The sequence below is a fragment of the Notechis scutatus genome, chromosome 3 (genome assembly GCF_049901735.1).
Source record: "Notechis scutatus isolate UNSWTSFEM ecotype Mainland chromosome 3, rNotScu1.2, whole genome shotgun sequence".
Classification (NCBI taxonomy): domain Eukaryota; kingdom Metazoa; phylum Chordata; class Lepidosauria; order Squamata; family Elapidae; genus Notechis; species Notechis scutatus.
The window spans coordinates 10198300-10342478 of record NC_142011.1 but is presented as its reverse complement, the minus strand read 5'-3'; the positions used below and the strand labels follow the sequence as shown (position 1 = coordinate 10342478).

General features: G+C 42.8%; 2 protein-coding genes and 1 pseudogene across 2 annotated transcripts; 1 reads left to right on the top strand and 2 right to left on the bottom strand.

Moving 5' to 3' along the window:
- Window positions 1-6706, bottom strand: part of LOC148131079 (uncharacterized) — a 264949-nt pseudogene extending 258243 nt beyond the window's left edge.
- Window positions 6707-45511: 38805 nt separating this feature from the next.
- SLCO4A1 (solute carrier organic anion transporter family member 4A1) lies at window positions 45512-100344 on the top strand. The gene is made up of 12 exons (XM_026665077.2): window positions 45512-45754; window positions 73850-74843; window positions 77583-77673; window positions 80748-80869; window positions 82030-82141; window positions 87628-87782; window positions 88308-88503; window positions 89885-90050; window positions 91039-91211; window positions 93239-93303; window positions 96606-96754; window positions 99490-100344. The coding sequence occupies exons 2-12, from the start codon at window positions 74024-74026 to the stop codon at window positions 99640-99642; spliced, it is 2202 nt and encodes a 733-aa protein (XP_026520862.2). The 5' UTR covers window positions 45512-45754; window positions 73850-74023; the 3' UTR covers window positions 99643-100344.
- A 26989-nt stretch (window positions 100345-127333) lies between these two features.
- On the bottom strand, window positions 127334-128299 carry LOC148131078 (endogenous retrovirus group K member 24 Gag polyprotein-like). Its single transcript, XM_087958977.1, has one exon. It carries the CDS (start codon window positions 128297-128299, stop codon window positions 127334-127336), a length of 966 nt encoding a protein of 321 aa, XP_087815103.1.
- Window positions 128300-144179: the final 15880 nt, after the last annotated feature.

Sequence of the window (144179 nt, the reverse complement as noted above, 5' to 3'; positions counted from 1 at the left end):
ACTCTGGATAGCAAATTCACACAATACACTGAACCATAAATTAATCCAACCTGCTGGATCTCTATCAGAAGCTAAGCCATTTTTTTTTAAAAAAAAAAATCTAAATCCAATTTGCAGTAACTGAGTTTAGCTTGTTGAGCAAATACACGCTGTTACCTTTCAATCAGTGGATTAATTGCGTTGTGCAAAAGCAGCCAGTGAGATTTATTGCGGAGTCTCATTCCTAGGACCACATCACATGGGGGCAATTGCATACCTATCTGGAGTTAAGTCCAATTTACACTTGGAACATGGGATGTGATTTATCACATTAAAAGTAGGCATGGGATCCGGCTTTAGATTCCTCATCTTTCAAATGCTTAATCCATGAAATTCAGGAGAAACTTCCTGACAGTGAGAACAATCAACCAATGGAACAGAAGTTGCCCTCGGAAGTTATGGGAGCGTCATCACTTGAGACTTTGAAGAAGAGATTGGACTCCCATCTGTCAGAAATAGTGTGGGGTCTCCTGCTTGGGTAGGGGATTGGATGAGATGACCTACAAGGTCCCTTCCAACTCTGATTATCTGTTATCTGTTAGTTGTGGGAATGGGCAACATCTCATCTTTCATGATAGATTTTTTAATCAATTTTTTGTCCTTACTCTTATTACAACAAAGATATATAATACTCCTTCCTCCTCCTATTTTCCCCACAGCAACTCTGTGAGGTGAGTTGGGCTGAGAGAAAGTGTTTGGCCCAAAGTCAACCAGGTGGCTTTCATGCCTGGGATGGAACTAGAAATCACAGTCTCCTGGTGATTGGCCTAAAGTCACCCAACCGGCTTTCATGGCTAAGGCGGGACTAGTACTCACAGTCTCCTGGATTTTAGGCCAGCCCTTTAACCAAACCTGGGGGAGCAACTGGCAAAATATGTTGACCCCTTGAGGATATGAATCCAAGATCTTTCTAGAATAGGGGTCTCCAACCTTGGCCAGTTTGTGGACTTCAACTCCCAGAATTCCTCAGCCAGCAAAGCTGAAGTCCACAAGTCTTAAAGTGGTCAAAGTAGGAGACCCCTGTTCTAGAACGCTTCCCTTCGAAAGACCTTTACAATGCCTCCTAATTAAAGTCTTTAATTTCCCATATTTCAACTGCTAAATTAGTGGCAGTTTCTCTTCCTGCAGCCATCCATTGTTAAGAAAATTGAGGGGCTCCTTGGCTGCCCTCCTAATCCAATGACAATCTTTACTGATTTTCTCTCCCATTCAGATCCCATCTATCCTGAATTATTTCAAATTATAAGGTGAAAGAAATTACAAAGCTCTAACTAAGCAGAGCAAATGCTGTGATGAATGAGAAGCTGGAACCGGCACGGATCGACTGCCTCCTTACTGGCATTACCACAGGGGTGGAAAATAATTAGAAATACATAAAAGGGAGCTGGCGCATAATCATGTTTATCTTCCAAGAGGTAAAATGGAGAAGACGGGGGAAAAAAACCTATTAAACTACTCATTGACCAGAAAAGATGGGAAGTGAATGAATGAATGAATGACCAAAAGCAACAGGGATTTGAAACCTTTATCTTTTGTATGATGAGTATCTAACAGTGGTGGGATTGAAATTTTTTTACTACCGGTTCTGTGGGCATTGCTTGGTAGGTGTGGCAGAGGAAGGATCCTGCAAAATCCCCTTCTCTCTAACCTGCTTTCCAGCTCTGTTCTCCTGTGCAGGGCAACCAAAGAAGACCCAGCCAATCAGCTGGGACTCGGGAGGCAGAGAATAGATGGGGGTGGGGCCAGTCAGAGGTGGTATTTGCCGGTTCTCCAAACTGCTCAACATTTCCGCTACCGGTTCTCCAGAACTGGTCAGAACCTGCTGAATACCACCTCTGGTATACCTAACAATTACAATTAAGCCAAACATTTCTGTTGTTAAGGAAGACCCTTGTTAAGTGAGTTTTTTGCCCCTTTCTTGCCGGTGTTGTTAAGTGAAGCACTGCAGTTGTTAAGTTAGTAACACGGTTGTTAAGTTAATCAGGCATCCCCATTGACTTTGCTTCTTAGAAGGTCGCAAAAGGGGATCATGTGACCCCAAGATACGGTAGATGTCCTAAATATGAGCCAATTGCCCAGCCTTTGAATTTTGATCAAGTGAGCAGGGGAATGGTTCAGTGATCGTAAGTGTGAAAAACAAGTCATTTTTCTCGGTGCTGTTGTAACTCTGAATGGCCACTATAAACGAATAATTGTAAAACAAGGACTACCTGTAAAGGAATTCAACAATGGCACACAAGAGAATGCTAGAGACTGTCCAGTTGGCGAATCTGGTATATTATGTTACCAAGAGTATAAACTTTGCTGAATAAATCTGTCAATCCTGGATTGTATAAACGAGGGCATAGAATCAAGATCACATGAAGTATTAGTGCCACTTTATAAAAACCCTAGTAAGACCACATTTGGAATATTGCAACCAATTTTGGTCACCATACTACAAAAAAGATATTAATAGGCTTATTGTACCCTATGACTATTATTAAGTGTTGTACCTTATGATTCTTGACTCTTGATGAATGTATCTTTTCTTTTATGTACACTGACAGCATTTACACCAAGACAAATTCCTTGTGTGTCCAATCACACATGGCTAATACAGAATTCTATTCTATTCTATTCTATTCTATTCTATTCTATTCTATTCTATTCTGTTCTGTTCTGTTCTGTTCTATTCTATTCAAACTTTGGAAAAGGCTCAGAGAAGAACAACTAAGATGATCAAAGGCCTGGAGACTAAAACATATAAAGAACAGCTACGGGATTTCAGTTTGGCTAATCTAAAGAAAAGAAGTATTAGGGGTGACATGATAGCAGTATTCTAGTATTTGAGGAGCTGCCACAAAGAAGAGAGAAGCAAGCTATTCTCCAAAGCAGGGATCCCCAACCTTTTCAACGCCGCGGCCCGGTTCCGACATCAGCTGGGCGCGCGGCCCGGTTGGCGTCAACTGGGCGCCGCCATCTTTATGACGAAAAGGCGCTTCCGGTGACGTCATCGAAGCGCTGTTTCGTCATAAAAAGATGAGCGCGCAGCGCTTCTGGTGAGCTTTTTCGGGTAGAAATGGCTTTCTACCCGGAAAAGCTCATCGAAGCTGCAGCGCCGCCATCTTTTATGACGAAACAGCGCTTCGGTGAGCTTTCTACCGGAAAAGCTCACCAGAAGCGCTTTTTACCAAAAAAGATGGCGGCGCCCAGCAACCAGCGGCCCGGTAAGGCTTGTTCCGCTGGCCCTGTACCGGTCCGCGGACCGGCGGTTGGGGACCCCTGCTCCAAAGCACCAGAGAAAAGAAACAATGATTGGAAACTAACCAAAGAGAGAAGCAATCTGGAATTAAGAAGAAACATCCTAACGGTGAGGACAATAAACCAGTGGAACAGCTTGCCTTCAGAAATTTTGGATGCTCTACCACTCAATGTTTTTAAGAAGACTCTAGACCGTCACTTATCTGAAATAGTATAGATTCCCCTGCTTGAGCCGGGGGCTAGACTAGAAGACCTCAAAGGTCCCTTCCAGCTCTATTCTATTCTATATTTCTAATCCACATTGATACAGAAGAAGTGAAACCAGCTCTGGGCTTTCCACTCAAATGCATGCCTAGTTCATTCACCCTTTTCCCCATGGGTCACCCACAGTCTGTTATGTCCTTCTGTTCATTTTGTTATGGGAATCAGCTGGCCACACTGGAGCACTTGCTCCAAGTGTCCTTGAGGGGGGACCAATGTCTCATGGGAACTGAAAATGCCTGGATGCCACTCCCCCCACCCCTTGCATTCCAATCCACCACCACCCTATTCCTTGTCAAGGTGCAAACAAAGCAGAATATAGGTGAAAGTTTGAGTCAGTCTTGACAAGTTTCCCAGAATCAAGATCCGAGATTGGCTGGTATTCTGCATTTTGCATTACTGTCTAGATCAGAGGTCTCCAAACTTGGCAACTTTAAGACTTGCGGATTTCAACTCCCAGAATTCTCTAGCCAGCATAGCTGGCTGGAGAATTCTGGGAGTTGAAATCCACAAGTCTTAAAGTTGCCAAGTTTGGGGACCCCTGATCTAGATCCTCAAAGTTGGCTTGTAGACTGACACTAGAGATTGTGACAGGAAGGAAGAGATGCGAACGCTGCATTAGGGGAGAGAAACTCTAGCATCCAGCTCAATTCTCACTGATGTGATGTGGCAGAAGGCTGCATATCCTGATTTCTTTATCGGTGCAGAAATACACCAAAATATGTGGATTGCCATATCGATTATTTACATCTTCCAACACTCTTGGTATTATTTAAGTCTCTTGGTATTATTTAAGATCACAGATGTCCTCTTAACAACTCTTCTCCATCTTAAACCCTTCCTTTCTGTCCCCACCAATAGTAAAATCTATTCCATTTTTTATAATATTCCGATTCATCCTTATTTTTCATCTCTAGTGTGGCAACTGATGATGTTGCCTTGTTGGACAATGAAATGTCTGCAAGAAAGCAATCCAAACTCAGAGAGCACCAAGGACCCTAAAGTTCTTGTCCTCCTATTCTTCCTCCCCCCCTCTTTACTCCAGAAACCTCACTCCCTTCTAGCCCTGGAGATATTGTCTAGTTCAGGGGTCCCCAACCACCGGTCCACGGACCGGGACCGGTGCGTGGAACAAATCCTACCGGGCTGCTGGTTTGCTGGGCGCCGCCATCTTGTTTTGATGAAAAAGTGCTTCCGGTGAGCTTTCTACCCAGAAAAGCTCACCGGAAGCACTTTTTCATCAAAACAAGATGGCGGCGCCCAGCTGATGCCGGTACCGGGCTGCGGCGCCTAGCTGATGCCGGTACCGGGCTGCGACATAAAAAAGGTTGGGGACCACTGGTCTAGTTGGATCATGGAACATCTGCAAGAAAACAACCAAACTCAGACAGTACCAAGGACCCCACAGTCCTCCTCCTCCTCTACACAAACCCCACTCCCTTCTAGCACTGAAGTTATTACCTAATGGGTTAATGAAACATCTGCAGAGAGCACCATGGACCCCACAATCACCCTTCTCCTCCTTCAATTCCTACTCCTTCTCTTTCTCCTACTGCTCCTTCTTCTTCTCTTACTCCTCTTTCTCTCCACTCCCCACTCCCTTCTAGCACTGAAGATGTTACCTAATTAGTTAATAAAACCAGTGGTGGAATTCAACATATGTAACTTAGTGGTTCTGTGGGTGCGCGCGCTTGGAGCATCCTAAAACGGGCAATTTTAAGCATGAAAACTTACCTTAGCATCAGCGCTGGTGAGTAAAACAGCTGAGGCATGGCAATCTGCCACGCCTATTAGCTGAGGTACAAACAAAGGAAATATAGGACAGGAAAGGGCGGTGGGTGGGTGGGGCCAACTACTAACTTGCACGACCGGATCACTAGAACCAGTGTGAACCAGCAGCATACACCACCACTGAATGAAACATCTGCAAGAAAGCAACCAAGCCCAGACAGTACCAAGGACCCCACAGTCTTCCTCCTGCTTCTGTTGCTGCTGCTCCTCCTCCTCCTTCTCTTCCTCTTCCTCCTTGTCTTCCTCCTCCTCCTTCTCTTCCTCTTCCTCCTTGTCTTCCTTCCTCCTCCTCCTCCTTTCCTCCTCGTCTCCACAAACCCCATTCCTTTCTAGCACTGAAGATGTTACCTCATCGGTTAATGAAACATCTGCAAGAAAGCAACCAAATTCAGAGAGCACCTCGAAGTCCAGAATCCAACCCAATATTCTCTTCTGTTGGGGAACAAAGGAGAACCAAGCAAGCTTGAGTGCAGTAATGTCTACAAAGGGGTCAAACAGTAGATGGCCCCAGATGTGCAACTGCCATCTGGATTTTAATATCTATTATTATTGTTGGTTAATCTTTAGTGAGATTCACAGCCTTTGGGGCTGGTTGGTAACTCAACAGCTTGAATCCTAACCAAGGACCTAGGAACTATTCAGGTAGCATCGGAGGATATAAGCTGTTTCAAGTAGGGTGGTTTCTTTTGTAGAATCAGGGTCTTCAAGTCTGATAAATTCAGAATTTCCAAATTGCTAGGCAGCCCTTTCAGTATTGCTCCAAGGGTTCCAATTACAATTGGGATAACATTCGCTCAACTTCAATTTGTAAGTCCCGATACTTTGTGATTTTTTCTTGCTGCATGTATACAATTCGTGCATCACCAGGTACTGCAATGTCAATAAACCAACCCTTTTTCTTTTCAACTATTGTTATGTCCGGTGTATTGTGGGCCAAATGCCTGTCTGTCTGAATTCTGAAGTCCCACAAGATCTTGACTTTTTCATTCTCCAGAACCTTCTCAACCTGATGTTCCCAGTAGTTGTTACTATGTTCAAATCCAAACTTTTGGCATAGTTTCCAGTGAATGATTTTAGCAACTTGGTTATGGCGTTCTAAGTAGTCAGTGTGTGAAATTTTGCTGTATCCACTGATTAAATAGTCAACTGTTTCATCTTTCTCATTACAGAGGCGGCATTTGCTGTTGGTGGTGACAGGCTGAGTCTTTGCCTTCATGTAATTTGTGGCTAAGGCTTGTTCTTGAGCAGCCAAAATAAAGCCCTCAGTTTCCTTTTTCAGTATTCCTGATTTTAGCCAGTTCCAAGTAAGGTTTTGGTTAGCTTTGCCTTCAATACTTTTCAGGTATTGGCCATGCATAGCTTTGCTTTTCCAATTTTCAATTCACTTCTCAATTACTTATTATTATTATTATTATTATTATTATTATTATTATTATTATTATTATTATTATTATTATTATTATTATTTTCTACCTGACTCTGTGGTTTCCTCCACTAACCCCAAAAACGTTAACCTCAGACTGTCTACTGTTGATCTCACCCCGTTCCTAAGAGGTCTGTAAGGGGCGTGCATGCCTACCATCCCTGTCCTAATGTCCCCTTTTATTCTTATCCATTTCATGTATTAATAATCATGTTTATACTTATATATATTATCAAATGCATGCTTGACAAAATAAATAAAAAATAAAAAATAAATTTTAAAAAATTGATCCTTCTGAAAATGTCTCTACCCTGGGTGAAATTTAGTGTTCGGGCTCTAAGGTCCACCAGCCATACTTGGTAAGCAAAACAGCTCAAGTTTTAACTACATTGCAATATGGATTTTTTTTACCCCTCCCAATGACACCTTGTGAATGCAGCTAAGTGTTTTTGGAATCTTTCAATGAGAAGCTGTCAGACAGGTCCCATCTCCGTATTAGTTCGTGACCCTCCTTTCACATCCCCATGGAATAGATTATTTTTGTCACAAAAGCCAATGTGTTTAACCTGCCATCAAAGCCCACCGAAGGTTTGTTGTTTTCCAACTTCCAACAGTTCAAGAGTGGTTGCTTCTTGAATTAACAATGAAATGCTTGTTTCAGCCTTCCAGATGGCTGATATTAATGAGCAAAAAAATGCTCTGTCTTATCAAGTGACTCGGCTCTGGGTGGAGAAAAAACCAGGAACATGGAAAACGTGATGATCCATGCAAATATTTGAAATAATCAGCAGCTGGCTGAATAGGGACCAGTTCTTTCTTGTTCCTTAGGGATTTCATTCATTCATTCATTCATTCATTCATTCATTCATTCCAGTGGTGTGGTTCAAGATTGTCTACCACCGGTTCGGTGGGCGTGGCTTTGTGGGCGTGCTTTGCACGCATGCACACACTTTGTTATGTGTGTGCATGCCAAATGTGCACTTTGCGCAGGCGCAGAGGCGTTCCAACTCACCTCCTGCAAGCCTGGTCTCTCCCGGTCGCTTCAGCAGCTGCCACGCAGCACTCTGCTGTGCCGTGCAAAGCAGCTGCAATTCAAAAGCAGGGGATAAAGGTGAGTTTGGGAGCCCAGGTGGGCAGGTGGGCCCAACAGCAGAGTGGTGGAGAGAACCAGTTTGGTCTCTGCTGCTCATCGCCACTACCAGCTCGACAGAACCAGGCTGAACCAGTAGAAAACCACCACTGATTCATTCATTCATTCATTCATTCATTCATTCATTCATTCATTCAGATAACAGATAATCAGAATTGGAAGTGATCTTATATGTCATCTAATCCACACACACCCCACCCAAGTAGGAGACCTTACACCATTTCTGACAAATGGCAGTCCAATCTCTTCTTGAAAGTCTCAAGTGATGACGCTCCCACAACTTCCAAAGGCAACTTCTGTTCCATTGGTTGATTGTTCTCACTGTCAGAAAGTTTCTCCTTATTTCCAGGTTGAATCTCTCCTTGATCAGTTTCCATCCATTTTTCCTTGTCTGACCTTCGGGTGCTTTAGAAAATAGCTTGACCCCTTCCTCCTCTCTGTGGCAGCCCCTCAAATATTAGAACACTGCTATCATGTCTCCCCTGGTCCTTCTCTTTACTAGACTAGCCAAGCCCAGTTCCTGTAACTATTGTTCATATGTTTTACTCTCTGGTCCCCTATTCATCCTGGTTGCTCTTCTCTGTACTTTTTCTAGCGTCTCAACATCTTTTTTATTTATTTATTTATTTATTCATTCATTCATTCCTTTGATTTCTATAACCACCCATCTCAACAAACAGTTCAAAAACACTCTACAATTAAACTCTCCCAAACACCTTAAAATAGTAAAAATGGTAAAAACCATTAAAACAATAAAAACATTTAATCGTCTAATTTGAGTAAATGCAAATCAAGACATCTGGCCTGTCTTCATTCATCAGTGCTTAATATAAATGGGAGTTGGGGAGGGCAAATCTTCGTGCCCTTTTTATTGATTTGGGGGAAGACATACTACACCACACATAAACACATATACACACAAACGCAGATACACAAATGCAGAGAGAAAGATTTGTTCTGAGAGTGATTGCCAGGGATCCTTCTCAGAAGTAAGGTGGGAAGTATTGTCCATATCTAAGTGGGTTTCACCTCCCATATGTGATCCTTGATCCCTGAGATTATTTTTCACATATGGGAAATGGAACAACCGTAATATGGAAAGGATAGCATATGGATAAACTCCCTAGAATTGTAAATGTGGTGTTTTTTTTTTACTTTTTATTCTGTATTTATTTGTTTTCATCTATTTTATTGAAAGCTGACCAGAATCATATATGTGGTGGCTACATAAATCAGATTAAGGAAATAAAGGAGGGAGGGAGGGGGACGGAGGGAAAAAAAAAAAAGGAAGGAAGAAGGAAGGAAGAAGGAAAAGAAAGAAGAAAGAAAGAAAGAAAGAAAGAAAGAAAGAAAGAAAGAAAGAAAGAAAGAAAGAAAGAAAGAAAGAAAGAAAGAAAGAAAGAGGGAGGGAGGGAGGGGAGGAAAGAACTAGGAGAAAGAAGAAAGAAAGAAAAAGAAAAAAGACAAAGAAAGAAAGAAAGACAAACCAGGAAAAAGAAAGAAAGAACCAGGAGGAAGGAAGGAAGGAAGGAGAAAGAAAGAAAGAAAGAAAGAAAGAAAGAAAGAAAGAAAGAAAGAAAGAAAGAAAGAAAGAAAGAAAGAAAGAAAGAAAGAAAGAAAGAAAGAAAAATAAAGCGCAAGGCCCTTTCTGAAATGGGACAATAGAACTATCCTTTCTTGAAATATGTGGCCTGTTTAAGCATGTTGGGGGAACAGGTGGAAAATGGAGTGTAGAACATATAATTTCAACTCTTAATTCAAATTTCAGGGTAGTCCAGACTGGTTGCTTTTCAGAAACAGTTTTTCTGCTCTCCACATTGCTCCAATACCATCAAATTCTCCTAACAGACAAACCTAACTCATTTGCCATGAAGCTGGAGCCCCTCGTTCTCCAGAGAAGGATTACGAATGACGCCTTAACACCTCCAGTGTTTACATCTTGCAGTGAAATCTAAATAAACCATGGGAATTTGCGCATGGGTAAAAATCTTCTCGGGATGCATTTACATATTCATGTCTTATTAATGAGAAAGAGAAACACCAGACTAAAGTTAGATTTCCTCCTAAGTAATTAGCCATGACCGACCTTACTGAGCCAGAATGCAATAACTCTGCCCCAGGTATCTATAAATACATAAATACCGATTTTCTGTTTGGAATGGGTGGTAGTTAAAACTGTCTCCCCAAAACTGTCTCTCCTCTTGCAAGCCTTTGACCTCATCCCTTGGCCTTTGGAACAAAACTGGAAGACCTTACACCAGGCTGGAACCAGACTGGGTGGGAATGATGGGCTATAGTATCCGACACAACTGGACAATGTTGGGCAGGCTGCATCAAGCCCACATTTACAAATCATGATGTCAGGTTTCCAAGTAATTACACCCATAGCAAACAGACCTCCTAGGCAAGTAAGTTACTCAATGAACAGGTTTATTGGCTGTATCATTTTGGAACAGACTGGTGAAAACCGACTCTGAAGCTTCTCACAATTTTCACCTAATTAAAAGTAAAAGTTTATTCCCCCTTTCCCAACCAATCAGTCACATGATCCAATCAAGGTGCTGTCCGGTTGCTTGGAAACTTCACTCCTCTTTTCACCCACTGGTGGGAATGTCCTTGGTTCTCAGGGGAAACTATTTTGTTTTGGCTACAAAACCCTAGCTATCTCTATCCTCTTCCTATCCCTCAGCACCATTGTGGCAACACGGAAGCCTCCAAGATGGCCTCAGTCAGGCCAGCTTCAGAGTTGACACATGCACTATACTTCACATAAGATAGAACACGGAACAAGGAAGCCTGTGGCTGGAAGGGACCTCAAAGGTCTTCTAGTCAAGCCCCCTCATCAAGGCAGGAGATCTTATACCTGTCAGTTTTAGAAACCATATTAAAATCAGAAACCTCCATGCTGCCACATTCCCGTGTCTGGGAAAGTAGGAGGGGGTGATTGTTAAGAGTGTTGGCAGTTAGACATAATAGCACCTTCTTTTCAGTCAAGGTCATGTTATTCCTGGGATCTGGTTTTGCTGGAATGCTGACAATACCATCCAAGTGTAATGGGTGTCCAGTCTATTTGTGAAAATCTTCAGCAATGGCACACCCACAACTTCTAAGAGGCAAGCTACTCAGTGGATTAATTGTTCTCATCATCAGAATTTTTTTCCCCCTTACTACACCTCTAGGTTGGATCTTACATGCCCAGATATAAACTCCACTAAAAAAAAAACACACATTAGCCAAGTTAACTGCTTATCTATGCTGAGAAAAAGTGCAGTTCAGCAATGCGACAGAGTTGGGTCTCCTGTTTGAACAGGCGGTTGACTAGAAGACCTCGGTCAGGATTCCAGCAGTTACTCCAATTAAATCATGAGCCTTGAGCCACACTCCCAAAACTAAAAAAGATTTACTTGAAGGTAACATTCTATGTCCGTCATTTACCTGGGTGTAGCCAACTCTGAGATAGATAATTCATTGTCACCCTTGATCCTGCTCCCACCCCCAACCCTCTGGGTGTGTCATCCAATGAAACACGTCCATAGAAAGAGTCATCAATCATGCTCTCCAATTAGATTTTTGCTTGGCAGAAGCTTCAGTCATCTAATCAGTCTTCAAAGAAAATATGAATGGAATGTACTTTCTATTCCACCCTGCTGTCCGCTCTTTGAAACTCCCCCCACCTTTCTGTTGTCAACTATAAAAACGTTTATACAAAATGTTTTATGAGTTGACAACCTCCCAAGTTCCCTTCCAACTCTGTTTTTCTGTCCATCCAGAAATGCAACTGAGATGGTCAGTGGGTCAAAGTCAATGGGAAAATCCAGGTTCACTTAGCAACCGCATTCCTGACTTAACCAATGCAATGATTCACTTAACAACTGTGGCAAGAAAAGTTGTAAAATGGGATCAAACTCACTTAACAAATGTTTCACTTAACAACATAAATTTTGGGGTCACTTGTAGTCATAACTCAAGGGCTACCTGTATTTATGTTACTGCGATAAGAGGAAGGCTATTAAAGAGAGATCCAACTTAGAAATAGAGTAAGGAAGAATTTTATTGACAGTGGGAACAATCCATCAATGGAATAGCTTGCCTCCTGGAGTTATGGGTGCTCCATTGTTGAAGATTTTCAAAAATAGACTACATACCCTTTTGACTGGGATGGTGTAAGTTCTCCTGCCTTGAGCAGAGGGTTTGTCTAGAAGACCTCTGAGATCCCTTCCTGCCCCCCTTGTTCTATGTTCTATCTTACTTGAACTATAGCACATGATTTGTTGGGCTTGATGCAGCCTACCCCAACATTATCCAGCTGTGTTGGATGCCATAGCCCATCATTCCCACCCAGTCTGGTTCAAGTCTGGTGTAAAACCTTCCAGTTGGCCAAGGGTCAAGGGATAAGGGCAAAGAGCTGAGAGAGGGTGAATTGGGTTAGCTATTTTAACTATAATCCATTCTATACTAACCATTCTAAGAGCCTTGGTGGCGTAGTGGTTAGAGTGCTGTACTACTGCAGGCTACTTCTGCTGCCTGCCAGCTGCCTGCAATTTGACAGATCAAATCCCGCCAGGCTCAAGGTTGACTCAGCCTTCCATCCTTCTGAGGTGGGTAAAATGAGGACCCAGATTGTTGGGGGCAATAGGCTGACTCTGTAAACCGCTTAGAAAGGGCTGCAAAGCACTATAAAGAGGTATATAAGTCTAAGTGTGATTGCTATTGCTACTGTTATATACCATTTCAGACAAATGTCTGAAAATAAATTATTTAAATAATAATAAATAAATTTTAAAAATAATGAAGTGGCTCTCCCATCCTCACTAACAGCTTCCCAATCTGATTACTCTAAACTGGGCTTCTAACAAGTTTGGAAGATTTGTTTCCCTTAATAGAAATGTTAAATTACCAGTAAAATCAAAGGGGGGGGGTGTTTACATGAAGTAGCCCCCCACCCTTGATTTTGCATTTGACTAATGGCTCATGAAATAAAGATTGGGGAAGCGGGTTAAAAAGACAGAGAAGTGAAAATGTAAAGTTGTTTTTGTCTAAATTACTTGCACTCTTCCAGTGGCTTCTGGAAGGAAGCTACCAGCTGTTATTGTTGTATTTAATCTACAACCTTGTGGGCGTAGTAACATATTGGAGAAGCTCCAACATGCTCAGTGAAGTAACCCCATCCTGTGAGATTTCTTGCACAGGGCAGTGAATTATAAGCAATCCATATGAACAGGAATTCCGAATAAGAGAGTTGGAAGGCACCTCGGAGGTCTAATAGTCCAACCCTATGCTCAAGCAGGAGATCCTACACTATTCTGGACAAATGGCTATCCAATCTTTTCTTAAATGATGGAGCACCCCCAACCTCTGGAGGCAAGCAGTTCCACTGGCTTATAGTTCTCATTGTCAACAATTTTCTCCTTATTTGTAGTTTGGTTCTCTTCTTGATTAGTTACCATCCACTGTTTCTTCAATCAGAATAGAGCTGAAAGGGACCTTGGAGGTCTTCTAGTCCATTCCCCTGCTCAAGCAGGAGCCCCTATACCCAGGAGTGAGATTCAAATTTCTTAACAACTGGTTCCGTGGGCGTGCCCTAATTTGTGGGTGTGGCTTGGTGGTCATGCGACTGGGTGGGCATGGCTTGCTGACTGGGCGTGGCTTGGTGGTTATGTGACTGGCTGGGTAGGGCTTGTATGTAAATATTGTAAGTGTTTGTGTAAAATATTATTTTTTTTATTTTAAAAAAGCAACTTTTACCCCAAATGAGGCAAAGCAGGCAGGCAGATTGAGTTGCTTGCAGAATCACAGAGTCACTCGCAGATCTACCTTTCTGCAATCTGCTGCCTGAGTCTGCACTGAAAAATAGAAGCTTCAGTCCTCAGGAAGGTTCAGCTCTACTCTCAGCCCTGTGGTGCGATTTTCCGGTTCTCCGAACTGTGCAGAATTGTAACAACCGGTTCTATAGAACTGGTCCAAACCAGTAGAATCCCACACCTGCCTATACCATTTCAGACAAGTGGCCATTCCAGTCTTTTCTTTAGGGATGAAACACCCACAATTTGTGAAAACAAGTTGTTCCACTGGTTAATTGTCTTCGCTGTTAGGAACTTTCTCCTGAGTTCTAGGTTGCTTCTCTCCTTGATGAGTTTCCGTCAGCTGCTTCTTGTCCTGCCTTCAGGTGTTTTGGAGAATAAGTTGACCCGCCTCCTCTTCATGGCAACTTCTCAAATACTAGAACACTGCCATCATGTCACCTCTAGTCCTTCTTTTCTCTAGATTAGCCTTCAGGTGCTTTGGAAAATAGCTTGACCCCCATTCCTCTCTGTGGCAGCCCCTCAAATACTGGAACACCACTGTCATGTCTCCCCTAGTCCTTCTTTTCATTAAACTAGACATACATACCAAACTCCTGCAATTCCTTCAATATGATAAGCCACAACCATCAGTGTGGCTGGTATGGACTTATCTGACCTGGTTAAGTATGCTGTGTGAATATCAAAGTTGCCTCTAGATGTGAAGGGTGGCACACTAATCTAATTAATAAATGAAAATAAATAAAATATTGCCACTAAGATATCATATCTATGAATGGATGGGGTGGAACAATTTCTGAGAGGCAGCCATGAATACACTTGCTTTATTTTTCTGCAGCTGAAAATTGATGGGATACCTTGGTTTTAGTCCTTCTCATTCCAAATTAGAGTCATCAGTCATTAGAACATGATATTAAACCCAATTAAACCATAATTAAACCAAAAGTACAAAGTACCATCTGTCTAATTTATTTATTTCAGACCAGCATTTCTCCAATTTTTCCATGACAGTTTAAGAATATCACAAAAGCTGTGTTCACACCACCCACTTGTTAAGCTGAATTATTGTTCATATTGTCAGTGTTCCAGCAACCTCCATTCCAATCAGTAACTCCGAGACAAACATATCTTAAAAGTACCTTTATTAGGTTAGTAACTGGCACATGTGTGGAATCCTGAATCTGAAATTTTCCGGGCTTCCTACAATTTCTCAAACTACAAATCCATCCCCCCGCTTGGCCGTCATCACATCACATGGCCCAATCACGATCCATCCAAAAGTAAGATCCTAATTTCATCCTGCGCCATACTCAATGACTTTGAACAAACAAAAGTACTTTATTTTGTCTACGTAGGGCTACTCAATGTAATCCACCACCCCCTCCCACTTTCTCAGGCTGGTGGCAGTGTAGAAGCATCGAATCTCAGTATGGCTTCCAAAGCTGACACATATTGGGGTTTGCTTTTTTTTCCTCCTGGCTGGCATGTTGTGTTAACCCATTTGTTTGATCACTTTATGGTTCATTGTATTGTCTGAAGCCAGATAATGGGTTAATTGAGTGCTGTACTTGAATCCAATGTGCTTATTCAGTGGATCTGTATGACTGTGGGCATTGAGATGGATTTAAATAGAAAACAAAACAAAAGCACCTGAACAAAACCAGAACATAGAATAATGGAGTTGGAAGGGACCTTGGAGGATTTCTAGTCCAACCCTTTGCTCAAGCAGTAGGTGTATTTTTTCTTTTATGGATACTGAGAGTATTTACACCAAGACAAATTCCTTGTGTGTCCAATCACATTTGGCCAATAAAAAATTCTATTCTATCCTATCCTATCCTATCCTATCCTATCCTACTCTACTCTACTCTACTCTACTCTACTCTACTCTACTCTATTGCATTGCATATTATTATTCTATTCTATTCTATTCTATTCTATTCTATTCTATTCTATTCTATTCTATTCTATTCTATTCTATTCTATTCTATTCTATTCTATCATTCCAGACAAATGGCTGTCCAATCTCTTCTGTAAAACCTACAGTGTTGGAGCATCCAAAACTTCTGAAAACAAGATGTTCCACGGACTAATTGTTCTCACTGTGAAGAAATTTCTCCTTAATTCTAGGTTGGATCCCTCTTTGATTAGTTACATTTACATTTTTTACATTTGATTTGATTTGTCAATTGCTTACAAATACAGGTATAAGAATTAATATAGTTTTGAATACATGAGATAGATACTTAAAAGAAAAATAAAAAAACAATAGGACAGGGACGGTAGGCACGATTGGTGTGCTTATGCACGCCCCCTACAGGCCTCTTAGGAAGGGGGTGAGGTCAATAGTAGACAGTCTAAGGTTAAAGTTTTTGGGGTTTGGGGAAGAAACTACAGAGTCAGGTAGAGTGTTCCAAACATTGACCACTCTGTTGCTGAAGTCGTATTTTCTGCAGTCAAGTTTGGTGCGGTTAACCTTGAGTTTGTATCTATTGTGTGCTCTTGTATTGTTATGGTTGAAGCTGAAGTATTCATTTGCAGGTAGGACATTGCAATGTATGATTTTATATACTATATTTAGATCGGACCGGAGGTGGCGTAGTTCTAGGTTTTCTAGGTCTAAGTTTCAAGTCTGGTGGCATAAGGTATTCTTCAATGAGTAGAGGAGCGGAGAACTCTTCTTGTGAGATATTTCTGGACTTTTTCAATTGTGTTAATATCAGATACATGATATGGGTTCCAGACTGATGAGCTGTATTCAAGTATAGGTCTAGCAAATGTTTTGTATGCTCTAGTTAGTAGTGTGATATTACCAGAGATGAAGCTACGTAGGATTAGATTAACAACTCCTAATGCCTTTTTGGCTATGTAGTTACAGTGGGCTCTAGCACTTAGATCATTTGAGATGAGTATTCCAAGGTCCTTGACAAAGTTTGGATCCTCAACAAGTTATTGACTATTCAGCTTGTATTTTATTTTCTGATTTTTTTGTGCCAATATGTAAGACAGAGCATTTATTTGTTGAGATTTGAAGTTGCCATTTGATTGACCATTCTGATACATAGTCAAGATCTTTTTGAAGAGTAGCATATTGTCTGTGGTGTTGAATAGCTTGACATCATCAGCGAAGAGAACACAGTTGCTCTTGATATGATCACAGAGGTCATTTATGTAGAGTATGAAAAGAGTTGGTCCTAGAACACTGCCCTGGGGGACACCACTGTTGACAGGTACAGAATTTGATAGGACGCTCCCTATTTTGACCATTTGTTGTCTGTTTGACAGGAATGCTTCTATCCAGTTATGCAGTTGTCCAGAGATACCATAAGATTTTAGGTTTAGTTTGTCGTGTACCACTGAATCAAAGGCTTTTACAGAAGTCTATGTAGATTGTGTCTATTGCTTTGCCCTGATCGAGTTGTGTAGTCCATATGTTTTTGCAGTGTAAGAGTTGCAGATTACAGGATAGTATTTTCCTGAAACCAAATTGTTTATTGGAGAGTAGGTTGTTTGTCTCTAAGTGGAGGATGATGGATTGGTTAATAATTGATTCCATGACTTTACAGGTGATGCAGCAGCATAATTTTCAACTAGGCTGGGGTCTCCCTTTTTGAAGATGGGGATGACTGTGGCTTGTGACCATAGTTTTGGCAAGGAGCTGGTCCTGAAAGATTTTTCAAAGATTATGCTTAGAGGTTCGGCTATGGCAGTGGGTAGCTTTTTTAAGAAGTAGATACATATTCCATCCGGTCCAATAAATAGGGATGGTTTTAGATTGCGCAGTGCTTTTTCAACAATGTCTTGTGTAAAATTGATATATATTAGATCATTGTAGTTGTCTGTGTTTTGGCTAGGAAGTACTGGGCTTGATCCATTGCTGTTTACAAAGTTTCCATCCATTGCTTCTTGTCCTGCCTTCAAGTGCTTTGGAGAATAGATTGATTCCTTCTTCTCTTTGACAGCCCCCTCAAATACTGGAAGATTGCTATCATGTCTCCCCTAATCCTTCTCTTTGTTAGACGAGACATATTTACTGTAGTCCCCACAACTATTCGTCATATGGTTTAGCTTTCAGTCCCTTAATTGTGTTTGTTGCTCTTCTCTGCCTTCTATCTAAAGCCTGAAGATCTTTTTTATACCCAAACTGGATGTTTTCTTACCAGCTGTGCAGTATAAAGTGGTACTAGCATTTCATGTGTTATTGATACTGATCCTTTTGCCTTTTTGGTAGCTGCAGCACACTGCTGGCTCATATTTCAGTTGTGGTCCACTAGGACACATAGATTCCTCTGCTGCTGGTCCAGGTACCACTTATTCTATACATATGCATTTGTTTAGAAACAAATCGTATTTCCAACCATTACAAAAGAGGCTCATCCAGCACCTTGACTCAAGGCATCTCTTTCTCATTGAGTTTTGGGGGATAGCCAGATGCATTTTGATGGTAGCAGGTCCTGCAAATATCGTGGCTCCATGCTATGTGTTGTACGTACACAGCTAAAGAAGAACAATTTAAAAATGGAGCAGAGCTGAACAGCAGTGTGACACCAAATTCTTGGAGAATTGCCCTAGTCTTACAGGAAGGAAGGATTGAAGGAATTGGATTTTAATGGCAAAAGGGAAGCATGAGAATGGGAAGATGACCTGCAGTTCATCTGCAAGCCAAGATAGAAGGATAGGATAGGATAGGATAGGATAGGATAAGAATAGAGTAGAGTAGAGTAGAGTAGAGTAGAGTAGAGTAGAATAGAATAGAATAGAATAGAATAGAATAGAATAGAATAGAATAGAATTCTTTATTGGTCAAGTGTGGTTGGACACACAAGGAATTTGTCTTTGGTGCATAACATCTCAGTATACATACAAACAATGTGATAAATTATGATCATAATCATAAAATACAATAATCATGAATCTTAAGATACAAGATAGTCATAGGATACTAAATAAGCAATCAACATAAATCATAAAAAGATATTAATAAAAGCAATCAACATAAATCATAAGATACAAACAACAAAGTTATAGTCATAAGCTACAGAAATAGGCAATAGGAAAGATGTGAAGGATAACAGTAATACAGCCCTACTAAGTGGTTCAACATCTCAAGGCATAAGACAATGTTGTGCAGAGTGAGAGCATGGGGAAAAATGTCCTTGTGTCTAGTTGTTTTGGTGTGCATTGCCCTATAGTGTCGTCTTGAGGGAAGAAGTTTAAACAGTTTGTGTCCAAGTTATGAGAGGCCTGTAAATATTTTCACAGACCTCTTTCTGGCTCATGCAATATACAGGTTCTCTATGGAAGGCAGGCTGGTTGCAATTATTTTTTCTGCAGCCCTAACCAGGGGTGGAATACGACAGGGTTAACTACCGGTTCGGGATTTACGACAGTTGGTGATTTATGATGTGCTTCCCTGCATGCTGCATGCCTGTAAATCGTCATCAGCACGCTGCCTGCAGAGAAGCAGCCTTTGAAACAGCCCTCTTTTCCTGCTTTTTTAACTGCAGCTGTGCCTCGTTCGGCAGCTGAAGTTGAAAAAATCAGGAAATAAAGATCAGGGAAGAGCCCAGGTGTGTGTGTGGGTGGGCAAAAACATCAGCGGACATAGAACTGGTTTTATGTCTGCTGCTCTTCAGAGCTACCGGTTCTACAGAGATGGACAGAGCCGGTAGAAACCCACTCCTGGCCCTAACTATCCGTTGAAGTCTGTGCCAAACCAGACAGTTACAGAGGTGCAAATGACAGACTCAATAATTTCTTTGTAGAACTATGTCAGCAGCTCCTTGGGCAGTCTGAGCTTTCTTTTTGATCCTTTTCTGCATCAGAAGAGGTTGAGGAAGGAAAGAGCTTCTATGCACAGGCTCATCAGGAGCTGAATTCAGTTCAGTGACACTAAAAGAGAAGAGGACTTAAAAAGCTTAGAGAGAGCGAATAGGGGGTTAAGATCCTGAACTCCTTCCAAATTGCTCATTTAATTTGACCTCATGTTTTACACCCTAGTTGTTTATTAATTGACACAATCAATATCTTTTGTTCTACCATTTATTTTTACTTATTTATTTATTTGCATAGAATAAGGTTGTCCTCCACATGTTCTTGGAGTACAGTATTATCCTCTTTATTGCTGCAGTACATTTTGATAATGGTTAAGGATGCCCTCTTCTGGAGCACTAGAGTATTTCAATCTTCTGTTTCCTCTAATAATTTGGCAATTATGAAAATCCGTCCCGCTGCAGGGAAAGAAGGATCTTTCAGAATCCAGCTGTTAATAACAGATTCTTGCAAAATTGGTCTTTCTTAATAGGATTGATTATTACATTAATGGAGTAAGTGACTTTATGTGTTAGAAGAATCATAACCTGCCAGAATGTTTCACCTGAAGAGAAGTGCAATCTCTCTGGGATTATTGCCCAAATTTTATTATAGTTAAATTTGAGATGAAGTACTCTTGAATAGGGTTGCTGATTGAATCTGTCTGCCCCAACAGAAGTTTGCTATCTTGTTCCACCAAGGGTTTGGTTAAATGATGACTTGGGTGAGTAGGGACAGTGGGATAAATCAGATACCGGTAGTCCTTGACTTGTGACCACAATTGAGCCCAAAATTTCTGTTGCTAAGTGAGACAGCTGTTAAATGAGTTTTGCCCCAATTTATGACATTTTTGCCACAGTTGTTAAGTGAATCACTGCAGTTGGTGTGCCAAAAACCTGGTTGTTAAGTGAATCTGGCTTCCCCATTGAATTTGCTTGTCTGAAGGTTGTAAAAGAGGATCACATGACCTTGGGACACAGCAACAGTCATAAACATGAACCAGTTGCCAAGCATCTGAATTTTGATCACATGATCATGAAAATGCTGCAAAGGTCATAGCAGTGAAAAACAATCATAAGTCACTTTTTTTAGCACCGCTGTAACTTTCAACAGTCATTAAACAAACTGTTGTAAATTGAGAATTACCTGTAATACAGACCTCAACAATAGCTAGTTCAGGACCCTGGACAGTTCTACAATCGCCAGACCAGATAATCTTATCTTTGGAATCAACACCATGGCTAGCAACCTTGCAGCTAAAGTTTTAGATTTGCCAAGCTTCTGTTGACTCTTGAATTGTAGCATTTGAAGTAAGTATCGTAACTCCTTTTTAAAGTGTTGTTGTTACTGTTATTGTTACAGCTGTTGGATTACAGCTGGGCAGCAGGGTAAAAAAATTGAGTAATAATCATCTCATTGTTGAATGTAGGATGCTGCTCAAGCAACCTACTTTGACTACCGGGTTGAATTAAAGCACTGTGAAGATTTGCACAATGCTCTAAAATGAACAAAATGGTCATGAATGCATCTGCTGAAACTGGTTTGGATAAGCATATGGTGTGAAACTCAGCCTAGGGTTTCCTGCTCATACAAAACTCCGAGATCCACTCACCACTCAAAGAGTTTTGTTGAGATATTTAAATTTAATAGCTGGAGCAATTGAGTTATACAATGAGTCAGAACACACAGTTATAGCTGGGGAGAGCTGATTCTTGCATGAGGCAATCTGAACTGTGATTGATTGCTGTGGATGAGAAGGGGGAATTTCCTTGTTTCCCGCCTTTTTCTCCTGTTCTCCTGTGCTCTGTAATTTACCTCATGATGATGTTGCTGTGATGATTTACCTCATGATGCTTCTGTTTACCTATCTTGTTTGATGCAAATATAGTTGTAAATATATTTATTTATATAAAATCACAAGTTTGTGTCAATGTCTATGACTTCATTGAGACACCTGCTGCATAATTCCCTGTCCATGGGATTTCTTGAATCCAATGGAAATCCACAATGATAAAAATGTATTTGAAAGATTTGAAAGAAAGCAGGCACCAGTCTTCCCCAAAGTCTTTTTTTTTTGTTTCAAGAATTCTCAGACCTGATGGATGACATTTACCGCTGAAAATTTGGGAACTACATTTTCCACTACTTAAAGTTGAGCCTTATCTACAGATCAATATTTGCAGTGCAAGCTGTTTTTCAAAGGCACAGAGCAAAGGCCAGTAAAAATATTTATAATCCTATAACATCACAAGATTCCATTTAATGCAGTGCTTGCTTCCATGAGATGTCTTCTAAATGTAGTTCCCAATGTTGGAATTGACCTCTGCAACCATGCTTCTAACAGATATTTCTTCTGCACCAGATTTATCTAACCTTGTTTTCATTCGGTAGCACTTCTGGATTTTGTATGCGAAAAAGAAATTTTAGTTTTAGGTTTTGACAGCATGATTTTGACATTATAGAAATGGTTTGAAACATTGAGAAATGTAAAGCAAAAGGGTGAGCTATACCATTTTTTGTATTCTACTGTCCCAAAGGTGCTTTTTTCAGGAGGCAACTGGACTTTCTTGTTTTTTCTTTTGAAGATATTTCACTTCTCACCCAAGAAGCTTCTTTAATTCTGTCAGGACAGTGTAGAATGGAAGGATTCTGTCCTGTCAGAGTTGAAGAAGCTTCTTGGATGAGAAGTGAAATGTCTTCAAAAGAAAAGAAACAGAAAGTCCAGTTGCTTCCTGAAAAAAGCACCATTGGGACAACCATGACCTGGATGACTGAGAATCTCTATAGACTCCTGTATTCTACTGCATTGAAAAATTCCTAGAAGCGACCCCTTTTGTCTTACATCTTTTTGCACTTTTCTTTTCCTCTCTTTCATTTCCTTGATTTTTGTTTGTATTTATATTTTATCTTACAATAAACTCTAATCACATTTCTAATAAAAATATTTTGAATAGAATAGAATAGAATAGAATAGAATAGAATAGAATAGAATAGAATAGAATAGAATAGAATACTTTATTGGCCAAGTGTGATTGGACACACAAGGATTTTGTCTTGGTGTAAATACTCTCAGTATACATAAAGAAAAGGTACATTCGTTAAGAATCAAGAATCATAACGTACAACATTTAATGATAGTCATAGGGTACAATCAACAATCAAATCATACTAGGAAACAGTCAAGTGGGAGGGGATGGGTGATAAGGAGTGGTGAGAAGATTAACATTAATAGTAGTGTACACTTTGTAAATAGTTGAACAGTGTTGAGGGAATTATTTGTTTAGCAGAGTGATGGCTTTCGGGGAAAAAACTGTTCTTGTGTCTAGTTGTTCTGGTGTGCAGTGCTCTATAGCGTCATTTTGAGGGAAGGAGTTGAAACAGTTTATGTCCGGGATGTGAGGGATATTAATAAAAATACTTTGCACCAGATAATTAGTGAGCACAGTTCTTTCCCTTAAATTTTTGAGGGATCATTCCTACCTGCCAGCTGAATGTTATAAAACAGGTGTGCCCAACCTTGATAACTTTAAGACCTGTGGACTTCAGCTCTCAGAATTCCCCAGCCAGCCAGTAAGGTTCTTCCAACAGTGGGCCCTTCACCACTGTCACTGAGGCCATTCCCCCCTTACTAATAGTCATCCTCTCCTCCTTTTTCTTTCAACCTTTCCCAACTTCAGATAGTTTTCTAGAAAGCGAGGTCTTTGCATCATGAATTTGAAGCGTGACTTTTTAAATCTGATTGTTGGTGCCTCAAATGATAATTCTGGTTTAAAGATGATGTGATGATCCAATTGTTTCTCTTCTTAGCTCTCCGTGATTTTCTCGGCAATCTTCTCCAACACCAAAAACTTCAATGCTCAATAAATAAATGATCGTTATTTCATACAGATGTCACCTACCTCAGCCTACTTTGGATTGGTGGGTTGGTTGATTGGTTTGTTTGTTTATTTATTTATTTATTTATCTATTCATCTACTCATCTATTCATCTATCTATCTATCTATCTATCATCTATCTACTTATCTATTCATCTACTCATCTATTCATCTATCTATCTATCTATCTATCTATCTATCTATCTATCTATCTATCTATCTATCTATCTATCTATTTGAACCTACAAAGGGTCAGTTGACTAAGCCCTAAGGATCAAATTGTTTGAAAGATGCATTATACTTCCATCCAATAGGTGGCAGTTGCAGGAAATAAATAAATAAAGCACAGCTCACCTAAAAAATGTTTCGCTTAGCAACATAAATTTTGGTCATAAGTGGAGGACTTCCTAGAATCTTCACTGGTCACTTCCTAGAAACTTCCAGGTTATATCCATGAGGTTAATGTGAGTGATGATGCCCCAGAGTGAGACATGCTGTGAAGGACTACAAGTGGTTCTTAACTTATGACCACAACAGAGCTCCACATTTCTTTTTTTTTAATATGTTTATTGAAAGTTTCAAAAAAAAAAAAGAAGAATATATTTTTTAAAAAAGAGCAATATGTTCTCACATTTTTGCAACGTTTTCATAGCAGTGTACATTTCTATGTGTCAATTAAAGTCATTTGTTACAAGTAAATCTATAACTTGTTTCCTAAATCCTTACTTTTTTTGGTTATTATTACAATTATAATACAATATTTGTTTAATTATATTACTTTACATATATACATAGCTATATATGTATTCATCCTTATTTCCATTTTCCCTTGTTGTTTGTTTAATCGGTTTCACTAGACATCTTTACTTCCTTTTTATGCAACCATTTGTACCATACATTCCAAGTTGTAAAAAACTCTCCCTCTTCCTTATTTTTTAGTAACATGGTTAGTCTAACCATTTCAGCACACTGGTGGATTTTATTAGTTCTTGCCAGGTCCGTGGGTGTCGTTGTTGATTTCCAGTTTTGGGCGAAGATTATCCTTGTTGCTGTAATGATATGTGATATCAGATGCTGGTGTTTTTTGGTCCATGTCGGTTCTGTCATTCCAAGTCGAAAAGTCTCTGGATTGAATTTAATCTTTAGTTTTGTCATCTCTTCTAACCACGTCTGTATCTTAGACCAGTACTTTTGGGCTTTAGGACATGTCCACCACATGTGAAAATACGTTCCCTGGCTAAAGTTACATTTCCAACATTTGGCTGACATATTAGGGAACATCCTAGCAAGTCTTGCTGGTGTGAGGTGCCAGTGATAGAACATTTTATAAATATTTTCGTTATATGAGACTGATAACATTAATTTATAGTTAGTTCGCCAAATTCGTTCCCATTGTTCTAATTCAATATTGTGGCCACAATTTTTAGCCCATGTTATCATGCTCTCCTTAACCGTTTCCTCTTCCATTTTAAATTTCAATAAATAATTGTACGTTTTGGTAATCATCTTTTTTTTTCACTTCCTTGTAAAATTTTGTCTAATTCCTGATCTGTATTATAAAATCCAAATTGTTCCTTGTCTTTTTTGTGTTTTATTTGAATTTGAACGTACAGCCACCATCCAATTTCAATTCCCTATCTGTGTTTTCAAGTCGCCTTCATCTGTTATTAATTCTTTATATTTTATTGTTTTGTTCAAATCCATAACATTGGGATATACTAGTGCCTTTATCTATCTATCTATCTATCTATCTATCTATCTATCTATCTATCTATCTATCTATCTATCTATCTATCTATCTATCTATCTATCTATCTATCTATCTATCTATCTGAACCTACAAAGGGTCAGTTGACTAAGCCCTAAGGATCAAATTGTTTGAAAGATGCCATTATACTTTCATCCAATAGGTGGCAGTTGCAGGAAATAAATAAATAAAGCACAGCTCACCTAACAAATGTTTCGCTTAGCAACAGAAATTTTGGTCATAAGTGGAGGACTTCCTAGAATCTTCACTGGTCACTTCCTAGAAACTTCCAGGTTATACCCATGAGTTTAGTGTGCGTGACGACGCCCCAAAGGGGGACATACTGTGAAGGACAACAAGTGGTTCTTGACTTATGACCACAACACAGCTCCACATTTCTATTGCCAAGCAAGACAGTTGTTAAGTGAGTTCTGCCCCATCTTAACACAGTCGTTAAGTGAAACACTGCAGTCCTTAAGTAAGTAACACAGTTGTTATATGAAGCTAGTTTCCTTATTGAGTTGCTTGTCAGAAGGTTGCAAAAGTGGATTACATGACCCCAGGACACTGCAACTGTCATAAGTACATGCCAGTTGCCAAGCGTCTTAAATTTTGATCACGTGACCATGGGGATGCTGCAACGGTCATAAGTGTGAAAAACGGCCACAAGTCACTTTTTTCAGGGCTGTTGTAACTCCAAATGGTCACTAAGTGAATTGTAAGATGAGGGCTACTTGCAAGGATGAGTAAATCAGGCTACTACAGGTAGTCCTCGCCTTACAACAGTTCACTTAGTAACCCTTTAAAGTTACAATGGCACTGACAAAAGTGACTTATGACCATTTTTCAGACTTACGACCGATGAGAGTCACATGTTTTACATTAGGATCCTTCACCACTGACTCATATTTGTGATGGACGTAGTTTCCCGGGGTCACCTGATCCCCTTTTGTGACCTTCGGCCAAGCAAAGGAAACCAGATTCACTTAACAACCGTGTCACTCACTTAATTGGGCATGGCTAGTCTAGTGAAGAGAAGGACCAGGGGAGACATGATAGCAGTCTTCCAATATCTGAGGGGCTGCCACAGAGACGAAGGGGTCAAGCTATTTTCCAAAGCACCTGTAGGCCAGACAAGGAATAATGGAAGGAAACTGAACAAGGAGAGATTTAACCTGGAAATAAGAAGAAACTTTCTGACAGTGAGAACAATCAACCCACGGAACAGAAGTTGCCTTCGGAAGTTGTGGGAGCTTCATCACTTAAGACTTTCAAGAAGAGATTGGACTGCCATTTGTCAGAAATGGTGTAGGGTCTCCCGCTTGGGCAGGGGGTTGGACTAGATGACCTACAAGGTCCTTTCCAACTCTGATTATCTGTTAACAATTGCAGCGATTCACTTAACAAATGTGGCAAAAAGGGAGACAAACTGGCTTAACAAATTTCTGACTTAGCAACATAAATGTTAGGGTCAACTGTCGTCCTAAATTGAGAACTACCCGTACTGGGCTGTAATGGGAAAATTCTCCTGCATTTCTGGAGAATTTCTGGAATTTATTTTGAAAGGACTTTGGGGAGAAGTTGTCACTGGTGAAATGGGGACGCTCTTAAGACTTACTGTCACATTAATGCAGTAGGCTTAACTCCCTTATTGAATTAATTTCCTGGCTATCCTTTCTTTTTTCCTTCCCCCTTTGTTTCTTTCTCACCACTTGGTGGAGTGGCGAGACCTTCATATAACAAGCGGCTCTTTACTGTAGAACTTATTTCCACTGTGTGTGTTGGGTGAACTGCTGCTTAAGGCAATTAACACAAAACAGCCTCTCTTTTTTTTTGCTCATCTCTGAGACTCTCAGAAGCCAGCTTTCAACACAAAAGTTTACAGCCAAGCGTTAGAAATAAACCCAGTTCTCTTTCTGTCACTGGGCAGATGAGAAAAGAGCAAGAAAAGAAATGGTGGGAGATATTTGTAGATCGAGAACAAAAAGGCTTAAGAGGCCTTCTTGCTGGAATTCCCCTACCGGCTCAAACATTTGCGACCAATCTCGAACGCTGCTGGCCCTTGTTGCCATGAAGCGAAATTCAAGAAGGCCCCCCTCTCGGTGACCTTGCCAGCTGAATTCTGGGCAAACTTGATTGATGCGCTTGTTTAGCATGGTATATAAAATCTTTGATGCCACCGTCTGATACTTCACTTCACCTAACACACAAGGCCACAACGAAAAAAACCCAAGTTAACCGCACCAAACTTGCGGATACTACCGTAGTGGTCTGTCTTGGATTCACCCATCTCTGTGCCCAACCCCAAAAACACCAGCGTCTGACCCCCCCTTAAGGTTGTGGGGGAGCAGCTCCGCCCGTCTGCCCCTCTTTTTTTTCTTATATGTCCATTTCATTCGTTCTTATACTTTTGTAAACATTGGCAAGTCAATATAAAAAATAAAATTTGTAGCTCGGGTGGTAAATATTGATGGTGGTTTGTTCTCCAAGCCTGCTGTTCAGCTTCCAAATGTTTCATCAGCAAAGCTTCAACTGAGGTCTCGCTAATGATGTTAATTAGCCTGGTGATGAAACATTTGGAAGCTAAACAGCAAGCTCTCAGGACAAAGCACCATCAACATCAAGAAAAGATTGGAGAACCATTTGTCCACGATGGTACAACAACCCCACCTTGGGCAGGGGGTTGGAACAGAAGACCTTCAAGGTCTCTTCCAGCCCTATGATTCAGATACTTGGTTAAGCTAGATTAGCTCTTCAAATCGGCAGAGTGGAAAATTAAATGTGCAAAGCATAGCACACAAAACACGAGAGAGAGAAAGAGAGAGAGACAGAGAGAGAGAGAGACAGAGACAGAGACAGAGACAGAGACACACAGAGACACAGAGAGACACAGAGACACAGAGAGACAGAGAGACAGAGAGAGACAGAGAGAGAGAGACAGAGACAGAGAAACAGAGACACAGAGAGACAGAGAAACAGAGACAGAGAGAGAGAAAGGGAGGGAGGCAGGGAGGAATAAAAGTTTCCCCTTTCTAGTCATGTCCGATTTTAGGGAGTGGTGCCCATCTCAGTTTTTTAGTCGAGGGAGCCAGCGTTGTCCGAAGACACTTCTGTGGTCATGTGGCCAGCATGACTTATACGCTGAGGCACAGGGAACACTGTTACTTTCCACTAAAGTGGTACCTATTTATCTACTTGTATTTGCATGCTTTCAAAACTGCTAGGTGGGCAGGAGCTGGGCCAAGTAACAGAAGCTCACCCCATCCTGCAGTGCTTGGATCTTGAACCCAGGCTGTCAGCTTTCCAGCTGACAAGCTCAGCGTCTTTAAATGCTGAGCCACCACATCCGCCCCCCAGGATGGATGGATGGATGGATGGATGGATGGATGGATGGATGGATGGATAGATAGATAGATAGATAGATAGATAGAAGATGAATGATAGATAGAATGAATAGATAGAATAGTTAGATGAAGAGATGGGAGAGAGAGAAGAGAAGAGAAGAGAAGAGAAGAGAAGAGAAGAGAAGAGAAGAGAAGAGAAGAGAAGAGAAAGAGAGAGAGAAGGGGAAAGATAAGATAAGATTAGATAGATGATAGATGAAGTAAGTAGGTAGGTAGGTAGATGATAGATAGATAAATAGGCAGGCAGGCCCTAATGCAGACTCACTGCAAATCTCAAAAAGAAAAGAAAAGAAAGGGATGGTTCTGGAGTTTGAATCATACTTAATTCCCTGTGCCTAGAGGAAACAGATACTATAAAGCCGGTGGCCTGAGAGACATGTTTCTTCACTAGGAAACATACCATTTACAAATCTTATTTGCATGGCTGTGTGCATGCATTATGGATCTGTTTACCTTCTTTGCATGACAAACATTCAACAGAAGACTTATCCTTATGCCTCTAATGAAGGCAATGCCTCACCTGTTTACGCACCAGCTTTTTCCATTGCAAAGGGGAAAGTCTAACAATAGTGAATTGGTTAACTCGAACCATAGCAACACTTTCAGCATAACAGAGAACTACACAAAGTGTAGTGAAGCTGCCTGGAGAGCTTCAGGCAGAAGACAGTGGCCAGGAAGTCATAGAAGGTCAGAGAACAGGGGTGTCCAACTCAAGGCCCAGGGCCCAGATGTGACCCATGGGGTGCTTAGATATGGCCTGTGGAGCCACCCTGGAAACAGCGAAGGACCGGCCCACGGTGCCTCTGCCAGTGAAAACGAAGCTCAAGGAGGCCACGCGTGGCCCTCGCGAGCTCCATTTTTGCTGTCAGAAGATTGCAGGAGGCAGTGGTGGGATTAAAAAAATTTTTACCACCAGTTTGGTGGGCATGGCTTGGTGGGCACGCTTTGCACATGTGTATACGAGAGCACTAAACACACACTTTGCGTAGGTGCAGAGGCATTCCAACTCACCTCCTGCAAGCCTTCACTCTCCCGGTCGTTTCAGCAGCTGCCACGCGACATTCTGCCGTGCTGCGCAAAGCAGCTGCACTTCAAAAGCAGGGGATAAAGGTGAGTATGGGAGCCCAGGTGGGCAGGTGAGCCCAACAGCAGAGCGGCAGAGGGAACCGGTTTGGTCTCCGTTGCTTATTTGTGCTACCGGCTCGGCAGAACCAGGCCGAACCAGTAGAATACCACCACTGGCAGGAGGCCATTGCAGCCGAAAGCGGAGCTCGGGAACCTGTTTTCGTTGGCAGAGCACTTGGGCCACCACAGGGGCCCTCGACACGAGTGACATCGAGCTGGCCACACACACACACACCGCCCCCCCCAGGTCAAACATAACCCTGATGCGGCCCTCAATGAAATTGAGTTTGATCCCCCTGTCATAGAAGGTCTTTGTTACATTGGGAAGACTCTAGAAAAGGAAGCAATGAAAAATAAGAAATTCATGCAAAACATTTCAACTTCACTTTACTTTGAGTTTGCTCCAGGTGTTATAAGAATTCCAAGTTGGGAACACATCCGGAGGCATTGCAGAGTTTTGTTCCAAGGCTTGAGACAAAACAGGACACTTGAACACCTTTTCTTTAAAAACAAAAGCATTTATTTATTTTATTTATTAAATTTGTTCAATTTAAAAAAAAAAAAAAAGCTAACAGCCATTCCCATGATGGTAAAATAGATGGAAAACCTAGTGGAGTTAGCAGAAATGACAAAATTGACTGTTTTAATTGCAAAAAAGAATATATCCCATTTCGTTTCAACGGGTAGTCCGCGGCCTATGCCACAAGTGAGCCCAAAATTTAGGTTGTAAGTAAGAAATTTGTGAAGTGGGATTTGACCCATTTTATGACTTTTCTTTTCACATTTCTTAAGTGAATCACTGCAGTTGTTAAGTTAGTAACACGGTTGTTAAGTGAATCTGGCTTCCTCATTGACTTTGCTCTCTCAGAAGGTCACAAAGGAAGATCACACCAGAGGTGGTATTCAGCAGGTTCTGTTGTGGCTAGCTGGCAGCAGGTGTGGACGGCTGAGGAGAGCGAGGACTCAGATGAGGGTCCGACACCATCAGAGATTGTGGGGGCTGGCAGCAGCGATGAGGAGGTAATGGCTTCAAGAAGATAAAAGCCAGCCGTGAATAAGTCATTCTTTGTAGGAAGCAAAAACATTTTGAAACTCCAGCCTCGTGGATATTGCAGTATCTTAAGTTGGTATTTGAAGACTTTTATGTTGTGAAATATTTCTTATCTGTGATTCTTGGCAGCCTCGCACAGTTTTGGCAAGGTTTGTGTTTATCAAAGTTAATTAGTTTGCAGCAGCCTTTTAACCGGGGATTCGTAAGAATCATTAAAAGGTTTCTGTTCCCTTTGGTTATTGTTTGCTTTATTGCAAAAGGGTTTGGGTCAGAACAGGTTCTGACCGGTTCTCGAGAACCGGTAATGGAAATTTTGACTAGTTCAGAGAACCGGCATATGCCACCTCTGACTGGAGATTTTACAGTCTCCTTCCCCTGCCACACCCACCAGGCCATGCCCACCAAGCCACACCCACAGAACCAGTAGTAAAAAAAAATGAATCCCACCACTGGATCACATGACCCAAGGGGCACTGTAACCATCATAAATACGAACTAGTTGTCAAGCATCCATAGGTAAATCATATGACCATGGGGATGCTTGCAATGATCATAATGTGAAAAACGGTCATAAATCACTGTTTTCAGTGCATTGCAACTTTGAACAGTCACTAAATGAACTGTTGTAAGTCGAGGATTATCTGTGCTTGGAAACTGCTTCTGGACTTTGTGTTTGAAGCAGGTAAAAAAAAGGAAATATTGATTTTGGGTTTTGCTGATTAAATTAATTGTTGTTACAGAAACGGGTACTTATTAAGTTGGTAAACGTAAAAAGTCAAGGCTGTAATTTAATTTTCTACTCTACTACGCTGAAAAATGTTGGAAGTCAGTGCTTTTTTTTTCCTCTTCTACCTTAGCCCTCACTTTTCTTTTCCCCTCCTTTTCCATTTCCCTATCATCTTTATTTTCTTTCATATTTTATAGATGACAGTCTTCATAAACACAAATGGACAGAGAGATATAGTTAGATGTGTGTTTGTGTATGAGAGAGTTTTGCCCCATTTTATGACCTTTCTTGCCACAGTTGTTAAGTGAATCACTGCATTTGTTAAGTTGATAACATGGCTTTTAAGTAAATCTGGCTTCCTCGTCGACTTTGCTTGTCAGAAGGTGGCAAAAGAAGATCATATGATCCTGGGACACCGCACTGTCATAAATAAGAGTCAGATGGCAGGCATCTGAATTTTAATTGTGTGACCACGAGGATGCTGCAATGGTCATAAGAGTGAAAAATGGTCATAAATCCCTTTTTTCAGTGCTGTTGTAACTTCAAACAAACTCTTTGTAAGTCGAGGGCTGCCTGTATACACACACACACACATATATATATATAATCAAGAACTGTGAATGAATGTCAAATGCCGTTTATTGGCCATATCTTACATATGCCTAAAGATCAGCATCCAAAAAAACTGCACTAAGTTGGATACCTTCTGGAGGAAAGACAAAATGAGGCTGGGCTCGGAAAATTTGGCACCAAATCAGTGGGGGGATTTAAATATTTTTACCACTGGTTCGGTGGGCGTGGCTTGGTGGACACGCTTTGTGTTATGTACTTGTTTTGCATACTCGTAATACTGCATTCCTATTGGACAGATACTGCCACCTAGCAATTGGTAGATAACAACAGTTCTAATTGGCCACCTAAGCAGCGGGAGTTTTAAATAAATGCCATTGGTTGCGAGCCGCGAGCAGCCGCTATAAAAAGGCCTGCCGCGGCTCGACTTTAGTTGAAGTTACTGACAGTTTAATAAAGAGCTGAACTCAACTCCGGTCTCGAGTCTACTTTGTTCTGGCGATAGAACACTTTGCACCCATGCACACACTTTGTGTGCACGCGTGCACCAAACACGCACTTTGCACAGGCGCAGAGCCGTTTGCACAGACGCAGAGGCATTCTAACTCACTTCCTGCAAGCCTGCACGATCCCGGTTGTTTCAGCAGCTGCCATGCAGCACTCTTCTGTGCCGCACAAAGCGGCTGTGCTTCAAATTCAGAGGATAAAGGTGAGTATGGGAGCCCAGGCGGGCAGGTGGGCCCAACAGCAGAGCGGTGGAGAGAACCGGTTTGGTCTTCGCTGCTCATCACTGCAACCGGCTCGATAGAACCGGGCCGAACCGGTAAAATACCACCACTGCACCAAATACTTAAGGAAGATCTTAAAATTATTAATGTCTTTTGGGACAAAGCTGAAGAAGGTGCAAATGCTTAAAATCACTGGAAATCATTGGTGACACTTTGGGAAAGGTGCAAAGAAGAGCAGCTAAGATGATTAAAGGCCCAGAGACAAAAACATGTGAAAAATAGTTGCAGGATTTGGGTTTTGGCCAGTCTAGAAAAAAGGACTAGGGGAGACATGATAGCACTATTCCAATATTTGAGGGGCTGCCAGAAAGAAGAGGGGAAGTCAGCCTGTTTTCTAAAGCATCAGAAGGCAGGACAAGAAACTGTGGATGGAAACTAATCAAGGGAAAAAAAGAAACCTGGAATTAAAGAGAAACTTCCTTTACAATGAGTACAATTAACCAGTGAAACAGTTTACCTTCAGAAATTGTGGGTGCTTCATCACTGGAGACTTTTAAGAAAAGACTGGACAGCCACTTGTCTGAGATGTTATAGGATCTCCTGTTTTAGCAGGAGCCCTTTTAAATTTATTTATTGAATTTATATTGCCACCTATTCGCCCATGACGACTCAGGTTGGACTAGAAGACCTCCAAGGTTCCTTCCAGCTCTATTCTGAACTGAACTGAATTAAAACCACTTGCAAATGAACCAAAGAAGCTTCTTGGATGAGAAGTGAACTGTCTTCAAGAAAAAAAAAAGTCCCGACTGGTTTGCTGGGAAGAGATCATCGTTAAATATGGGAAGGGATGTTGTTTGACATAGTTTCGCTTGCAGTTTTGATAAGAAAATCAAATAGGCAGGTTTGTCCTTGAGAAAAGTTTTTTTTTTTTAAATAACAACAGCGAAATACTTTGTGATGGATAGGGTTTCTTCTCCGTTTGTACACAGCCTGTGTTTTGCAGAAGACAACAAAAGATGCTTCCTAATCTCAGCTGGCAATGAAACTCTAGGTTGTAGAAAGATAATGGACACCTGGCAGTAGAGAGGTTTACCATACTGTAGGAGGGAAGCAATATTGTTCCAAGAAACTATAGCTAGAGTCTCAGCTAAAATCCAGAAGCTGGCTCTGGGTTTTAGAGCTGAACCCCCTTAAGATAGGGGTCTCCAACCTTGGCACTGGAGGTTTTTAAGAAGAGACTGGACAACCACCTCTCTAAAATAGTATAGGGTCTCCTGCTCTATTCTATTTTAAACATTACAACTTGTGCATTTCAACTCCCAGAATTCCTCGGCCAGCATTGCAATTACAGTGGCACTAAAAAAAAGTGGGTTTTTCCCCCACCACTTTTCCACACTTATGACCATGATCAAAATTTGAACACTTGGCCACTGGCTCATGTTTATAATGGTTGCGGTGAATTCTGGGAGTTGAAATGCACAAGTTGTAAAACTTCTGGGCGAATAGGTGGCAATATAAATTCAATAAATAAATTAAAAAGGGCTCCTGCTAAAACAGGAGATCCTATATCATTTCAGACAAGTGGCTGTCCAGTCTCTTGTTAAAAGTCTCCAGTGATGAAGCACCCACAATTTCTGAAGGTAAACTGTTTCACTGGTTAATTGTACTCACCGTAAAGGAAGTTTCTCTTTAATTCCAGGTTGTTTTTTTCCTTGATTAGTTTCCATCCACAGTTTCTTGTCCTGCCTTCTGATGCTTTAGAAAACAGGTTGACTTCCCCTCTTCTTTCTGGCAGCCCCTCAAATATTGGAATATTGCTATCATGTCTCCCCTAATCCTTTTTTCTAGACTGGCCAAACCCAAATCCTGCAACTATTCTTCATATGTTTTGGTCTCTGGGCCTTTAATCATCTTACCTGCTCTTCTTTGCACCTTTCCCAAAGTGTCACCAATGATTTCCAGTGATTTTAATCATATGCACTTGAAGGACATTCTACAGGTTGCCCTCGACTTACAACAGTTCATTTAGCGACCGTTCAAAGCTGAGAAATGTGACTTACGACCCGTTTTTCACAGCTATGAGTCTGACCTTTGCAGCATCCTCAAGGATCAAAATGCAGACACTTGGCAACAGGTTCATACTTACGATGGTCGCAGTGTCCTGAGGTCATGTGATCCCCTTTTTGTGAGTTTTGGACAAGCAATGTCAATGGGGAAGCCAGGTTCACTTAACAACCAGGTTGCTCACTTATCATCCGCATTGATTCACTTAACAACAGCAGCAAGAAAGGTCGTAAACTGAGGAAAATTCGCTTAAGAAATGTCTCACTTAACAACAGAAATTTTGGTCTTGCAATTGTGATCATAAGTCGAGGACCAGCTGCGTTTCTTTTCATCTTTCCCTTGCAGAGTATCCTTGACTTAACGACCACAATTGTGACCAGAACTTCCTCTGCTAAGCAAGGCAGTTGTTAAGTGAGTCAGGGCTGATTTTGCAACCTTTGTTGCCACGGCTGTTAACTGGGATCACTGTGGTTGTTAAGTGAATCACATGGCCATTCAATGAATCCAGTTCCTTGGTTGACTTGGCTTGTCAAGACCAGCTGAGAAAGTCACAAATGGTGATCACATGAACCCAGGATGCTGAAACCATGATGAATTAGAAACTGCGCAGAGAAGAGCAACAAAGATGATTAGGGACTGGAGGCTAAAACACATGAAGAACGGTTGCAGGAAATGGATATGTCTAGTTTAATAAAAAGAAGGACCAGGGTGACATAATCCAGTCACAGTGTTCCAATGTCTCAGGGGCTGCCCCAAAGAAGAGGGAGTCAAGCTATTCTCCAAAGCACCTGAAGGCAGGACAAGAAGCACTGGGTGGAAACTAATCAAGGAGAGAAGCAACCTGGAACTAAAGAGGAATTTCCTGTCAATTAGAACAATTAATCAGTGGAACAACTTCTTGCCTCCAGAAGTTGTAAATTCTCCAACACTGGAAGAGATCGGACAGCCATTTGTCTGAAATGGTATAAGGTTTCCTGCTTAAGTGGGGGTTGAACTAGAAGACCTCAAAGGTCCCTTCCAATTCTGCTATTATTCTATTCTATTCTATTCTATTCTATTCTATTCTATTCTATTCTATTCTATTCTGTTCTGTTCTGTTCTGTTCAAATAATTCCTATTTTATTCCTATCCCTTATTCTTATTCTATTCCATTCTAATTCCTATTCCTATTCCTATTCCTATTCCTATTCCTATTCCTATTCTATTCTATTCTATTCTATTCTATTCTATTCTATTCTATTCTATTCTATTCTATTCTATTCCCTTATTCTATTCTGTTCTGTCCTGTTCTATTTGTCATGCCTATTGGCAAGTGTCCAAATTTTGACCATGTGACTATGGGATATTGAGACGGTCATAAGTCTGAGGACAGGTCCCAAGTCATTATTTTTAGTGCCGTGCCACTGGAACTTCAAACGGTCGTTAAACAAATGAGGTCTGTGCATACTTTTGAAGGGATGAGCCTTTCTCCCCAGTTATGAGCAATTCATTGGGCAATTCACTGCCAGGGTAAACAATTAATTTTAGCAAAGGGTCGTAAGTCACATTTCTCAGCTTTGAACGGTCGCTAAATAAACTGTTGTAAGTCGAGGGCAACCTGTAGAATGTCCTTCAAATGCTCTTCTTTCAGCTTTTGGGAGTTTCTGGGTTTGTTCCCCAGGGACTGGGTCTTTTAAAACATTCACATAATTAAAATTAATTTCCCTAAGAGTGAATAACTAACTTAAACAAGGGTGGTGCCAAGCAGAATCACCCTAGAAAAGTCAAGCGCTGAGTCAGTGGCGATTTCTCACAGGCAGGTTAACTGAGGAAAATGAGGTGAAATTATACAAATATTTAGCTCTAGTCTTCCAGGGCAATTATCTTCAAAAGACCTGTAAATGCACAAGGATAATTGCAAGGTTCTGTTCTCTGAGAAGGAGTCGTTGTAACAGAAGGCTTAAAGATACCCCAAAGCAAAAGGGGAATTAAAATAATATGGTATAGACCAGGGGTCTCCAACCTTGGCAACTTTAAGCCTGGAGGACTTCAACTCCCAGAATTCCCCAGCCAGCAATGCTGTTCTGGGGGATTCTGGGAGTTGAAGTCCTGCAGGCTTAAAGTTGCCAAGGTTGGAGATCCCTATTTAAGACTCTACATGACCACCTAGCCACGCCCACCTGGTCACATGGCCACCTAGCCATGCTCACCTACTCACATGACTACCTATCCACACCCACCCAATCACATGACCACCTAGCCATGCCCACCCAGTGACATGGCCACCTAGCCACAGCCACTCGGTCACATGGCCACCTAGCCACGCTCACCCACTCACATGGCCACCTAGCCACGCCCACCCAATCACATGGCCACCTAGCCACACCCACCCAATCACATGACTACCTAGCCACGCCCACCCACTCACATGGCCACCTAGCCACACCCACCCAATCACATGAGTACCTAGCCATGCCCACCCAGTCACATGACCACCTAGCCACGCCCACCCAGCTGATCCAGGCCCCCCAATAGTCTGAAAGACTGTGAATTGGCCCTCTGTTTAAAAAGTTTGAGGACCCCCTGGTATAAAGCCTCCTGTTTGAGCAGAGGATTGGACTAGAACAGGGATCCCCAACCTTTTCGACGCTGCCCGGTTCCGGCGTCAGCTGGGCGCCGCGCCCGGTTCCGGCGCCAGCTGGGCGCCGCCATTTTTTTACGAAAAATCACTTCCGGTGGCGTCACGGAGCGATTTTCGTCAAAAATGGCGGCGCTAGCGCTGTGAGCTTTTTCGGGTAGAAATGGCTTTCTACCCGGAAAAGCTCATCGAGCGCTGGCGCCGCCATCTTTTTGACGAAAAATTGCTTTTTTACCAAAAAGATGGCGGCGCCCAGCAACCAGCGGCCCGGTAAGGCTTGTTCGCGGACGTACCGGTCCGCATGGACCAGCGGTTGGGGACCCCTGGACTAGAAGACCTCCAAGGCCCCTTCCCTCTCAGTTTGTCTGTTAAAGTCACGAGAAGAACTGCTGGTCGAGAGATACAGTTTTAAACGGTTCTCTTATTTGCAAACGCAGGTTGTCCTCAACATGACCACAACTGAATGCCAAAGTTCTGTTGCTAATCGAGACAGATGTTCAGCCCATTTTATGACTTTCTTGACACTGTTATTAAGTGAGTTGCCACAGTTCTTAAGTTAATAACATGGCTGTTAAGTGAATCTGGTTTCCCAGTTGACTGCTTGTTGGAGAGGTGAACCCATGACCCTGGGACATTGTAACTGTCATAAATATGAGTCCATCAGAAGTGATATTCAGCAGGTTCTAACCAGTTCTGGAGAACCGGTAGCTGAAATTTTGAGTAGTTTGGAGAACCGGCAAATCCCACCTCTGACTGGCCCCGCCCCCATCTATTCTCTGCCTCCCATCGAGTCCCAACTGATCGGCTGGCTCTTCTTTGGTTGCCCTGCACAAGAGAACGGAGCTGGAAAGCAGGTTAGTGGGGTGGGGAGGGAATAGGGATTTTACAGCATCCTTCCCCTGCCACGCCCACCAAACCACGCCCACAGAGCCAGTAGTAAGAAAATATTGAATCCCACCACTGGAGTCTGTTGCCAAGCATTCAAATTTTGATCACATGACCACCGGGATGTTGCAATGGTCATAAGTGTGAAAAATGTCCCTAGGTCCCTTTTTAGTGCCGTTGCAACTTTGAATGGTCTCTAAATCAACTGTTGTAAGTCGAGGACTACCTGTACAGATGGGAAGATTCAGAACTACCCACAACAGAGGAATGGGTGCTGAGACCAGAGATGATATTCAGGAGGTTCCGACCAGTTCCGGAGAACCGGTAGCAGAAACTTTGAGTAGTTTGGAGAACCGAAAAACACCACCTCTGACTGGCCCCGCCCCCATCTATTATCTGCCTCCCATTGAGTCCCAGTTGATCGGGATCTGGGTCTCCTTTTGTTGCCCTGCACAGGAGAACGGAGCTGGAAAGCAGGTTAGTGGGGTGGGGAGGGAATGGGGATTTTGCTGTAATCTTCCCCTGCCACTCCCACCAAGCCACGCCCACATAACCAACAGTAAAACAATATGAACCCCACCACTGCTCTGCCAGCAAAAATGGGCTCCCGAGTTCCGTTTTCAGCTGCCATGGCCTCCTCCCATATATAACCCTCCCCAGCTCCGTTTTCACTAGCAGACAGTTGCAGGAGGCTGTGGCAGCCGAAAACGGAGCACGGGAGCCCATTTTTGCTGGTAGAGCACTCAGGCACACCACAGGCGCCCCCAACACGAGTGATGTCGAGCCGGCCATGCCTACCCTGGCCACGGTCTCCCCGGGGCCCCCTGAGGTCAAACACAACCCTGATGTGACCCTCAATGAAATCGAGTTTGACACCCCTGGTATAGAGTCTCCTGCTTGAGCATGGGGCTGGACTAGAAGACCTCCAAGTGTCCCTTCCAACTCTGTTATTCTATTATTCCCATTCTTGCCCTTTTAGCTTTCTCTTGGAGGTCTTTCCCTTTTCTTTTTCTTATTTTACTTGCATTTGGTTTTTTTTCCTCTTTAATTTTTAATCTTTATTGAAATTTTGAAACATTAAAATAAAATTAATTTAAAAATAGCTTGTTTAATTCTCAATCATCTTTGACAGTACAAAGATATCTTTGTTACATAAACGTATTTCCGTACATTTCTAGTTATTCATATACATATCTATATCTTCTTCTAATCTGTACATTTCTTATTCCTATTGTCTAACCATTGATACCAATTTTCCCAAACTGTATAATATTCCGAGTCTTCCTTGTCCTTTAACTCTAAGGTGAGTTTATCCATTTCTGCGCAATCTTAGATCTTTTGGATTACTAAACAGTCCGAAGGCGTCGTGTCCTTTTTCCAGCACTATGCGAGTGGAATTCTCGCTACTGCAGTTATATGCAAAATCATGTATTTTATCTTTTTAGTATATTTTCCCTTAATAATCCCCAGGAGGAACAGTTCCAGCTTTTTCGTGTTTAATCTTCCTTGTTTAAAAATCATCTATTCGATTTTTAAAAAAGAAAACAGAAAAAAAGAGACAGAGATTTTATTTGGAGGACAACATATTATTTGCAAAAAAGTGAGCGGGGCATCTTTGAATCCAAGCAAGCAGACAATATAGATGAGCCCAGAGCTCAGGGCAATAAGCAGCTGAAGAAAAGCAGAAGAAAAAACCTAAATAAACCCTGCCTTGGTTCCAACTTCCTTGTTCTGGCCTTTAGAAAGGCCTTTGATTAAAACCAACATCAAAGATGGGAAATAAGTAAACTGATACATCCAACGGTAAAATAAGAAATAATCTCTCCAGTCCCTTTTTCAACCTTAGAACAAACTAAGAATCCGAGACGGGGAAAGAAACAAGATGTTTTATCCTTCTTCAAGGGTTGTTGATGAATACAGAGTGACTCCTTCAAACCTCAATTTTTTTATGTGTCCTTTTCGTAGCTTTGGCTTGACGATAGCAGTTATTTCATCTTCTTACCTCTTCCTAGGATAGATTAGGATAGATTATTTTTGCAGAGGGTCCTTGGACAGAGCTAAATCTGCTCGTGGCTGGGTACTCTTTTGTCTTTTTGGCATCTCTAACAGATACCTGCATAAAATTCCACTTTTAAACTATGTAAACATGGGGCGGGGGAACCAGAGTAGTTTATTTTCCTCTTCATGTTCTGTCTTCCTTCTTGTTTCTTGTTTCCTTAATACTGGAGGTTATCAAGAAGAGACTGGACTGCCATCTGTCAGAAATGGTGTAGTCTCTCCTGCTTGGGCAGGGGTTTGGACTAGATGACCTACAAGGTCCCTTCTAACTCTGTTAATCTAAAAGTGATCTAAAGTGATTGTGTTTTTAGAAACAGAGATGTTAGATTGAAGAAGAGAGAGTTCTTGTTAGTTCACGATGTATCTTAAGCGCTTAAGGATCTAGTGATTACCACATTCTCATCCCTAAATGCCTTTGACCTGTGTTTGGAAATAACAGAATAACAAATAATAGAGTTGGAAGGAACCTTGGAGGTCTTCTAGTCCAGCCCCCACTCAAGCAGGAAACCCTAAACAATTTCAGACAAAGCATTGTCCATTCTCTTCTTAAAAGCCTCCAGTGTTGGAGCAACCACAAGTTCTGGAGGCAAGTCATTCCACTGGTTAATTGTTCTAAATGTCAGGAAATTTCTCCTAAGTTCTAGGTTGTTTATCTCCTTGATTAGTTTCCATCCTTTGCTTCTTGTCCTGCCTTCGGGTGTTTTGGAGAATAGCTTGACTCCCTCTTTTTTGTGGCAGCCCCTGAGATATTCACTCACTACTATCATGTCACCCCTAGTCCTTTTTTTCATCAAACTAGACATACCCAATTCCAGCAACTATTCATTATATGTTTTAGCCTTTAGTCCCCTAATCATCTTTGTTGCTCTTCTCTGCACTCTTTCTAGACTCTCATTAATCATGGTTTCAGTGTCCTGGGGTCACATGATCACATGATCACCATTTGTGACTTTCCCAGCTGGCCTCAACAAATTGATTAGTTTCCATCTTGTTTGCTTCTTGTTCTGCCTTCAGGTGCTTTGGAAAATAAGTTGAGCCCCTCTTCTTTGTGGCAGCCTCTCAGATATTGAAAGTACATTCTGGATATATGGAGCTGGGCTGCTTGTAAACAGGGGGGGGAATTTATTTTATTTTATTTATTTATTTATTTGATTTGCCAATTGCTTTGATTTGCCAATTGCTGCATTTAAATTTCAGAAAGCAACCTGGGGTATGGTCTGATGCAGCACAATTTCATGGCACGGTGTTAGATTTTGTGGACCTTTCTGTGATGTGCTAGTTTTTAATCAGTCTCACTTGAAGTCATCCACAAGTGAGAACAGCTGTGATTGTGTTGGAACTCAGATTGCATTGGAACTCTGTTTTTAGTTAACCTTTATCTGGTATATAAACCTTGAGTTTCTTCTCCTGATAATTTCCCTGATCTTATCACTCACAGTATATCAGAATAAATTGAGCATAGGCCTTTCAGGGCCAAAATAGACCTCAACTCCCAAAATTGATGATTAGGTTCTCCTACGTTTTATGTTTGACTATTTTGCAAAAGCCCAAAATGATGATTGTTGGATAGATAAGTGGTTCCTCCCCCCATACACCTCCTCAGGAGCTGTGCTTGTGCGTTGTGCCTAGTCAGGTTGGTGAAAGATTAGATAGTTAGTTGAACGTGCGCAACAGGCCAAACGTGTGAAGTTTTAAAGTCTGTTTGATTAGGGTTGAATGGACAGCCGATAAGATTAGCTGTTCATTGAACGGATTGTGCAAATGCAAAAAAGGGAATGAATTCAGTGCTCAGGTTAAGAGAGTTCCAGCAACACAGTCCCTGCACAAAATGGTCTGTAACCAGACTAGTTTGTCCTAAAGGATCTGGTTAGGATACAGAAGACAATCACCAGTAGTAAAGTGGATAGCAATAGCGCTTAGATTGATATACCGCTTCACAGTGTTTTTTACAGCCCTCTCTAAGTAGTTTACAGAGTCAGCCCTATTGCTCCCCAAATAATTTGAGTCCTCATTTTACTCACCTCAGAAGGATGGAAGGCTGAGTCAACCTTGAGCCGGTCAGGATCGAACTGTTGAACTGCTGGCAGCAGAAGTAGCCTGCAGTACTGCATTCTAACCATTAGGTCACCACGGCTCAAGGTAAAAGATAAAGTCCCAAAGGTGCTTTTTCAAAAGGCAACTGGACTTTCTTGCTTTTTTCTTGAAGACATTTTGCTTCTCATCCAAGAAAGCTTCTTCGGTTCTGGACTTCTGAACCCAAGAAACTTCTTGGATGAGAAGCGAAACATCCTCAAAAGAAAAAACAAAGAAAGTCCAGTTGCCTTTTGAAAAAGCACCGTTGGGACGACCATGACCTGGATGACTGAGAATCTCCATAGGCAAAGGTAAAAGTTTCCTTTATTCAGTTATATCTGACTCTAGGGATGGTGTTCATCTCCATTTCTCAGCATTGTCCGAAGACATTTCCATGGTCATGTGGCCAGCATGACTATATACTGAGGTGCATAGAACACTGTTACCTTCCCACCAAAGTGCTACCTATTTATCTATTCACATTTGCATGCTTTTCAATTGCTAGGTGACCAGGAGCTGGAGCAAGGAATAGAAGCTCATCCCATCACGCAGTGCTCGAGTCTTGAACTCAGAACTGTCTGTTTTTGCGCTCACAAGCTCAGCGTCTTTAACCACTTAGCCATTGCATCCCCATAAAGTGGATGGACTCCATTACAATAGAGATGAAAGACTGGAAAGAATCGGTTAAGGATAGATGGTCATGGATGGATGTGGCTGCTAGGGGTTGAGAACAATTTGATGGGTATCTTTTTCTTCATCATGGGCTTAAACATTTGTCTAAATAATCTTCATAACAGAATAACCAAATTGGAAAGGACCTTGGGAGTCATGTAGTCCAACCAGTGGTGGGATTCAAAATATTTTACTACTGGTTCTGTGGACATGGCTAGGTGGGCGTGGCAGGGTAAGTTACTACAAAATCCCCATTCCTTCCCCACCTCACTAACCTGCTTTCCAGATCCGTTCTCCTGTGCAGGGCAACACAAGAAGACCCAGCCAATCAGCTGGGACTCAGGAGGCAAAGAATAGATGGGGGCGGGGCCAGTCAGAGGTGGCATTGGCCGGTTCTCCAAACTACTCAAAATTTCCACTACCGTTTCTCCAGAACTGGTCAGAACCTGCTGAATACCACCTCTGAGTCCAGTCCACTGAAAAAGCACTTAGACTGCACCTGTACAGTTGGCTGTTGTTGCCTAAGTTTAAAACCTTACTTTCATCTACATTGAATTTCATTTTGTTAGGTAGGGTCCGGTGTTCAAGTCTGACAAGAATCTTTTAGATTTTGAGCTTATCTTCTGGGGCAGGGGTCTTCAAACTTCATAGCTTTAAGACTTGTGGACTTCAACTCCCAGAATTCCTCCTCCAGTCATGTTAGCTCAGGAATTCTGGGAGTTGAAGTCCACAAGTCTTAAATTTGCCAAGTTTGGAGACCCTTGTTCCGGGGTGTTGGCTATTTCACTTGCAAATTTGATGAGTTCCCCTTTTATTCCCTCATGAAAACCAGCTGGTGACTTTGGGCCAATCAGCTGGAGACTGTGAGTTCTAGTTCTGCCTTAGCCATGAAAACCAGCTGGGTGACTTTGGGCCAGCCCCTCTCTCTCTCAGTCCAAGCTACCTCACAGGGTTGTTGTTGTGGGGAAATTAGGAGGAGGAAGGAATATTAGGTATGCTCGCCACCTTGAATTATTTATAAAAAATAATAAAGGCAAGATAATGAGCTGTGGTGGTGCAGTGGTTAGAGTGCAGTACTGCAGGCTACTTCTGCTGACTGACTGCAATTGGTGCCTGCAATTTCAGCAGTTCGATCCTCACCGGTTCAAGCCTTCCATCCTTCTGAGGTCGGTAAAATAAGAACCCACATTGTTGGGGGCAACAGGATGACCCTGTAAACTGCTTAGAGCAGGGGTCTCCAATCTTGGCCACTTTAGGACTTATGGAGTTCAACTCCCGGAACTCCCCAGCCAGCATGGTTGGCTGGGGAATTCTGGGAGTTGAAGTCCACAAGTCTTAAAGTGGCTAAGGTTGGAGACCCCCGGCTTAGAGAGAGCTGCTAAGGACTGTGAAGCGGTATATAAGTCTAAGGGCTATTGCTATAATCATAAATAAATAAAATGCCAATGAATGAAGAACAGTTACAGGAACTGGGCTTGGCTAGTCTAGTGAAGAGAAGGACCAGGGGAGACATGATGGCAGTCTTCCAATATTTGAAGGGCTGCCACAGAGAGGAGACGGTCAAGCTATTTTCCAAAGCACATGAAGGCCAGACAAGGAATAATGGATGGAAACTGAACAAGGAGAGAATCAACCTGGAAAATAAGGAGAAATTTTCGGACAGTGAAAACAATCAACCCATGAAACAGAAGTTGCCTTCAGAAGTTGTGGGAGCTTCATCCCTGGAAGCTTTCAAGAAGAGACTGGAAGGCCATCTGTCAGGAATGGTGTAGGGTCTCCTGCTTGGGTGGGGGAGGGGGTTGGACTAGATGACCTATAAGGTCTCTTCCAACTCTGTTAATATGTTAAAAACTTTACTTGGGGAGGGGGCTATTGCCCCAAACCTCTTTGCCTCCTTTAAGTTTTCCTCTTATTCTTGTTATTGTTTCCCCTTTTCTTTTTGTTCTGTCATTGTCTTCCTTTTCCTCCCCTCCCACCCCGTTTTGACAGCCTTCCCGGGTTTGCTTATTTTAACCCTTTCCCTGCCTGCCCGTCAATCTCCTTGGCTGTCATTTCGGCTGGTACCCCGGTTTTCTCGCCATTGGCTTAAGCCGAGATAAGACCATCACGTCAGAGGCGCTTGGGTTGGTCCGGCCAAACCTTAGTCCGGGCGAAGGAGGCGGGTTTTACCCGGGGATTGAATGAAGGGGAGGGGAGAAAGGCAAGGGGTGGGGAGGGGGAGGGGGAGGGAAAGAAGGAAGGAAGAACCGGCTCTCCGGCCAGTGCAAAATTAAAACAGGTACAGGTGAAGCGAGTTGTAAGCGAGTTGTAAGACGCGGAACGAAGGTAACTAAGGCTTGGAAGGAAAAGAAGAAAGGAAGGAAGGAAGGAAGGAAGGAAGGAAGGAAGGAAGGAAGGAAGGAAGGAAGGAAGGAAGGAAGGAAAGAAAGAAAGAAAATAAATCAAGTGGCTCAAAAGAAACGTCGGGAAGGAATCGCTACCTGGAATGAGTTCACTACGATGTTTTCCGCGCAGCCTTATGCTGACCGACGCGCTGTCGGTTTGTTAAGGTTCGGAAGGCGCGCAATGAGAGTCCATCCGAGCCCGGGACGGCGTCCGTGACACGTGGAATACAGCCACCCGTGGGAACGGGAACCCAGGTAAGAATGGAAGGGAATCCGGGCTGGGTTGGGCGGAGGGAGAGGCTGCGCGTCCAAGCGGCTTGGAGGAGATTCCTCGATTGTCGTCATCCCCGTTACAAGAGCGGATTCGGAAATATCCAGATGTGTTAAAAAGCAGCTCGGCTTTTTGGTTTAGATTCTGCTTCGCCGTTTCACCTCGAAGCATCCTATTTTATTTTATTTTATTTTATTTTATTTTATTTTATTTTAGGGGGGATGAGAACAGCTGGTTTTCCTGGCCGATTTCTTGCACCGGAGAAAGGATGCGGGTAGTTGGCTTGTAAAAGAGCCGGTAAGCGGGGGCCGGTTCCTTTTTATTTATTTTTTATTTTTTTGCACGCTGCAGACGAAACGTCGCCAGAGATGATTCAGCGTTTCCAAGCCGGGAGCGGTTGTGTGTGGCTTGCTGGCCGCCCGGTGGAGGACACGGATGAATGGGGGGAACGCGGCGGGTGTGTGTGTGTGAGTTGTGGGTGTGGGATGCAGAAGGGCGCGAAAAGCCCTTGGCTACGAGTACGGGCGCGCGCGTGTGTGACTTTCTGTGTGTTTGTGTGGGCGCGCGCGTGCAAGCGACTTCCTTTGTGTGACAAACATCTTCCCCGGCAGCCAAGCGGCTTTTGCGCGGGTTTGGTTGCATTTGCTGAAAGAAAAGAAAAGGGGAAAAAAAAAAACAGTTTCGGGGTGCTTGTCTAGGAGAGAAAAAAGAGGGGCGAAGGAAGCTTTGGGCTTCTTCTCAGCATCCCCCCGCAAAAAAAACGGGGTTTAGGGAACGCAGGTTGCCTGGCAGTGAGCAATCACGCGGGATCTTGTCCAGAAAGCAGATTATGACCAAGTCAGGGAATTGTCAAGGGTGATTTGTAAATAAATAAATAAAAATAAATCAAATCTGCGTATGTCAGACCCTTTATCTAAAACCCAGAAGGAATCCCTCTCGCCCACATCCCGGAAAGGAGGGGGGGTGGGAGATACGTTTTCTGCCCGAGAGAAAAGAAGATGATCTTCTTGAAAAAAATTTTATTTGGGTTTTCACAAAACATAATACAAATAAAATATCTTTTTTTGAGAATAGCATGATCCCGGGCTATCACTTCTCCATACAGACACAAACCCAATTTCATATTCATCTTTGTATTCTGTTCCATATCTTATTACTATTTTAGCCTTTTCTGTGATTTTTCCCTTCCCTTAGTTTTCTCCACCTTGTTTTTAAATGATCTCATTCCTTTCTAAATTCAACGATATCTCTTTTTCTAAGTGTCAATATCTTTCAAATCCTTATATTGATCTTTTTGTCTCTCCTGTTTCAATTTTCATCTTTTCTTTTCTCATGAAACAGACAAAAGAAGATGCTCTTGTGCTGTCTTCACACGGCCCCGCTTAACTTGGTCAGGTGCGAACCTCGCAGCCGGAGATTCTCTCTCCCCAAACGCTCAGTCGTTGGGCAGGTTGTGGCGGCGATGGGAGGGCGGCTTCACTCTGGAGGGAAGCCAGCTCTGGGTTTACTTCACTCCCCCCCCCCCGCCGCCGCCGCCCCTCCCTCGCATCTCGTGCGAAGCCAAACAATGAATGAAGTCGGCCAGCGGGGTTGTGCGATGGCAGCCTCCCTGCGCGTAGATTCCCCTTCCGCCTTCGCGAGCCGCAGCTGTCTTCTGGAGCGACAAGAGGAGGCGCGCCTTCGGGATGTGGGTGGCACAATGGGTTGGCGTGTGGGGACAGCCGTCGCGCGTCTGCCACCCGGGGTTACCTTCGGTCATCTTTCCAATCTCACGGGGGGGGAGGGGCGGGGAGAGAAAGAGGGAGGGAGAGAGGGAGAGAGAGAGAGAAAGAGAGAAGGAAGGAAGGGGGAGGACGAGGGAAGGTAAGGGGGGAAGAAAGAGGAGAAGGGTAGGAAGGAAAAGAGAGGGAGAGAGAGGGAGGGAGGGAAGGAGAGAGAGGGAAGGAAAGAGGGGGAAAGAAAGGGGAGAGAAGGAAGAGAGAGAGAAGGAAGGAGGAAGAGGGAAGGAAGAGGGAGAAGGAAAGAGGGGAAGGGAGGGAGGGAGAGGAAGAGAGAGAAGGAAGGAGGGAGAGAGGAAAGGGAAGGAAAGAGGGGAAAAAGCAGGAGAGAAGGAAGAAGAGAGGGAGAGAGAAGGAATGAGGGAGGAAGAGGGAAGGAAAGAGGGAGAAGGAAAGGGGAGGGAGGGAGAGAAGAGAGAGAGAAGGAAGGAGAGAAGGAAGAGGGAAGGAAAGAGGGGAAGGAAAGGAAGGAGAGAGAGAGAGGAAGGAGGGAGAGACAGAGCGGGAGGGAGGAAAGGAAAGAGAGAGGGGGAAGGAAAGGGGAGAGAGAGCGGGAGGGAGGGAAAGAGAGAGAGTGGGAGGGGGAGATCCACCCTCTTCCAGTGAAGCCGTTCTTCTCACTGCACCTACGCTCTGGGGAGACAGGTTTTCTTCCCACGCTGCTTGCTTGACAACGTGGGAGCGGCCGCAGCTCTACCCCCTCCCACCCCTCCGCCCACGCCGCCGGGACTTCTGAGCTGCTGGTGTGGCAGCAGAGCGGGGCGATCCCGTAGGCTGGAGAAGGAGGTCAAGGAGGGGGGGGGTTAATCCTCGGGTGGGCCGCAGAACAAAGTGGCATTGAGGGGATTGCAGCCCTCGAGGGGTTTTAAGGCACCACAAGACGCGTGTTGGCCGGCTTCCCACGACATTCTGGCCCTGGGGACTAAGTTAATCCTTCTCTGGGCTTGTGGAGAACCCAACCCACAGGAGCAGGGAATTATCCAAAACCTAGCTAAGATGGCAACTGATCTTAGAGAATCAGTAGGTGTAGTGATTAAAGTGCCGGCCTAGAAATAAGAAGGTGACTTCTAGTCCTGCCTTAGGAATGGGTGACTTTGGGCCAATCACCAGGAGACTGGGACTTCTAGTCCTGTCTTAGGAATGGGTGACTTTGGGCCAATCACCAGGAGACTGGGACTTCTACCAGGAATGGGTGACTTTGGGACCAGGAGACTGGGACTTCTAGTCCTGCCTTAGGAATGGGTGACTTTGGGCCAATCACCAGGAGACTGGGACTTCAGGAGACTGGGTCCTGCCCTTAGGACTTATAGAATGGTGACTTTGGGCCAATCACAGGAGACTGGGACTGTCCTGCCTAGTCCCAATCACCAGGACTGGACTTCTAGTCCTGCTAGAATGGGTGACTTTGGGCCAATTCAGATGGGGCCAACTCTTAGTCCCAGAGACTGGGACTTCTAGTCCTGCCTTAGGAATGGGTGACTTTGGGCCAATCACCAGGAGACTGGGACTTCTAAAGTCCTGCCTTAGGAATGGGTGACTTTGGGCCAATCACCAGGAGACTGGGACTTCTAGTCCTGCCTTAGGAATGGGTGACTTTGGGCCAATACCAGGAGACTGGGACTTCTGTCCTGCCTTACGAATGGGTGACTTTGGGCCAATCACCAGGAGACTGGGACTTCTAGTCCTCTAGCTAGAATGGGTGACTTTGGGCCAATCCTGACTGGGACTCTAGTCCTGCCTAGGAATGGGTGACTTTGGGCCAATCACCAGGAGACTGGGACTTCTAGTCCTGCAGGAATGGTGACTTTGGGCCAATCACCAGGGAGACTGGGACTTCTCACCAGGAGACTGGGTCTAGTCCTGCCTTAGGAATGGGTGACTTTGGGCCAATCACCAGAGACTGGGACTTCTAGTCTGCCTAGATGTGCTTGGGAACAGAGACTGGGACTTCTAGTCCGCCTTAGGAATGAGTGACTTTGGGCCAATCACCAGGAGACTGGGACTTCTAGTCCTGCCTTAGTGTTGAAAGCCAGCTGGGTGATTTTAAGCCAATCGCCAGGAGACTGGGAGTTCTAGTACTGCCTTAGGCATGAAAGCTGGCTAGGTGAGCCCCTGGGCCAGCCCCTCTCTTTCAGCCCAACCCACCTCACAGGGTTGTTGTTCACAACAGGAAAAAGCAAGAGTACTATTCTGTATGTTCGCCATCTTGAATTACTAAGTAATAACAGTGGCATAAAAAATAAATAAATAACCTGACTAAATCTGTGTGGGAATTGGTCATTCAGAGAGCTGCCACCACCAGGCGTTGTGTTGTATAAATGGTAGGCCTCCTGCTGAGTTTAACAACTGTCCTTTGTTTGGAGATCCGTGTACAAGCCTGTCTCCTTGACCATTGATCTAAACAGGGAAAGTGACCACGATTTTCCCAGGGGTTGAAAACACACTTTTGGTGCGACCTGGGCAAAGTTACCTCTTGTGGCAGGGAGTCTTCAAACTTGACAGCTTTAAGACTTGTGGACTTGAACTCCCAGAATTCCTCCTCCAGTCATGTTAGCTCAGGAATTCTGGGAGTTGAAGTCCACAAGTTTTAAACTTGCCAAGTTGAAGACCCTTGCTCTATGGCATTGGGGGCTAACCTTTTCGAGCTCCTGTGCTGAAAATTGCACGGACACTCGGGTGCCAGCACCCAGAAGGCAATGCGCACGGGCCCCCACGCCCCTGTGCATCCACATGCGATCCTCCCGCCGTTCTTATCTGCACTGTGTGCCTCCCAGCTGATTTTCAGCCCATTTGAGGCCTTTTTCAGCCTCCCAGAAGCTTGAGGGAAGCCTCTGCAGCCTTTGGAGGCCAAAAAATGGGCCTGTTTTGTCACTTCCAGTATTTCCGGAAATACAGGAAGTGATGAAACGGGTCTGTTTTTCGGCCTCCAAAGGCTGCAGAGGCTTCCCTCGAGGCTTTGGGAAGCCTCAAATGGGCCGAAAATCAGCTGTGAGGCGCAGGCATGCGCAGTGTAGCTGGGGCTCACGTGCTCCTACAAATGGCTCTGTGTGCCACCTGTGGTATGCGTGCCATAGGTTCACCGTCACAGCTCTAGAGCCTTGTGTCTTTTAATAAAGTTTATTCCACAGGAAAGTTGTTACCAGGCTCTCAATTTTAAACCCTGGAGACAAGTTGAGTTGTGCCATGGGAGAAAATCCTGAAATAGCCACATTTTCTGGAATTAATGGTAATGTTGGTTATGGTGTAATTTTTTGGGGGTGGTGGTGGTTAATTCTTTTCTTCATTTTCTCTTGGCACAATATTATTAAATAAAGTAGGCCTGGACTTAGATCTCTTTTGCAAGCATAGTTGACTCCAAGAGATTCCAGGTTGATGATATGTTTGATCCCCCCGACCCTCGGACTTAGCCTGGTCATCTTCTTGCAGGAATTAGGTATGGCTAGTATAGAGAAAAGAAGGATTTAGGGGGCACGGAGAAACATGATAGCAATTTTCCAATATTTCAGGGATTGCAACAAAGAAGAATTGGTCAATCTATTTTCCAAAGCACCAAGAAGGCAAGACAAGAAACAATGGATGGAAACTAATCAAGGGGAGAAGCAATGTAGAACTAAAGAGAAATTTCCTGTCAGCGAGAACAATTAACTAGTGGAACAACTTGCCTTCAAAAACTGTGGATGCACCATCACTGGAGGCTTTTAAAGAAGAAACTGGACACCCATTTGGCTTAAATGGTATAGGGTATAGGGTCTCCTGTCTGAGCAGGGGGTTGGACTAGAACAGGGGTCCTCAACCACCGGGCGGACGGTACCGGGCCGTGGAGCACTCTCTACCGGGCCGCAAAGATTTTTTTTTAAAAATGGCGGCTTTCTTCACCTTCGGTGAATGCTGCTGGGATCGGGATCAAGGACACAAATGGAAGAAGGGGAGGGAGGAAGCAACCGAAGCCTGTCCTTCTCTCTGGGTCAGCTCTCTCAGTCGCTCTCTCGCTCCTCCACCAGCACAGGAAGAAACTGCTTCAAGAAGCGGGGGGAGCTTTTCCTGTCGCCGCAGCTTCCCAAGCGCCCGTTTCTCCCCCCACCCCCACCCCGTCCGCGGTTCAACCCAGTGCTCCGTTCTGCCTGCCTGCCTGCCTGCCTTCGTTAATGGTTGAATCGGAACAGCTTCGGCTGAGTAAAAGGCGAATAGTTATTATTCTCAGCCGAAGCTGCTCCCAAACAACCAGAAACTAAGGCAGGCAGGCAGAACGGGACACTGTGGATTGAAGCACGCGCGGCGGAGTGGGAGTGGGGGGGTGAAACGGGCGCTTCGGAATAGTGCGCAGGAAAGCCCCCGCTTCTTTGAAGCAGTTTCTTCCTTGGAAAACCGGTCCCTGGTACAAAAAAGGTTGGGGACCACTGGACTAGAAGACCTCCAAGGTCCCTTCCAACTCTATTGTTCTGTATTAAAGAGTCGTGGTGGTGCAGTGGTTAGAATGTGGAATTGCAAGCTAATTCTGTTGATTGCCAGCAGTTCAATTCTCACTGACATCAGCCTTCCATCCTTCCAAGGCCGGTAAAATGAGGACCCAGATTGTTGGGGTCAAGAGGCTGACACTCAAAACCGCTTAGAGAGGGCTGAAAAGCACTGTGAAGCAGCATATAAGTCTAAGTGCTATTGCTATTCTATTTTGGAGTGGGGCGGTTTAAAGGAAAGGCACATGGGAAAAAGGGTGTGGAATAATGGATGGAAACTGAACAAGGGGAGATTTAACCCGGAAATAAGGAGAAACTTTCTGACAGTGAGACCAATCAATCCATGGAACAGCTTTGCCCTCGAAAGTTGTGGGAGCTTCATCACTTGAGACTTTCAAGAAGAGATTGGACTGCCATTTGTCAGAAATGGTGTAGGGTCTCCTGCTTGGGTGGGGGGTTAGACTAGATGACCTACAAGATCCCTTCCAACTCTTGCTAATCTAACCTTTCAGTGTTACTGGCATGCCTCCAATTTTGCAGAAATTGAGTTTTGGACCCTGCACAACAGTTGGACATTGCCTTCCCTCCATTCCACCTGTGCTGTGGATTATGGGAATTGTGATCCGAAAGCCAGTGTTAAAGGCAGCCGGTTAAAGCAGCACATTTTTTTTCCTTTTCATGCTGCCTGTCTTTAAGACTTCCTCTTCTTGAGAAGAAAAAAAAAGCCATTCAGAGGGTAGGGTTTTTCCTCCATCATTTAATTTAAATGCCAGGAAGGATGTGGGGGGCACATAGAAATAGGATTCTATTTTTCAACATTTCTGTGTATGTTTTAGTTTCAAGGACAGGCTGATGTTGCTCTGTTTTTGTTTTGAATTTTGAAGTTGAATTTCCATTTGCAATTGTATTTATGTATGATGCAACCAAATCATGGGTTTTCTGCAGAATTAGATGTTTGTGGATCTAATTAAGCCTGTGTATTTAAAAACAAAACATGCGGCCCTCCATCAAGTGAGGTTTACTGACTTCTCCCATTCTAGAACAAAACTTGTGAGATTCATCACGCAAGTCCATTTTTGGGGCTGAGGGTGGGGTTTCCCCGCCACCCCGTATCAACTCTTTATGGTCCCTTGTGTTTGTAGCTCATGGTTAGGTAGGAGTCAGAGGTGAGTCAAGCAGAATGTTCTCATTCAGATCAAAAGCCCAGATCCTTGAAAGGAGATGAGTTTGTAGGTTTGATAAAACAGTAACTCAGAGGTGATGAATTTGTAGCGTGAGTAAGAGCGAGTGGAACAATCACACGACTAGGAAATTTTGAGTTGTCATCTCGACGCTTCTGAAGCATGCTAGCTTTGGGAAAGCAGTTTTTTTAAAAAAAACTAATTAATAAAAAAGAAGCATCAGAATATTCAGTGAAACTAGAAAGAGCATTGACCTCTCGGAAGCTAAAGTTTGAAGGCGAAAATAGCATGCACAGAACAATACCTGTACCAGCCAACAAGCTTTCTTGGGCAAGAGAAGGCCATTATTTCATCTTACTTTTCAGTGACAGCTTCTGTGGCTTAAACTTTATCTTATCCATACATTCAGAGGCCTCCAGTTATCTTCTAAATTCTCTTGTAAAGACGGAATGGGTAGATGGAGTGATGTAAAAATACTTCGTTTCCCTTTATATCTACCCTCTTCTTCTCTTCTTCCCCCAAATCAGGGGTCCCAATCGCCGTCCGCGGACCGGTACTGGTCGGCCGTGAACAAGCCTTACCGGGCCGCTGGTTGCTGGGCGCCGCCATCTTTTTGGTAAAAAAGCGCTTCCGGTGAGCTTTTCCGGTAGAAAGCTCACCGGAAGCGCTTTCGTCATAAAGATGAGTGGCGTATGCTTCGTGAGCTTTTCCGGTAGAAAGCCATTTCTACCCGAAAAAGCTCACCGAAGCGCATCGTCGCCATCTTTTCTGCGAAAGCGCCCGGTGACGCCACCGAAGCGCTTTTCGCGTCATAAAAGATGGCGGCGCCCAGTTGACGCCTGGTACCGGGCTGCGGCGCCCAGCTGATGCCGGAACCGGGCCGCGGCGTTGAAAAGGTTGGGGATCCCTGCCCCAAATTATCAACGGCACGAAGAAATTTCAAATCTGGTTTGGGATTCACTTTTGATTCACCTGGAGTGACCCTGAGGATGAAATAGACTAGGGTTTCTCAGTTTGGGACAGTTTGAAAATACAGGCAATCCTTAACTTACAACCATTTTGTTGGATGACCGAAGCTACAGTGGCACTGATTTATGACTGTTTTCACACCTATATCCATTACATGGTCACATGATCAAAATTTGGACCCTTGGCAACTAACTCATATTTATGACAGTTGCAGTGCGCCGGAGTCATGTGATCCCCTTTAGCGACCTTCTGACAAGCAGTCAGTGAGAAAGCCAGTGTCATGCCCTTGTTGGAGTCTGATTCTGAGGGGGAGATTGAGCAGCTGATGGAGTGGGAGTGTGGCTCCAGTGGCTGTGGAAGAAACCGGGGAAGGGCACAGTCTGGCTGGGCATTCAGAGGAAGACCAGGGCCATCCCCTCTTCATCCTAGGGCACAGAGGGAGGAACGGAGAAGCGAGCAACATGGCTTATGGGAGAGGAAAGGGCCCTGATCCCCTTCATGGGCTGCAACTGGGAGAACAGGATATAAGAGGGGCATTTGCACACAGCTTTTTGCTGGAAGCAAAGCGTGCATTATCTTTGTCAAGGCTTATATGGGTTTTGGCATCCTCCAACTGTGGGTGCTGCATTATCTTTTGGAAGTCTGCAATTTATCATCCTGGCCTGCCGTGTTAATTACTTCAGTATGGTTTGTGTTGTTTTTTTTAATTTCTAATTATCTTTACTTTGGGTTCAGACTGCATTTCTTCCCTTCATAGACTGTTTTTGGAAGAGTTTGATCTCCAGCTGAGGATAATTGGACATTGGGGGCCAAGTTGGAGGCATTAAAGGGAATTTATTCTACTTTTGTGACTTTGTTATTTTTGTGTCACGCCCTGGGACATCACAGCCAGATTCACTTAATAACCGTGTTACTAACTTAACAACCCTCAGTGGGGAAGCCAGATTCACTTAACAGCTGCAGCAAGAAAAATGGAGCAAAATTCATTTAACATCTGTCTCACTTAGTAACAGAAATGTGGGGCTCAATTTTGACCATAAGTTGAGGACTACCTGTACTTCATTAAACACTTTGGGTGAGAGATTAGGAAGAAGACAAGAAAGAAAAGGGAAGACTATAGATATGAGCAACCAAGGGATACCAAAAATTGTTCATGGCTTTGCTAAGAATTAGCAGCTTAGCCCAAGGGATGGGAAGGATGAAAGAAGAAATGCCAAATTTTCACAATGAACCTCCTCCATAACAACCTCTTAATAAAGAAGGGCTGGAAGATCCTATCACTGTTTCCAAGATTTTGGACGATTTAAGTCCTAAAACATCTAAAGAGTCACAAAGATGGTTAGAGGCCTGGAGACTAAACATACTAAGAACAACAGTTGCAGGAACTGGGTTTGTCCAGTCTAGTAAAGAGAAGGACCAGGGGAGACATGATAGCAGTGTTCTAATATTTGAGGGGCTGCCACAGAGAGGAGGAAGGGGTCAAGCTATTTTCCAAAACACCCGAAGGCCAGACAAGGAATAATGGATGGAAGCTGATCAAGGAGAGATTCAACCTGGAAATAAGGAGACATTTTCTGACAGTGAGAACAATCAACCCATGGAACAGAAGTTGCCTTCAGAAGTTGTGGGAGCTTCATCAAGGGGGCTTTCAAGAAGAGACTGGACAGCCATGTGTCAGAAATGGTGTAGGGTCTCCTGCTTGGGCAGGGGGTTGGACTTGATGACCTACAAGGTCCCTTCCAACTCTGTTATTCTATTCTATTCTCCAAAGCACCCGAAGGCAGGACAAGAAGCAATAGATGGGAACTAATCAAGGAGAGAAGCAACCTAGAACTAGGGAGAAATTTCTTAAGGGTGAGAACAATTAACCAGTGGAAATCATGGGTGCTCCATCACTGGAGGTTTTTAAGAAGAGACTAAACAGCCTTTTGTCTGCTTGAGAAGGGGGTTGGACTAGAAGACCTTCAATATCTCTTCTAACTCTGTTATTCTGTTACCTCTACCAGCTCTGTAAGACTTGGCACATTCACGTTTGCCCATCATTTTTGGGGTAGTCACACAACTGCAAAATGCAATACAGTTCTTCCCATGCTTATCAGTTAGCAAGATGTTCTGTTCTTCTTCGCCTTCAAACTTTTTATTCCGAAAGTATTTTGTGTGGTTGTGACCAAACAATTCATTCCCCCCCCCCCCACATCAATCCTTTTGTTCCAAATTGTTGCAGGCTTATCGTAGTTGTCTTTAGACAATAACTTCTGTAATGTGATCAGCAAAAAAGATATTTTTCTCATCAGGATCCCATGCACATCATTGTGATGTACAACACTGTGCAGTGGATCTGTGGATAAGTTCTCCAGGACTGGCTATTATTTTTTTAGCAGGCGGTTTTTAGTGATTTACAGATTCTTACTTGAGGGGTGCCTGGTGCTCTCTGAGCTTGGTTGTTTTCTTGCAGATGTTTCATTTACCATTGTACATAAATGGTGAGGAGGTTGGTAGTTTTAAATTTCTGGGCACTTATATCTCGGAGGACCTCTCATGGACTATGAATGCTAACATGCCTGTGAAGAAGACACAGAAGAGGCTGTCCTTCCTGAGAATGCTCAGGAAGATAAATCTATCTCAGCGTCTACTTCCGTCCTACTATTGCAGCACCATTGAGAGTGTCCTGACATACGGCATTCTTGCATGGTATGGGAGCAGCTCTGTAGCGGACAAAAATGCTCTACAGAGAATCATTAAAACTGCCCAGAATATCATCGGGCTCCAGCTACCAGCCCTGGATGACATCTTCGCACCTCGCTGTTTGAGGAAGTCACACAACATTCTCAGAGACTCTTCCCATCCTGCTTACAATCTTTATAAACTGTTGCCTTCTAGCAGAAGATGCAGAACAATTAAAACTCAGACCACATGTTTTCTGAACAGTTTTTTTTATCCCAGAGCTATAATTGCACTTAATGAATTTAAGGACCACCATCAGCGAGATGCTGGACAGTATCATTTGGTCTGTTGTGTGGGTGCTTGTGTGTTTTTAGGAGGAGGGGAATTTTGGTGGGTGGGGAGGTGTTTGGGGATTGTCATGTGTGTGTGTGTGTGTGTGCGCGCGCGCGCGTTGAGTCTGGTCTCTGAGTGTTATGTGAATTTCGTTGTATGTATACAGTGTATATACGTACAATGACAATAAAGAATTCAGTTCAATTCAATTACCCAAACTAGTCACTTACACTGATGATGTTACCTATTCTGGCAATGAAACATCTGCAGGAAAACAACCAAGCTCAGAAATCACCAAGGATCTCTCATTTCAACCCTGAGCTGCAAATATTCTCCTCTATTTGCCAATCTTATTTGACAATGTCACCAGATCTGGGGCACTTCTAGCAGAGATCCTTGGTGGTTTTCAAGCTAATGTCTCACAGCCAGTGAAGAAATTGAAGCTGAAAGGTGGTTGAATAAAATCCTAAATTCAAAACCCGTGGGAATCTCTCAAACCTGCCTTCTGTGCAAAGAGACCTACATAGATAGTTCTTAGTTAGAAGAGTTCTGAAGAGAAGAGGAGGGGATTTCAGAATCAAGAATAGAAATATAGGTGTTGATTTTGCCTTCCCCTTTTTTGTGTGTGAAGCACCATTTAGAGCACGGAAATGCTTAGAAAGAAAGAAAAGCCAACCTTTTATTTGCCTTCTATGTTCTTCACTCTAATTTTGTTTCCCAGCAAAATCATTTTTCTCTTTTATAGTAAGTCATATAATATGTCTGGGAAAAAATCCAAGTTCAACTACAGAGCTCAAAAAAAAACCAAAAAAAAACTTTGAGCCAATTGGTATCTTTTAAGGTCAGTCTAAGAGGATAAAGATGATCTTGGTGTCAGTAGCAGAACATAAAAGGCCGCAATTCCTGCACCTCACAACTGTCTAGATTAACAAATCAAACCACAGTGGCTCTCTTAACATAGGATGTTATAATCACAGAAGTACACCCTCTTAAGCACAAAAGTGGGCCAATTCAATTCACAGCACACTGAACCCATTAGTAACTCAACACCCCTTTTGACTAATCTACCACGTTATGGGAACATGGTTAATTGACACCGAGAGATTGGAGAGGAATGGAGGCATAAATTATATAATCATTGAGTCTGTCATCTGCATCTCTATAACTCTCTGGTTTGGTTCTGCAACCCACCAAGACAGACACAGACTTCAGACAGTAATTAGGACTGCAGAAAAAAAACAATTACTACCAACCTTCCTTCCATGGAGGACCTGTATGAGTCAAAAAGACAGCTGTGAAAATATTTACAGAACCCTCACATCCCAGACATAAACTGTTTCAACTCCTTCCCTCAAAATGCTATAGAGCACTGCACATCGGAACAACTAGACACAAGGACAGTTTTTCCCCGAATGCCATCACTCTGCTAAACAAATAATTCCCTCAACACTATTCAACTATTTACAAAGTCTGCACTATTATTACTATTAATCTTCTTATCCCTCCTTATCACCCATCCCCTCCCACCTGTGACTGCATGACTCCAACTTTGTTGCTTGTTTCTTTACAATTTATATTGACCGTTTCCTAGTATGAGTTGATTGCTTATTTGTACCCAGGGGTGGGATTCTACCAGTTCGACCTATTCGCTAGAACCAGTTGTTAACATACTAAGCAGTTCGGAGAACCGGTTGTTAGAAGAAATTACTGGCCTAATCCTGTAAGGAAGGCAGGAAGGAAACATTCTGCAGTTGCTTACAGAAACTGCATCTCCATTAACCCTTATTACATTCTTGGCAGGACTAGACTTCCTGTCTCAGGAACTTCTCTGGAGTTTTTTTTTCTCCTCCTTTGCTGGTACTTTGCTTGTGTGGAGTGACCATTCAAAGTTACAATGGCACTGAATAAAGTGACTTATGACCATTTTTCATGCTTATGATTGTTGCAGCATCCCCACAGTCATGAGAAGCCAGGTGAGGAGGTGCGTGCCTCGATATGAGTGATATTGAGTTGCCCATGCCCAGCCAATAACATGACCACCAAGCCATGTCCACCCAGTCACATGACCACCAAGCCATGCCCACCAACTAAGCCATGCCCACAGAACCGGTTGTTAAAAAATGTGAATCCCATCCCTGTTTGTACCCTATTATTAAGTGTTGTACCTTATGATTCTTGACTCTTGATGAATGTATCTTTTCTTTTATGTACAGTGAGAGCATATGCACCAAAGACAAATTCCTTGTGTGTCCAATCACACTTGGCCAATAAAAAATTCTGTTCTATTCTATTCTATTCTATTCTATTCTATTCTATTCTATTCTATTCTATTCTATTCTATTCTATTCTATTCTATTAAAAGAGGAAGAAATAAATATTGTCCTAAAAGGTCTCAATTCTGTGTATTCTGGAGTTAAAAGTGGCAACCAAAAAAGGAGAAGAATATGACCTCGCTTTTGTCTGCCTTCTCCCACCCCACCTCACCCCCAAATCTGGCACGAAGTTAATAGGGGTATTTACAGAAGCTTTTCATCATCTCTTTCATGACGTTCTGCAAGCGTTGATGGCAATTCTGATGACTAATCACAAACATTTGCAGAATTTCCAGAAACTTTCCACTGTTGCCAACATCACAGATGTGATGCTCGGGTAGAACAAGTCCTGAAGAAAACACACGAGGCAGCAGATATTTTTAATGTCAGTTTTACGCTAAATCTGGTGCATTCTCGTATTGACCCATGAAGATCACGGAATAACTGACAGTACCTCAAAAACACAGGAAGTGGGGACAGGCAGTTCCCTCGCCTGAGCAGGCACATTTTTTTTTTCTTTAGTTGCATAAAGAACCTTTCAGCCATGATATATAGTTGTTTCTTGCCTTCGTATCCCATTTCTCCTCTGGAACATTGTTCCCCAACCATAGCAACTTCAAGATGGGTGGACTTCAACTTCCAGAATTCCCCAGCCAATATGTTGAATTCTGGGAATTCTGGGAGTTGAAGTCCACCCATCTTGAAGTTGCTACGGTTGGGGAACCTTCCTTGGGAAGCTCAAGGTCTAATTACTAAGTAATTGCTAATTATTAACACTAATTATCTCTCCTCAAGAACCCTATAAAGAAAGTTGGGCTGAGAATGTGAGACTGGCATCTGAATCATCCAGGGATGGGATAGAAATATTTTTACTACCGGTTCTGTGGGCATGTCTCCTTCTCCTTCTCCTTCCCCCTCCCCCTCCTCCTCCTTCTTCTTCCTCCTCCTCCTCTTCTTCTTCTCCTTCTCCTTCTTCTCCTTCTCCTTCTTCTTCTCCTCTCGCCCTCCCCCTCCCCTCCCTCTCTTCTTCTTCTTCTTCTTCTTCTTCTTCTTCTTCTTCTTCTTCTTCTTCTTCTTCTTCTTCTTCTTCTTCTTCTTCTTCTTCTTCTTCTTCTTCTTCTTCTTCTTCTTCTTCTTCCCCTCCCCTCCCTCCTCTCCTCCTCTCTCCTCCTTCTTCTTCTTTCTTCTTCTTCTTCTTCTTCTTCTTCTTCTTCTTCTTCTTCCTTCCTCCTCCCCTCCCCCCCCTCCCCTCCCCTCCTCCTCCTCCTCCTTCTTCTTCTTCTCCTCCTCCTCCTCCCTTCTTCTTCCTCTTCTTCTTCTTCTTCTTCTCCTTCTCCTTCTCCTTTCTTCTTCTCCTTCTCCTTCTCCTTCTCCTCCTTCTCCTTCTTCTTCTCCTCTCGCCCCCCCTCCCCTCCTCTCTTCTTCTTCTTCTTCTTCTTCTTCTTCTTCTTCTTCTTCTTCTTCTTCTTCTTCTTCTTCTTCTTCTTCTTCTTCTTCTTCTTCTTCTTCTTCTTCTTCTTCTTCTTCTTCTCAGCAACCACCTCCCCCTGCCCTGCGCACTCCATTTTTTTGCCCCCTAGGCCTCACGGAAGCCTCCTGAGAGGCTGTTTTTGCTCCCAGGAGGCTTCCCTGAGACCCAGGAGGCCAAAAATGGAACATGGGAAGTGGGGGGGCGCATTTGGAGCCATAAAGGGAGTTTTGAACTATCAGCTGACTGTGTTAGCTCTGCGCCTTGCCCCGGGTCATCACAAATATGTAGAGGAAGCATCAATTGAGGGCCCTTCAGCCGGATCTGCAGAATGGTCTCAGTTTCATGGCCTCCGAACCTCTTTTGAAGGATTTGCAATTTCCCAGGAAACTTATTCCCCAGCCTGCCCTTGGGGACAGCTGCCCTTGCCAATTTGTTAATGGCCTGTCCCTTTCTCCTGGCAGGAAATAAGCTGCAACTGGTGCCAAGACATTCAGCCCTATAATGGTAACACGATCTTCCTTTTTTCGCCGTTTATCTTGGAAGGAAATGGCATTTCCATTTGATCATGTTTTATTTATTTTTTTGTTCTTTGGACCAGGAAATTATTTCCGAGCTCTAAAATCTTCCTGCACTTGGTGTCTTTCATATTAGTTCAAATTAGTTCTTGGAATGCTGTCATACAATAGGTGAGGGTATTGTTTCACACCCCATTGTGTGTTGTCTAATCTGACTGGTTTTGATTTTCAAGGCAGGAGCCCTGTTCACACAAAATACAGTCCTGTAGTTAAAGGATATAATGATTTTCTGAACTTATCTCACTGTCCAGGTTTGCACAACACACTGAATTATAAACTGATAGCTTGATGCCAGCTTACTTTCAAGACCATCTCCTTCCATCAGAATGGATTCCTCTAATATATACAGTGTATCGGAATTTCATTCTAATATGTGCTATTGTGTATGTGAGTGGTATGGTGGCCTAGAGGTGGAGCTCTCACAATCAGGAGGCTGTGAGTTCAATCCTAGATAGAGGCAGATATTTCTCTCTCTGGGCACAATGAGAATATATCTGCTGAAAAAAACTCCACATTGGTGACAAGAAGGGCATCCGGCCAATAAACACTCAGTTCCATTCAGTTGCCCAGACTCCACCCTGCATGGGGTCATTAAAAGAAGATGATATGACACTGTGTATACAGGAAAATGACAATAAATGTTATTCAATTCAAACATGCTGGGGAAAAATTGCTTTTGATTCCCCATTTTCTGAGGTTAGGGGCCTGAGGCAAAGAAGAGATGAAACAATCGGTTTTCTGGATCTATCCTAGGCATTCAAACTAAAATAACCAAATGGGTTCAGTTCACGCAACACGTAAAGCCATGCATGCGAAAGAAAACAGCAACAATATAATGAACCAGGGTTATCGCTAACCAAGGTCAAGACGTTGTGCAAATGTTTCACTTCACAAATCTTGTGCAAAACTTTCAGCCTGCTGCTGATATATGTAGCAAAAAAAAAAATGTTCCCCATTCTTGTACTTAGCAAGATATCCTTTTTTTCTGTTTCTTTTTTTGTGGGAAATCTTAGCATGATTTTAGGGAGAAAATCTATGAGTTATTTGAATGGTCAGACACTGTCCTCAAATGATAACCAGTTAATTCCAAAAACAAAATGAAATGGAGGGGGAAATGAAGGAAGGAAGGAAGGAAAGGAAGGAAGGAAGGAAGGAAGGAAGGAAGGAAGAAGGAAGGAAGGAAGGAAGAAGGAAGGAAGAAAAGAAGGAAGAAGGAAGGAAGGAAGGAAGGAAGGAAGGAAGAAGGAGAAAAGAAAGAAAAAAGAAAGACGGAAGAGGAGGAGGGAAGAGGAAGGAAGGAAGAAAGAAAGAAGGAAGGAAGGAAGGAAGGAAGGAAGGAGAAAAGAAAGAAAAAAGAAAGACGGAAGGAGGGAGGAAGGAAGGAAGGAAGGAAATATCACAAGTTAAACACATTTAGTGACTAAGATTACAAACATTCATCTCAGATTCTCTTATCCACAAACAAATCTATAAAGTATCATCAATTCAGTCCTGATGTCACTAAAAGTACCATTAAGTATTTCTGTGTACAATATTATTTATTAAAGGACGATTATTGAACGTCCAAGTGTGTAAAAAGCTTTCTCGAAGCAAAGTGAAGGAGAAGAGCGGGGTGGTGGTTGGTGGAAATATCACCCAAGTGGTCTTTTGCTTCCACGAAATGCGGCGCCCTCTCTTTTCAACCTGCTTTGCTTTTTCCTTAAAACCACAACTGACTGTTGTGTTGATGGATGCGGATGTAAAACTTCCATTTGGAGCCTGAATTGATTCCTGTGGAATCAAGCCAGGAATGGATTTTGAGTCCTTTGCTACTGGCTGCCAAAAGGCTCTAGTGAAGCATGAACGGGAAAGCATTTGAAGACCAGCTTCTCATTTGAGGTTCTACTTCTCTAGGGCATTAACGATAGATCATGATTGGGGGACGAGAGCTACTAGATCCGTTTCACTGATGCTTTTAGTGGTTCCTGAAATCCTTTAATCTCTTTTTAGGCATGCTTTTATCCTTTCTTTTCTTTTCTTTTTTAATTGGAGGATTGGTGGCTTAGAGGGGCACGATGGCACTATTATTTAAAATAAATTGCTTTACGGTTCGTAGAAATGCCTTAACACCGAGGGTGGGATTCAAAAATCCCAGCAACCAGTTCTCTGCCCAGTTGCTGGGTGGCCACGGTGGGTGTGGCCTACTGGAACTTCCGGGAGGGCCGTTTTTTTGCCTTCCCCCCAGAGTCCGGAGGCTTCCCTCAGGCTTCTGGGAGGGTGAAAATAGCCTCCCCTGGGCTCCAGAGGCCCTCCGGAAGCTGGAAACAAGCCTCTTTCTGGACTTCCAGAACTTCTAGGAGGAGCATGTTTTGCCTTGCGAGAGCCCCTGCACTTACCTGCATCCAAAATTGGCTGCGTGGAGCAGAGGTGGTATTCAGCAGGTTCTGACAAGTTCTGGAGAACCGGTAGTGGAAATTTTGAGTAGTTCGAAGAACCGGCAAATCCCACCTCTGACTGGTCCCACCCCCATCTATGCTCTGCCTCCCATTGAGTCCCAGCTGATCGGCTGGGTCTTCTTTTATTGCCCTGTACAGGAGAAGGGAGCTGGAAAGCAGGTTAGTGGGGTGGGGAGGAAATGGGGATTTTGCAGTAACCTTCCCCCTGGAGTGAGGGAGGAATAGACATTTTACAGCATCCTTCCCCTGCCATGCCCACCAAGCCACGCCCACAGAACCGGTAGTAAAAAAATTTGAGTCCCACTACTGGCGTGGAGATTCCTGGGAGGGGAGGGGCAGGGTGGGCGGGGCCAGCCGGTTGGTTCAACTACTGGTTCAATGAACCAAATGTAACTTTAACATCCGGTTCGTCCAAACCGGCCTGAACCAGCTGAATCTCACCCTTGTTGAACACGGTGATAAGGCCATTAATGAAGGGATAATACAAGTAGTTCTTGATTTAAAACAGTTTGTTGAGTGACCGTTCAAAGTTACAACGGCACTGAATTTTTTTTTTCATACTTATGACCGTTGCAGCATCCCCATGGTCACGTGATAAGAAATTCAGGTGCTTGGTAATTGACTCATACTCATGTAATCATCTTTTGCAATCTTCTGATGAGCAAAGTCAATGGTCAAAGGTCATAAAAAGGGGCAAAAGGTCAAAGGTCAAAGTCAACTGTGTCAAAGGTCATAAAATGGGGCGAAACTCACTTAACAAATGTTTCACTTAGCAACATAAATTTTGGGCTCAATTGTGATTGAAAGTTGAGGACTACCTGTACTTAAATAAAAATTTTGCTTATTACAAGTGTCCCTAATCTGTGAGCCACAGCCCACTACCAGGCTAATTGCCAATCACTGATGCTGTTACCTAGTTGAGTAATGAAATGTCTGCAAGAAAACACCCAAGCTCAGAGAGCACCAAAGACCCCACCATTGTGGTCCTCTTCCTCCTCCTCTTCCTCGTCCTCTTCCTCTCCACAAACACCTTTCTCTTCTAGCACTGATGATGTTACCTAGTTTGGATAACAAAACGTCTGCAAGAAACATCCAAATTCAGAGAGCACCAAGGACCCCACTGTCCTATGTCAGGATTCCAGAAAAACCCAACTCCAATTAAAAACTCATACATTTTATCCTTTTATTACAGTAGTTATACTGGCACATCTGGGAAAACCCAAATCTGAGAGTTCTGGGTTTTTCCTTAATAATTCAAAAGTCAAAACCCAATCCCTGCACCCATCAGTCCATCACATGGTCCAATCACCAACCGCCCCAACTTGAGACATCCCTTCAAACACTTCTCCTCCAGGTGCAGGAATAACATGACCTTGACCAAAAAGAAGAATGTTATTATGTCTAACTACCAACACTCTAAAAATCCCCCCTCCTACTTTCCCAGATACAGGAATGTGGCAGCAATGGAAGCTTCTGGTACTAATATGGCTTCCAAAGCTGACATCCTCCTCTTCTTCTTCTTCTTCTTCTTCTTCTCCTTCTCCTTCCCCTTCTCCTTCTCCCTCTCCCTCTCCCTCTCCCTCTCCTCCTCCACTCTATAAACACCTTTATCTTCTAGCACTGATGATGTTACCTAGTTTGGGTAATGAAACATCTGCAAGAAAACAACCAAGCTCAGAGACCACCAAGGACCCTTCGTGTCAATCCCAAGCTACAAATATTCTCCTTTATTAGTATCTCATTTTTTGAACTGAATGAGGTCGTGGCAATTTTTGCAGCTGAATTAACTGAGGGGATTTTGATGTTCCACTTTATCCAACGTGAATGTTATCTGCCACTTCTGAAGGAAAAAAAAACCTGGCACTGGGATCGTAATGGTTCTGCTTTTCTTGTCTCCATTTCAACTTCTCTTTCACGCTGCCTCATCGTTAGCCGTTTTAATAAGATTTCTCTCAATGATCTCCTTCTCCTCAAATGTTATCCTGTGAATAGTGGAACGATTACCATAAGCCAAAAGATAAAAGTGTAAATTGGATTCACCCAATTTAAACTCTCTTAACTATTCCTTGAGATGTTGTAAACTTCCTCTCTGACATCCTACGTCACACCGAGCATAATGAGGACTTAGAGAAAGAGGTATGAAGTTTCCACAGAGGCAAATTAAACATGGTCGGATATTAGTCATACATTTTTGAGTGATTTCACGTCTGACAAAAGTAGATCCACAATCGATCAATCAAACAGAATAGAGGTCTATTCTATTCTCTATTCTTAGACCTTAAGAGGTCTTTTAGTCCAACCACCCCTCAAGCAGAAGATTGTCAGCGTTCCAGCAACCCTCCTCCATTCCACCCAATAATTCCGAGACAGACATCTTCTCAAAGGTTCCTTTTATTTGGATAGTAACTGGCATAACTGGGGAAACCCGAATCTGAAAGTTCTGGGCTTCCTTACAATAAGTAAAAACTACGAAATCCATCCCCTGCACCCATCATCACATCACATGGCCCAATCACCATCCGTCCCCAGTTAAGACTTGCTCTCACTTATGTGCAAAAACAACCTGATCTTGAAGCAGAAAAAGAATGTTATTATGTCTAACTAGATATACTCCAGCGTGGGAGCATCTGATCTCAATAGGGCTTCCAAATTTGACACCTGTGCCATTTCAGACAAGTGACTGCCCAATCTCTTTTTAAAAATCTCCAGTGATGAAGCACCCACAACAGTGGTGGGATTCAAATATTTTTTACTACCGGTTCTGTGGGCGTGGCTTGGTTTGGTGGGCGTGGCTTGGTGGGCGTGGCAGGGAAAGGATACTGCAAAAAACCCATTCCCTCCCCACCCCACTAACCTGCTTTCCAGCTCCGTTCTCCTGTGCAGGGCAACAAAAAAAGACCCAGCTGGTCAGCTGGGAGTCAGAAGGCAGAGAATAGATGGAAGTGGAGCCAGTCAGAGGTAGCATTTGCGGGTTCTCCAAACTATTCAAAATTTCCACTACTGGTTCTCCAGAACTGGTCAGAACCTGCTGAATACCACCTCTGACCCACAACTTCTGAAGTCAAGCTGTTCCACTGGTTAATTGTCCTTGCCGTTAGGCATTTTCTTTTAATTTCAGGTTGCTTCTCTCCTTGAATAGTTTCCCTCCATTGTTTCTTGTCTTGCCTCCTGATGCTTCGTAAAATAAGTTGATCCCCTCCTCTTTGTGACAGCCCCTCAAATACTGGAATACCCCTATCATGTCCCCCCTAGTCCTTCTTTTCTCTGGACTAGCCAAATTCTTCAACTGTTCTTCATATGTTTTTGTCTGCAGGCTTTTAAACACCTTAGCTGCTCTTCTCTGCACTTTTTCCAAAGTCTCGGCATCCTCTTTGTAACGTGGTGACCAAAACTGGATTCATTTTATTCAAGTATAAAGGAAGATTTATTGGGTTTTCCAGGAAATAAACTATGCCAATTTTGAATAGGAATCCGCCCTCAAGAGATAATTTTTCATGGAATCCTGCCATTTCTGTGATAGTCTTACAGAATGGTCTGTCTATAGATTCTGCATAATTCATAATGCTAAAAGTTTTGCATGTTTTATAAGCTTGCACTAATTACTCAGAGCATTCATTCTGGACTAATATATATATTTAGCTTTCTAAAACATCCTTCAGTTTTCAAATGACTTTTTGATTTTTTTAAAAAATATTTATTTACCTATTGAAAACATTTCTATATCACTTCTCTGTAAAGAAAGACATCAAAGATTTTTCAGATTGTAATTTGTTAGATACTGTTATTTATCACTGTAAAAAACTAGACTTTTTTGAATACAAATACAGAATGAAACCCAAAATTTCTGTTCCTAAGTGAGAAATGTGTGGTGGATTTTGCTTCATTTTATGACCTTTCTTGCCATATTTGTTAAGTGATTCCCTGAAGTTGTTCAGTTAGTAACCCGGTTGTTAAGTGAATCTGGCTTCCCCCATTGGCTTTGCTTGTCAGAAGGTTGCAAAAAGGGATCACATGATCCCAGGACAGTGCAACCATTATAAATATGAGACAATTACCAAGAGTCTGAATTTTGATCATGCGATCATGGGAATGCTGCAACGGCCATAAGTGTGAAAAAATGGTCATATAAGTCCCTTTTTTTCAGCGTTGTAACTTCAAATGGTCACTAAACGAACCGTTGTTCGTCAAGGAATAGCTGTGCTTGTAGAATCAGAACATTCTCTTAAAGTAAGGTTTTTCTGTTCTCTAAATCTGAAAAAGGGTCCGTTATCCGTAGTCCTTTATTCCTAGCGATACAATAAGTCGTGAAATGCAATTTGTTCTAGTTCCTCTTTTGCCAAGTTTCCATTTTGCCTCTTAAGAGGAAAGTGAAATGCCTCAACTGAGAACGTCCTTGGCTTCAGAGCTATTTCCCATGGGAGTTGTGCTGTTTCAGAGGAGAATTAATGAAACACTCGCTACAGAATAAACTTGTACGGCAGTCCTACTTCTTATCATTAGTTGCTTCTAATTGGATTGTATGTTACTGTTCTGACCCAGCTCCCCAAACACGACAAACCCTCTGAAGTTAACTCAAGGATTCCTTTATTAGGAGCTCCAGCAGCCCCAGCAAAACGTTTCTCTCTCAAAGCAGGCTGACAAGTCCATCCATTCGAAAGATAAATAGTTGTCTGCCACACCTATTCATCTCCGCCCCCTGCCTTTTATCCCCAGAGCCAGGATGGGGCTTCGCTAGCAGCAATGGCTCTTCCATCCCAAGGACCAGCCCATAGATTTCCACTGCTCTCCTCTCCTCTGCCTTCTTCACATCCGCACGTCAGGCACTGGACCCAGCTGTTCCTCCTCTTCCTCATCAGCCACCTCCAGACCGGTTGGCTCTTCATCTGAGAGCGGATGGACAGCCCAGACTCTGCCTCTGTCTCTGTCTCTGTCTCTGTCTCTGTCTCTGTCTCTGTCTCTCTCTCTCTCTCTCTGCCAGCTCCATTCCCTCTTCCCCCTCGGACCTCTCAGGTTGCCTTGATGCTGACTCCTGAAACCCATACCTCCTGATCATCATCTGATTTGGATGCTGGAGGGGCCGGTGGCCGACAGGCCACAACAGTTACTTGGATATTTGCATCGTCTCCATTGTTCATATCTTGATTGTTGCTGGCTGGGGGAATTCTGGGAGTTGAAGCCCACACATCTTAATGTGTCACATAAGCCAGACAAGGAACAATGGATGGAAACTGAACAAGGAAAGATTCAACCTGGAAATAAGGAGAAACTTTCTGACAGTGAGAACAATCAACCCATGGAACAGAAGTTGCCCTCGGAAGTTGTGGGAGTGCCATCACTGGAGACCTTCAAGAAGAGATTGGACTGCCATTTGTCAGAAATGGGGTAGGGTCTCCCACTTGGGGGGGGTTGGACTAGATGATCTACAAGGTCCCTTCCAACTCTGATTATTTGTTTTATTTTTATCTAAACTGGTCTTCCTTATCCTGATGTGTGTATGCCAAAATACAGAATAACAGAGGTGGGAGGGACCTTGGAGGTCTTCTGGTTCAACTAACAGCTTGACCAGGAGATCTTATACCATTCTGTGGACAAATGGCTATCCAGTCCCTTTTTGAAAAAATTACCTCCAGTGATGGAGCCCCCACAATGTCTGGAGGGAAGCTATTCCATTAATTAGTTGTTCTCAGTGCCAAGAAATTTCTCCTTAATTCTAGTTTGGATCTCCTGTCTTTGATAAGCCTCCCTCTAGTGCAGGGGTCTCCAACCTTGGCAACTTTAAGACTTGTGGACTTCAACTCCCAGAGTTCCTCAGCCAGCTTTGCCGGTCAGAGGTGGGATTTGCTGGTTTTCTTGTCTTGCCTTCTGATGCTTTGGAAAATAAGTTGATCCCCTCCTCTTTGTGGCAGCCCCTCAAATCCTGGAATATTCCTCTGAATACACTGCTGTAACACTGCTATCATGCTACTCTTCATTAGACTAAACATACCCAGTTCCCTCACTCATTCATCGGATGGTTTAGTCTCCAGTCCTCTATAATCATCTTTGTTGCTCCTCTCGGTACTCTTTCTAGAGTCTCTCAACATATTTTTTGTATCATAGTGGCCAGAACTGCATGCGCTATTTCCATGTGTGGTAATCACACTTTTGTCGTACCATTTTCAGAATTCTCTGCAAGGATGTAGGCTGGGATTTGAGGAATTTCCATTCCAATTCAATTCAATCCAAGACCACCAGGTTTGGAGGAAGCCCAGGTCAAGTTGCAACTAGTCAAAGATGGCTAGATTGTCCAGTTACGTATATATACAGTGACATTTATTTACAACCATAAATTGAGGTTACCCAATGTCATAAATGCCAATATCACAGCTGTCTCTGGAAGGCTGTTGTACAGAGGGCCATGGTGCTCTCATGCCTGCCCTAAAAAAAATATTGGAAAATATAAAATCTCTTTCAGCATTTGCTCCAGTCTGCAATTCAACTCAGTGTCCACTGGGAGAAAAGGCTTTTGGGGAATATCTAGGATCAAACACAGATTCAGATTCAGAGAGTTGGAAGGGACCTTATAGATCATCTAGTCCAACCCCCCCCACCCAAGCAAGAGACCCTGCACCATTTCTGACAGATGGCAGTCCTGTCTCTTCTTGAAAGCTTCCAGGGATGAAGCTCCCACAACTTCTGAAGGCAGGTCACTGCCAGAAAATTTCTCCTTGTTACTAGGTTGAATCTCTCCTTGATCAGTTTCCATCCATTATTCCTTGTCTGGCCTTCAGTTGCTTTGGAAGATAGCTTGACCCCTTCCTCCTCTCTGTGGCAGCCCCTCAAATATTGGAAGACTGCTATCCTGTCTCCCCTGGTCCTTCTCTTCACTAGACCAGCCATGCCCAGATCCTGCAACCGTTTTTCGTATGTTTTAGTCTCCAGTCCCCTAATCATCCTGGTTGCTCTTCTCTGCACTTTTTCTAGAGTCACAACATCTTTTTTATAGCGTGGTGACCAAAACTGAATGCAGTACGCTAGGTGTGCTCTTACTAAGGTTTTATAGGGGAGCTTCTGATGCCACACAGATTGTGAAGTTTCATCAAGGTTCTCTTCTCAATATCCTAATGGGCGAAGGCAAATTCAGTTCCTTACAGCAGATCAATTATTACTGGGTAGCCCTGTTCAAACACAACCCTTCATTAGGTCACGAACTGGGTTAGTATGTCAGTGGACTTTTGAATTTTAGCTTCAATGTCCTTAGGACAGTTTGGTACTGATTAAGCCCGCATCTTTCACCAAAGGCTGAAAGATTTAGGATAGTAAGGCCTCTCTAAACACCTTATAATGGTTTATTTTCTACTTTTCACCCCTGGTCATGACTAGGGGTGACATGATAAGAGTCTTCCAATATTTTAGGGGCTGTCACAGAGAAGAGAGGGTTGATCTATTCTCCAAAGCATCAGAGGGCAGGAGAAGAAATAATGTGTGGGAGTTTATCAAAGAGAGATCCTAACCTAGAATTGAGGAGAAACTTCCTGACATGACTAGAATAACAGAGTTGGAAGGGGCCTTGGAGGTCTTCTAGTCCAACCCCCTGCTTAGGCAGGAAATCCTATCCCATTTGAGACAAATGGTTATCCAATCTCTTCTTGAAAAACTCAATGATGGAGGAACCACAACTCCAGGAGGCAAGTTGTTCCACGGATTAATTGTTCTAACTGTCAGGAAATTTCTCCTTCGTTCTAAGTTGCTTCTCTCCTTGATTAGTTTCCACTCATTGCTTCTTGTCCTGCCCTCTCGTGCTTGGAAAATAGTTTGACCCCCCTCTTCTTTGTGGCAGCCCCTTAGATGTTGGAATTCCTGCTATCATGTCTCCCCTAGTCCTTGTTTTCATTAGACTAGACATACCCAATTCCAGCAACCATTCTTTATATGTTTTAGCCTCCAGTCCCCTAATCCTCTTTGTTGCTCTTCTCTGGATTCTTTCTAGAGTCTCAACATTTTTTTTTACATCGTGGCAATCAAAACTGGATGCGGTGTTCCAAGTGTGGCCTTACCAAGGCATTATAAAGTGGTATGAATACTTCATGTTGAGAACAATTAATCAGCGAAATGACTTGCCTCCAGAAAGTTGTGAGTGCTCGATCACTGGAGGTTTCCCAGAAGAAACTGGACAGTCATTTGTATGGAATGGTATAAGTTCTCCTGCTTGAGCAGGGGGTTGGACTAGAAGACCTCCAAGGCCCCTTCCAACTCTGTTATTTTGTATTCTGTTCTATTGTATTCTGATTCTTTTTCACCCTCTCAGAGAACAAAACCAAAAGATGGAGTTGACAACTTCTCAACCTCCTTTATAGAGGTTGGGAGATTCCAGAAAATGGCTGCTGTCCAAATGACTAAGTGGTCTCGATACAGCACTGCTGACATGAAGGAATTGGCCATGATAGCAGATGACCAGAACAGTCAATCAAAATGTCAGCATTCCAGCAAACCTCCATTCCAATCAGTAACTCCGAGACAATCCTAGTCTCAAAAGTACCTTTATTAGAATAGCACCTGGCAAATCTGTGGAATCTCGAAACTAAAAGTTTCCCATACTTCCCACAATATCTCAAACTACAATCCATCCTTTTTCCCCCCATCATCACATCACATGGACCAATCACGATCCGTCCCAGTGTAAGATCCTTTTTCTCTACTGCGCCACACTTAAAAACCTTGAACTAAGAAAAGAATTTTATTTTGTCTACTTAGAACTACTCAATTAAAATCACCCCCCTCCCATTTCCTCAGGCTATGTGGCAGTGTGGAATATGGCTTCCAAAGCTGACACCAAAAGCCATAAAGATATTATTTTGACTCATTCTTTAGACCGTGTTTCGGATGATGGAAATGGGTACAATTACTTGTTTTCTCATGTCATCAAAAAAGGGCTCAGACACAGTCAGGGTCCAAAGTAGGTCATGTGTTCAAGCAGAACTGGGCCACCAGAGGGCTGGCCTGAACATGCTATGATTTCTGTATAATAAACAAGAATGCTACTTAGAACCTTTCGGACCTCAGGGACCACTAAATTCATAACTTTAAATCCTGTGGACCAGGGGTGGAATTTCAAATTTTTAACAACCGGTTCTGTGGGCGTGGCTTAGGTGGTGAGTGTGGCTTGATGGTCATGTGACTGGGTGGAAATGGCTTGGTGGTCAGAGACATTTCTGAGACATTTCTGAAGTCTAGTCCTGCCAAGAATGTAATAAGGGTTAACGGAGAGGCAGTTTCTATAAGCAACACCAGAATGTTTCCTTCCTGCCTTTCTTACAGGATTAGGCCAGTCATTTCTTCTAACAACTGGTTCTCCAAACTGCTTAGAATGCTAACAACCGGTTCTAGCGAATAGGTGCGAACTGGTAGAATCCCACCCCTGCTGTGGACCACTAATATAATTTTTTTAAAAAAGATCAGTAGTATGTAGTGTAATATAAAAAATGCAAATAACTTTTCTGCGGACCACCAAAATTTTCTCATGAACCACCAGTGGTCCACAGACCACTCATTATTGACCACTGACTTTAAACATAGAATCATAGGGATGGAAGTTCTTCTGGTTCAACCCCTTGTTCAAAGTGAAAGACCCCATACCATCCCAGCCAAATGGCTGCCCAGATTATTCTTGAAAACCTCTAGTGATGGAGCACCCACAACTTCTGGAGGTAAACTTTTCCATTAATTAATTGTTCCCATTGTCAGGAAATTTCTCCTCAATTCTAGTTTGGATCTCTCCCTGACAAGCTTCCATCTGTTATTTCTCGTCCTGTCCTTTGGTGCTTTGGAGAAGAAGTCAATCCTCTCTTCTGTGTGACGGTTCCTCGAGAACTGGGAGACTGTTATTCTGATATTTTACTGATTTCTCTTATTTTCTTTTTTCCCCCAGAATGAAGTATTTCAGGATCTCTCCTTGGCCCACCTATTAATTTATCTATTTCCCACAAAATCCCTTCTTCTGAAGACCAAGACTTCAGCCCACAACCACAAGGATCCGAGCCAGCTTGAGGAAGGACAAGAGCGACAGAGAGAGACATCTGAGAACATCAACTGACCCTGTGCGATGGAAGTGTCTCACAAGATGGTGGGAGAAAATGGTTTCCACTGCACCCACAAGCTTATTTTTTCCAATGCACCCAATTCCGCGGAGAACAGTCCTCCTTTCGATAGCCCCAGTCCCCAGGAATCCTGCCCCACTCCTTTGAGCAATGGGACATTCTACTCCAACACCAACAGTCCTTCGGATTCCTGCATGAAGCCTCTCTGTGAGGCGACGTCCCCCAACGAAAACGGGTACAACGGCGGCATTAAATACATCTCCACGGAGCGGGAGGTCCTGGTGTGCGGGTGGGGAGGCTTCACCCCAAGTTGTTTACAGTTTTTCAACACCCCCAAAGGGGTTCTCTTCTTCCTGTGTGTGGCTTCCTTCTTGCAAGGCATGACCGTCAACGGCTTTGTTAACACCGTCATTACATCGATCGAACGGCGCTTCGACCTCCAGAGCTACCAAAGCGGGTTGATTGCCAGTTCCTACGACATCGCGGCCTGTGTGTGTTTGACGTTTGTCAGCTACTTTGGGGGCAATGGGCATAAACCGCGGTGGCTGGGCTGGGGAGTTTTGATCATGGGGATTGGCTCCCTCATTTTTGCCCTGCCTCACTTCACCACCAGCCAATACGAAGTCCATTTTTCGGAGGAGATTGGCACGTGCTCCTCCAATCAAAGCATGTGGTGCTCAGAAAGTGTCTCCACCCTCTCTAATTATCAGTTTGTCTTCATGCTTGGTCAGTTTCTACATGGGATTGGAGCAACGCCACTCTACACCCTTGGGGTGACCTACCTGGATGAAAACGTCAAGTCCAACTATTCTCCTGTGTATATTGGTAAGTCCTGCGGTCTACAGAATGATGGAATGAGTAGGATGACATCATCCAACACATTTTATTTTTTATTTATCAAATCTGTATGCTGCCCATCTGAATCAGACAGTCCTCACTGAACAAGAGAAGAAACCTCAGCAGAGGTTCTCCAGTTGATGGCCACCTCTCTTGGAAATGAATCAGTGGTGGTATTCAAACGTTTTTACTACTGTTTCTGTGGGTGTGGCTTGGTGGGCATTGTGTGGCTTGGTGGCTGTGGCGTGGCTTGGTGGCTGTAACTTGGTGGTGTGGCTTGGTGGGCGTGGCAGGGGAAGGATACTGTAAAATCCCCATTCCCTCCCCACCCCACTAACCTGCTTTCCAGCTCCGTTCTCCTGTGCAGGGCAACAAAAGAAGACCCAGCCAGTCAGCTGGGACTCGGGAGGCAGAGAATAGATGGGGATGGGGCCAACCAGAGGTGGTATTTACCAGTTCTCCGAACTACTCAAAATTTACTGGTTCTCCAGAACCTGTCAGAACTGGCTGAATACCGCCTCTGGAATGAATCCTCAGGATCATGTGTTCCAATCTTTACATTGTCCAGGAGGTTGGATGAGAGCAAAGGTCTCCAAACCTGGCAACTTGTGGACTTCAACTCCCAGAAATCCCCAGTCAGACATGATGGCTGTGGAATTCTGGGAGTTGAAGTCCACAAGTCTTAAAGTTGCCAAGGTTGGACACCCCTGGATTAGATTGCCAGTTGAATCCCTTTCATCTTAATCACTGAACAAAACTTGGAGAAGTTTATAGGTTCCTGCAGTGGGTCTATAACAATTTGTCACAGCCACCTCACCACGGCCACCTCACCACAGCCAACTCATCACAGCCACCTCACCACAGCCAATTAGCCACAGCCAACTCACTGCAGGAAAACATGCTACAACCATCTCGCCATAGGACAACTTGCTACGGGACAAGAGTTACACTAATATCAAAGAAATTATGGGATCGAATCTTTAAAGAAAGGATGCAAAAGGGGGAGCAGAATGAAATGTGAACAGCAAAAATTAAAATATTTTTTTTTTATTTTCAATAATTAAATAGAATTGCTAAAATGTCCTGCAGCAAGTTATCACACAGTGAGTTGGCTGTGGTGGGTTGGCTGTGGTGAGTTGGCTGTGGTGAGTTGGCTGTGGTGAGTTGGCTGTGGTGGGTTGGCTGTGGTGGGTTGGCTGTGGGGAGTTGGCTGTGGTGAGTTGGCTGTGGTGGGTTGGCTGTGGTGGGTTGGCTGTGGGGAGTTGGCTGTGGTGGGTTGGCTGTGGGGAGTTGGCTGTGGTGGGTTGGCTGTGGTGGGTTGGCTGTGGTGGGTTGGCTGTGGTGGGTTGGCTGTGGTGGGTTGGCTGTGGTGAGTTGGCTGTGGTGGGTTGGCTGTGGGGGGTTGGCTGTGGTGAGTTGGCTGTGGTGGGTTGGCTGTGGGGAGTTGGCTGTGGTGGGTTGGCTGTGGTGGGTTGGCTGTGGGGAGTTGGCTGTGGTGGGTTGGCTGTGGTGGGTTGGCTGTGGGGAGTTGGCTGTGGTGGGTTGGCTGTGGGGAGTTGGCTGTGGTGAGTTGGCTGTGGTGGGTTGGCTGTGGGGGGTTGGCTGTGGTGGGTTGGCTGTGGTGGGTTGGCTGTGGGAGTTGGCTGTGGTGGGTTGGCTGTGGTGGGTTGGCTGTGGTGGGTTGGCTGTGGTGGCTGTGTGGGTTGGCTGTGGTGGGTTGGCTGTGGTGGTTGGCTGTGGTGGTTGGCTGTGGTGGGTTGGCTGTGGTGAGTTGGCTGTGGTGGGTTGGCTGTGGGGAGTTGGCTGTGGTGGGTTGGCTGTGGTGGGTTGGCTGTGGTGGGTTGGCTGGGGGGTTGGCTGTGGGAGTTGGCTGTGGTGGGTTGGCTGTGGCTGGGTGGCTGGCTGTGGTGGCTGGCGGGTGGCTGGGGGGTTGGCTGTGGTGGTGGCTGTGGTGGGTTGGCTGGCTGTGGGGAGTTGGCTGTGGTGGGTTGGCTGTGGGGGTTGGCTGTGGGGAGTTGGCTGTGGTGGTTGGCTGTGGGAGTTGGCTGTGGTGGGTTGGCTGTGGTGGGTTGGCTGTGGGAGTTGGCTGTGGTGGGTGGCTGTGGTGGGTTGGCTGTGGGAGTTGGTGTGGTGAGTTGGCTGTGGTGGGTTGGCTGTGGTGGGTTGGCTGTGGGAGTTGGCTGTGGGAGTTGGCTGTGGTGGGTTGGCTGGGGGAGTTGGCTGTGGTGGGTTGGCTGTGGTGGGTTGGCTGTGGCGGGTTGGCTGTGGGGGCGGGTTGGCTGTGGTGGGTTGGCTGTGGTGGGTTGGCTGTGGTGAGTTGGCTGTGGTGGGTTGGCTGTGGTGAGTTGGCTGTGGTGGGTTGGCTGTGGTGGGTTGGCTGTGGTGGGTTGGCTGGGCGGGTTGGCTGGGGGTGGTGGTGGGTTGGCTGTGGTGGGTTGGCTGTGGTGGAGTTGGCTGTGGTGGGTTGGCTGTGGTGGGTTGGCTGTGGGTTGGCTGTGGTGGGTTGGCTGTGGTGGGTTGGCTGTGGGTGGGTGGGTGGGGAGTTGGCTGTGGTGGGTTGGCTGTGGTGAGTTGGCTGTGGTGGGTTGGCTGGGGCAGGTTGGCTGGGGCAAGTTGTCCCATTCTCCCCGCAGTGGCCTTCTTTGCCCCAATTTAAGCCTGAGCAAACACCAACACCTTTCATGTTGAACTTTGGCCAATATCATAGTTCTTTCTTTCTCTTTTCAGCTGTTTTCTACACCGCTGCCATATTGGGCCCAGCAGCTGGCTACTTGGTTGGAGGCATCTTTCTCAATATTTACACTGAAATTGGGAGACAGTAAGTTCCTGGCTCCTTTTCTCTTCCCTTCCATCAACCCTTCCAAAATTCCCAGGGAACTTTCTGCCCCTCTCTTGATATGCTTCTGTCAGGTAGAATCAAAGCCAGTATCAACAGGGATGTAGCTTCAATAAATGTCAGCATTTTCAGAGAGGTATTTCAAGTAAGATATTCCGGTGTAAATCTGGATGTCCAGGCACTATGCAAGTCCAAGCATCTTCTAGGCCCATGATGGTGAACCTATTGCACGTGTGCCACAGGTGGAACGCAGCCATTTGTGCCGGCATGTGAGCTGCAGGCAAACTTACCTCATTGCGCATGTGTGCACCTCACAGCTGATTTTTGGCTTGCTTGGGGCCTTTTTTGGCCTCTCAGAGGCTTGAGGAAAACCTTTGCAGGCCGAAAAATAGATCCATTTCATCACTTCCTGTATTTCCGGAAATACCGGAAGTGGTGAAACAGGCCCATTTTTCGGCCTGCAAAGCCTGCAGAAGCTTTCCTCAAGCCTCTGGGAGCCGAAAAAGGCCTCAAATGGCCCCAAAATCAGCTGGGAGGCTCAGTGCAGGTAAGGGGGCAGTGTGGGGGATTGCACGTGCATGCACAGGGGGCAGGGGGTGCGTGCGCATTGCCTTCTGGGTGCTGGCATGTGAGCATGCCCGCGCGCAAGCGCGCACACAGTTTTTAGCAAAGGAACCCAAAAAGGTTAGCCACCACTGTTTTAGGCAGTGTTTCTCAACATTAACATTTGAAGATGAGTGGACGTCAACTCCCAGAAATCCCCAACCAGCACAGTTGGCTAGGGAATTCTGGGAGTTGAAGTCCACTCATCTCCAAGTTGCCAAGAGAAAAACCAATCTAGGAATGGCCGTTGGTAGCAACTCAGTCACCCTCATCTTAGAGCTTCTTTGAGCTCCTAAAATTCCACGCTCAATTCTTAGTTAAAATATAATGGGGAAAACCCACAATTCTCCAGGCCTCATTCTTTTATTTTTTTAAAGCATGTCCACTTCTGGTTTGGTTCCTACGTATTACTGTTGCCATGAGAAATTCTTAGCTTTGTTTTTAAGTTTTCATCACCAGGTGGATAGTTTGTGTTAAAAGGAAAAGAGCACCATGCGAACTATAATGGTAACTATGGTAATAACTCCTGGGCAAGGTTTAATTTAGAATACAATAAAGGTATGCTATGGTGATGTGAGTCAGCAGAGTGTTACAAGAGAGCTGAACCACTCCATTTGATATTTCAGCTGATTCACCGGTTGGAGCTCTGTTGGCATTTACGCAGCATTATCCAGAATGACTTTCATTCATTACATTACATTAGTCCTCAATTTACAACTGTTAGTCTTGGAAGCCATTTTTCTCTTGGGAGCTTTGAGGCTGCCACATTCAGTCCCTGGGAATTTGGGAGGGGGGATTTCTTAGTGAGGCAGAAGATTAGACACAACAACATTCTTTCTCAGAGAGTCAAGGACATGTTGCTCTGCACCTGGAGGGAAGTGAATGGAGGGATGTCTCCAGCTGGGGCGGCAGTTTGATTGGACCACATGATGGACTGATGGAGGCAGGGGGGTGGATCTTTGATTTCTCTTTTGGGAAGGGAAAACCTGGAACTCTCAGATTCGGGTTTTCCCAGATGTGCCAATATGACAACTCTAATAAAATGGAACTCTGAGGAATTGCTTGTCTTGGGAGTTTATTGGTTTGGAGTTGGTTGGTTGGAATGCTGACAACGACTGCAATTCAGACCAGAACTTCCATTGCTAACTGAGGTAGTTGTAAATTTTATTGTCCTTTTGGCTGCATTCGTTAAACGAATCACTACAGGTGTTAAGTGAATTACAGGGCTGTTCAGTGAATCTGTTGCCCACTGACTTTGCTTGTCAGAGGCTGGCTAGGAAAATCATAAATGGCAATTATGTGACCCCAGGATACTTCAGCTATTATAAATACATGCTAATTGCCAAGCCCCCAAATTTTGATCATGGAAGCACTGCAAGGACTGGTTATGTCATTTTTTTCAGTGCAGGTGTAACTTCAAACAGTCACTAAACAAATGATTGTAATTCAAGGACCAGCTGCTGTAAGCTTCAAGTTCTCCAATTAGCCTTAGGAATTTCTCCTGTGTATCATCTTTCTGTTTCCTTACTTTTTGTACTTTGTCATTCTCACTTCCGTAAAGAGTAGCCCCTTGAGTTGTTTATCCAATGACATTTAAATAACTCATCCGTTCCTCCCATTTGATGAGTAGCTTAAGATCCAGCAAGAAGATCTTTAAATTGATCAGTTTGGTCCTAGATATCCAGCATGGTGGCCTAGTGGTGAAGACGCTTGCCTCCCACTCAGAAGGTTGAGAGTCCAATCCTAGGTGGTGTCAAATATTTCTCTCCTCGGGCACAAAGGAAAAAAAAATCTGCTGTGAACTCCATATAGTCATTGGGAAGAGCACCGGCCAGTAAATGCTCAGATCCATCCAGTCACCCAACTCTACCCCAGATTAAGGGATTGTAGAGTTGTAAAAAGGGAGCCCTAGATGTCCATCTGCAAACTTTACACAGCTAGTTTTCTTTTTTTTCCCTTATTCTTGGAACTGTGATTATCATTAACACGATTGTTATTTCTGTCTCGGTTTGTCAAATGCACCCCCAACAAACCAGAAAGTCTCAGACTGGGTGGGAAAAGCTAGTCCAAGGCTCTCTCTCTCTGTCTCTGTCTCTGTCTCTGTCTCTGTTTCTCTCTCTCTCTCTCTCTCTCTCTCTCTCTGTGTGTGTGTGTGTGTGTGTTTGCATGCTTTATTGTTGTTATTGTAATTATCCTTTAGCTCTGCCTAAAGCAAAGTACACCGACTTTGATTTACTTTTTCTGGTGGTGCCCGGTTTGTAACCTTTACAAAAGCATGTCCCTTTTGAAAAATTTCTCCCAAGCAATTAAGGAACTAATATATCTTTGAAGAAAGAAACGGCTACATTTCACGCTTGTGTGAATTAGCTTTGTCTCTAAATTATCAAAGCCAGAGAGACAGATTTGATTGGATTTCTCGAAATTTATGGCTTTTTTCCTGGTTTTATTCCCAGAATTGATCTTACGCCGGAAAATTCTCTGTGGGTTGGAGCATGGTGGATTGGATTCTTAGGCGCTGGCGCCGGTTCCCTCTTGATTTCAGTACCTATTTTGGGGTACCCTCATCGTCTCCCAGGTACGTGAACTGAATCCCAATCAAATTCTTTGAGCTTCTTTTCAGGATTTTGGAAACCTGCCAAAACAGCCGCTTCTCTTCCATTGACTTCCCATCAAGAGTACAAGGTGCTGTAATAGTTTTTCTTTCTTTCTTTTAAATTGTAGTGTTTTGAATCTTGATGCATTGTAGTATTCAATGCAGTTTTTAATGCAATACTATTTACGTAATTGAGTTAAACCTTATGGACATTCTATTATTTAGAAAGGTTAAAGTGTTGAGAAGAGGAGGAGGAAGAGAGGAGGAAGAGGAGGAAGGGGAGGAAGAGGAAGAGAAGAAGGAGAAGAAGGAGAAAAGGAGGAGGAAAAGGAGGAGGAGGAGGAGGAGGAGGAAGGAGGAGGAGGAAAGAAGAAGAAGGAGGAGGAAAAAGGAGGGGAGAAAGAAGGAAGAGAGGAAGAAGAAGGAGGAGGAGGAAGAAGAGGAAGAGGAGGAAAAAGAAGAGGAAGAAGGAGAAGGAGAAGGAGAAGAGCTCTTCCTGAGATCTTCAGTTAAAAGTTCTCAAGAGGATAAGATTGGAAAAGGTGTAACTACTATAGAGGGACAACGTTGGCATAAGATAGCTTGTGCTTGCAGGAGTATAGTACACTTACAAATGATCAGCCCACCAAATAGTACCCTGAGTAGAAACAGATGGTCTATAGCCCACTTTGCTAAGTCCTTTGTGCATGAAAATGCAACATAGACCATGACGGAGTATACAGGTTGCAAGAAATAGTTCTAATTATAAGCACGATTTGCTGAAAAATCACCAGTGGTAAATTTTATTTACTGAGCATACAAAGCTATCAATCAAATTTTGCAAAGCATAATAGCTTAACTCATAACCTGCTAAGACAAACTACACAAAATTCTTGGGGTGTTTGGCTGTTGGTAAATCGTGCCTGGCTAAAGTCCAAATTACCCATCTAGCTCTTTCAAAGAGATTACCTTTAAGTGGTTAAAGTTGAAGTTTAGCTAAGAAATCCAAACAGTAGAAATAAACAATCATTGTTAAGAATTGACAACCTTAGGCATGGCAGGAACCTCAGGATGTTGGTTGTTGATGGGAACATTCGTATGTTCACATGATCCAGATGATAAGTCACAAATCAATGATCTTATTGAAACATTTGTTGTCCTAGGATCACAGCGTTACATAGTCATGCGAGTTTCGGAAACCCATCAATCAAAAGATGGCAGCCATAAAACAGCCTCGGATCCTGATTTCGGAAAGACGGTGAAAGATCTGCCACAGTAAGAATTTCCCTTTTTAATAATGCATAAACATTTGTATTGAATATGACTTTGGGGTATGGGGAAAATTACTCCAATGCGGTCTTTGTTCCTTTAAGCAAATATATTCCTAAAGCAGATATGATATTCAGACAATACATAGAGCCAGTTGGGTATGGTATTAAGGTTTTGGCCTAGAAACTAGGAGCCTGTGAGTTCTAGTCCTGCTTTAGGCACAAAAGCTGGCTGGGTAACTTCAGCCAATCACCTGGAGACTGTGAGTTCTAGTTCCACCTTAAGCATGAAAGCTGGCTGGGTGATTTGGGTCAGTCACCTGGAGACTGTGAGTTCTAGCTCTGCCTTAGGTATGAAAGCCACCTGGGTGACTTTGGGTCAGTCACCAGGAAACTTGTGACTTCTAGTTTCGCCTTAGATCATGTGAAATATTAGTGCTGCTTGATAAAACCCTAGTAAGATCACACCTGGAATACTGCAACCAATTTTGGTCACCCTACTATAAAAGAGATGTTGAGACTTTGGAGAAAAGTTTAAAGGAGAGCAACTAAGATGATCAAAGGCCTAGAGACTAAAACGTATGAAGAACAGCTGCAGGTATTGGGTTTGGCTGGTCTACAGAAAAGAAGAATTGAGGGTGACATGATAGCAATACTCCAATATTTGAGGGGCTGCCCCAAAGAAGAGAGAGGTCAACTTATTCTCCAAAGCACCAGAAAGCAGGACAAGAAATGAAGGATGGAAACTAATCAAGGAGAGAAGCAACCTGGAATTGAGGAGAAACTTCCTAATGGTGAGGACAATTAACCAGTAGACTAGCTTGACTTTGGAGGTTGTGGGTGCTTCATCACTGGAGGTTTTTAAGAAGAGACTGGACAGTCACTTGTCTGAAACTGGTATAGGGTCTCCTGCTTGAGCAGGGGGCTGGACTAGAAGACCTCCAAGGTCCCTTCCAGCTCTATTCTATTCCATTCTATTCCTATTCCTATTCTATTATATTCTTAGGCATTCAAGCCAGTTGGGTGACTTTGGACCATTCAGTTAAGTAGGAAAGTTGGCTGCATGACACTGGGTCAGTCACTCTCTCTCTCAGTCCAATGCACCTCAAAATGCTCTTGTGAGGAAAATAAGAGGGGGAAAGAATATTGTGTATATTAACCATGAGTTATTTATAAAGGTAATAAAGGCAGGATAAAAATCTAATGAATAAATAAATACAGGAAATCCAAGCCTACAAAATACAACTAGTACAGTATGTTATTTAACATGCCCCCAGAATAAATCACAGGGTTTATGTTAATAACTTGATTTATAGGTGTTATGACTCTTGCTGGATTCTAAAATGCTTAGCCAGATCACTTAAAAAACTGGGGTGGCTGGAATACAACATGCTGTGCAACCAAGAGCTGTGGTGGCGCAGTGGTTAGAATGCAGTATTGCAGTCTAAATCTGCCAACTGCCAGCAGTTTGATCCTGATAGGCTCAAGGTTGACTCAGCCTTCCATCCTTCTGAGGTCAGTAAAATGAGGACCCAGATTGTTGGGGGCAATAGGCTGACTCTGTAAACCACTTTGAGAGGGCAGTAAAGCACTGTGAAGCTATATATAAGTCTAAGTGCTATTGCTATTGCTATACTGACATCGTTTAGTTTAAATCATGAACTTCAGTAGCTTATTGGTAAGTAAACTGAACTGATTTGATATGATTCAATCCCTCCTTAAAAAACCCCAAAATGGGTAAGGTGACAAGTTTATTTATTTATGTATTTATTCATTTATTGAACTCTGCAGTTGTATAAGCATAGCCAGTGGTTGGGTTCAGGAGTAGGATTCAAATTTTTAAACAACCAGTTCTGTGGGCATGGCTTAGGTGGTGGACATGGCTTGGTGGTCATGTTATTGGCTGGGCGTGGCCAACTCAATATCACTCACATCGAGGCATGTATCTCCTCGCCTGGCCTCTCATGACTATGGGGATGCTGCAACAGGTATAAGTGTGAAAAATGGTCATAAGTCACCTTTTTCAGTGCCATTGTAACTTTGAATGGTCACTCCACACAAGCAAAGAACCAGCAAAGGAGGGAGAAAAAGCTCCAGAGAGGTTCCAAAGACAGGAAGTCTAGTCCTGCCAAGAATGTAATAAGGGTTAACGGAGAGGCAGTTTCTGTAAGCAACACCAGAATGTTTCCTTCCTGCCTTCCTTACAGGATTAGGCCAGTAATTTCTTCTAACAACCGGTTCTCCAAACTGCTTAGAATGTTAACAACCGGTTCTAGCGAATAGGTGCGAACTGGTAGAATCCCACCCCTGGTTGGGTTCCTTCAACATGCTCAGTCATGACGTCCCTTTAGTCTAGTCTAATTTGTTGTTTTATTCCTTTGATGAGTCTGCTACCAAACCAAAGACAGCATAGAATTGTCTTTTAAAGAGGATCCAAACAAATGCATCCTTTATTTCGGAGGTTCTTATGCTGCCTTCAAAATAGACTGAAATAATTTAGTGCTGTATCTTCATCGTACACATCTTGTTAGCTGCTGCTCCCAAAGGCAGAGAATCAACAGTATTTTGGGGCAAAATAGGACACCCCGGAAATCTGAACTGAGCTAAACTCAGAAGGATAGACTTTAGAGGAGGAGCAATAATTTGGTTAATGCTAGAGTTAACCTGTTGGGAATCGTGAAGTTGACTCTATTGCAAACCCATCTTTGCAAAAAAAAAAAAATTGCATTTGCTGTGAGGTCTCTTGATTAAAAACAAGTATTCAGCAGCCACCCTTAATCTAAAAACTATTAAGAGTAATATATGGAAAGTACAAATTTTGACCATTTGCCACTTTTCAAGACCATGACACCGTTATTCTGCATAAGACAATTAAATTAAAAAATAACATTGAAAAGCCAGCAGAGTACGACCAACTCAGCAAACAAAAATGAAAGAAAAGCAGTTTAAACTATGTTGTGACTTTAACCTCTTTTCCCTCCAAATATTAAATCCAACTTTTATTGAATGAAAGGATGAAACTGAAATCTTTGCGTTAAGAAACCATCTGCAAAACCAGTCTAATTATTATTTCCCTTTTACAATACTAACTATGCAGCTGGGTTTATACATCATGTTTAATTTTAAACTTAACTACATACAGTTTTATTCCTTTCACATGATGTCCATAAACAAATATACCTCAATGTGGTAAATATAGCCTGGTCCACACAAGATGCTAAGATAGTGGCTTGTTTCCCATTGTAGGAAGTTAGCATCCACTCCTCTCCTAGAAAAATGAAATATCCTGGGAAATATTAAAAAGGCAGAATAGTTCCCCTAAAAAAAAGAGTAGAAACTCAGAAGCAGAGACTCACCTCAGAAGTAGAAGCTCACCCCCACCTTTGTTAATGGGTGGGCCATTAAGGCCTGGGCCAGAATACTTTACATAACAAAGATCTCCAGGTAAAACTATAGCAATTGCTCAAAAGCCCTTTCAGTGTATCATCATCCAGCAAGGCTCAACCAAGCCTGGAACTCAGGACAGCCTACAGAGTTGCCCCTGCATGGCCCCATGGGAGTCTGACAACCAATCAGAATACAAGCTCCAATTCAAATCCCAACAAAGGTTATAAAACCCAGGCACTCTCAGCACCTCGGCCCTTTCTTGATCTCTTCCTTCGCCTTGAAGCATGTGATCATCCTTCCCTTTCACTCTGGGGCTCCAGGCCACGTGGTCCTGTCCACCATTAAACCTTCCAAACAGCCTCCATGTTTCCAGTGTCTTTTTCCCCACTTGGAACTGAACCCAGAAGGATAATTCTTCCAACACCACAATATAGAGAAGTCACAAAATAGGTTTAGCTGACATGAATTCAACCACATTTCCTACTAATGGTTCACATTCTAGCACTGAAAATGTTAGTTTGAATAATAAAATGTTTGCAAGAAAGAAAGAAGAAAAAAAAAACAAGCTCAGAGAACACCAAAAAACCATTCAGTTAAAATTCTCCTTTTCCTGATACCCTTGACTGTTCAAACAGAAAGAGCTATTGTGTGACATACAGAATTGTCTGGTTAATTTTATTCTCTTTCTAATTTCCTGGTAGTGAACAGGAAAAAAAAAAAAACCCTTAAGTAAAGCAGAAGAAATTACCACAAATTGCATTTTAGATTAGTTTCATTTTCTTCATCACCAGATTTAACTGTCTAGAAATATAAACATTTGACCAACTGGTGTGTTCCTAGGTCATTCTCACTTCTGAGAAAGCGCTTGTGTGAGAAAACATTGATGAGCAGCTGCTACAACATATCACAAGGGAGTTGGCGCACAAATTATTGTTCTCTATTAGATTTTTTTTAGGAAGCAAATTTTCTGTAAGAGATATTTGTCTGTTCCCAGGACTGTGTTTTTCCCCTGAACACTTCAATAATAAAGACTGTTTATTTTTTATTTAATTTATATACAGCCCACCTCATCCAGAGATGACTTTTTTTTTTGGATTTAGGGATTTTTCTTAGTGCTGATGGTTTTTTGATGGAGGAGGAGGAGGAGGAGGAGGAGGAGGAGGAGGAGGAGGAGGAGGAGGAGGAGGAGGACTAGACAAGTAAATACACACATTATTAGGCTGGATGTTTGCAGCTCCCTGGGACTTTTCTGTAGTTAGGAGTAAGCATTGCAACTGGAACCATTTTCTAGAAGATGTGCAAATAATTCCTAGATGTGCTATCTGCTGGAATTTGTCATCCCCCTCTCCCCGCATTTCTTTCAGAATTCCTTCTTGCCTCCGACCAGTGCTTTCCCATCTGGCAATCATAAATATTTTGGGACTGCAAGTGTAAGGATATTCTCAGTGAATGTTTGATAATCTAGTTTTGTAATTCTGACTTTCTTTAGAAAGTCGTGAAAGTCTGTCCTTTGTTGCCTGGATTCTGTTTCATTCTTTGTCCTAATATTCTTCTAGAACAGGGCTGTCCACTCTTGGCCACTTTAAGATTTGTGGACTTCAACTCCCAGGATTCCCATGCTGGCTGGGGAATTCTGAGAGTTGAAGTCCGCAGGTTATCAAGTGGCCAAGGTTGGAGAGCCCTGCTGTAGCTATTGATGTCCAACTAGAATAGAATAACAGAATAATAACTTTATTGTCACTTTGAATGTACACTAATCTGCATATATTAAAGTGAAATTTCATTGCTTACAGCTCTCAAAGGGTCACCACCTCCAATATACACTACATAACATAACAGAATAAATAAATAAAGATAAAAACTAATCACAATGGAGAAATAACAGTCTTTTGAAAGATAACCATCATTTTTCTTTAATTATAAGAAATTGGGAGAACATGCCATGAGGGATATAGGATTATAATCCTAAGGAAAGCCTTGCTAAAAAAAAAAAAGAATCAACTAAAATAAATGGCAATCATCTTATAATGCTTGTGCACTTGGGTTGGAATGTAGGATCTACACACTAAATAATGTGTTTCTTTTTGGGTTTTTTGGATCCTAAAGGTCACTTTGGCTGCTACTGAAGAACCCAACTTTCATCTTCCTTTGCTTAGCTGGAGCTACAGAAGCTACCTTGATTGCTGGGATGTCAACTTTTGGCCCCAAATTCCTTGAATCCCAATTCAGCTTAAGTGCCTCTGAAGCAGCAACTTTGTTTGGTAAGAATAGAAGTCATTGAATGAAACTTTATGAAGCATTGAATGGAAGCGGATGAATACCGATGGATGCCGGTAGACAGAGGCAGAATTTTTTCCCTTTATTTTATTTATTTATTTATTTATTTATTTATTTATTTATTTATTTATTTGCCAATTGTTTACAAGATAATAAGTATAAGTGTATATATAGTTGTGAATACATGAAATGGGTACATATAAGAAAAATAAAAGAAGAATAAAAAGAAACAACAGGACAGGGACGGTAGGCACGTTGGTGCGCTTATGCATGCCCCTTACAAGACCTCTTAGGAAAGGGGTGAGGTCAATAGTAGACAGTCTAAGGTTAAAGTTTTTGGGGTTTGGGGAAGAAACCTCCCCAAGCACTAAGCCCGACCACATAGTTTTGTAGCAAAGCATGAGTATCCAGCTAATTTAATAATAAGCTTGTAAATGAAATTGAATATGCTTTAAATAACAAAGAATTAGATTTGAACATGACAGGCCTTGTTTCCTCTCTTTTGGAAGGCTACCTTGTGGTTCCGGCAGGAGGAGGGGGCACTTTCCTCGGAGGGTTCATCGTGAACAAGTTTAAGCTGCGCTGCTCAGGGATCATCAAGTTTTGTTTCATGTGCACCATGTCGAGTCTGCTGGCAATTTTCATATTTTTTATTGATTGTCCCAATATGCCTATGGCTGGAGTGACCCAGATGCAGGACGGAAGGTAAGCAGGGGAAAAACAATCTCTTTGCAAAGGAAGCTACTCCAAAAGAAAGCTGCAAAAGTATATCACATCTATCTATCTATCTATCTATCTATCTATCTATCTATCTATCTATCTATCTATCTATGTCACCTGCCCTATCTACTATAATTATATATATCTAGCTGTGTTACCTGTATCCATCTGTCCATCCATCCATCCACAGTATCTATCCAGCTAGCCATTCATTCATAGTATCCAACTATCCATCTATTTTTGCCCTATCTATATGTCAATCTATCTATGTTGTCTGTGTCTGTCTATTATTCATCTATCTATTTTTCTATCATCTGTCTTATCTGCTGTAACTATATCCAGCTAGCTGTGTTGGATATAAATATTACCTATCTGTCGATCCATCTGTTTCTCTTGATCCATCCATCCATCCATCCATTCTATTCACAATATCTATGTCCATGTATCTATGCTGCCTGCCTGCCTGCCTGCCTGCCTGCCTGCCTGCCTGCCTGCCTGCCTGCCTGCCTGCCTGCCTGCCTGTCTATCTATCTATCTATCTATCTATCATCTATCTATCTATCTATCTAGCTAGCTAGCTAGCTAGCTATCTAGCTATCTAGCTATCTAGCTATCTAGCTATCTAGCTATCTATCTTTTATCATCTACTGAATACAGTATATCAATCCATCAGCTAATCCCTATCATCCACTTTATCTACCTTTCCATTTATCCATCCATCTTCTGTTCTATGGAAGAGTGGTAGACAGAGAAGATCAACCAACTAGCAGACATTGGATTTTTAATAAATAATCCAGAAATACTACAGTGTTTGGATTTTCTTTCCAGTCTTCCAGAGAGGTTGCTACCCCTGAACCACTGTTGGAAGTATACAGACACTGCCTTATACTCAGTTCTGACCATTTTGGGGGGGAGGGGCATGGCAGATATTAAAGTTGAGGTATGAGGCATTGATACAGTAGATGCCCAAGGATGCTGTACACTCATGGCTGAGATGAATAGCAAGACCACTTAGACTTTTATACCGCTTCACAGCGCTTTACAGCCCTCTCTAAGCAGTTTACAGAGTCATCCTATTACCCCCAACAATCTGGGTCCTCATTTTACTGACTTTGGAAGGATGGAAGGCCAAGTCAACCGTGAGCTGGTCAGGATCAAACTGCTGGCAGTGGGCAGAGTTAGTCTGCAATTCCGCCTTCTAACCAATGCGTCATCATGGCCACCAAATTAGCATCTAACGACTATTGAGATATATCAGTAACCCTTAGCTGGGTAAATCTCCTTCTTGCCTTGCATGTTGTTTTCAATTGCCCCAACTGATAATGCTAGGAAGAAAATATATTGATCGATGATATGTTTTGTTTAGCATCTTACTGCAAGGTCACCTCAACCTGTCTGACCCCTGCAACATGGAGTGCCATTGCCTGCGTGAGACCTACAATCCCGTGTGTGGGAACGATGGCATCACCTATTACTCGCCCTGCCATGCTGGTTGCAGGAAAGCATCAATAAACCACGAAAGTGGGGAAAAGGTGTGTGGGGGATGCCAGTCTTCACTTGTTCTCCAAGTCCTTCTCATGTCCAAACCCTGTTGATGTGTAACCAAAGGATTGAGGTTGACTCTGTGTGTCTATGGAGAGAGTAGAGTGGAGTGGAGTGGAGTGGAGTGGAATGGAAATTGGAATTGGAATTGGAATTGGAATTGAAATAAGCATTAATTAGAATTAGAATAGAAGTTGCAAGAGGACCTTGGAGGTCTTCTAGTCCAATCTCCTGCTTAGGCCACTTCAGACAAATGGTTAACCAACATCTTCTTAAAAACTTCCAGTGTTAGAGAATTTATAACTTCTGGAGGCAAGAAATTGTTCCACTGATTAATTGTTCTCACTGTCAGGAAATTTCTCCTTATTTCTAGGTTGCTTGTCTCCTTGATTAGTTTCCATCTGTTGCTTCTTGTCCTACCCTCAGGTGCTTTGGAGAATAGCTTGACTCCCTCTTCTTTGGGGCAGCCCCTTGAGTACTGGAACATTGCTGTCATGTCATAAGTAACCTGGAATTAAGGGAAAAAAACTTCCTAACAGTGAGGAGAATTAACTAGTGGAAGAGCTTGCTTTCAGAAGTTGTGGGTGCTTCATCACTGGAGGTTTTCAAGAAGAGACTGGGGCAGCCACTTGCCTGAAATGGTATAGGATCTCCTGCTTGAGCAGGGGGTTGGACTAGAAGACCTCCATGGTCCCTTCCAACTCTATTCTGATTGATTGATCTATCATCTCTAGTCTTTCTCTTCGTTAGACTAAGACATAACAGTTCCCTTAGTCATGTACATGTACAGACCAGATGCCGTACATGCATAACCAGATACTGTGGGCTGAATTTAGGAATGTTTGCATGCAAATTATGAGCTGTACCACTCAGTTGTAGTTTGTTTCCCCTGAACAGCACTAGCCAGAGAAAAGAAATAGACCCCACTGTGTTACAGTGTGAAGTGGCTGTTCTAAAGTACTATCCTTGCTTCCCAAGGTTTATCATGAATGCAGCTGCATTATTGGACCCAACACTCCGGTCTCCGGCTTGGCTACAGCAGGGAAGTGCACATCTTCATGTGAAAAAAGGACTCTCCTTTTGATTTTCATGTTTGTTATCATTCTCTTCACATTCCTAAGTAGCATTCCTGCGTTGACAGCTACACTGCGGTAAGCTACAAGGAAATAAGACTTATTTTCTCAAAGCTCAGCCAGAAAGAATGTTTTTTAAGCCATCTAAATCTGGGGTCTCCAAACTTGGCCATAAAACCTGGGGATTTCAATTCCCAGAATTCCTCACTCAGCAAACTTGGCCACTTTAAGACTTGTAGACTTCAACTTCCAGAGTTCCCCAGCCTGCATGGCTCGGTGAGGCATTCTGGGAGTTGAAGTCCTCAAGTCTTAAAGTGGCCAAGTTTGGAGTCACCCAGTAAACTCCAGCACCCCTTTCTTTCTTTTTTTAAATTAAGTCTGCAGGCAAATTAGTTATTACTCCAGATCAACATTGGCTATAGGAACAAAACTGGGTTCACACTACACTTTAAATCAGGGGTCTTCAAACTTGACAGCTTTAAGACTTGTGGACTTCAACTCCCAGAATTCCCCCCCCCCCAGTCATGTTAGCTCAGGAATTCTGGGAGTTGAAGCCCACAAGTTTTAAACTTGCCAAATTTGAAGGCCCTTGCTTTAAATCCTAACTTGATGTGAGCAAACCAGAAATGGCTATAGTTATATGTGGTAACCACAGATATAGTTAGTGGGATAGTCCGGTTGTTCACACAGCCTGCTTAAAATGATTGTGTGATGACCCAGGGTGGGATACAAAATAAACACAGTCACAAAAACAGGTGGAGCCCTTTTTACTCCTTCACTTTGCTTCAAAGCTTCAAATATCCTTGACCGGAGACAAAAAAAAACTCCCCCACAAGCAGTTACGAAAAGGAGGAAATGCCAGTTAAATTAAAAATGCCTATAAATTATAAAGAGTAAAAACAACACAAACTACATTGAAGCAATTAAGAGAACCAGGCAAGATAAGGGCTTGAAGACATCCACAGATATCAGAACACACACTGGGAAGGACGGCAAACTCAGAGAAGAACAGACTAGAGATATTTCCATGCTTTGTTTCCAGCACTGGCCCATACGCATGTCCGCCCTTTTAACCAGTTCTCACAGCTGCAGCCCATGAAGAGGATCAAGGCACTTTCCTCCCCCGTAGACCATGCCATTCATGTCCCTCCCTTATCCTCTCCTCTCTGTGTGCCCTAGGATGGAGAGGGGATGGGCCTGGGTTTTCCTCTGACTGCCCAGCCCTTCCCCAGCCTCCTCCACAACCTCTGGAGCCACACTTCCACTCCCTGTCGGCTGTTCCTCCTCTCCCTCGGAATCAGTCTCCAACAGGGGCATGACAGATTGCCTAAGTTCCTACAACATCCCAAGTCACAAATGAATCAGTCAAACTAACCAACTAACCTTATTTATTCTAATGAATCATACAGTGTGAAGCCACCCCATGCCTGCGGATACACCATTGTGTTTAAGGATATATTTAACCTATAATTTGGCTTAGAATGTGTTCCATAACAGGTTACACTGTAATAAACTACAAGTATTCCTTGGCTTATAACCATAATTGAGTCCAAAATGTCCATTGCTAAGTGAGACAGCTGTTAAGTGAGTTTGGCCCCATTGTACAACCTTTCTTGCCACAGTAACACAGTTGTTAAGTGAATCTGGCTTCCCCTCATTGACTTTCCTGGGCAGAAGGTCACCAAAGGGGAATCACACGACCCTGAGACACTGCAACCGTCGTAAATACGAACCCATTTTCAAGCATCTGAATGTAAATTGGATGACCATGGGAATGCTGCAATTGTCATAAGTCTGAAAAATAGGTTTTTTTCCCATGCTGCTATAACTTCAAACGGTCACTAAATAAACTGCTTTAAGTCAAGGACTACCTGTACATAAGAGATGGCATTTGTGTTACAACATATATATTTGTCATTCCTGCTTGTCCCTCTCCAAGAGACGCCTGGCCTTTTGTGCAGCCCGTTTTACTCATCCTTGTATGGTTAATTCATTCTCGCACTTAATGTGTGTGTGGGGGGGGGATACAGAATGGTTGTGTTTGAATCACTCTGTAGCTGATCCTGCTTGCCTTCATTTTTAAATGTTTGTTTTATGTACCCTAGGTGTGTTTCCGACAGACAGCGATCGTTTGCACTAGGAATCCAATGGATTGTTGTGAGAACACTAGGTATAGTATCCAGACAAAATCTGTAGCCTTCTCCATGTTTTGTCTTAATTAGGATAGTAGAATACAATAGGAATAAGAAATATGGAATGGAATGGAATATAGAATATGGAATAGAATATGGGATGGGATGGGATGGAATAGAACAGAATAACACAGAATAGAACAGAACAGAACAGAACAATAATATGAAATGTAATCGAATAGAATAGGAATAGAATAGAAAAATAATATGGAATAGCATAGCATAGCATAGCATAGCAATAGTAATATGGAATGGAATAGAATAGGAATAGAATAGAAAAATAATATGGAATAGCATAGCATAGCATAGCATAGCATAACATAGCATAGCATAGCATAGCATAGCAATAGTAATATGGAATAGAATAGGAATAGAATAGAATAATAATATGGAATGGAATGGAATGGAATGGAATGGAATGGAATGGAATAGAATAGAATAGAATAGAATAGAATAGAATAGAATAGAATAGAATAGAATAGAATAGAATAGAATAGATAAATGCTCTGTCTTACATATTGGCAAAAAAAAAATCAGAAAATAAAATACAGGCTGAATAGTCAAGACCTTGTTGACGATCCAAACTCTGTCAAGGGACCTTGGAATACTTATTTCTAATGATCTAAGTGCTAGAGCCCACTGTAACTACATAGCCAAAAAGGTGTTAAGAGTTGTTAACCTAATCTTACGTAGCTTTTTCTCTGGAAATATTACACTAACAACTAGAGCATACAAAACATTTGCTAGACCAATACTCGAATACAGCTCATCAGTCTGGAACCCACATTACATATCTGATATTAACACAGTTGAGAAAGTCCAGAAATATTTCACAAGAAGAGTTCTCCACTCCTCTACTTGTTGTAGAATACCTTATGTCACCAGAATCGAAATTCTAGACGTAGAAATCCTAGAACTACGCCGCCTTTGGTCCGATCTAAATATAGTATATAAAATCATACATTGCAACGTCCTACCTGTCAATGAATAATTCAGCTTCAACCATAACAACACAAGAGCAAACAATAGATACAAACTCAAGGTTAATCGCACTAAACTTGATTGCAGGAAATACGACTTCAGCAACAGAGTGGTCAATGTCTGGAATACTCTACCTGACTCTCTGGTTTCTTCCCCAAAGCCCAAAAATTTTAACCTTAGACTGTCTACTATTGACCTCACCCCTTTCCTAAGTATGATGTGCATGAGCACACCAACGTGCCTACTGTCCCTGTCCTATTGTTTCTTTTATTTTTCTTATATGTATCCATGTATTCATAACTATGTTTTTACTTATACCTATTATCTTGTAAGCAATTGACAAACCAAATAAAATAAAATAGAACAGAATAGAATAGAACAGAACAGAACAGAACAGAACAGAACAGAACAGAACAGAACAGAATAGAATAGAATAGAATAGAATAGAATAGAATAGAATAGAATAGAATAGAATAGAATAGAATAATAATATGGAATGTAATAGAATAGAATAGGAATGGAATAGAATAATAATAATAAATGAAACGGAACGGAACGGAACAGAACAGAACAGAACAGAACAATACTGTCACTTTGAATGTACACTAATCGACATACATTAAAATGAAATTTCATTGCATACAGCTCTCAAAGGGTCCCCACCTCCAATATACACTACATAAACAGGAATAAATAAATACATAAATACAAAATTATGCATATACCCATATATATATATATATATGACAGAGAAACAACACCATCTAGTTCAGATGTGACAAGAAAAACAAATCTCATGAATTTACCAGATGGATGGCATAAACCGGTGGCTCCCAACTTTTGGGCACCAGGGTCCGTTTCCATGGAGAAAGGTTTTTCTGCGGACTGGTTCCTGGCATGCCTCAGACCGGTACCGGTCCCCGAACCAGGAATTGGGAAGCCCTGCTCTAAACTGCTGAACTTTTGGCATACTGGAGTATGGGATTGGTAATCCTTGACTTACCACTGTTCATTTAGTAACCATTCAAAGTTACAACGGCACTGAAAAAAAGGGACTTATGACCATTTTCCATACTTATGGGCATTGCAGCATCCCGATGGCCAGGTGATCAAAATTTAGAGCTTGGCAACTGGTGTGTATTTATGATGGTTCCACGGTCTGGGGATCACGTGATCACCATTATAGTGACCTTCCCAACCGGCTTCTGACAAGCCAAGTCAATAGGGAAAACCAGGTTCACATAAGGCCTGCAGGGATTCACTTCAGAACTGTGGCCAAAAGTGGTATAAAATGGGGCAAAACTCACTTAACGACTGCCTTGCTTAGCAATGGAAATTTGAGGGCTCCGTTGTGGACATAACAGAGGGATTCAATAAAGATCAAGAGAGGTACTAATATCACTCTATAAAGCCTTAGTAAGACCACACCTAGAGCACTGCATCCAGTTTTGGTCACCACATTATGAAAAAGATGTTGAGATTCTAGAAAGAGTGCAGAGAAGAGCAACCGGGATGATTAGGGGACTGGAGACTAAAACATATGAAGAATGGTTACAGGAACTGGGCATGGCTAGTTTAGGGAAGAGAAGGACCAGGGGGGACAGGATAGCAGTGATCCAATATTTCCGGGGCTGCCACAGGGAGGAGGAAGGGGTCAAGCTATTTTCTAAAGCACCTCTAGGCCAGACAAGGAATAATGGATGGAAACTGAACAAGGACAGATTCAACCTGGAAATAAGGAGAAACTTTCTGACAGTGAGAACAATCAACCAGTGGAACAGCTTTGCCCTCAGAGGTTGTGGGAGCGTCATTACTTGAGACTTTCAAGAAGAGGTTGGACTGCCATTTGTCAAAAATGGTGTAGGGTCTCCCGCTTGTGCAGGCGGTTGGACTAGATCACCTACAAGTTCCCTTCCAACTCTAATTATCTGTTATAAGTTGAGGACTACCTGTATAGACACTGAGCTAGGAACGTTCCTTTTGTGAAGGATGACACTTTTGCTATTATGCTGACACTGGGAATATATATAAGGTTGATCTTGGAACTGTTTTTTTTTTTAAAGAGGTTGTGAACCATTCGGAGTGAATATTGTCTTACCGCCTGTTCTTTCTGAGTAATTTTTCCCATGTGTGAAGTTGGCCAAGTGCAGACTTTCAAAATAAATCCGATTCCAAGAAAGACAAGATGAAATATGACTGACCTCACAGAATCAAACACTCCAGCTTATTGCAGAAGTAATTTGTGGGATATGAAATGCTTGAGATATACCACACCTCTCGTTTCTGTCTTTGTATATAGGGAGCATCCCGGGCCCCATTGCTTTTGGGTCGATGATTGACAAGTCATGTCTTCTGTGGCAGAGCCAGTGTGGTGAACAAGGATCTTGTTATGTCTATCAGAACTTCTCCATGAGCCGATACACCCTGATCGCTGGTCTGATATTCAAGGTAATCCCGGATTATAGCAACAGCAATAGTAGACTTCTATAGACTTATATGTCACTCCATAGTGTTTACAACAATGGTCATTAACCTTTGTGGCTTGGCAGCCCAGCTGGGGAAAAGAGGGGTCTTCCACTCAAGTGGCCCAGTTGCAAATAAGCCACAGTCCAGTAGTTGGCTGCAGCCCAAAGGTTGGGAACCCCTGCTGGACTGTTTCCAATGTCAGCCTCTTGCCCCCAATAATCTGGCTCCTCATTTTACAGATCTCAGAAGGATGGAAGGCTGAGTCAACCTTGAGCCAGTCAGGATCGAACTGCTGGCAGTAGGCTCAGTAGCTAAGATGCTGAGCTTGTCAATCAAAAAGGTCGGCAGTTCAGCAGTTCGAATCCCTAGCACCACGTAAAGGAGTGAGCTCCCGTTACTTGTCCCAGGTTCTGCCAACTTAGTAGTTCAAACACATGTAAAAATGCAAGTAGAAAAATAGGGACCCCTTTGGTGGGAAGATAACAGCGTTCCATGCGCCTTTGGTGTTTAGTCATGCCGGCCACATGACCACAGAGACGTCTTCGGACAGCGCTGGCTCTTCGGCTTTGTAACAGAGATGAGCATTGACCCCTAGAGCTGGAAACGACTAGCATGTATTTGCGAGGGGAACATTTACCTTCACCTTACTGCATTGTAACTGCCTCCGATCCTAATTCTGCTCATCTCTCCTTAGCTTAATTAACATTAAATAAAATATCCCTTTAATTAAAATATCCCTTATATGGCAGCTGATTTAAGAAGACCTTAATACAAAATTCTTCTTCAAGTAAGTCCTTGACTTGCAACCATTTGTTTAGTGACCATTTGAAGTTAGAACAGCACTGGGGAAAAAAGCAGCTTATGAGCATGTTTCATTTATGACCATTGCAGAATCCCCCAAAGTCACTGTCAGGGTTCCAGAAAAACCCAACTCCAATTAAAAACTCAGAGACAGGCAATTTCTCAAAGTTTCCTTTTATTAGAGTAGATATACTGGCACATCTGGGAAATCCCGAATCTGAAAGTTCCAGGTTTCCCTCCAATAAGTAAAATATTACAAATCCACGCCCTGTCCCCATCATCCCATCACATGCCCCAATCACCATCCGTCCCAACTTTAGACATCCCCCTCAACCCCTCCTCAACCAGGTGCAGGAATAACATGACCTTGACTCTAAAGAAGAATGCTGTTATGTCTACTACATCCGCTCCATGCAATACCCCCCTCCCACCTTCTCAGGCTCAGGAATGTGGCAGCATGGAAGCTTCTGGTGCTAATATGGCTTCCAAAGCGGACAGTCACATTATCAAGATTCGAACACATGGCAGCTGGAATGTATTTATGACAGTTGCAGTGTCACACCAATGTCACTTTTTGCAACCCGACAAGCAAAGTCAATGGGGAAGCCAGATTCATTTAACAACCGTGTTGCTAATTTAGTGACTGGAGTGATTCACTTAAGAACTGTGGCAAGAAAGGTTGTACAATGGGGGCAAAACTCACTTAAACACCATCTTGTTTAGCAGCAGAAACTTTGGGCTCAATTGTGGTTGCAACTCAAGGACTACCTGTAGTTCAGTCAATCAGAATAGAGCTGGAAGGGACCTTGGAGGTCTTCTAGCCCAGCCTCCTGCTCAAACAGGAGACCCCATACCATTTCAGACAAGTGACTGTCCAGTCTCTTCTTAAAACCCTCCAGTGATGGAGCACCCACCATTTCTAAGGCAAGCTGTTCCACTGGTTGGTTGTGCTCACAGTTAGGAAGTTTCTCCTTAATTCCGAGTTGCTTCTCTCCTTGGTTAGTTTCCATGCATTGTTTCTTATCCTGCCCTCAAGGTGCTTTGGAAAATAAGTTGATTCCCTCCCCACTTCTTTGTGGCAGCCCCTCAAAAACTGGAATGCTGCTATCATGTAACCCTAACCCTAAACAACAAACTATACTTTGAAATCTGGGGAAGTATGGTGCTAATGTTTTAGACTCACTTGGTGCTGTCGTATGCAGATGGCAGCAGAATTGGACAGTGGGGAAGAATGGGGACCAGTTAGGGAGTCTGGAGAGGACTTGGACGAAGGTCCTGTGTCCGATGCAGAGATGGGGCCAGAACCATCAGGGAGTAGGGTTCTGACTCCAGAGCTTCCAGAGTCTGGCGGTAGTAAGGCTGAGGAATAAGGGGAGCCTGTTCCCAGTGTGCATGTGCACAGAGCTGCTAGAAGGCAAGAACAGCTGAGACAAAAGGGGCAACTCGGGAGTCAGGCTTGGAGGTGATTGCCCCTCCCATAAGGTATACAGGACAGGCAAAGGTGACGAAACCTTTGTAGGAAGCAAAGCCGTTCGTTCTGTTTTGATTAATCCTTGAAGGTCTGTGTGGACTTTGTACTTCAGTTGGTTTTTTAATAGTTCATTTGGCACTTTAGTTGTTGGCAGCAATTCAAAGGAAAGAAAGGTGGGTGCTTATCTCGAGGGACTGTTTGGGACTCATTACCAGCTGGGAATGAAAATAATTCCCAGTGTTGAAATAAAACAAGAGTTGTTTTAACTAAGCGTGCGCTTAATTACAGTCTCGGGAAGCCTTGGTCAGAACACTTGCTTCATCCAAGGAGCCAATCAATTCCAGCTCCGATTATCTTTCTTCTTTTGTATTCTGAGAAACTGGGGACACGAAGGAACAACATTCTTGCTGAAAGACTAAAAAACCCAAATTTGGATGTCTTACAGGTGATGGGCTCGTGTTTCTTCCTGCTAGCCTGCATGCTCTACAAAGCCCCTTCCCCTGGATCTCTCCAGGGCAGCTCGGCGGTCTCAGAAAATGGCACTTGTGATCTGCAGGAGAGCCAATTTTCACATCAGCCACCCAACGGCGATGTATAGCCTTTGGGCTACCTACAAACAACTTTCTCATCGTTGCCCAGAAACTCTGGCAAAAGAATGTCTTACTTGTTTCTTCCTACAGATTTGGCTTTTTCCCCCTCCTTTGGCAGGAAAAACAATTTCATGATGATCTATTATTGGTTTTTTTGTGTGTGTGCGATTTTTCACAAGCAGCAAAAGCACATGGCAAAACTTGAATCCTCGTCTCTCCACTGTGAAAAGAGGGAAGGGAGCTAAGGATCTTGAAGAGATGAGTTTCATTTTCTCCTGGATCTAGACTACAATTCCGAGATGGTCTTGGAATAATAAAAAGAAAATGGAAAGTGACAACTTTTGCAGGAAGTTTAATTTTGCTTTTTTACTTGCTCAGTGAAACACCCTCACTTTATGGAGTGTTTTGAACTTGTATTTAGACACCAAATCTGACCTCAAGATTTGTGCCATCTGTTCTCTCCACCTCTTACAGTATTAATTTATTTAAAGAAGGGCTAAACATAACTTATACCATTCCTTTACAAAGCACTAAAGAAGCCAACCATGCACTGGACCGCCTATTTAAGCTGGTGTAAAACTTTCTTTGGTATAAATATTGTCTTAACCAACCCATAGTTTGTTGATTAAAAATGTGAAATCTTCCTTAGGTAATATTTTTTGGGGTCTGTTATTGCTTGATGGTTGCAATGTTGCAGTAGCTTACGGGGGGGGGGGAAATCTGCTGTCATAGATGGAATATCTAATACAGCTTTGATGACACACACAATACCTCAAACACTTCCATTAATGCTGAAAACCGTCAATCTTAAGTCAATGAGGGATGAACAGGTTATTAATTTTGTGACCATCAGTGAAGACCTGGTCATCATACCAGCCATGGTTGGTTTCCTGTTTCTTTGTTTAATCTTGTCTATATTCATCCCCAAAATGTCTATTCACTTCCCAAAAAATCCGTACAGTGAAACAATTGTGGGAACTAGGTATGCTTAGTCCAGTGGTGGATAACCTTTTTGGGTTCCTGTGCCAAAAATTGTGCACACGCGCTCATGTGCCAGCACCCAGAAGGCAATGCGCACGCCCACCCACACCCTCTGTGAAAGCACATGCAATCCCCCCTGCCACCATCCCCTTACCTGCACTGCGCCTCCCAGCTGATTTTTGGCCCATTTGAGGCCTTTTTCGGCCTCCCAGAGGCTTGAGGAAAACTTCTGCAGCCTTTGCAGGCCGAAAAATGGGCCCATTTCGTCACTTCCGGTATTTCCAGAAATAAAGGAAGTGATGAAACGGGCCTATTTTTTTGGCCTGCAAAGGTTTTCCTCAAGCCTCTGGGAGGCCGAAAAAGGCCTAAACAGGCTGAAAATCAGTTGTGAGGCACGCACATGCACAGTGAGGTAAGTTTGCCTGCGGCTCACGTGCCAGCACAAATGGCTCTGTGTGCCACCATCACAGGCCTAGTCTTAAGAAAGAGAAGGAACTAGAGGTGATATGATAGCAGTCTTCCAGTACTTGAGTCACAGAGAAGATTGTGGGGGTGAGGGTGGAAACAACCTATTCTCCAAAGCATCTGAGGGCAGGACAAGAAATAATGGGTGGAAGATCAACAATGAGAGATCCAACCTAGAACTAAGGAGACATTTCCTGACAATGAGAATAATAAATCAGTGGAAGAACTAGCCTCCGGAAGTTGTGGGTGCTCCATCACTGGAGGTTTTCAAGAAGAGATTGTACATCCATTTGTCTGGAATGGTATAGGACAGTGTTGGCAAAGCTTTTCAGCACCGAATGCCGAAAAGGAAGTGCGCGTGGACGTGGGGGAGCACCGAAAACTGGAAGAGCCGCTCCCCAGCATGCATGTGCGCACCAGAAAGCTGAACTTTCAGTTTCTGGTGCGAACATGCGCATCGGCCACCTGGTCTTCTGGTTTCTGGCATGCATGCATGCTGGGGAGTTGCTCTTCCGGTTTCCAGCACTCCTGTGCACACGAAAACCAACATGGAAGAGCAATGGGTGACAGCTGGCTTGCCTGGAGAGATGGCTCTGTGTGCCACTTCCGGCAAGCATGCCATAGGTTCGCCATCTCAGGTATAGGATCTCCTACTCAACCAGGGATTGGACTCAAAGATGGAGGAAGAGGAGGAGTAGGAAGAGATTTCAGTGACAATAGAAAGGGAGAAAAATTATTTCTTACTGGTTACATCTAAAATCTCCTGAAATGAACCTGCCAAACTTACATTACCAAATGCACAAAATAACTTAGCAAACTTATTCTTAAATGGTTGGTTTGCACTTGTTCAAAATGCATCGTAAGGGCAAATGTTTGAATTCTTGTATTTTTTTCCCCTTTAAAAATTATTTTTAGTGGCTTAAATGGGCAGGCCCGTTTCCTCCTCCCAACCTTTTGCTGGAGATAAATGATTTGTATTTTTTAAATTGAATTCTTAATTTCCCCCAAGCTACATATTTTGCAAAAAGGGTGAGAAACTTATCTTTCATTTGTGTTGTTAAAGGGGAGATTGTGAAAATGAGGCATTGGTTTCTAGGGCTGGCAATATATCACTTGTTGTTTTTTTTTAAAGTAACGTGCTAATAATAAAAATACACCCAGCCTTTTCCCTTGGTGAGAGAATTTTTTCCATCTGCAGGGAAGGGTTTTGCTTTTATTTCCATTTGGAGGTGGAACAAAACTCCCATGCCTTTTATTTGCATATGAAAAAAAGAATATATTCATTGGCTGAGTCCAAATTCAATATTTTATTTATTTATTTTTATTTGTCAATTGTTTATAAGATAATAGGTATAAGTAAAAACATAGTTATGAATACATGGATACATATAAGAAAAATAAAGAATAAAATAAAATAAACAATAGGACAGGGACGGTAGGCATGTTGGTGCGCTTATGCACACCTCCTACAGACCTCTTAGGAAAGGGGTGAGGTCAATAGTAGACAGTCTAAGGTTAAAGTTTTTGGGGTTTGGGGAAGAAACCACAGAGTCAGGTAGAGTATTCCAGGCATTGACCACTCTGTTGCTGAAGTCGTATTTCCTGCAATCAAGTTTGGTGCGATTAACCTTGAGTTTGTATCTATTGTTTGCTCTTGTGTTGTTATGACTGAAGCTAAAGTATTCATTTGCAGGTAGGACATTGCAATGTATGATTTTATATACTATACTTAGATCGGACTGAAGGCAGCGTAATTCTAGGTTGTCTAGGTCTAGAATTTCGATTCTGGTGGCATAAGGTATTCTGCCACGAGTAGAGGAGTTGAGAACTCTTCTTGTGAAATATTTCTGGACTTTCTCAACTGTGTTAATATCAGATACGTAATGTGGGTTCCAGACTGATGAGCTGTATTCGAGTATTGATCTAGCAAAAGTTTTGTATGCTCTAGTTATTAGTGTAATATTACCAGAGAAAAAGCTACGTAAGATTAGGTTAACAACTCTTAACACCTTTTTGGCTATGTAGTTACAGTGGGCTCTAGCACTTAGATCATTAGAAATAAGTACTCCAAGGTCCCTTGACAGAGTTTGGATCATCAACAAGGTCTTGACTATTCAGCCTGTATTTTATTTTCTGATTTTGTTTTGCCAGTATGTAGGACAGTGCATTTATTTGTTGAGCTTTGAAGTTGCCATTTGTTTGACCATTCTGATACATAGTCAAGGTCTTTTTGAAGGGTAGCAGTATTGTCTGTGGTGTTGAATAGCTTTACATCATCAGCGAAGAGAACGCAGTTGCTTTTGATATTTAACGATGTCTCAGTTACTCAGAGTCACTCACGCCCTGATCACTTCCCCTCTTGATTATTGCAACGTGCTCTACATAGGGCTGCCCTTGAAGAGCATCCGGAAGCTCCAGTTGTTGCAAAATGCAGTGGCCCGCATGGTTTTGTGCAGACCCCGGTGTGCACATATATCACCTCTCCTGTGGGAGCTGCATAGGTTGCCAATTTGCTTCCGGGTGCAATTCAAGGTGCTGGATGTCACCTTTAAAGCCCTTCATGGCTTCGGACCAGGTTATCTGAGGGAACGTCTCTTGCCGGTCACATCTACCTGATCCATCAACGTAGGGAGGCAGAGAATGTTGTCGTTCCCCATCCCCGAAGGAGATACACCTGGTGGCACCCAGAAGAAGGGCCTTCTTCGTGGTGGCTCCCTCTCTCTGGAACATCATTCCCACAGAGATTTGAATGGCCCCCTCACTAATACTCTTCTGGAAGGCACTGAAGACCTGGTTCTGCCAGCGGGCCTGGGGAACCCAGAGCGGGATGGAGCCCATCAAATGGCTCATGTAATCTACTGTCGTCAGGGCGGGGGATGGGAGTTGTGAGGTGATTTTTTCATTTTATTTTTTTCCAGATTTTGTTCTATTGCACTTTATTAATCTATTTGATTCTTTTTGTTAGTTTTTATTGTTTTTTATTTTTATTTTTTGTTTTAAATATGGTTTTACATTGTGTAAGCCGCCTTGAGTCGCCCTGGGCAAATAGGCAGCAATATAAATTAAATAAATAAATAAAATAAAAAAAAACCAGAGAGCAAGAAATAGGGAGAAAATACAGATAGTCCTCAATTTACAACATTTGGTGACCATTCAAAGCTACAACGTCCCTGAAAAAGTGACTTATGACTGTTTTTCATATTTACATCCTTGCAACATCCCTATAGGCACATGATCAAACTTCAGACGCTTGGCAACTGATTCACGTTTATGACGGTTGCATTGTCCTGGGGGGTCACGTGATCCTCTTTTGCGGCCTTCTAAAAAGCAAAGCTGCTAGAGAAGCCAGATTCACTTAACAACTGGATTACTAATTTAAGAAGAGTGGTGATTCATTTAACAATGGTGGCGAGAAACATCGTAAAATGGGGCAAAACTCACTTAGCCAATGTCTCACTTAGCAACAGAAATTTTGGACTCATTTGTGGTTGTAAGTCGAGGACCGCCTGTACCATGGGACACATTCAAATTTATTTTAGTACATGCCACAATTTTTAAGTCAATTTAAATCTCCCTGTTCTGATGGGTAATAGAGTTGTATGTCGCTACCCAAGGAAAAGGCATTTTTACCTCACTTTGGGTAGTTTATTCAGATTTGGGAAACATGCTATAGATTATTTGGGGTCTCCAAATTCAGCAACTTTAAGACTTGTGGACTTCAACTCCCAGAATTCCCCAGCCAGCACATTGACGATTTCTGGGAGTTGAAGTCCCCAAGTCTTAAAGTTGCCAAATTTGGAGACTTCATATATATATATATAATGTTTTCTTAAGTTTTCGTGGGTACTTGCATGTATGGTATTCAGCTTTGTTCGGGTATTTTCCCGTGTCATTATAGTTGTGCTACAACTATACTAAACGTTGCTACAACTTCAAAAGCACAACTATAATGACGTGGGAAAATACCCGAACAAAGCTGAATACCATATATGTGTGTGTGTGTGTGTGTGTGTGTGTGTGTTTTCTTAAGTTTTCGCAGGTACTTACATGTATGGTATTCAGCTTTGTTCAGGGAAAATACCCGAACAAAGCTGAATACTATACACACACACACACACACACACACACACACACATACATACATACTTATATATGGTATTCAGCTTTGTTTGGGTATTTTCCCATGTCATTATAGTTGTGCTTTTAAAGTTGTAGCAACGTTTCGGCAGAATCTCATCTGCCATCATCAGGCTTCTGTATTGTGTTCGTCTGTGTATATATATAGAGAGAGAAGCACAGAGCTGAAGACACAAGCCCGAAGATGATGAATGAGACTTCATCGAAACGTTGCCTAGATACTTCCAATCTTACGCGGGAGAAAACCCGAATAACCAAAGATCCATATATATATACACTGTATATATCATTATATATCTGCTCTGTATGGTGAAGGCACCATGCTAGAAAGCGGGAGGCTGTGAGTTCTCGTCCTGCCTTAGCCATGAAAACCAACTGGGCGACCTTGGGCCAGTCATTCTCTCTCACCTCACCTCATCTTGCTGTTATAGGGAAAAGAGGGGGAAGAAGAAGGAGGGAATTAGTATGTTTGCCACCTTGAGTTATTTGTAAGAGTAATAAAGGCAGGATGGGAACAAACAAAAAGACAAATATAACGTATAACTTTGAATTGCAAAGTGGCTTCCCAGAATTTCTTCCACCAGTAAACAAAGCGATGAATAAAATTTTACTAGCTAACGAATGGGAAAGTCTTGCTCAATGTTGCTATTTTCAAACTTACCAGGGAACATTGATTTTATTCTTTGCTTATCTTCAAGGGTTATTCAAAGGATTGCTATTTCTGAATTCTATTTCTCTTTTGCAGGATTTTGAGAGAAAAAACATAGCCAGAGCCCCCTTTGGTCCTACTTTCATTTTTTTATATATATATATACACACACATATATACATACACACACACACACACACACACACACATATGTATGGTATTTAGTTTTGTTTGGGTATTTTCCCACGTGATTATAGTTGTACTTTTAAAATTGTCACGACATTTCGGCAGAATCTCATCTGCCATCATCAGGCTTCTGTATTGTGTTCGTCTGGGAGTCAGGCTTTCACAGCTGTTTCTGTTTTAAATTTGGTGCTAGTCTACTGCTGTGTTAAAATGGTTTTTTCTTCTAACACAGCAATAGGCTAGCACCAAATTTAAAACAGAAACAGCCGTGAAAGCCTGACTCACAGATGAACACTATACAGAAGACTGATGATGGTAGATGAGATTCTGCCAAAATGTCATGACAACTTTAAAAGCACAACTATAATCACGTGGGAAAATACCCAAACAAAGCTGAATAACATACATGTAAGTACCCGTGAAAACCGGTTATTGGAAGAAATTACTGGCCTAATCCTGTAAGGAAGGCAGGAAGGAAACATTCTGCAGTTGCTTACAGAAACTGCCTCTCCGTTAACCCTTGTTACATTCTTGGCAGGACTAGACTTCCTGTCTCAGGAATTTCTCTGGAGTTTTTTTCCCCTCCTTTGCTGGTACTTCGCTTGTGTGGAGTGACCATTCAAAGTTACAATGGCACTGAAAAAAGTGACTTACAACCATTTTTCACACTTATGACTGTTTCAACATCCCGACAGTCATGAGAGGCCAGGCGAGGAGATACCTGCCTCAATGTGAGTGATATTGAGTTCGACACACCCAGCCAATAACATGACCACCAAGCCACACCCACCAACTTAGCCACACCCACAGAACCGGTGGTTAAAAATTTGAATCCCACACCTGTATGTATGTATGTATATTTCTCACTGTACTGTAATGTAACAAAGATTTGTGTTATTGCTTGTAAGTGATAGTGCTGTCTCCTGGCCATTTTGACATGGAGCTTATGAAAAAAATAGTGGATCTATGCAAAGTTACTGTTATGGTGTGTCTGATGCTGGCCCCTCCAGTAGCCAAATCAGGGGAGGAGCAGGAGGTGTGGGAGTCCGGGTCAGTATCAAGGCAATCTGAGTGCACTGAGGGAAAAGAGGGAATGGAGCTGGCAGAGAGAGAGAGAGAGAGAGAGAGAGAGATTGAGAGGCGGAGCCTGAGCCATCCATCAGCCCTCAGATGGAAAGTCAACATCCCCCAGGTCTGGATGTGGCTGATGAGGAAGAGGAGGAACAGCTGGGTCCAGTGCCTGATGCATAGATGCACAGAAGGCAGAGGAGAGGAGAGCAGTGGAAATCTATGAACCGGTCCTTGGGACAGAAGAGCCCCAGCCCAGAAGGTAACCAGGACATTGGGAGAAAAGTTGGAGCTAATAAAGGGACTCCTACTGATTATCTGACTGTGTTGCCTTTGTGCCACGCCCCAGATCATCACAATATCTCTATACTATCTTTCAGCATTATCTTCCAGATTTGGAAGTCCCATCTGCAAGCTGCCAAAACTGAACCATGCCAAAATGTTTTCAGGGGATGTAAAAAAGAAGACAACATGCTTAATCAAGTCAGTTCCTCAAGATGGCAGGGAATGCACATAATTTGCTATACTTAGACCATTCCGTAGATGTTTTGCAAGAGCAGAAAGTGTAAATGACCTCTGAGCTATCCCCTCCCTTGTCCCCAGAAACCTTCATAAGGGTTATAAGAACCTATAGTAACGGAAAAGGTTTCCCTGTCCAGTTGCATCTGACTCTAGGAGATTCTGAAGACATTTTCCATAGTCATTTGGCCATCATCATTCTACATTGAGGCACACAGAATGCTGTTATCTTCTCAGCAGATTGGTACCTATTTATCTACTTGCAATTTCATGTTTTCAAACTGCTAGGTGGGCAGGAGCTGGAGCACGGAACAAGAGCTCATTCCATCTCGTGACACTTGGGTCTTGAACCTGGGCTGCTAGTTTTCTGGCTGACAAGCTCAGCATCTTTAACCACTGAGCCATCAGGGCCCCATAAGTACCTATATCTCTTTCTTATCATTCCTAATTAAACTTGGCTGACTTCAAAAACCCAACAGAATCAAACCTGAATAATGCTTAAATAGGAATTCATTTATTGCCAAATTGAAAAGTATAAAAACAGTGATGAGTTACTTGTGCCTTGTTGCCAATAAAACTATCCAGATGTCTCCAGGAAGCTGCTAGGAGCTGGAGTTTTAAGCTGAAGGAGATGCTTAAAATCTTTTCAGTTATGCCAAAACACAAAGGAAATTCCACATTAAAGCCACAAGAGAAACCCTTAGAGAATAACAGGGAAATGTTTTCTAAAAAGTTGTCCATGTTCACATCACCATCAGGCCTATCATTTCTGGCTGTTGAAGCAGGAAACGGAAATCGTACCCTCGCAAACTTCAGAACCATTAAAGCCAACATCTTTAACACATTCTTCGGCTCAGTATTTGTAAACAGCAATGGATCATGCCCAATATTTCCTAGCCGTACCACAGATAACAACAATGATCTAATACATATCGATTTCACAGAAGACAATGTTGAAAAAGCAATACGCAACCTAAAACCATCTCTATCTATTGGACCGGATGGAATATGTGCCTACTTCTTAAGAAAGCTATCCTCTGCCATAGCCAAACCTCTAAGCATAATCTTTGAAAAATCTTTCAGAACCAGCTCCTTGCCCAACCTATGGTCACAAGCCACAGTCATCCCCATCTTCAAAAAGGGAGACCCAAGCCTAGTTGAAAACTACAGGCCAATCTCCTTATGCTGCGTCACCTGTAAAGTCATGGAATCAATTATTAACCAATCCATCATCCTTCACTTAGAGACAAATAACCTACTCTCCAATAAACAATTTGGTTTCAGGAAAAACTATCCTGTAATCTGCAACTCTTACACTGCAAAAACATATGGACGACACAACTCGACCAGGGCAAAACAATAGACGCAATCTACATAGACTTCTGTAAAGCCTTTGATTCAGTGGTACACGACAAACTACTCCTAAAAATAAAATCCTATGGTATCTCTGGACAACTGAATAACTGGATAGAAGCATTCCTGTCAAACAGACAACAAATGGTCAAAATCGGGAACGTCCTATCAAATCCAGTACCTGTCAATAGTGGTGTTCCCCAAGGCAGTGTTCTAGGACCAACTCTCTTCATACTCTACATAAACGACCTCTGTGATCATATTAAGAGCAATTGCGTTCTCTTCGCTGATGATGTAAAGCTGTTCAATACCACAGACAATACTGCTACCCTACAAAAAGATCTTGACTATGTATCCGAATGGTCAAACAAATGGCAACTTCAAATCTCAACAAATAAATGCTCTGTCTTACATATTGGCAAAAAAAATCAGAAAATAAAATACAAGCTGAATAGTCAAGATCTTGTTGATGACCCAAGCTCTGTAAAGGACCTTGGAATACTCACCTCTAATGATCTAAGTGCTAGAGCACACTGCAACTACATAGCCAAAAGGCATTAAGAGTTGTTAACCTAATCCTACGTAGCTTTTTCTCTGGTAATATCACACTACTAACCAGAGCATACAAAACATTTGCTAGACCAATACTCGAATACAGTTCATCAGTCTGGAATCCACACTACGTATCTGATATTAGCACAATTGAGAAAGTCCAGAAATATTTCACAAGAAGAGTTCTCCACTCCTCTACTCGCTGTAGAATACCTTATGCCACCAGACTTGAAATTCTAGAACTAGAAAACCTTGAATTACGCCGTCTTCGGTCTGACTTAAGCATGGTATACAAAATCATACATTGCAATGTCCTACCTGTCAATGAATACTTCAGCTTCAACCATAACAACACAAGAGCACACAATAGATACAAACTCAAAGTAAACCGCACCAAACTTGATTGCAGGAAATACGACTTCAGCAATAGAGTGGTCAATGTCTGGAATACTCTACCCGACTCTGTAGTTTCTTCCCCAAACCCCAAAAACTTTAACCTTAGACTGTCTACTATTGACCTCACCCCTTTCCTAAGAGGTCTGTAGGGGCGTGCATAAGCGCACCAACGTGCCTACCGTCCCTGTCCTATTGTTTCTCCTATTCTTTTATTTTTCTTATATGTAACCATTTCATGTATTCACAACTATGTATACATTTATACTTATTATCTTGTAAACAATTGGCAAATCAAATAAATAAATAAATAAATAAATAAATAAATAAATAAAGCAGCGTTATTAGCTCATTCCTGTTTCAGAAAGATAATATAATATTTTACCAGTGATTTCAATTGTCCACTAGATGGCAGTCATGGTCATGTTTTCGCCATCCTCCGTACACCGGAATCCTTTCTATGGCTGTGCTGAGGTTGCAGAATTTGCTTTGTTGGTTCAAGTTAGCTCCCAAATCTCTTTCTCCTACTGCCATCCTGAAAGCATCCATCATCTGCTCCGATCAAGGGCTGGCAGGTTCAATTAATGCTCCGGAGGGAGGGCACCCATATGCTCCCCCCTGCACATCTCCAACTTCGGCTGATTGTTGATCTCTCTCCATTTCTGGGAAAAGAACTTCAGGGTATCAGTCAACCCTTTCAAAATAAAAAGTGACCTTGGGAAATAAATGTAAGGCATCCAGAAAGTATCCATGATATCAATCACTCTGAGACATTTTCTCTCCAATTGATTTATTTAGAAACAGATCTGGTGTGTCAAAGGCAATTTCCCAAAGTGAAAATTTTCCGTGCGTTACACAGAATCCACCTTCTCTCCTCCCTTCTCTCCTCCACTTCTACACTTCAAAAAATCACGAGAACCAATTAACTGCCACTGGAATTTCCTAATATGCCATACAGAATAACCTTGAACTTTTCAACTCCTCCAACTCTCTAAAAAAAAATATGTGGCAGCTGAATTTCAAAGCTGACACCATTATTCCTTGTCTGGCCTACAGGTGATTTAGAAAATAGCTTGACCTCTTCCTTCTCTCTGTGGCAGCCCCTCAAATATTGGAAGACTGCTATCATGTCTCCCCTGGTCCTTCTCTTCACTAGACTAGCCAAGCCCAGTTCCTGTAACCGTTCTTTGTATGTTTTAGCCTCCAGTCCCCTAATCATCCTGGTTGCTCTTCTCTGTACTTTTTCCTAGAATCTCAATATCTTTTTTATAGCATGGTATTCCTACAACTATTTGTTGCGCCATGTTGGCTTCTATAGCAAGCAGACCACTAGAGAAATTGGCAGTTCTGCTGAATGGTGGCAATAATTGAATAGACTTGTAGAGTGACAGCTGCAATTGTTTGTCTAATTAGATCAATTGACTGCAAACATTCTCTCTTTGTTCGCCTCCAGATACCCAGTCCATCTGGTTTTTAAATTTTCTCCAGAAACAAAGCTTTGCTCCCTTTACACCAGGGGATGTCTAGGAATTAGCTGAGAATATTTAACAATGATCCTTATACAGGTAGTCCTTGACTTACAACAGTTCATTTAGGGACCATTTCAAAATTACAACAGCACTGGAAAAAAGTGCCTTTTGACCCTTTTTCACACTTACGACCATTGCAGCGTCTTCATGGTCATTTGATCAAAACTCAGTCACTTGGTGAATGGTTCATATTTATGACAATTGCAGTGTTCTGGGGTCACGTGATCAACTTTTGCAACCTTCTGACCAGCAAAATCAATGGAGAAGCCAGATTCACTTAACTAATTAGGTTACTAATTTAACACTGCAATGATTCACTTAACAAATGTCGGGGAGGAGGGGAGGGGAGGGGGAGGAGAAGAAGAAGAAGAAGAAGGAGGAGGAGGAGGAGGAGGAGGAGGAGGAGGAGGAGGAGGAGGAGGAGGAAGAAGAAGAAGAAGAAGAAGAAGAAGAAAGAAGAAGAAGAAGAAGAAGAAGAAGAAGAAGAAGAAGAAGAAGAAGAAGAAGAAGAAGAAGAAGAAGAAGAAGAAGAAGGAGGAGGAGGAGGAGGAGGAGGAGGAGGAGGAGGAGGAGGAGGAGGAGGAGGAGGAGGAGGAGGAGGAGGAGGAGGAGGAGGAGGAAAAAAAATATATAAGCCATATATGTGGAAATGCTAAGTGCTACAATCCTGCAGAGAAAGAAAGATGCTCGTTCTAGGAAGAAAATCGGTGAAGATTATTAATCACAGGTAATGACTGTTAGGAATGTAAGTCACCTAACAGCTATTTGGGTTGGACAATATATAAATTAGACATTTTAAAACTGTATCTTTAAGAAAATGCAAAAAGCTGTGATTGGGTGTGGTTTCTCAAACGGCCATAAGATGGAGCCAGAAACCTGGGTGGTCTTAGTCTTAGTCTCAGAAGTGAGTGAGTCTCTGTTTCCTTCTGTTGGAAAGTATTGCCGTTCCTCCATTTTTCCTAATTGACTGATATTCATGGATTTGATGTAAGTCTGATACTGAACTGTTTTTGACACTGGACTTTGTTATTGGATTATCCCTGGACTGAAAACTGACTGATTTACCTGTGAATGACTTTAGACTGCTTGTTTTGAACTTTGCTTAAACCTTTATTGAAAGTAAAAAAAAACAAACCCTACATTTACTGTACAGTGTATCTGTGTGTTGTGTGTGTATTATTCAAACACTACTCTCAATACGTCTCCCTGTATGCGCTCATTCTCCTAACGGGGAATTACCTCAACACTGGTTATGGGCCCAGGCCATACCAGGCTCAGATAACTGTACTGTATACAGACAGCTGTTTACTGTTTAATTGTGGTTTACTATCCTGGTAAAGATGGCACAAGTCACTTCAACAAGTCTATCACTGATAACCTGTTTGGATGGAACAAACTATGTTTCCTGGTCTATGAAGTGCAATCTACTTCTGCGTAGAGAAGGTTTATGGAATGTACTTCAAGACCCACCAGATGTAAATGTTTGGGATCCAAATAATAAGAACGATGCCAAGAAGATTGCTGACTTTAAACAGGACAACGAACAAGGTCTTTGTATAATTGGACTAACACTGAGTGACCAGCAGCTAGTCCATATTCGTGGAGAAGAGTCTGCTGCTAAGTGTTGGGAGAATTTGAAGAGGATTTATGTTTGTGACAGTGTAGGTGCACACATACATCTTACACGTAAACTGTTTAGAGCAGGGATCCCCTGCTGGGCGCCGCGGCATCAGCTGGGCGCCGCGGCCCGGTACTGGCGTCAACTGGGTGCCGCCATCTTTTTATGACGGCGCCCGTGACGTCACCGGAAGCGCTTTTCATCAAAAAGATGGCGGCGCCAGCGCCCGGTGAGCTTTTTCGGGTAGAAATGGCTTTCTACCCGGAAAAGCTCACGAGCGCTGCGCCGCCATCTTTATGATGAGCGCCCGGTGAGCTTTCTACCGGAAAAGCTCACCGGAAGCGCTTTTTACAAAAAAGATGGCAGCGCCCAGCAACCAGCGGCCCGGTAAGGCTTGTTCCGCGGCCCGGTACCGGTCCGCGGACCGGCGGTTGGGGACCCCTGGTTTAGAGCACGTCTTCTGAAAGGTGGAGATATGTTAGCTCATTTGAACTTCATGAAAAGAACTTTTCAAGAGCTACATGAAAAGGAACTATTTTTTTCAGAGCTGCATCAAGTTTACATCATTCTTTCCTCATTGGATGAAAGTTATGATGATTATGTATCTTTACTGGAAGTCCTGCTCAGAGATAAACTGACATTGACTGACATAACTGGAAGATTGTTAGAAGAAGCAAGAAGACGACTAGATAGGGACCAACTGAGGAAGGAACAACCACAAGAAGAGGATTTATCTTCAACTGCCTATACTATTAGGAAATGTTTTTCTTGTGGGGCTAGGGGACATATAGCTAGATTCTGTAAGAAAGGAAAACAACAGAATACTAGTAAACACCAGAAGGCTAAGAAGAATGTTAGTTTAGCTATGTCTAGCAATTCAACTGTAAATCATGATTTGTGGGTTGTTGATAGTGGAGCATCACAATGCATTACTAAAGATAGAAAAAGGTTTGTAAAGATGTCCATGAGTAAGCAACATGTATCATTGGAAAATGGATGGAAGATTAACGCATCAGGTGAAGGTACTGCATATTGTTCTTGTATAAACGAACATTTAACTATGTTATATGTACCTAAACTGAAATTTAATTTGCTATCAGTAAGGGCTTTAGTTAATCTTGGTTATGTAGTAAACTTTAGAGGAGATAACTGTATAATAGAGAAAGAGGGTAAATGTTACTGCTACATTAGAAAATGATTTATATGTGATCTGTAAGGTGTAAGGTCATGATGACCAGTTGAAGATGGCTAACTCAGTTTATAATAATGTTAAGCCACATGATTAATGTATAAATTTACTGCATAGACGTCTGGGGCACATTAATTTCAAAATGCTCAAACAAACTGTCAACTTGTCAGAGGGAGTAAAATTGAAACCCTGTAGCAAGTATTTAAACTGTAATGCTTGTAGTCAGGAGAAGAGTAAGGTTACTCCAGCAAACAGACTTAATGGGTTTAAGACCAAAGAACCTTTAGAGGTTGTTTTTGCTGACATAATTGGTCCTAAGAAACCTAGTTTAGGAGGTGCCTGTTATATTTTGAGTATTATGGACCATTACTCATGATACGGTTTCTGCTATCTTATGAAAAACAAAACAGAAACATTCCCACATTTCTTTAACTGGCTAAGGTTTGCTGAGAGAAAAATGAAAAGTAAAGTAATTACTTTAGTTACTGATAATGGGACTGAGTTTGTTAACAAACGATTCCAAACTATGCTGAAATTGGCTGGTGTTGAGCATAAACATTCTGCACCTTACAGACCACAACATAACTTGTTTGTAGAACGAAGAGGGCGAACATTACAAGCCATGGCTTGCACTATGTTATCTGATTCAGGTTTACCTGAAACACTGTGGGGTGAGGCCATAATGTGTAGTAACCATGTTTTAAACAATGTAGTTAACACAACAACTGGAGAATTGCCATTCACTCGTTGGCATGGCAGAAAGCCAAATTTAAGTTACCTACACACATTTGGAGCTCCAGCATGGGTGCATATTCCCTCAAAAGTAAGACTGAAAGGGCAACATAGAGCTAAGAAATTATCTTTTGTGGGTTATGAGGCCAACCACAGATCATTTAGATTCTGGGATCAAGGCACAGTTCATGGTTATTGTAGTGCTAATGCAAAATTTCTTGAGCACGTTGGGTGGGATAAACTGGAATAGGAATCCAGCAATGATATGATTATTCACACCCAAATAGTCCCTAAAGATAAAATAAGTAAACCACAAATAGCCATTAAAGAGGAAGAACAGGAGGAAGAAGGAAAACAGGCACAGGAAGAAATAGAAGAACAGGAGCAGGTGGCACAGGTGAGTCCACCAGTTAGCCCTGTATTACCAAGACGTTCAACCCAAGTAACACGACCACCTGATAGATATCAGGCTAGTATTGTATGCCAAGTGAATACAGTTCCAAGTAACTATAGTGAACTAAAACTGTGTCCTACTAAGGATCAGGTTGCTTGGCAGAAAGCAATGGATAAGGAACTGGAATCATTAAAAAAATTGGAGGCATACGAAAATGTTAAGTTACCACCAGGTAAACATGCCATAGGATGTAAATGGATTTATAAACTGAAGACAGGTGTACATGGTACTGTTACCCATAAAGTCAGGTTAGTAGCGCAAGGGTTTAATCAGACAGCAAATGACTATGATGAGGTGTTTGCACTTAGTCTGAAGGCTACTACATTAAGGGCAGCATTAGTGTGGGCAGCTAAGAAAAAATACATTGTAAATCATTTGGATGTAGAGACGGCATATCTGCATGCATCGTTGCAACACACTATATATTTAAAGAAACCTTTAGGTTTCAAAAATGATAATACTGATAATAATGATTGCTGGAAATTGAAAAAGAGTCTTTATGGTTTGAAGCAATCAGGATATGAGTGGAACCAATGTATAGTTAAAGAATTAACTAAGATAGGTTTTGTAGCTGGCATGGCTGATCCATGTTTGTTTAAAGGAGAAAGTAATGGTGTAATTTCATTGTTGCTATTGTTTACTGATGACATAGCATTAATCACCAAAACTGAACAAGAAGCTACTGAGATAATTTCACTATTAGAGAAGAAATTTAAAATAAAACAGTTAAGAAATTAAACAATATCTTGGTTTAAAGATAGATAGAACTAGGAGAGGATGCAAAATCTCGCAAGCAGATAAAATTAACCAAGAGTTTAGCCAGGAGTTTAGCCACAGTGTTGTTCAAAGTCCTATTTTTGATAAGAACATTTATCAGTCCTTGATTGGTAGTTTATCTTATCTCAGTAATTGGTCAAGGCCAGATATTGCATACAATGTTAATCAATTAGCAAGATTTAACACTGAGCCAACTGAAAGGCACTGGCAAGCTGCTAAACGTGTGTTAAGATATTTGAAACAAACAATGGATTAGGCATTGTATTTGGAGCCTAAAGATGAACTGAATTTAACTGCATATGCTGATGTAAGTTTTGCTACAGACATAAATACACGAAAATCTACATCGGGTACTGTAGTATTATTGGGAAAAGCATTGATTGGATGGAGGTCTATTAGACAGAAACATCTAAGTTTGTCAACAATGGAGGCTGAATTCTCATGTTTGTCTTTACTATGTACAGATTTAGTTTTGTATAAGCAATTACTAACTGACATGGGAATTGATGTAACAGATTCTATTGTTGTTTATGAAGATAATCAGCAATACAGATGGCTTCAAATATTGCTGTTAAGACTAGATCAAAACACACAGATTTAAGATATTTAAATGTGAGACAATGTGTGCAAAGTAAGATGATTAAGCTAGAATACTGTATGTCAGAAAACAATATAGCAGATCATTTTACAAAGGCCCAAGGCTCTATAAAGCATAAGACTTGCTGTGAGGATTATGGACTTAGAATGTAAGGTTGTATATATTGTTTTACCCAAAAGTGGAGAATGTTAGGAATGTAAGTCACCTAACAGCTATTTGGGTTGGGCAATATATAAACCAGAATAGACATTTTAAAACTGTATCTTTAAGAAAATGCAGAAAACTGTCATTGGGTGTGGTTACTCAAACGGCCATAAGATGGAGCCAGAAACCTGGGCTGTCTTAGGAAAAGAAGTGAGTGAGTCTCAGAAGTGAGTGGGTCTCTGGTTCCTTCTGTTGGAAAGTATTGCCGTTCCTCTATTTTTCCTAATTGACTGATATTCATGGATTTGATGTAAGTCTGATATTGAACTGTTTTTGACACTGGACTTTGTTATTGGATTATCCCTGGACTGAAAACTGACTGATTTACCTGTGAATGACTTTGGACTGCTTGTTTTGAACTTTGCTTAAACCTTTATTGAAAGTAAAAAAAACCACCTACATTTACTGTACAGTGTATCTGTGTGTTGTGCGTGTATTATTCAAACACTACTCTCAATACGTCTCCCTGTATGCGCTCATTCTCCTAACGGGGAATTACCTCAACAATGACATTTGATCTTAGCCAAAAGGCTGAGCTGGCATCCAAGGAGCATTTTAGCAGTACTTTGATAAATGAAGCTAGCTCTGTTCTTCTTAAAAAAACAACAACAACAACAAAAACTAGCTGAGTTTTACCCAGCACACTGAACCTCACACTCCCTGATTATATGTTAGTCTCATTTGCATAAACATAAAGAAAATGGCAGACTCTTTACAAGCCCACGGCAATAATCAACCTTTCCCCAACTCAATTCTTTATTCCCATCAGGTTTCTGGATTAGTTAGAATCATGTCATAAGCATATGATTTCCCATGGGAGGCGTCTCCTTTTACTGTGTCAATTGCCTTAGTTAATCCAATGTTTCAGAACATAAAAGAATAACAGAGCTAGAAGGGATCTTGGAGTCTTCTAATCCTCCTGCTCAGGCAGGAAACCCTACACCATTCCAGACAAATGCTTGTTCAGTCTCATGTTTAAAATCTCCAGTATTGAAGCATCCACAACGCAAGCCATTCCACTGATTGTTTTATCTGTCAGGAAATTTCTCAGTTCCAGGTTGCTTCTCTCCTTGATTCATTTCCATCCTTTGCTTCTTGTCCTGCCTTCAAGTGCTTTGGAGAATAGGTTGGCCCCCTCTTCTTTGTGCCAGCTCCTCAAATATTGGAAGACTGCTCTCATGCCACCCCTCATCCTTATTTTCATTAAAGTAGACATACCCAATTCTTGAAACTATTCTTGTTGAAAGTCATTGTTGGAATGTATTTCTATGGAACAACTACAGTAGTATTCAGCCAGTAGATGGCAATATTTACAAGTCTGGATTTATGCTATATATATGCTCTTTTTTTCTTCTGAACAGAATTTCCTGTTTCCTGTTAGAATTCTATAGTTGAGCAGTAAAGCACATGGTGACTGTACTCTTTGTTTGCTCTGTGTGGTGCTTTATATAAACAGAATTTCTAACAATTCTTCAGCCTCCAGTCCCCATTTTGTTTTAAAAGATAAATGAGCACTCTGTGTAAGACACAACTGGAAAGACTTTTAAGTCCATGGAATCCTGGTGCTCTCTAAGTTTGGTTGTTTTGTTGCAGATGTTTCATTACCAAAATGGGTGACATCATCATATACTTAGTGATGTCCAGGGAGACCTTTAAATCTTGGGGAATGGCATAGAACAATCCATCCAAAGTTCAGTTCTTATAGACAGATGAAGGATCCCTTTACTGAGGGTCTTTTGTGCTCTCTGAGCTTGGTAGTTTTCTTACAGACATTTCATTCCCCAACTAGATAACATCATCAGTGCCAGAAGATATTGATGTTACCCAGTTTGGTAATGAAATGCCTGCAAGAAAACAACCACGCTCAGAGAGCACAAAGGACTCCATAGTCACTCCTCCTCCTCCTCCTCCTCCTCCTCCTCCTCCTCCTCCTCCTCCTCCTCCTCCTCCTCCTCCTCCTCCTCCTCCTCCCAACAGACACGTCTCCCTCTAGCACTGATGATGTTATCTAGTTGGGTAATGAAACATCTGCAAGAAAACAACCAAACCAGTGGAGGGTTGCAAAGTAGGTTGCCACCAGTTCAGTGTGCATGGCTTGGTAGGTGCGCTTTGCATGTGCGCACACATGTTGTGCATGCATGCATGCCAAAGCCATGCTTTGAGCATGCACAGAGGCTTTCCTACTCATCTCCTGCAATCCTGCACTCTCCCTGTAGCTTCGACAGCTGACGCGCGGCAATCGGCTATGCCGCGCAAAGCAGCTGAGTTTCAAAAGCCGGGAATAAAAGTCAGTATGGGAGCCGAGAAAGGCAGGCGGGCCTAACAGCAGCTCCTCAGAGAGAACCGGTTCGGTCTCCACTGATCTTTGGTGCTACCGGTATGCCAGAACTGGGCCGAACCGATAGAATAGCACCACTGAACCAAACTCAGAGATCACCCTGAGCTACAAATATTCTCTGCCATCAGTACATTTAAGTCTATTTGTGATGTGCCCTACAAAATAAAATCCCCTTGAGTTTGAAGCATGGAGAGATAACTGTAGAAAACTTTTAAAAGAAACTTAAAGGCAGATCCTGAGAGGTTCCATGAGACAAAAATATCCTCTTTTACTTACGGAGCTGGGGAAGTCCAAGCACAACGCTTGTAACTGTTTGTCAAAACTGCATTGCAATTACTCAGATTTCTCTTGTTTTGCAGCAGAAGCAATTTTTATTTTTCAACTTTGTCCTCAGGGTCCTTGAGGTTTCTTTCAATTTTTCTCTTGATATTTTCCTGAGGTTTCTTTATTCCTGGAGGTGACAGGCGGGCTTCTGCGCTTTGGTGCATCTGCTGAGAAGAGTCCTCCTTTGCATGCAGCTTTTAAGACTTCCCTTCTTTTCCTCCCCCATCTCTTCTCCTTTCTTTCCCATATCCATCTTTCCTTCCCTCCTTCCCTCTCTTCTCCTTTCCTTTCCTTTCCTTCCCTTCCCTTCCTTTCCCATCTCCTTCCTTTCTTCCCTCCTGCCCTCCCTCCCTCTCTTCCCCTTTCCTTCCATTCCTTTCCCTTCCTTCCCCATCTCCTTCCTTCCTTCCCTCCCTCACTCCCTCTCTTCTCCTTTCCTTTCCTTCCTTATGGGTGCTCCATCACTGGAGGCTTTTAAAAAGAAACTGGACATCATTTGTCTGAAATAGTATAGGGTCTCCTGCTTGAGAAGAGGGTTGGACTAGAAGACCTCCAAGGTCCCTCCCAATTCTGTTATTCTAAGATCACATGGAGGCAGAACAGTGTTTTCAAAGTCCCCCTTCCAATCATGTTTAAATTATAAATGTAGTTTTACGTGTGCTGAATAAAACACCAGGATGTGTCAAAAAGGAAAAGAAAAAGAAAAAAAGATACTTTAGCACTGACAAGTGTGTTGCCAACTGAAGATAAGTGAAATCTAATTATGCAGAAGGCTGCTGAGAATATCCAGTGACTATAATGGACTGAGTCTGAAGCCCTTGTTAAAATCAGTGCAATTGCAATTGTAGCTTTAATATCCTGTTTGGGAAGATACCCCTGTAATCCAATTGGGAGAATTTGTTCCCTCCTTCCCCCTTGCTCTGATCTGAGATGCTGCTTGAGGGCTAAACCTAATTAAGGAGAGGAACAGCTCTTGATAAGGAAGAAAAATAAATTTATCATGTAGCCACATGCTAATATGTAAAGGAGGCCCTTAGCAAAAGGCTGCTGTGATATTCATCATTTAAGCTTCTTCTTCTTATAAAAAGGAATAGTAATATTAAGGCTTCTCACTGGGTGGTCGAATGCATCAAGAAAGACACCAACGCAAGTTCTATCTTGGGTGAGCTGCCCCGATCAGAGTTAGGGGAACTCTTTTTATTAAGAACATACAAAAGAGGTGAGCTCCATCCAATCATTATGTTACATGCGTAGGAATGTTAGTGGATGTATAGTATCTTCCAATCACAATGCCATGGTCAATTTAAACTAGCAAACCAACGCCTGCATTTCAGTTAACTGCCCTTGTGACGTGTTAATGGCCTTGTTCCTAGTACCTGCTTTCAGCCTACGTGAGACCTGGCATGTACTGGAACTATTGAGGTTGCTCACGTGAGGCTTGGCACACAATGGAATTGGCCCATTACAGCATCTCCTCTGTTTTAGTTTTATATGGAGGAAATTCTTCTGGATCTTCGTCACTACCCATGCAAAAACTTGTGCGAGACGCACACATCAGGGTCTTCTGAGGGTATGACTTTGTACAGAGGTTCTTTTCCCAGAGGGCATTAACCTGTGCAATGGCGCGCTTTTCAGCTAATAAAGACAGACTATTGGAGATGGTACGAACAAATATTGGTAACACACATGGAAGAATAACGCATCCTGCAGCAATCATACCTATGAGAGCTACTATGGCTTGTAATCCTGGTAGTTTAGGGAACCAAGAACTAAAAATATTCTTAAAATCAATACCTTGCCATACTTGATTAGGATTGTAGGTTAATTGTCGCATCTCAGTTGTTAATTGTGCTACTACTTTGCCAACATTGTCAATTTGAAGACAACAGTTCGTAAGATTGAACCTGCCACATACCCCTCCTTCTTTGGCTAGTATGTAGTCTAAAGCTAAACGATTTTGGTAGACAGCTGTGCGTAATTTGTCCGTAGCAGTCGCTAGAGTGTTTAGAGCCTTGTTTATACGTTGACCTGCTAAATCTAAAACAGCTTGTAAACGAATAATTCTATTAATCATGTATATGGGGGTTCTGTACCCCCAGGACCCGTCTTGGGCCCAACTAGCAATGTTGTAGGTGCAGACTATTCTTTCTGAGGTCCAGGTGTCCCCTTCATATTCTGATTGACAGGGGAAACCTGCAAAGGCATTATCGGTGTTTCTTTTCCTGCGGGATAATGTATCATACACAGGGATGCCCAGTTCTTGCTTAATGGAGATCGGTAGGAGGAAAAAGGAAGGTCTTATCCACCCCAATACACATGACCCTTGCCAATCTGCTGGAAGGGACGGATAGGCTAGGTTACCACAAATCCAATACATGTTATTTGGAGCTGTCCAAATTTGGGAGGATGTTGTGTCATAGAGATAAGGTAGGAGGGAGGTGTTGAATTTGGCAGGTGTGGTGGTAGCATTGTCAGGTGCTGTCCAAGTCTGGTAGGAGTTATCCCATGTACCTAAGCAAAGGAGGTGTCCTACTGGAGTGGACCTATTTCGGGAAAAACAGTTTCTACCAATTAAGTTAGTGGTAATTGTCCAGATAAGTGGATCGGAAGCTATTCTAGCTGTTATGTTTCCTACAGAAGACATGTTATTAAACAGAGATGGCGAGGCTTCTAGGGCTTGCCACGGCCATTGTTCTCCTGTGGTGGTTCCCCCACAGACAAAACAATTGGTTACTGCAAGTTGTTTTGCAATTTTTTCTGCCATATCCATGAACAAGTTTTTTGCAATAATGCTGGTATCAGGGGCTTTTTCTAATTTCCTTAAATTATTATATACTGACCAGCCTAATGATGTTTCCTTGCCTTCATAAATTATTTCAGTTTTTATGATAATGTAAGTATTTGGGTCTATTCCTGTGCCCTCAATCCCTATACCATAAGTTTCCAAGGCAGGGTGTTGCCTGGAGATAGTGATTTCTACCTTATTGTCTGTGGTAGACCCTGATATTCGTTTGAAATGTGACAGATGATTGCAACCTGAGTACCCTCCCCCGGTATAATCACAGACACAAGACCAACCCGAGCACTCAATGGAACCTCCACAAGGGGTCCATTGGTTGGGGTTCCCCATGGCCCAGTTAATGGGCGTATTCTTCTTCTTCTTTTTCTTCAGCGTTTGTTTCGCGCTCTGGCGAGGTCCGCTAATGTCCTTGAGTATTGCTTCCACGCCTCTCTGTCTGCCAGGTATGTCGGGTCTGCCTTCGCGATCTCTAGGTCGGCCTTGATCGTGTCCATCCAGCGTTGCTTAGGTCTACCACGCGGTCTCGCTCCTCCGACAGTCACCTTCATCGCAGATTTGATGATGGATTCTTCCTTGGCGCGACTCACATGGCCGAACCATCGTAGCCGGGACTGCCTCATGACCGTGGGGATGGGCACGACGTTGAACCGTCTACGCACTTCTTCGTTCCTGACGCGATCGAGTAGTCAGGATTACTTTTAATGGACGTATGACACAAGTATTTATGATTGTGGGCGTACGTTGATTTCCAGTCATCCGACCCGCATGAATGTCCCCCTGGTTTAGAACAAGCAACACAAAAATCAAAGATTAAAACAATTGGGTTAGTACCGTCCTTGAGCACGGTGGAGTGGTTTAGGTAATAAAGTTTTCCTTCCCCCTCAGGATCGGATCTGCCAGAGGTTCTTGGAAGTCCCGCCCATAAGGTGACGTTGAGACGTACAGCTGTCTTGGGATCGTAGCAAATAGTTTTTGAGTCCCTTTTGCATAGATGGTACATGGTCCCATTGTTTTGGCAAGTTTTTCCCATAGGAAGGCACTTCTGCGGTTGTTGGGTATGGTAGATGAGAGTTAGTTGAGTGGAGCCTGCCTGCGTGGTTTTGGTCAGGCAGGGGGTGCAACCATCTGATGCGCTGGCAGAGTTCTGCGATCTCTTAATCCGATGTAGAAAAGGGGTGGCCTGAGCATAAATGTCAGGCTGACTTGCGAATTGTCTGTGATAATGACGAGGTGAACGGGGTCTAAGGACTGTCCAGGATTCATAAATGTTGCTTATGGAATCATAGAGGCGTCGACCGGAGCAATAATAGGTGGTGGCAGTGGGGTGAAGTATGAGGAGTGTAGTTCGAGGGGGATGTTCAAAAGTGTTGATCTGGAAGGAAGCATTGCTGGAGATGTGGGGCCATGGCTTAGGGAGCGTTGACCATCTGAGGTAGGGGGGAAAGATGTCCCCAGATGCGGTGCAGGTCAGCAGGAGGGGAGTGCCTGGCGTGAAGTACGTCACTTGAAACGGAATGGAGACCTTGGAGGCATGTGCGGCAAGAAGGAGGAAGAGGGTCGGCAAGGCAACGGGACGAATCATGTTGATATGTCTGCAGGTGGTGACTTTTCTACCTTGGGGTGGTATGGTCTGATGTGTCATCCAGGAACCCACAGGACATGATCTGGAAGCTGGATGGCTGCGTAGCCACGACCCCAGGTGAGGAGAGCAGCAGGACCCTTCCAAGTAGGGTCTGGCAGTTGGCGGTAGTATACCTGTGGTTTGGGAGAATCAGGGGGGGGAGGAAAAATGTCGCTCCGCTGCTGTCATAGCAGGGGTGCCAGAGAGGTTGAGGAAGTTGAGTGTATAAAGACAGAGATTAAGGGTGTCTTGCATCGCCGGGAGGCCAAGGGTTCTTTTCCCTTTGATCAAATGTCGTTCTAGCGCTATTTTAGTGTTAAGTTGGTTCTCTCTACCAGGGCTTGTCCTTGACTATTATAAGGAATCCCAAATTTGTGGGTAATTTGCCACTTAGCGCAAAATTCTGACATAGCTGTGCTAGTGTATGCGGGACCATTATCTGTTTTTATTTCTTTCGGGCATCCCAACGATGCAAAGGTGCGAATGCAATGGTTGATGACATGTTTGGAGGCTTCTCCTCTTTGCGGAGTCGCCATTATAAACCCTGAATAAGTATCAATTGTAACATGCAGATACTTCCAGGGGGCAAATGAAGGAAACTGAGTAATGTCCATCTGCCATATTTCACAGGCTTTCAACCCGCGGGGATTTACCCCTAAGGGAATGGAATGGGCTTGTTGACTACAGGTGGGGCACTGCTGTCTAATGGCTGAGGCTTCGGCCATAGTGAGGTTGAAATGTTTCATGAGAGCTTTGGTGTTTTGATGGAAATAAGAATGGCTCTCCCAAGGAGTCAATGTGTGTGATGTCATGATGCCTGCAGCCGCTTGATCAGCCATATTATTGCCTTCCTGGAGGATTCCTGGGAAGGGTTGGTGGCTGCGGATGTGTGCTACAAAGAAAGGGTGTTGACGCTGTGCAACAAGGTGTTGTAATGTAACAAAAAGAGAGAGGAGGTTTTTATCAATAGCAGGAGAGAGGTAAGAATCGTGGATAGTAGAGACTATTTGGGTAACATATAGGCTGTCTAAAATCAAGTTGATGGGTTCGTTAAAATTCTGGAAGACTAATATGGTTGCAGCAAGCTCAGCCCTTTGTGGTGATGTTTGCACAGGGGTGGTTTTAGTGTGCCACACCCCATTCCTTTGCCAAGCGCATGCCCCTCGTTCCCTACTGCCATCAGCAAAAATAGTCAAGGCGTTGACCAGAGGCCTTTTGCTGATGGGAGAGGAGAAAGAAATGGGTATTGTCCGAATGATTTGAAAACGTGGATCAGCGGGCAGGTGGCAGGAAACTAGTCCAGGCCAGTCAGCTAAGGCAAACTGGATTTCTTGGGAGTTCTGGAATAGAGGTTCCCATATTTGCAGTGAAAAAGGGATGAAAAGTGTGGAGACACCTATTCCCATAAGTAATTTTGCACGACTCCTACCTTTTATGATCAATTGAGCCAATTGAGCTGATTTGGAAGTGATGGAGCATCGTGGCGTGTGGGAAAGATGGATCCACTCTATGATGTGGAGTTTTTGGTCCTTTTGAGTTACTGCCACGGTCATAAGCCTCGGGGTGGCCAAAATGACCATATCTAAAGGAGTATTGGCAGCAGCTCTGTCTACCCATATTTTTCGGATATTCTCTTCTATGAGAGTTATTGCTTGAAGCTGAGGTTGCTGCAAGGATATTATGTCAGCAGGCTTTTCCCCCCAGGTAAGGGCCTCAAACAATGGAGAAAGAATATCAGTGGTTAAAGACAGGAAAGGTCAGGCCCAGTTAATGGTACCCAGATATTGCTGAAGTTGAACCAAGGTGGGTTGAGAAGACAGAGACAGAGAGGGAAGTGAAGGATAGGCAGTAGCAGAAAGCATTCTATAGCCCAGATATGGGTATGGAGTTAGTACTTGCACCTTTTCAGGTGCTATGTACAAACCTCCTTCTGCAAGAACGGCTTTCAGGAAGGAGAATGAAGTGAACACCGTACCCGGTGGCCCAGGAGCTGCAACAAGGATATCGTCCATGTAGTGATACACCAGAAATTGTGGAAAAGCTGAACGATAGGGTAGCAAGACATTATTGACATAGTGTTGACACATGGTGGGACTATTAAGCATGCCTTGAGGTAGGACTTTCCACTGAAAGCGGGAGGAGGGAGAGGAGTTGTTTAAGCGAGGTAGTGTAAAAGCGAATAAGGCACGATCTTGTTCATGCAGAGGGATAGAAAAAAACAGTCTTTTAAATCAATGACCATTAAATCAAATTTCTCAGGGATGATGTTGGGATTTGGCAGACCACATTGTAATGCCCCCATTGGTTTTATAATCGCATTCACGGCTCTCAAATCACATAATAGCCTGAATTTTCCTGACTTTTTCTTTATAACAAATATGGGGGTGTTATATGGACTGACAGATGGTTCAACGTGCCCTTTGACAATTTGGTCCTGAACAAGTGAGTGCAGGGCCTCTAGTTTGTCTATAGTGAGGGGCCATTGATCTACCCACACAGGTTCTGTGGTTTTTAATTGCAGCCGTAGTGGATTTCTAGCAAAAGATTCCATTAATCAATAATGAGTCTTGCATTAAGTTGAGACATAAGATCACGGCCCCACAGGTTAGTATGCAGTGGAAGGACCAAAGGTTGGAGGTAGGCAGTGCGAGAAATATCAGAAGAACTCACCGGTAGCCAGTGTTTGCTACGGTGGGCGTGCTGAACTCCTCCCACTCCCTGAACGGCTGGGGCAGTTTCCAAAGGCCAATCGTCCGGCCACTCAGCCGTTCGGATGACACTTACATCAGCTCCAGTATCTAAGAGACCCGAGAAGACTTTGTTATAAATTGTAAATTGTAACACAGGCCTGGCTTGTTCTACTGTCTGATGGACAGTAAATGCCCATGCATCAGCTGTTTTAACAGGTACTGGAATAGCGGTTGCTACTAATTCTCCCTTGCTAAATTTTGTGGGAGTATTTCCAATTACTGCCATGGCTACTGAGGAAAAGTCGTCGGGGTCTCTCAAAAACGGAGAAGCGATGATTCCCCTTGCCATGAGGTCTCGGATGGGATAGATTATGAGGGGTGTCATGGCAGGGGGGATCGTTTTCAGGCATGTGGGGAGAAAGTAAACAGTGCCTGGGATGTCAATTTCCATATCTTCGGAGGCAATTAGGTGGAAAGATATGGAGTCAGCCTTGGGAGTGGGGCTGGCTGATCGCCCCTCCTCTAGTTTCCCTGTGGCTGAGAATTGTTGCTGCGACACTGATTTGCCCAGTGGTACCCTTTCTTGCACCTGGGGCATATCGTCTTAGGCTTGGTGTTGTCTTGTGTATTGTCTCTGGTTCTGCATTGTGCCTTAAAATGGCCAGGTTTCCCACAATTGAAGCAGTTTCCGGCCGGCCTGTTCTGAGAGTTTGCTTGCTGCAAAGCCATAGCCAGATGCTCCATATTGTAGGAGACAGTCCCCACGATTCTGCAAGCCTTTAGATAGTCCGAGAGGGAAAACCCCCCTCGGGCAGATAGAGGCTGAAGAATCCTTTTGCAATCCTCATTAGCATTTTCAACAGCCAGTTTTAACAGAAGCTCTCTACGGGCTTCTTCATTAGAGATTTGCCTATGAATGGCTTTCTGAAGCTCCTCTATGAACTCGGCATAAGGCTGATTTGAGCCTTGAATAATTTTTGAAAAAGATCCTACGATGCCAGAGGTAGGATCATCAACTTTGTCAAGGGCTTTGATTGCTATGATACTGACAAAGGTAAGGGTACGTTGTGGGAGTGTCGCCTGAGCTGCTAAGTCCATAAATTGACCCATACCACAAATTTGATCTGCTCTCGCAACCACACCATGATCGTGGGCAAATTTTTCAGCTTCGGCGCGAAAGTCTGACTCCCAAACAACGTACTGTGGTCCTGTCAGTATCATGCGAAAAAGATCCTTCCAATCTTGGGGTAACATGAAAAAGGAGGTGCTGATGGTGTTAATGAAGCCTCTGATATATGGTGCCTGGATGCCGTACATGGCCATGACTTGTTTTAAATCTATAATTAATTTCATGGATAAAGGTTCAAGTCTAGGCACCATATTTCCGGCTTCATCCCCCTCATATTCAACGGGACAGAGAGAGAGCTCCTCTAGAGTAAGAGAGCCTTTTCTGCGTCCCTGCACCATGGCTTGTGCGAATGCTCCCATGGGTGTCTGATCCCTCGCTGGATTTGAGTTAGGAGAACTCATGGGTTTAGGAACAGTGGAGGGGGGAGCTTCTAACGGGAAAGCATCCTTAGTCTTGGTTTCAGTTGTGTAAGGAGGAAGAGAATCCTCCTCAGGGGAGGGGGCCTTGGTCAGCGCTGAGCCATGGATTGTTAAGCATTCCATGACTGTCCTCCACGTGGTCAGAATTTTTGGTGGAGCCCTGGGATTGCTATGAAAATAGTCACCCAAACGTTGCCATGTGGAAACTTTCAAGGACCCTTTATCCGGATAAGCCGGGCATTGCGTGTAAATGTAAGTCAAAAGGGTAATAAGGTCCTTCTTAGTTGGAATCAGGAGCGTTTTGCCCTGATTCCCAAGAATACGAATTGAACTCTTCGTTAATTCTCCTAATTCCTGCAAATGTGCTATCTGCTCTTTGGAGAATTTTCCGCCCATACTCACCTGAAGGGAGGATGTCTTCTTTGCTGAAGATTCCTGGGGAGGGATCCGTGACACGGAGACGGCGTCCCTGGGTTGCAACTGGCTCGTCCGGCCGGGTAAGATAGGCAGTCGAAGAGAGACGCACCCGTTTCCTTTAGCGGATCACGTCGGGGTCACCAATTGCGGCTTTGCTCCGCATATGGAAGGCTTCTCACTGGGTGGTCAAATGCATCAAGAAAGACACCAACGCAAGTTCTATCTTGGGTGAGCTGCCCCGATCAGAGTTAGGGGAACTCTTTTTATTAAGAACATACAAAAGAGGTGAGCTCCATCCAATCATTATGTTACATGCGTAGGAATGTTAGTGGATGTATAGTATCTTCCAATCACAATGCCATGGTCAATTTAAACTAGCAAACCAACGCCTGCATTTCAGTTAACTGCCCTTGTGACGTGTTAATGGCCTTGTTCCTAGTACCTGCTTTCAGCCTACGTGAGACCTGGCATGTACTGGAACTATTGAGGTTGCTCACGTGAGGCTTGGCACACAATGGAATTGGCCCATTACAGCACTTATTTTCATTAAAGTAGACATACCCAATTCTTGAAACTATTCTTGTTGAAAGTCATTGTTGGAATGTATTTCTATGGAACAACTACAGTAGTATTCAGCCAGTAGATGGCAATATTTACAAGTCTAGATTTATGCTATATATATGCTCTTTTTTTCTTCTGAACAGAATTTCCTGTTTCCTGTTAGAATTCTATAGTTGAGCAGTAAAGCACATGGTGACTGTACTCTTTGTTTGCTCTGTGTGGTGCTTTATATAAACAGAATTTCTAACAATTCTTCATATGTTTTAGCCTCCAGTCCCCATTTTGTTTTAAAAGATAAATGAGCACTCTGTGTAAGACACAACTGGAAAGACTTTTAAGTCCATGGAATCCTGGTGCTCTCTAAGTTTGGTTGTTTTGTTGCAGATGTTTCATTACCAAAATGGGTGACATCATCATATACTTAGTGATGTCCAGGGAGACCTTTAAATCTTGGGGAATGGCATAGAACAATCCATCCAAAGTTCAGTTCTTATAGACAGATGAAGGATCCCTTTACTGAGGGGTCTTTTGTGCTCTCTGAGCTTGGTAGTTTTCTTACAGACATTTCATTCCCCAACTAGATAACATCATCAGTGCCAGAAGATATTGATGTTACCCAGTTTGGTAATGAAATGCCTGCAAGAAAACAACCACGCTCAGAGAGCACAAAGGACTCCATAGTCACTCTCCTCCCCTCCTCCTCCTCCTCCTCCTCCTCCCCTCCTCCTCCTCCTCCTCCTCCTCCTCCTCCTCCTCCTCCTCCTCCTCCTCCTCCTCCTCCTCCCAACAGACACGTCTCCCTCTAGCACTGATGATGTTATCTAGTTGGGTAATGAAACATCTGCAAGAAAACAACCAAACCAGTGGAGGGTTGCAAAGTAGGTTGCCACCAGTTCAGTGTGCATGGCTTGGTGGGTGCGCTTTGGATGTGTGCACACACATTGTGCACGCATGCATGCCAAAGCCATGCTTTGAGCATGCACAGAGGCTTTCCTACTCATCTCCTGCAATCCTGCACTCTCCCTGTAGCTTCGACAGCTGACGCGCGGCAATCGGCTATGCCGCGCAAAGAAGCTGAGTTTCAAAAGCCGGGAATAAAAGTCAGTATGGGAGCCGAGAAAGGCAGGCGGGCCTAACAGCAGCTCCTCAGAGAGAACCGGTTCGGTCTCCACTGATCTTTGGTGCTACCGGTATGCCAGAACTGGGCCGAACCGATAGAATAGCACCACTGAACCAAACTCAGAGATCACCAAGGACCCCACAGTTCACCCTGAGCTACAAATATTATCTGCCATCAGTACATTTAAGTCTATTTGTGATGTGCCCTACAAAATAAAATCCCCTTGAGTTTGAAGCATGGAGAGATAACTGTAGAAAACTTTTAAAAAGAAACTTAAAGGCAGATCCTGAGAGGTTCCATGAGACAAAAATATCCTCTTTTACTTACGGAGCTGGGGAAGTCCAAGCACAACGCTTGTAACTGTTTGTCAAAACTGCATTGCAATTACTCAGATTTCTCTTGTTTTGCACCAGAAGCAATTTTTATTTTTCAACTTTGTCCTCAGGGTCCTTGAGGTTTCTTTCAATTTTTCTCTTGATATTTTCCTGAGGCTTCTTTATTCCTGGAGGTGACAGGCGGGCTTCTGCGCTTTGGTGCATCTGCTGAGAAGAGTCCTCCTTTGCATGCAGCTTTTAAGACTTCCCTTCTTTTCCTCCCCCATCTCTTCTCCTTTCTTTCCCATATCCATCTTTCCTTTCCTCCTTCCCTCTCTTCTCCTTTCCTTCCCTCTCTTCTCCTTTCCTTTCCTTTCCTTTCCTTCCCTTCCCTTCCTTTCCCATCTCCTTCCTTTCTTCCCTCCTGCCCTCTCTCCCTCTCTTCCCCTTTCCTTCCATTCCTTTCCCTTCCTTCCCCATCTCCTTCCTTCCTTCCCTCCCTCACTCCCTCTCTTCTCCTTTCCTTTCCTTCCTTATGGGTGCTCCATCACTGGAGGCTTTTAAAAAGAAACTGGACATCATTTGTCTGAAATAGTATAGGGTCTCCTGCTTGAGAAGAGGGTTGGACTAGAAGACCTCCAAGGTCCCTCCCAATTCTCTTATTCTAAGATCACATGGAGGCAGAACAGTGTTTTCAAAGTCCCCCTTCCAATCATGTTTAAATTATAAATGTAGTTTTACGTGTGCTGAATAAAACACCAGGATGTGTCAAAAAGGAAAAAGAAAAGAAAAAAAGATACTTTAGCACTGACAAGTGTGTTGCCAACTGAAGATAAGTGAAATCTAATTATGCAGAAGGCTGCTGAGAATATCCAGTGACTATAATGGACTGAGTCTGAAGCCCTTGTTAAAATCAGTGCAATTGCAATTGTAGCTTTAATATCCTTTTTGGGAAGATACCCCTGTAATCCAATTGGGAGAATTTGTTCCCTCCTTCCCCCTTGCTCTGATCTGAGATGCTGCTTGAGGCTAAACCTAATTAAGGAGAGGAACAGCTCTTGATAAGGAAGAAAAATAAATTTATCATGTAGCCACATGCTAATATGTAAAGGAGGCCCTTAGCAAAAGGCTGCTGTGATATTCATCATTTAAGCTTCTTCTTCTTATAAAAAGGAATAGTAATATTAAAGGAACAATAACACTGGCTTAATGGGAAATTTCTTGAACCAACACTGTCTTTTCAAGTTGAGTTGAAGCACTAATTTGCAGAGTCAAGAAGAAATAAACTAAAATTAAAATGCTACCAGTGTAACGGTTGAAAAGTAAACTATATGGGCAAAACCGTCATGCCAAAACCCAAAACCCTATGAAGAAAAGTTTTGGTTTGGAAATTTGACTTGGAGCTTGTTTAGTCAAATCTCTGAAACCGATATTTCTAACTCACTTGATGATTTGTAAAGAATCAGTTTGGTTCTAATGGTTAAGGCACCAGGCTAGAAACTGGGGAGACTGTGAGTTCCAGTCCTGCCTTAGCAGTGGTGGGATTCAACTTTTTTTTACTACCGGTTCTGTGGGCATGGCTTGGCGGGCGTGGCAGGGAAAGGATACTGTGAAATCTCCAGTCAGAGGTGGTATTTGCTGGTTCTCCGAACTACTCAAAATTTCCACTACCGCTTCTCCAGAACTGGTCAGAACCTTCTGAATATCACCTCTATGCCTTAGGCATTGAAGCCAGCTGGGTGACCTTGAGGCAATCACCAGGAGACTGGGAGTTCTAGTCCCACCTTTGGAATGAAAGCTGTCTGGGTGACTTTGGGCCAATCACCAGAGTGTGAGTTCTAGTCCCACCCTAGGTATGAAGCCAGTTGGATGACTTTGGACCAATCACCAGGAGACTGTGAGTTCTAGTCCCACCTTTGGTATGAAATCCATTGGATGACTTTGGACCGATCACCAGGTGACTGTGAGTTCTAGTCCCACCTTAGGCATGAAAGCTGGCTGGGTGACTTTGAGCCAATTACTTCCTCTCAGCCTAACCCACCTCACAAGATTGTTGTTGTGGGGAAAATATGAACATAGTGTGGTAGATATGTTAGCTGCCTTGAATTCTTTATAAAAATAACAAAGGCAGGATGTAAATCAAATAAATAAATAAATAAAACCTCCACGGAATACTTCTCAGAAATATTTTGCTACACTGGTGTCTTACGTTGCAAAGTTGCAGGTTGGTCCCATATATGGGGTGTGCGGGGGAGAATAGATCTCAAGCCAGATTTTTTTTGCAGGGCAAATGCCAGCACAAACCCTAGAAGTGTATGTTTCTTTCTTTGTAACAGACGATTTGATTCAGTTGCCATAACTCTGTGTGATATCTAAATGTTAATTCAAAGTTTCATGCTGTGATTTGGGGGTTCATTTGATACCACGATCTGTACGTGGCATTAAAGCCGCAACAGGCAGTTGGCTCCTGTCATAGAATTAATGAGCCAAGGAGAGCTTATTGTGTGTTGAGAGTGTGTAATAATTCTGATCGTGGCACAAGCACACACACACACACACACACACACACACACACACACATCATAGTCACATGGCTGCATTTCCGGCTTTTGAAAACTCGCTCATCTTTACAGCTTAATGTTCCATGATCATATGATATCATATATTATATTTGTTTTGCCAGAAAGTGGCTTTTTCAGTGGGTTTCTGGCAAGAAATACCCATAAGAATGCATCGACTCGCTTTCTACTTGGAAACCGTTTCTGGACTTTGTGCTTGAGGTGGGGGAAAAATGAAATTTTGATTTGGGGTTTTACTGATTAGATCAGTATCTGGAGGCCAACAAAGAGAGTTTGACTGCACCTCTGTATGGTTTGCCAATTGCACAGTGGCAGATAGGACAGCACTCCAGAGGGTTAATGTCATTGCCCAGAGGATCATTGGTTGCCCTCTCCCCTCTTTGGAAGAGCTTTATAGCTCCTGCTGCCTTAGGAAAGTTCAAAACATTCTCAAAGATCTGTCTCATCCTGAGCACCCTTTTTTTTTTTTTTTGGAACTATTACCATCTGGCAGACGGTACAGGATAACAAAAACAAGGACAAATAGGCTGAAAAACAGCTTCTATCCCAAGGCAGTAGCTCTGTTGAATTCTACTGTATAGTGCAATATTAATGCAATATCAACAGGGGTGGGATTCAAATTTTTAAACAACCGGTTCTGTGGGTGTGGCTAAGTTGGTGGGTGTGGCTTGGTGGTTATGTTATTGGCTGGGTGTGACCAACTCAATATCACTCACTTTGAGGCACACATCTCCTCACCTGGCCTCTCATGACTGTGGGGATGCTGCAACAGTCGTAGGTGTGAAAAATGGTCATAAGTCACTTTTTTCAGTGCCATTGTAACTTTGAATGGTCACTCCACACAAGCAAAGTACCAATGAAGGAAGGAAAAAAAACTCCAGAGAAGTTCCTGAGACAGGAAGTCTTATCCTGCCAAGAATGTAATAAGGGTTAACAGAGAGGCAGTTTCTATAAGCAACACCAGAATGTTTCCTTCCTGCCTTCCTTACAGGATTAGGCCAGTAATTTCTTCTAACAACCGGTTCTCCGAACTGCTTAGAATGTTAACAACCAGTTCTAGCGAATAGGTGCGAACTGGTAGAATCCCACCCCTGAATATCAGGGGTTTTCAATTCGATGTACAGAATGTGAAGGATGCGTGTTTGTGTTTTATTTTTAGTCATAACGTACACTGAAGATGGCATTTAATTTTGTTATACAAGATGCAATGACAATAAAGTAAACTAAACTAAACTACACTAAGAGAAACAATTGCAGCTGTGAAAAATGGTCATAAGTCACTTTTTTATCCAGTGCTGCTGTAACTTTGAATGGTCATTAAATGGACTGTTGTAACTTGAGGAACACCTATAAAGTAAACCTGAGCTGGAGAGAAATTCTTAATAAAAATCCATCGACACCAGTGTCTTCTCCAGGGGACAACTATGTGCTAGGAATATCTGAACCACATTAGGTGGGTAGCTTAGCGAACGTTTTGCTTTTATTCGTTCTGTGGTGACATCTAATTTAAAACTCCAGGAGGCCATCCATCACTTTCACAAAATCACAATCAGCAGGAGCCAACCCTGAGGAACAATAAGACTAGCACACGGGATTTTCCGGTTTGTTGGCTTTGCGAGTGGTAGGGATTCGCGAAGCTGCGCGATCCCTGCCGCGCTAGCCGCTTTTGGGGCTCCGATCCGAAAGGGTGCGGAGCAAGGCTGCCCTGCAGGGGCAGCTGAAGGTAGGGGGGATCCGGAAAAGGGTTTGGGGGTGTTGCAGACCCCCTCCCTGGCCGGCAGAACCTCCTTTTACCAAGACGGCGTAGCGGCGGTCCGTAATGGCCGCCACACAGAAGCTGGCAGCTGGGCAAGTATGCGCAGGAGGAAGAGGAGAAAGTTTTTAAAAGTGAAAGTCTTCTTGGTCGATCCAGGACTCTGAGATATATTTAATTTAATTCCTGGAAATGATGGCTTTTTGGATGATTCTTTCCACAAGAGAAAGTAAGCGGCAATTCTGAGGTGCTGAAAGGAAAGTTTACTCTCCCTCCCGATGGAATTAACAAACGGATATTGAGAAACCTGTTTTTTTTTCAGGTAAAACTAGCTTTATGGGATAAGTCGGAAGGGAGAGGACAAAAAATATATTTATCTGGTTGGATTTTGTTGGAGGAGATGCCTTAAGGATTTGGAGACAGAAATAAAATTTTAATAAGGCTTCAAAACACAGATTTGGATTTTTTCTTTTCCTTTGTCTGATACTACCCCTGGAAGAGAAAGTGGAAATTTTGGCTTGGTGTTAGGTATAACATTGATACCAAATATGGTTTGAGTGAATAAATATATAAAACTTAGATATCATGGTTTAAGTGCTTATCACTTTAAGCACAATGCTGCAGGCAATTAGCCGATTAAGGGTGCGGTTAGAAGTTACAATATAAGGAAGCATTAGAAGCTGGAAAGCCTACTGCGACTAACTGTGTCTTACTGCGACTGCCTCTGTGTTACTGTGACTGTGCCTGTGACTGAGATGATCCTGTCTGCTACTGTTTGCTGATTTACTGCGGAATTCAACTGTTCTACTGTTTGAGCGTCTTGCTGAATATCCAGCGTTTGTTTCTCTGGAGAGAGGCACCGGAGGAGGAGAAGATATCTTTATCGGCTGATAAAGATATTGTAAGGACTCTTAACTTGGACTGTAATAGTGAGTCTTACTGGATGGAAATATAGTGAATGACATAATGGACTGAATGACAATGCTTTAAACTCTAAATGGATTAAAAACTATTTAAACTACAAACAGTGTTTGTGTTCAGTGTGTGTATACTCTGGGGCCCTTCCACTCTCGTTTGGCTGCCTGGCTTGACTACTGCTGCAATACTCTGCTAGGGGTTAATCCCCAAACACTAACACTTGGCTTGGATTGATTGAGGATTGTGGACTTTGGGATTGTCTTACTTTTCTTTTGGAATATTTTGGTTGGAGTAAGAAGAAAGAGGGAAAAAAGAAAAGAAAAGATTTATAATGGCTTTCTCCCTTGAGGAACTGAGGGATGAATATGAGCAAACAAAAGCAGCCTGTAAAGATGGTATGGAAAAAGCTTTTCTATTTTTAGAAATGGCGCTGGTTAACTATGAACAGACAATGCGACAGATGGAACAACAACAAGAAGAAGACGAAGACACCATCTTTAATGAATCCCAAAATTTATCTAAGGAAGAAGGAAGGAAGAAAGTGAGGAAAATGAAGGACTTAAGATCTAAAAAAACATTTAAGAAAGAGAAAAATATGATGCAAAATAAATACAATGATAGCAAACAAGAGAAAAAGGGAATACAACAGAGAAGGGATGCCAGCAAGACAGAGGTTAGAAGAAGGGGGGTAGGAAGATCTGGTGGGGGAAGAAAGAAAGGGGAAAGGCGGAGAAAAGCCACAAAGTTTTAAAATTGGATGGGAAAAGAGGAATCTTTTTCAGGGATAAAGGGTAAAGTATAAATTTTCTTAAAAAAGATTTTGCAAGGTACATAAGATGGTATTGTAATATTTGTATTAGAAATAGAAAATTAGAATGGCTTAAGAGTTAATAAGAAATTAAAACGTTGAAATGTTTAATAATGATTGATTTTTAAAATGTAATAAAATATTGAAGGGAAAGGCAATGAGAATGCTATAAGATTTATTATTTAGATTTATTATTTAACTACGTATTTAGGAGGATACTATGTATTTAAACATGTCCGATTTATTACTCTGTTTTTATTGTTATTAAAAGTAAAAATTAATAGATAGAATGTACCAAGCAGAATCAGATTGGATATTAGGTGTCATTTTAAATGTTAATCTAATATTTAGGAGAGGATAGAAAGGCATCATACTCTGATTAGAGATTTCAGGAGAAATTTTTTTTTTTTTCATTATAAGGAATGAGATAGAGGGATAATAAAGGATGGGCAAAAGATACAAATATAATGATTTAAATTAAGATGGATTGAATAAGATAGAATTATGAAGAGTGAAATGTGTGGATAAGTATATATAGAAGATACAGAATGGTAAACAAAATAGGTAATGATCTGTAAGATGAGCATGAATATAATTAAAGCCCATATAAAGAGAGGTACCGGGGGCCAAGTTACTTTACTAAAAGATTTTTTATATGTTTGTTTGTGTCTGTTTATGTTTTTGAGAAGTATTGGTGAAACCTTTTAGAAACACAGAAAGAGAATAACGATAATCAAGTCAGAAAGAAATAGAGGACAAGAGATGTTTTTATGCTCATTTAGAAATGGTTTAAAATAGAATTGTATTGTATAAGATAAGGTTTTATCTGACTTGTAAAATTTATAATGGAAAAAGGTTCAAATATGTAATGGTTGATGATGATTTGTTTGTTTTTGAAATTAATAAAACTTGTTTAAAAAAATAATAATAAGACTAGCACACGGTCATTTCTTCCAGGTTGATGGCAATCTGGGAAAAAAAATCAGAAAAGTGTTTAAGAAACATTCAGCCTCGCCAATAAGGCCCAGCTGGCCCCTATCAAGCCAGCTACTGTCACTGCAAAGCTTTTATCGCTGTGCCTTAAAAGAAAGCAACAAAGCTCCAGGCATTGCTTTTAAAAAAAAAAAAATTAAAGCAGCATGTGGAAGCTCCTTATTGTTCTGACCAAGGTTTCCTGAGACCGTAATTAAGCACACACTTAGTCCAAACAACTCTTGTTTTATTTCAACGCTGGGAATTATTTTCATTTCCAGCCCATAATGAGTCCCAAACAGTCCCTCAAGATAAGCACCCACCTTTATCTCCTTTGAATTGCTGCCAACAACTAAAGTGCCAAATTAACTTTAAAAAACCAACTGAAGTACAAAGTGCACACAGAGCTTCAAGGTTTAATCTGAACAGAGCAAACGACTTCGCTTCCTGCAAAGGTTTCTCTACCTTTGCACTTTCTTGATACCTTAGGGGAGGGGCAATCACCTCCCAGCCTTATTCCTAAGTTGACCTTTTTGTCATAGCTGCTCTTGCCTTCTAGCAGCTCTGCACACACACGCACAGGGAACAGGCTCCCCTTGTTCCTCTGCCTTGCTGCTGCCAGACTCCGGAGGCTCCAGAGTCAGCACACAACTCCCAGATGGTCCTGGCCCCATCTCTGCATCGGATGCAGGGCCCTTGTTCGAGTCCTCCCCAGACTCCCAGACTGGTCCCCGTTCTGCCCCACTGTCTGATTCCACTGCCGTCTGAACAGGTTGCCGGTGGACCACAACAGTTATCAACTATAGGCATTGCACATTAAAACAGTAGAGCTTCCTCTGGACCATCATGGCCACCACCTTGACTTTTCTGACCTCCCCATGGTGGACACCTCTAAGTAGGTCCCCTCCTTGCAGTTGGCAGTTGGGATTATCATGTTTGTTTTTCCTCCATGGGATGAGGATGTTTTACCAAGGAGCTAGGATGCTTAGCTTAATGAAGAGATGTATAATAACGTTTAGCTTAATGAAGAGAAATATCATAAAATGGGTGTGATTCCCTCCTTGATAGTTCCTTGATTAGTGTATTGGTTTCTGCCTGATTGTCTGGTGCTAATCCCTGCTTATCTGCACATGGGCAGCTGGAAGGAATGTGTTCTAATCTTTTTGTTTTCTTCCTAGGTTTCTGATTGTCTTTTTTGAATGGTGTTTAAATATGGCTTATCTCATTGAGTTAAAACAATACCTTAATCAAGGAACCACCAAGAAGGAACTTACACCCCACACCAAAATTAGCAAAGAAAGCTACTATATATAAACCGGCAGATTTGATTATGCTACCTAGTTATGTAATGTTACACAACCTCCTGTCCTTCCCATTCTGAAAACAGTTCAATAAGAGGAGTTACTTATGAGGTTCTTGTTGTGGATTGTGTGATCTCTTTGTGCCAATGAGTTGTTTAGATTCCCAAGGAAAATAAATAGCTAAGGGAAGGATCTTCACTGATTGCCCGATCTCTGTCATTAGATAGTTCCTAAGTTAAATGAGTTCCAGTAGAAGAGATTATGTATTGCTCAGGGTTCAACTACAGAGCCATGGTGCTCTCTGACCTTAGCTGTTTTCCTGCAGACATTTCATTATCACACTAGGTAACATCATCAGTGCTAGAAGGAAGGGGGTTTGCTCTCATTCTATATTCTAGTGGTTTGAGCTGTTAGTATTGGTGGAAGTGGTCTTTGTGGTTCGTTGATTGCTTCCTGATTGTTAGTCTAACGTTAATCTTGGTGTTAATCTCTGCTCATCTTGGGTGTTGATTGCTGGTGAGGAGGTGTTTTGGTTTTCTTGAGTTTGTTTGGGTTGGGTTTTGTTTTTTTGGGTTTTTGATCTTTTTGTCTCTTTTGAATGCTGTGTAGATGTTGCTTATCTCTATGTGCCTGTTGATGGCTGATTTGTCCAAGTGCCAGGCTTCCAAGAATTCTCTAGCATTTTGCAACTTGGCTTGGACTAGGCTGCTTACAGTTTCCCAGCAGAAACTGTGGTTAAGTCTCTCCATGTGTTGTGCAATTAAAAAGTTTTCTTTCTTTCTTTCTTTTTTTTTTTTGATGGACCATACATAATAAACTTTATTCAATTTTCAAAAGTTTTTAAAAACATAAAATAAAATTATATACATCATTGTGTCAGCATCAAGAGATCGTTTACATTTCCTTATCATGTTTCTATACATATTTACTTTCTTGTTACATGGCATTACCATTGCATATTCTTTTCCTTCCTTATTCTTATTACAAATTTATATATTTTCATCATCTATTTCTATTTTTTTCACAGTAGATATATATACATTTCTATACATAATTTCCTATTCTTTACCTAATTACAACGTTAATTTCTTTTTATTCTTACGCCATGCATACCAGGCACCCCAGACTGTATAGTATGTTGATTCCTCTTTATCTTTCAGTCTTAGTGTCAGCCTGTCCATCTCTGCACAGTCTAATATTCTACTTATGACTGCTCCTTCTGATGGTAAATTAAAAAGTTTTCATCGTGTCTTATGACTGCTGGTTGGTATTCGTGGGTTAAATAACTTTGTGTTTCAAGGATCCAAGGAATGTTCCCTCCTACTCTCTCATCTCAGGTTCTTTTTCTCCTGGATGTGCATATATTTCCTGCTTTTATATAATGTAGCTTAGACCAGGGGTCCCCAACCCTGGGGCCGTAGCCGGGCGGCAGCCCATTCAGAACTGGGCCGCAGAAGTGGTAGGTGGTGTGGTCCACTGGCAGCCTGTGGAGACGGACAGTGGGGAGGAACATGGGCCAGTCCAGCAGTCTGGGGAGGACTCGGATGAGGCTCCTGCATCCGATACAGAGATGGGGCCAGGGCCATCTGGGAGTTATGTGCTGACTACGGAGCCTCCAGAATCTGACAGCAGCAAGGCAGAGGAACAAGGGGAGCCTGTTCCCAGTGCACATGTGCGCAGAGCTGCTAGAAGGCAAGAGCAGTTAAGACAAAAGGGGCGACTTGGGAGTAAGGCTTGGAGACTTGGCCCTCCCATAAGACATAAAGGAGGAGCAAAGGGTCAGGAACCTTTGCAGGAAGCAACTTTGTTCATTCTGGTCGGTTTGAAACCTGAAGATCTGTGTTGAATTTGTGCTCCTTTTGGCCTCGTATAACTAATTGGACATTTAGTCGTTGGCAGCATTTCAAGGAAGATAAAGGTGCGTGCTTATCAGATTTATCCTGAAGGACTTTGGCAGACTTCCATGGGACTATTTACAAACTGCTGGAAACTCATTACAGGTTGTGAATGACTAAAATTCACAACCGTTGAAATAAAGAAAAAAAGGCTTTTGGGACTAACATGAGTTTGTTGATGTCTCAATAAGCCTTGGTCAGAACAGTGGGCAAGAGCATGTGCAGCTATATTTGTGAAAGCATCATGTGCATGCTTTCTCCTCTACCCCATCCCCCCCCATACACACACACACAGCCGTCACCATCTCCACCGATCTATCGAGCCAAAAAGATTGGAGAACTCTGGCTTAGACTGAAGCATGGCTATAACATTCTCTAATAAATCTATATTTTACAGGAAATGTAATGAAGGTCTGGTAGTCTTCATTTGTAGCTCAGTTAAGCATATACTCTACCTCCAAGATGTTGGAAGAAATATCCATCTGGTTCATTTCCAAGCTGGGAGAAAGGCACTGGAGACAAAATGGAGGCTGAAGGCTGATTGGAAAGAGGGTCCCTTTATTGATGAATATGGGTGGTTCTGGGCAGCTGACCACATGGAGTTTGAGAGTGGGGGGTATTTATATCTTCTCTTGAGCATTGAACTTGAGCTTCCTGTTCCTGTGAAAGAACATGTATTCTGTTGGTGGTTGTCAGACTCTCATGGGGCCATGTACAAATCGTAGGAGTTTGTCTGAGCTCAGTTTGGTTGAAGTTTTGGTCTGCTGAAGCAATGAAGGGGCTTGTTGGGCAATTCCTATTGTGGCTGAGGGCTAATCCTATCTTTCTTCAGACCTTGCTGCAGGGGATTTGCTTATGAATAGATCTATCTATATCTCTTTATCTCTTAAGTGCTGACATCGGCTGTGGGCTATTAAGGAAGGTGGGGGCTGCTTTCCAAGAGCATGTTTGTCCATTTCTCATCCAAGGAAATAAAATATTCTGTCTTTTTTTTTTAAATATTCCTCAAAATATTTCATTCTTCTAGGACAGGGGTGGGTGCTAACTTTCTACAAAGAAAAGAAGGAAGCATTTTGCTTTGCCACTGGAATGCTCTGCTATTTAATTACTTTTTTTTTTTTTTTTTTAACATTCTGCAGATCGTCAGGAACATTCCTTTTAACAAGGGCTCTGGCTGAATTCAGATCTCCAGCAATCTTCCTTTGGGACTTTAACAGTGTTGAAAGGCTTTAAAAATGCCTTTCTTCTGAGGATTCGATTTTCCTGCTGGGAGAACTCTGGTGCAAGGATACAGACAACTGCTTGGAAGCTGGTTCTTTTTATTTTTCAGGAAGGCAAGAGATAGCAAGAATTCTGTGTTCCTGGGGCTAGCTAGCTTTGTATAATAAACCCCTGATTTTTATACTTTTTTTCTCCTTTTGTGTGTGAGTGCTTGTGTTTGTATTTCTTAATGTTTTAAATCCTGTCAGGAGTTGTCTTCATTTCCGCCGGAGGGTAAACTCCGTGGGGTGGTTTGATTGGATTATCAGTTTCGTCCTAATGTTTTCTTATATTTGTTTTGTGGCAATCTCCTGTCTGCTTCCTATGGAATTTATTTCGTGTCTTTTGTCTGGCATGACCTGTTGTTTGTAAGGGATTTCTTTTTCTTGTTTCCCTAGCTTTCTTAATTACTTGGCTTTTGTCTAGGGGGCTTCTTTCAATACCTTTTATTAAATCTCTTTTCCTATGCAAGTTTGTTTTATGGCTGGCCTGATGTTCCCTTTGGGCTTTTCCTGCTTGGGTGTCACCACTGTCCTCATGAAGTTCCCTTTCCACAACAGAAAGCGTAAAAAGAGGTCTGTTGGAGATGCCATTGTACAGTGGAAGATAAGACTTAGCCTGTTTAAAGAACTGCAGACTGCAGTGCTGATAGTTCAGAGACAAAGACTGGACATTTTATTTATCCATCTCCCACTGCCTCCATCCGGCCTTACTACCTCCCTTCATTTAATTGAATGCTTTTTGGGGTGTATGTGTGTGGGGTGTTTATGTCCTCGCTGACTCAAATGGTCAGCTTGCCTTGAGGCTGTCATTAGACAGGAGAAATGTTCTGTTAGATAAAATATCCCTAGATGGATTTTCAAAAGGAATAGAGATGTATAATTAATGATGTGGGTCCATTTTCACTGTGAATATTTATTTATATTTATTTTTTAGCAATAGCAATAGCGTTTAGACGTATATACCTCCTTCACAGTGCTTTACAACCCTCTCTAAGTGGTTTACAGAGTCAGCCTATGGCCCCCAACAATCTGGGTCCTCATTTTACTGACCTCGGAAGGATGGAAGGCTGAGTCAACCTTGAGCCTGGTGAGATTTGAACTGCCAAATTGCAAACAGATTGTTATCCTGCCCTTATCTATATATATAAAAGCGAAAAATACCACTCACGCATCATCACAAAATCTCCAGAACCGTAAAGCCTACAAACTTGAAATTTAGCACGTATGTTCCTCTTGGTTTCTAGGTGCTCACTAAGAAAGGGTTTTTCAAAATGACCATCAGAGCATTAGCATTTTGTATATTATTATTAACACGCTCTGATGCTAAGGAGTTCTACTGCCCCTGCCCACCTGAAAAGAAATCTCTTCCAAATGCAAAACACAAGCAGAGGAGAGGAGTTTCAGTTTCAGTTTTATTTTCACAGCACCAAGCAGCTTTAGTACAGAACAGTTGAGCTAAGCCACGCCCAGGCTCCTTGCTGTCGCCTTCTTGATCACACAGTGAATACTGTTTCAGTTTCCAAACAGCCTTCAACTCTCTCTCACACTGACAGGACGCTAGCCAGATGAATACCGATGGATGCTGGTAGGCAGAGGCAGGATTTTTTCCCCCTTATTTTCCTCCCCCAAAACCAAGCCCGACCACATAGTTTCATAGCAAAGCACGGGTATCGAGCTAGTTACTTTATAAGTAACTCAAGGGGCAAACATACACCATTCTCCTTCCTCCTCCTATTTTCCCCACAACAATCCTATCGGGTGGGTTTTTGGGCCAAGAGAAAAAGTGACTGGCTTAAAGTCACCCAGCTAGTTTTCATGCCTAAGGTGAGATTAGAACTCACAGTCTCCTGGTGATTGGCCAAAAGTCATTCGGCCAGCTCTCCTGTCTAAAGTAGAACTAGAACTCACCCTCTCCTGATG

What these genes read in the sequence shown, in the direction of transcription:
- SLCO4A1 (XM_026665077.2), top strand. Translation starts at nt 74,024, where the DNA reads ATGGAAGTGTCTCACAAGATGGTGGGAGAAAATGGTTTCCACTGCACC. An exon ending in GTACCCTCATCGTCTCCCAG is followed by an intron (nt 80,870 to 82,029) that starts GTACGTGAACTG and finishes TTGTTGTCCTAG; the next exon opens with GATCACAGCGTTACATAGTC. An exon ending in ACGGTGAAAGATCTGCCACA is followed by an intron (nt 82,142 to 87,627) that starts GTAAGAATTTCC and finishes TGGATCCTAAAG; the next exon opens with GTCACTTTGGCTGCTACTGA.
- LOC148131078 (XM_087958977.1), bottom strand. Translation starts at nt 128,299, where the DNA reads ATGGGAGCATTCGCACAAGCCATGGTGCAGGGACGCAGAAAAGGCTCT.